Source organism: Anolis carolinensis, chromosome 2 (genome assembly GCF_035594765.1).
Source record: "Anolis carolinensis isolate JA03-04 chromosome 2, rAnoCar3.1.pri, whole genome shotgun sequence".
NCBI lineage: Eukaryota > Metazoa > Chordata > Lepidosauria > Squamata > Dactyloidae > Anolis > Anolis carolinensis.
The window spans coordinates 156,940,492-157,084,670 of NC_085842.1; the positions used below are offsets into that span (position 1 = coordinate 156,940,492).

Sequence of the window (144,179 nt, forward strand, 5' to 3'; positions counted from 1 at the left end):
GCCCAGCTTGCATTGCATATGTGAAGCACTGGATCCTTCAAATGGCTGCTCACAACTCCAAATAAGAATGGCTCTGGCAATAAGAGCTCAGCCCTCATTAAGAAGGGCTATGAATACAGCGCAGTAAAAGAAGGGTTCTTCCTATGCTGCCTTTCACCCAGGCAACTCCTTTGCTCTATGCGCTGCCCCAGAAAAGAAGCCAAACATCTGGTTTTAATAAGCAGATTGGTCATACAAATTGGTTCTAACATGGATAGTTTTCTGGAATTTGCCTCTAGGCTCATGAGCCAGTAAAGAGATTGTCTCCCTCTATTTCTTCCCAAATGCCAGTAGCACGTAATTTTCAATACAATTGTGGTTCATTGCAGTTGACCTCATGCTTCGGACCACAGCTGGCAGAAGTGACTTGTTTGGATTATCAAAATTCCCAGCTATGCTATTTTGAGGAAACTGTGGTCCAGACAAAAAGGGGGGTTACTTTTCCAAGCTCTGGTTTGCATTCAGAAAGTGCTGGGTTTCAATTCATGTCCTGGCAACTTCAGTTCTGAGAAAGGACCAGGCACTTTAAGTGCAAAAAGAGGATTTTAAAACTAGAATACATTTGTGGTCATGCAGGGAAGAACTCTAATAATAGTACAAATTTGCAAATGGTTAATATTTAAGTTGTGCTGTAATTATGTGGAAGAAGAATACAGGGTTTTTAATGTCAGGAGTGACTCAAGAAACTGCAAGTTGCTTCTGGTTTGAGAGAATTGGCCATCTGCAAAGACATTGTTCAGGGGATGCCTGAATGTTTTACCATTCTGTGGGAGGCTTTTCTCATGTCCCTGCATGGGAAGCTGGAGCTGGCAGACGGGAGCTTCCCCCGCTCCTCGAATTTGAACCACCGACCTTTCAGTCAGAAAGGGTTTAACCAATTGTGGCGCAATACAGGTAATTTACAGAAGATGATATGCTAAAATAAATTAACGTACAAAGATGATTTAATATGATGGTTAATTGAAAGGGTGGAGATTAAAATTAAGTTGGGCTATTAGGATATATAAGCAAGTAGTTAAAGTGCTTAAGTGTTTGGTGTATCTCTGTAGTCATTCTGAGAATTAAGAGGATGACTACAATTATCTTAGTATAAGGGGATTGGTTAATAATATTGGCAGATTTATAATATTAATTGCGGATTTTGATCATTAGTGGCAGAAGTATGAATTCCAACAGAGCTTTCCAAACTTTTCATGTTGGTAACACACTTTTTAGACATGCATCCTTTCGCAACATGTTAATTCAGTTTTACAAGCAAACCAGAGGTTAAACCAACCTCTTATAAAATTTTCATACTGTGTGTGTGTGTTTCATATAATTTTTACTGTGTAAACAAGGTTTAGATATTTTTCATTTACACTTTATTGGTGTGGATTTGATTGGTCGCATTGTTGTTAACTATTTTTATTCTGAAATAAAGAAACTATAGTAAACATAACAAAAGTACAAAGATAATACAAAAAGCAGATTTTTATAATATATATAGTTAAAACTAATTAGCTGTCTAACTAGCCAGTATAGTCAGTCTGATCATCTCATCTCAGCCAGTTTGCAGATTCTCGTCAGTCATTATTCTTGCGTTGGGATAACTGGTTCCTTCCATTCCTACACACAGATCATTCTTGCTGCAGTTATCATATATCTTCTGTATTTTCTTTCTAGCTGATTGTCCAGCATTCCCAACAAATAACTGTCTGGTTGCATTATGATTTTAACTTTAATATTTTTTTCCAGCGTCATATGTATATGTGTCCAGTGTTTCTGGGCCTTTTTGCAAGACAATCATATATGGTAAAATGTCCTTCTCATTTCCAGGAAACTTCACGGGACTGCACGCCCACCTGCGCTGTGATTGGCCGTGCCACCCGCGCGCAACCGTCACTCAGTCTCGTAGCAGACACCTCCCCCTTTCACCGGGCTTTCTGCTGCAAGACTGAGTGACGGATGCGTGCGGACAGCGTGGCCAATCACAGCGCGGGTGGGCGGTGCTGCAGAAGCCGTCCCTGCGCGAGTGACCCTGGGAGGAGGAGGCGGGGGGTGCCTGCGCGTGCACGGGGGGGGGGGGTGCGCTTGCACACGGGAGGTCCAAAACGGCACCCCAAAGAAAATGGCGCCACAGACAACTGCCTAGTTTGCCTTATGGGTGAACCGCCCCTGCCCTTGGTCGACACATCTTCCTTTTTCCTTCCATTTTTCCCAGCATCATTCTCTTCTCCAAGCTTTCCTGTCTTTTCATGTGGCCAAAGTACTTCATCTTTGCCTCTAATATTCTTCCCTCCAGTGAGCAGCCAGGCATTATTTCAGACCACTTGGCCTCTGTACAAAAAGTGGGTAAAAGGTCCTAGCTTTTTCTTTACCTTGGGATGCAAAATGCCTTTGGCTAGTTCTGCCCACTGCTCCAGTCTTTACAAGGGGCTCTTCCTTCTTTCCTACTAGATACTTTGGGCATATACTGATTACAGTACATAACACGATTTTTGTTCTAATTGGTTCTATCATTTTAAAAAATGGAAAAAAAACGTTGTTTTTGCAAGACATCCTGCAGCACATTTTGCTATAGTTTTTCAATAAATATCTCATAGAGTCTCAACCAATTCAACATAGTTTGTGGCAGCCACAAAAACAAGGTTTCTCAAGTACAACAACAACTTTCAAAGTACTGTAAGTACCACACTGGAGCCCTCGGTGGCGCAGCAGATTAAACTGCTGAGCTGCTGAACTTGCTGACCAAAAGCTTGGCAGTTCGAATCCGGGAAGCAGGGTAAGCTCCTGCTGTTTGCCCTCACTTCTGCCAACCTAGCAGGTAGAAAACATGCAAATGTGAGTAGATCAATAGGTACCGCTCCGGTGGGAAGGTAACAGCAGTCACACTGGCCACAAGACCTTGGAGGCGTCTACGGACAATGGCAGCTCTTCGGCTTAGAAATGGAGATGAGCACCAACCCCCAAAGTCGGGCACAACTAGACTTCATGTCAGTGGAAATCCTTTATCTTTACCTACCACACAATTAAACATGAAACAACACTTTCAAACCAGGAATAGATTTTTTCCAAATTTTATTACATACTGTTAGCAACAGAATGGCTCTGCTGCTGACTTTTTCATACCAGGGCAGACTTTTAGCTAGAGTACCTCTTGGATATTGTGACTTCTTCCTCTTTCCTTTGACACCCCACCCCCAGCAACTGTCTCCTACCCATCCTTTCGCTAGAACAGATGGCCTGAAGCCGCCACCATCGGTTCTCAAGCTATTTTCCAGCAGTAGGGTACAAATGAATTTGCTGCTGCTCCAGTCCCATGCTGTTTCCTCTATGGCAACTCAGCAAGGAAAAGGACAACATTCAAGGGAGTGGGAGATATACTTCTCCCTAAAGGGGTTTTCTGATGACATCACTTTTATCCTTTTATCAAAAGTTTTCTCTTTACTCGATTGAGAGGGAGTAAGAAGATGGGGCCTAAAGTATTGCTGTGTGTATGTGCAGGGCGTTATGTGGGTTTTTTTGTCACACAAACCCCCAGAGTTTTCTAGGTGCTAATTTGCATGACATACTTTTTTTTGAGAAATTGCAAGTCACTTCTGGTGTGAGAGAATTAGCCATCTGCAAGGACGTTGCCCAGGGGGCGCCCAGATGTTTTGATGTTTCACCATCCTTGTGGAAGGCTTCTCTCATGTCTCCACATGGAGATCTGAAGCTGACAGACGGGAGCTCACTGCACTCCCCAGACTCAAACTGCCGACTTTTCAGCCAGCAGTCCTGCTGGCATAAGGGTTTAATCCACTGTGCCACCGGGGGGCAATGGGTTAACACATATAACACATAATTATAATGTTATGCTTCCCTAATAACTGGCAATGGGGTATGCATTATAGGGAGGACCCATTTGGATCCTCTGCTAAGGAACTCCTTAGCGCCTCTAACCAAACTACAACCCCACTCCAGGTTTCTATAAGATGCATTTGTGGCTGTTAAAGTGGAATTAGAGTGCTACAGTTCTGTAGCATGGAAATCTGTATATAGATTTCCTTTGAGCGCATACTGTTTTGCCATCGTAGACAGCTGTCTTTGCTCAGGACTGATTTAAGACATGCCAGATCCTCAACTTGAAGAGGCCCTATAGCATTACTTCTTCCCTTCCAAAATCTGTGCCACTCTAACAGATGGATGATTGACTAACTGATTGTGTTTAGAGGCCTTTTCATAATCCAAGGCTATAAACTGGAGTTGATTTAGCTTGTGCCCAACTCCAACAGCTCCAGTGCTTTGGTTGGACTGGTGTGATCGAGGTGACCTCCCCTCCAGGACTTTGTAAAAGATAGTTCAAAAATCAAGACTTTATGTTCTATATTCCATATATTTATAGTAGAAGGTGATTGGGACTTTTTACTGGAGTTTACTGTGGATTATCCCTGCACTCTGAGGCAAGAGATAACAACTTCATGGATTGTGAAATCATGTTGCTTGAACCCCACTTCTATGTTGAATTCCCCAGATGTTGTGAACTTCGTTCTGATCAAATGTTTCCTATTACTTATATCGATTGTTTATATCATTCATGATTCCCCTTTATGCAATGTCACCCACCTTTATGGATTCTCCTTTATTTTCTTGAAATGTACCTATCTGCCTATATGTATTTATACTCTTTGGGATCCCCGGAAAATATGTGTTTTTCCTAGCTGGGTTTATATTCCAACTTTATTTTTAATTTTCATTTTATCCCATATAATTGGCAGATCATGAAATCAAATGGGAAATATTATGACCCCAACCTGAACTCTAGCCCCATGACTCAGACCTCCCTTCCCAAAAACAAAAGGATAATCTGCCACAGTTTAATCCCCTCTCATTCCGACCGCATGGACAATATAGGGCGAGTCACCAAACTCCTAAAGGTGACTCGCCCCCAAGGCAAACATTGTCACATCTCAGGCCAGGACGCCGCAGGAAGGCACCCTGTGGGGCCGTCAATGATGGCTCATCACCACCCACTTCCCGTCTGACACCCCAAAGACATATCTAAAATCTGTGAACGTGACAGGACCCCGGACATCCTTGATGGGTGTCATTAATTCCTTTAGAAATCGGCTGGGCCAGAATTAATCAGATATTTCCTGTCCGGTCACCTCTTTGTCTCAATAGCTCCCGCCTCCTCCTCTCTGATTGGCCCGAATAGGGACAATAAGCGGCTCCCCATTGGGCCAGCAGAGCAAGGCGGGAAACGAAAGCCCGCCTCATTCAACCTCTCAGCCTATCCGCGATCAGATGGGCAGGGAAGCGGGGCGGGAAATTCAAAGGGCTGTCAGACCAAAACATTGTATAAATATGGCTTTATTTGAAACATATGTTACGCTAGTAGATTGAATGATCACTATTAGCGTCCTTTTCAGCTGAATTGCTCAATAAAACTCCTTGGCGGATTTTCCTTCAACGTGGCGGACCTTCTTCATTTCAGGCTTCAGGTTGTATTGCGGCTTATATTCTTCTTTTGGCTTCGCCAAGGTCCGTTCCCTCAGGACCGGATCGGCTTCCTTCTAAAGGGGCCCGATCCCCCAAACGCGGTCGACAACATAATTTGGCTTTACCACGAAGGGACTTGCTTGGAAGTTCCAAAGATCAATTTTTTTAGGCTAAAATTCCAAGCGGCGACCTTGGTCCAGATATTCTGGGACAGGTTGGGGAGAGAAACGGCTGCAAGGAGGGCCCTCCGACCAACAATTTGACCTCATTTCACATCCAAATTTCTCTGGCAGTCCCTTTCTCTCTCTAGATCTGATTCAGGGTACTGAACAAAGGAGCCAGATAGGAGGAAGCAGATTTTTAGCTCCTCGAAGGAAAGGCGCCAACGTGAAACAGGGGACGCCCTGTAAAAATAAAAGGGAACCGGCCCCGTTGTTGAGACCCAGGTGGGAGGAGTCCTGGAGGTATTGCACTTCGGATCAGGGCTCGGTAACAAATTCCTGGTGAAACGCGGGAAAATCTGGCACCCGGGGGGCGTGTGAGAACAGTCTGGCTTGTAAGATTACAGGTTCAAGAATCGCGGGGTAGGGGAACAGTTGTGTTCCCGGGGCACCTGCGGATTCCACGAACGCCAGCCATCCAGTCTTGGTGAAGGGAACTCTCGGTAGGACGAGCTGACCTGGCCGGTTGGGTGAGTCGTTACTCCGTTAACTGTCAGGTACTGGGCAGGGGTTGAGCCAAGAATGGGTGTTTGTTCAAGCACGTCTAGGGTGTCCCACCCCAGCAGACATCCCCAGGGATTCTCCTTTGGGCAAGATCCTGGCCAATTGGGGTGGGCTTTGCATCAAAAAACATGGTGCAGGCCAGGTTGGGCTAACTCAGAGCACGTAAGTGGCCCCTTGTGGCCCTTGAAGGGGGAACAGCTTGCCCCCCGTTTGAGTCACCGAATTCGGAGTGTTGACCTAAGGTGACTCACCATGGGGAGGGCAAGTGGTCCCAACTTGCTTATGCTGCAATGTTCATGGCCCTAAGCCAGGGAGAGAATCGGAGGGGGGGAGGGGGGCCCACGTCTTCCCATGCAGAGATTTGGGCTCCAAAAACAGCCCCCCAAAGATTCCCCCCTAGACCCTTTTCCCCTTACCCCCTCCTCCAGAGGATTTTCTGGACACATTTGCTTGCCTTCTCCCCACCCCATCAGCCCCCTCCTCCAATCCCCATCCCCACCTTTTCTCCTCACCCTGAGTCCTACACTGATCCAGGACTCCCAAATTGGCCTTCCAAGGGAACCCTTACTTCAGGGATCCCCCCCCCCCAAGAAATTCCCCTCCAGAGAGTTCAGCCCAGTCTAACGTGAAGGAGGGCTCCCAGCCCCCTCCCCTCTCACCCCGAAACACACCTGATCCAAAACACTGTTCACATTGATTAAATTTTGTGTGTTTATGTAATGTGTGGGCTGTAAACTCTTCTCTACTCACCCCTTTGCCTTAAAAGCCACCAGTGATATATAGTTTTCTGGGAAGGAGGGCTGGAATGGACTAGCTTAGTGCTATGCTCCTTTTTCAAAGCTCCCCCCCCCTTCCTTCCCAGCATCCCCATTTCTCCTTATAAACATTCAGTCAAAATCCTGGTTTACTTTTATAGTGAAGGCACTCTTTCACTCTCCACAGTTCCCCAACAATCTCCTTTCTTCCTTTCGGGTCCTTCTCCCTCCCTTTCCCTGAGTGCATGCGTGTGAATGTTTTAAAAAAATCCCTCTAACTGCCTTTAATTATGAGGAGGGCATTAGAGTCCAGGGGACCTTCCAGGCACAGCTGAAGAGATCCAGAGGACCGGACCCAACCACCTGACTGAGGACATCAGACCAGACTGCAAGACCCATAATCCATACCTGCCACCATGAACAGTTCTAAGACCTGGGTAGGGGCTCTCGGAGTGCGCTGTGGATTTCATGCAGCAGCTAGAACCCAGAGGCCATTGGAGATGGTCCTGTGAGGGTAAGCCCGGACCCCCAGTCACCCAGAAGAGACAGCCCCACCTGTGGCTGATCTGAGACCCCCACGGGGGAAGCAGCCCCATCTGCCTGGCTCAGGGGCTAGAGACTAAGACACTGCTGAAAGGATTCTTGCACATGGCAGGCTTTTATGGCCAGACCACCGTATGGTGCCCTCCAGCTGGCCTGGTTCTGCCCTGGCAAAGGGCTACTGAGTGCAGGTCTGCCTTTGACGCTGCCAAGGAGGCCCTCATGACATCACCAGGGGACAGAATTGGCCGCCATGGCAGAAGATGTCCCAGAAGAAATGAACAGGATTCTACCAGTGACCACCATGAGGGAAGGATGTTCCACTTTCACCAGAGCTGTGCCAAAGAAGGACCCCAGGACTGCTGGAGCCCTCACAAGGTATGAGTGACTTCCCTGACTAACCCCACCACGGGAGGGAGGGGGGGCTTATAATCTGTCCTTAGTTTCCCTAGGCACTCTCTCCTTTCCGTCTCCTCTGTTGGAGTGCTGGACCTGCCTGCAGTCACCAGGAGGCGCCGTGCTGTGAGGCGCAGAAGCTGTGCCCAGTTGCCCCCAGCTGCCAACTACAAAGGGGGGCCCAAGCTGCAGCCAAGAAAAGGCAGCCAAATGGGAGTACTGCATCACAGCCTCCATCATCCCCAGCCCTCACCACCTCCACCTTCATGCTCCATTTCCCATGACTCCAGACCAAGGGACATCTGTTTCAACACCATGGGATCACCCACCACTGACTGAACCTCAGCTTTCACCTCTTCAAGCTCCTGCCCTCCAACAAAAAGGCACAATCTGATCTACCAAGGCAGAGGCCCTGCATGCAGTGAAATGTCGGGGCTTTGGGAAATGTTCATAGCCATTTCCAAGCCCCGAAGGGGGGAAAATGTGATCGAGGTGACCTCCCCTCCAGGACTTTGTAAAAGATAGTTCAAAAATCAAGACTTTATGTTCTATATTCCATATATTTATAGTAGAAGGTGATTGGGACTTTTTACTGGAGTTTACTGTGGATTATCCCTGCACTCTGAGGCAAGAGATAACAACTTCATGGATTGTGAAATCATGTTGCTTGAACCCCACTTCTATGTTGAATTCCCCAGATGTTGTGAACTTCGTTCTGATCAAATGTTTCCTATTACTTATATCGATTGTTTATATCATTCATGATTCCCCTTTATGCAATGTCACCCACCTTTATGGATTCTCCTTTATTTTCTTGAAATGTACCTATCTGCCTATATGTATTTATACTCTTTGGGATCCCCGGAAAATATGTGTTTTTCCTAGCTGGGTTTATATTCCAACTTTATTTTTAATTTTCATTTTATCCCATATAATTGGCAGATCATGAAATCAAATGGGAAATATTATGACCCCAACCTGAACTCTAGCCCCATGACTCAGACCTCCCTTCCCAAAAACAAAAGGATAATCTGCCACAGTTTAATCCCCTCTCATTCCGACCGCATGGACAATATAGGGCGAGTCACCAAACTCCTAAAGGTGACTCGCCCCCAAGGCAAACATTGTCACATCTCAGGCCAGGACGCCGCAGGAAGGCACCCTGTGGGGCCGTCAATGATGGCTCATCACCACCCACTTCCCGTCTGACACCCCAAAGACATATCTAAAATCTGTGAACGTGACAGGACCCCGGACATCCTTGATGGGTGTCATTAATTCCTTTAGAAATCGGCTGGGCCAGAATTAATCAGATATTTCCTGTCCGGTCACCTCTTTGTCTCAATAGCTCCCGCCTCCTCCTCTCTGATTGGCCCGAATAGGGACAATAAGCGGCTCCCCATTGGGCCAGCAGAGCAAGGCGGGAAACGAAAGCCCGCCTCATTCAACCTCTCAGCCTATCCGCGATCAGATGGGCAGGGAAGCGGGGCGGGAAATTCAAAGGGCTGTCAGACCAAAACATTGTATAAATATGGCTTTATTTGAAACATATGTTACGCTAGTAGATTGAATGATCACTATTAGCGTCCTTTTCAGCTGAATTGCTCAATAAAACTCCTTGGCGGATTTTCCTTCAACGTGGCGGACCTTCTTCATTTCAGGCTTCAGGTTGTATTGCGGCTTATATTCTTCTTTTGGCTTCGCCAAGGTCCGTTCCCTCAGGACCGGATCGGCTTCCTTCTAAAGGGGCCCGATCCCCCAAACGCGGTCGACAACACTGGCTATGCTGCATTTGCTCTGGGTAGCACTGTTGGAGAGTGTTGTTTTGCAGCCCAGCCGTGTTGCTGCCATCCCGACATACCCCTGTTCCCAATCTTGTTTTGCCCTGCATCTGCCCCTGCATAACCCCTAGCCTGCTTTCCCTCTCCCCCGCCCAACCTGCCGCCATCCTCTCTCAAATCACCTAGCAGCAGTCTTCTCCATGCTCCTCAATTATTCATATGCTGCTGGAACTGTTTTGCCAAGATGTCCTAATTTTGGAGACAGTCGTGTTTTGGGGAGGTGCCCCTCCCCACGCTTTTTCCCATCTACACCCCCACACACGCTGCAGGGAAAATGCAGGGGATGCTGAGGAACACAACAAGAGGGGGAAAAGAAATAGATAGAGTTACAGATCCACACATACGTCCCTGTCATCCCTGCGACAGGTTTTGCTGCATTTTGGTGGGCGTTAGATGCTTCTGATATGCGGTGGGTCCAAACTTGTGTTTGCTGTGTGAGCACAACATTTAACTCAACGTCACGAATTCAGCCAGATGTTCAAACAAGTACCAGGCATCTTAAAAGTAAAATAACCAGTACAGTCTGGCCCCTGTATCCATGGGACTAATATCCACAGTTTAATTTGTCCACAATTTATAGGCATTTTCTACCTTCTCTGAGATATTCTTGAGCCAGAGGTCCTTCATTTCAACAGGGTTTGCTATTATCTGGGGTTTCACATATTCATACCAAGGCATCTTAAAAAATATTTTAGGGCTTTTACTGTGTAATTTACATTTGTGTATCCTGGTTAAATTAATTACATTGGTTGCATTGCACCCTGCCTGAAATCTCTGGAAAGAGGGCAATATATAAATATTTTAATAAATAAAAAGGGAAGTTGGTAACTCATTTTCTTAATGACAGAGCAGTAATAAAGGAATAGGGGCTCTACCTCTTCTCATCTGGATGGAGAAAAAATACATTTGCCTTGAACCCACTGTGATCAATCCAGTGAAGTGTGGGAAGCCTTGTAGCAGAAGAACCATGGGTTACTCCAGAGCTTCCAGGAAAATTCTGAGTAACCCCTTGTATTTTTTGATATATGGACAGCTAGATTAGGCTGGATCTGGAGTGATCCAGAGTCCACATATCAAAAAGACCCACTGCTGTTTCAATAGCCAGAAGCAGCTTGCTAGCAGAGCCTTGCTGGCAACATTGCTTCTACTGAGGTTACAATGGGACATCCAGCCGTGTGATCAGTGTGATCAGCTAAGGAGACTTGGGCCTGCAGTTGCCTACCTCTCTGTGCACACTAATGCATGTGTCTTCATGTTTCTTGATGACATGTGGCAACCCATTCATTTTACAGAAGAAAAGAATCCTCAGAAGTAGTTTTCTTGGCGTCCTCCCCCAAAATATAGCCTACAGGTCTGCGCTATAATGTTCCTGATCTGTTGCTGGTCATCGACTGTAATAAATAAATATAAATGTTCCTGATCATCAAAAGCCAATGTGAATGGTAGATGTTCCCCACTGCTTCTGAGACTCATTCACACTTAGGGCCCTTCCACACAGCCATATAAGCCAGAATATCAAAGCAGAAAATCCCACAATATCTGCTTTGAACTAAGTTATCTGAGTCCACACTGCCATATTTCCCAGTGCAAAGCAGAAAATGTGGGATATTATTCAGCTGTATGGAAGGGGCCTTAGTCTGCATCTATACAAAGCAGTGCAAAATTCCCAGTTTTCAGAACATGAGCTTAGCAAAACTGGAACCATGAAATTAGAAAACCACTTGGTATCACAGAGCAGGAGCTTGGCAAAATTGGCATGAATATTCATTGTTGACAACTCTGAGGTAAAAAGCTTTATCTTGTCTCTTTTAAAACCTTTACTGCCTCATTCACTGACAAGAACACATTCTGTTTCACTTTCCCACCAGATAGCACTTTATCTTCCCTCTTTTCCTGAAGACTGATTGAGCTAGGAAGCACCTGTGAGCTCTCTCTTTGTTTACAAAAGTTTTGTTGTCTGTCTTCAAGCTCATTAACTTCTACATCTGCATCTGACAAATCATCCTCAGAAAACCGATTCTCAGAGAAAACCTGCGGAAGACCTCTCTCAGGAATATGGCCTTCAGCATCCTCCCTCTGTTCTGTAAAAACCTCAGGCTCGAAGGCAGGCCTGTCAATAATCCCATCATCCCCATTGCGATCAGACACAGGCTCAGAGAACCTCATTGACATCAGACACATCAGAGAGTATCACAGGTTGGACTACAACAGAGTGATACTAGTTGATTCTGCCTACTCTGATGTAAAGAGGGAGGTTCAGCTGGTACAGCTTCTTGGGCCCCTTCTACACAGCCTTATAAAATCTACATTGAACAGTGTGGACTCAGATAACCCAGTTCAAAGCAGTTATTGTGGATTATCTGCCTTGATATTCTGGGTTATATGGCAGTGTGGAAGGGCCCTTAGGTAGCTACCCCTCTTGAAACCTCCTCTTCTACATATTAAAGATAGAAGAGCTCTGTCATCTTTTCCATCTGGCAATCCTAGCTCCCATTCATTGCTGAATCGGTTGAAGTTTTGAATGAACAACAAGGAAATAAAACAGCCTCCTTCATGAAGACCTTGTGGGGATGATGAAACTCAAGTGGGCTTCTCAGATAGCAGCATGGACAGTCACAAGGGCTGGCTTTGCTCAGCACATGGTAGAGGTAAGCAGGACGTTGTAGCATCCACCAAAGCTTGTGAGAGTCAGCAGGAAGCGTGCTGGCCGGATAGTGCTGCCCAGCTCTGTCTCGCTATTTTTGTAACTAGCAAATGCTGTGTCAGAGGACAGCATCCGGAGATGCTGAGCCTTCTGAAATACCAGCTGGCAGGAGGACAATGTGGGCAATTGCTCTCAGCCCAGCTGGAGACAAAGGACAGGCGTGAATGGAGGAAGGAGACCGTGATGGACCTCTTAGCCACAGTCCAAATGCCACTGCTGGGGTCAGGGGGTGGCGGCGGGTGGTGGTGTTATGTTATAATGTTTAGTCACAGCATGTCTTCTGAGCACCAGCTGAACTCTTGTTTTAGCACATTCTTTGAAATATTAAAATGCTTCTTCATCCTCCCTCTGCATCATACATGCAAAGTTGGGCTGAGTCAGTTTTTTAGTGCAGCCCTCTGTACTGCTATCTGAAAAAAAGCCATTATTATTATTATTATTATTATTATTATTATTATTATTATTATTATTATTATTATTGAAAAGCTAAACTTTTCAAACATTTCTGGGCTTTTAATGGCTTTTAACTGAAAACTTAAGGTCTTTGGGTTTTAATGTTTTGCTTTCATTTGTGGCATTTTGTTCCATAAACTGCTTTGAGGGCTTTTGCAGTATACACATTTCTTTATGGCAGTGGTTCTCAACCTTCCTAATGTGGCAACCCCTTAATACAATTCCTCATGTTGTGGTGACCCCCCAACCATAAAATTATTTTCTTGCTACTTCATAACTCTAATTTTGCTCCTGTTATGAATCATAATGTAGATATCTGATATGCAGGATGTATTTTCATTTACTGGACTAAATTTGGCACAAATGCCTGATATGCCAATTTTGAATACTGGTGGGGTTGGGAGGGGAGGAGGAATTTTGTCATTTGGGAGTTGTACTTGCTGGGATTTATAGTTCACTTACAATCAAGGAGAATTCTGAACATCATTGAACCAAACTTGGCACACAGAACTCCCATGACCAACAGGAAATACTGGAAGGGATTGAGTTTGGGAGTTGTAGTTCACCTACATCCAGAGAGCACTGTGGAATCTAACAGTGATGGATTTGGACCAAACTTGGCACAAACACTCAGTATGCCTAAATGTGAACACTGCTGGAGTTTGGAGAAAATAGATCTTGACATTTGGGAGTTGTAATTGCTGGGATTTATAGTTCGCCAACAATCAAAGAGCCCCTTGAACTCCACCAACAATCGAATTGGACCAAACGTCTCACACAGAATTCCCATGACCAACAGGAAATACTGGTCTTTGGTGACCCCTCTGAACCCCTCTCACGACCCCCAGGCTGAGAAACGCTGCTTTATGAGAATGGGACATATATATGTGAGTAATAAGAGACAGATGCTATTTTTTTGTTTTAAAAACAAACCTGCAATTCCCAATCAACATGGACACTAAAACGATCCCTCTTCCCAAACGTATATTCTTTCCCCGACTTTGCCAGCCAACTGCCTGCCACAAGCACTCCTACTGTTTGGCTCCCTTAGGCTGTGGAGTTGTGTAATCCTGCTAAAATTGGCAGGTTGCAATTTGCATCATATCTCACCATTAGGTATATTACCTAGGGTTGCTAGAACTCCAACAAAATTAGAAAGACTGCAAGGTTCCTTCCCTTTTAATAAAGGACAGGGACTGGCCTTCCAAATGCTTCCGGACTGCAAGTTCCAGCATTCCTCATCATTGGATCATCACTGGATAATTCTGTTACAGGAGATGCAAACTAGTACTGTATCTGGAAAGCAATATTTGCTCATTTCTGCATTAACTTGATACAAGCCATATTCCTGGAATAGGAGGGGCACAGGAACTCCTCCCCCATGACTTGGCACCCCAATTTGCAGTAACCGTTTTCAAGACTAAACTGCCAAAAGGCTATGCATTTTGTGTTTAAGGAGCATGTAGAAATCTTAATAACCAGAGGTAAGGATATTGTGTGTATTTGGACATGGCTCAAGTGCAGATAACCTGGAAGACTGGAATATTGATATCCCATATTGCCTAGCGGATAAACATATGTGCTAAGTCACCATGAACAATTGATTCAGAAAATCTACTCTGTTTAAGGTTGCCTGCTCAGGATCGTCCCAGGCCCTGGGGTTTCCAGGCCAAAACCTGATATCTGAGACCTAGGAACGGCCTATGCGTGAAATACCAACCACAGTTGCTCATAACTGGCAATTCAAACCCATTCCACTAATCTACCCACATATTTTCCTGATTGGAAACTCGGAGAAAAATCTTAGCTAAAGGGACTGTTCCTGAGTGTAAGTAAATTAGGGGATCTTTCCTTTTCACTTATTTAAGGGAGCCCCCAGTGGCACAATGGGTTCAACCCTTGTGCCGGCAGGACCACTGACCAAAAGGTTGGCAGTTCAAATCTGGGGAGCGGGATGAGCTCTTGTCTGTCAGCTCCATCTTCCCATGCAGGAATATCAGAGAAACCTCCCACAGGATGGTAAAGCATCCTGGCGTCCCCTGAGCAACGTCCTTGCAGAAAACAAATTCTCTCACACCAGAAACGACTTGCAGTTTCTCAAGTCACTCCTGACATGAAAAAAGTAGTTATTTAAGGAGATAGAATAAGATCAATTTTATTTAGCTTCCAGCCGGAAAGTGGATGCAACGCAGATCAGAGGGTGAGTCCTGGCACTGCAATGACTAAGAGGAAGGGAACAAACTCCACATGAGTGCATGGAAACCATGGACAGTCTTTACAAACTGAAGTATAATCCTTTAAACCAGGGGTCCTCAAACTTTTTAAGCAGGGGGCCGGTCCACAATCCTTCAGACTGTTGAGGGGCCAAATTATCATTTGAAAAAGAAATATGAACAAATCCCTATGCACACTGCACATGTCTTATTTGTAGTGCAAAACAACAACAATGAAAGAACAATAAAATATTTAAAAATGAAAACAATTTTAACCAACATAAACCTATCAGGATTTCAATAGGAAGTGTGGGCCTGCTTCTGGCCAATGAGACAGTCAAGTTAATTAGGATTGTTATTGTTGTGTGCCTTCAAGTCATTTCAGACTTTGGGCGAGCCTAAGTCTAAAATTATTTATTTATTCATTTACTTCATTTATTTTCTACATTTATATCCCGTCCTTCTCACCCCGCAGGGGACTCAGAGCAGCTGTATGTACATACAATATATTATATTATTAACATAGCACAATATTAGCATTATATATTACTATATTGAACTATACCACTATACTGTAATATTATATGTAATATATAACATGTAATTAACATTATTATATGGTATTATTATTAGTATTACATTGTATAACATGATAATATTATCAATATCATATGTGTATATAATATATTATTAAAACTGATATAAAATATTATATTATAAATGAGGGCGGGGGCCAGGTAAATGACCTTGGAGGGCCACATCTGGCCCCCGGGCCTTAGTTTGGGGACCCCTGCTTTAAACCTTGCAGATTGTAGCAAGCTGCTGCTTTTACAGCTGAGCTGGTCACTTGCACACAGTCCTTTTGCTTTTCCTGGAGACAAGCCCACACAAACTAGAGTATTTGCACCCTTTTTTCCTGGCCTTATATGACTCCTGAATATGCAGGAGCAGACCTTGAAATTTGGCAACACTATCTCTAGTTGGGACTCGCCAATAAGTGCCTTGCCTGAGTTTGCCTAGGTTTTGAGTTCATTTGGGAAAGGACCATAGATCCAGTATATAAATGGCACAACCTTTTACTACACCAATTAATATAATGGAATTTAGGCATCCACAGATTTTGTTATCCATGGAAGGTCCTGGAACCAAATCCCAGTAGCCTCACTGTACTCTTATCTTCATTAGATGCTAAACATCATGCTGCTCTTCCTCTGTTTTGTAATAGTTCCTACTATCATACGGGCTTTTTTAAAAGGCCTATTTTATTTTAATCTCTGTTTTGATTTGCTTTGGATGGCATATTGGGAGAAAGGCAGGATATAAATAAAATATGAAGAGAAAGCCGATGAAGAACAACCACAGAATCTGGAACAAAAAGGAGCACTCTTCCTAAATGGCTCTCCTGTATAAGCATAATCTCAGTGGGCAAATAAATGCTGGAAGCAGCTACGTATTTACAATCAATTGATTAATAAATGGGAGGCTTAGAGTTTCTTGACCGAGAGGCTATTTTTGGTATGTGTGTGTGTACATATGCCTTCAAGTTGCCAGTTGATCTATGGTGTTCCCATGCATTTCATGGGGTTTTCTCAGACAAGGAATACTCAGATGGATTTGGGCTTCTTTTGTTTAGGAAAGTGGGACTAGAAAGACGGAAAACTGAGGACTGGTGGGTCATCCTGACCCACCTTTGTAAGGATCGCCCCCACCCCAAATAGTGTTAAGAGAGGGATAAAGGCCCTGGCTTCCCACCATAACCTTTCTTTCCTCCTCGCCCCCCTTCTCCTCTTATTTCGGAAAGTGGAGATGCTTCTTGTATCCCCAGGGCCTTTGTTGGCGGCTGCCTCCTGGCTGAGAGCATCCATTAGCAGCCACTCTGACCCCCTCCCACCCCATCAGCCCTCCAGGCTTTGTGTTTTCTTATTTATGAAGCTTTTCAGAGGCAGCCAAATGGAAGCATTCCCCACATACATACACACACTTCCAATTCCTCTTCTTCCAATCTGTCAGTGACTCACAACGGAGAGGGGAAGGGGCAGGGGGTGATGAAGCAAAAACATTTTGCAGAAGCTCTTCAACCTCTTATACCATCAGGGTCACAAGGAAGCACAACCCCAAAACAATGTCACACTAGAAAAAAGCAGGCAAGGACAGAAAGAGAAGAAGGGACATATTTGAAGAGAGTGAGAGAAGCACTTAATAGAAGGAAAGCCATGCCACAGTTTTTTTAACCTCTCTTGCAAATTTTACTTGATCTTGTCAAAATATTGAAGATAATGTGCACATCATCCTGAGATCTTAATTTCCCTTATGCCTGCCCCATAGGTTATATACAGCTTTGTTTATCTTCTCATAGCTCTCCTGCACTGACCACCATTGCACCCAGACTTAAAGCACCTTCTACTGTCCTGTACCAGCTGAGCAAAGTGTGATACGTATTGCTCAAGGGGAAACCATGGAAAAGTTGCACACCAACCCCCGTATGCTCAAAAGTGCCTTCACCAGGGAACTCTCAGAACCTGTCACATACAATCCTTCTTGGCTTGGCCTACAGACTGAACCATAAGGAGGCAGACCTTACAAACAGATGGCGAAGCAGTAGGAGGGGAGCATGGGGAGTGAATATTTTGGTTTCATCACTTGTAAGGAAAGGGGTGGGCTGCACTCATAGTTGTTATAGTATGGCTGTCATCTACTTTTCTGTTTCCAGCAAGAGGACTTCCTTCCTTTAATTTATGACACATCTTTCCCACAAGAAGTGAATGACAATATAGCAGGTTCTCTCCCTCCTCCCATTTTATCCTCACAACCATTGTGAGCTTTAGGTAAGGCTGAAAAGAGAACATCTATCTCATGTTTGTGTCATGTCTGGAGATGGAATTTGAACTCAAGGTTTGCAGGTCTTAGACATAATATGAAAACTAGAACTTCCCCAGCCAGATGCCATGTATAAGTTTGGGATTTCCACTCCCATGATCTTTCACCGCTGGCCATGTTAGGTATAGGCTGAAGGAAATTGAAATCTGAAACATCTGAGGGGATCAGACTATTCCCACTCCCTCCAACCTGGTGCTTTCCAAGCATCTGGGATTACAAATCCCATTGATATTGAAAAACGGACCCCAAATTATGAATTATGTATAAATAATAAGACGCAGCGACATTGGGATACACAGTGAGCATGCACGCCTTTGTCCTACAGTAACCCCTCTCATGAATTGTCTTTGGAATGTGACCTAAAACACCTGGATCCCAGGCAATGACCCCTCCAGTTCCCATAATCCCCTCACAATTAACTGGGAGACTTGATGGGAGCACACAATGAATTTGCATCAGAGCTCCAGGGTCTATTTCCTGTTCCTTCCTGATATGATCGGATCTGTGCTATCTGTGGGAATGATCCATCTGCCATGTCCTGAGCCAGCCTGACCCATACAGCACCCATTGAAATTATCATCACCTTCAAGTGTTTTTTGGACTAACCCAATTGTGTGCACTGGAGCCCAACCATTAAGCCCAGGGGTCCCCAAACTAAGGCCTGTGGGCCGGATGCGGCCCTTCAAGGTCATTTACCTGGCCCCTGTCCTATACTTTAGACTTAGGGTTGAACTAAGTCTGAAATGGCTTGAAGGCACACAACAACAACAATCCTAATTTTGGACTATTTCATCATAGTCTGGCCTCCACAACAGTCTGAGGGACTGTGAATCGGCCCTCCACTTAAAAAGTCTGAGGACTCCTGATTAAGCCCATCATAGACTAATTTCCAGTGCCACACCACATTCCTTTCTGATCACGCCCCTCTCTGAGGCAAATCAATAGACAGACTGACACTTCAAATGCTCCAATGACAGTTTATTAAAGTTCCTGCCATCATGAAGATCCAACCAGTGATGACTTTCGACAGAGTTCTAAGCCACTCATCATCATCAATTTTATTTCTTACTCTCCTCTTCTCATAGCTCGAGGTGATGCATAACATAGCTAAAATACATAATCGCAAAAATATTCAGTAAATTACATATATTAAAAAATATTTCACTGGGTATTCCAGCCAGAAGAGATGAGCCTTCAATTTCTCCTTAAATTGATAGCTAATTGCTCTGTCGGAGCTTTTCTGGCAGGTCATTCCACAGTATTGGGGTGATGAATAAGAAGGTTGTCTGGGTGACAGTTGCCAGTCGGGTTCTGGATGGTTGGAGTAAGTGTCTGCCAGGGGACCTGAGTATTTTAAGGAGCCATAGATTATATGGGTGAAGGTGATCCTGTAGGTAACCTAGACCTAAACCATGTAGGACTTTAAAGGTCAAATCCAGAAACTGATTAGCAGCCAGTGGAGTGACTGTATTATTGATGTAATCTACTCACTCCTGGATGTTCCTGTAACTAGTCTGGCTGCTGTGTTTTGAACTACAGGCAGTTCACGAGTTACTAACATCCAGCTTACAAACAACTCAATCAAGAACGGAGGTGGAAAAAAAACAACAGAAAGTGAGAGAAATCTACTTCTCAGAAGGGAAATTCACCTCTGAAAAATATATCATGGAGAAAAGGCGTCTCCACTGGAGTTTTATCTGCAACCCTTGTTTCCACAAGCCAATGTTTTCAAAATCCGGTATCACAGGAACAGAAATGTTTCAGAGGTGAAATCCTCTGAACAGGGGCAAAGACAGCAAAAAAACACCATTGGGATGTTAACCCTTCACTTTGCTATCCAGAACCTAGACTGGAGTTTCACTTTAAAATGTACCTGTTCCCACTTAACATACCAATTCAAGTTAAGAACAAACCTACGGAACCTATCTTGTTCGTAACTTGGGGATTGCCTATAATTGGAGTTTTCGAACTTGGTACAAAGGTAGCCCAATGTAAAGTGCACTGCAGAAGTCCAACCTTGAGATTATCAGCATGTACACTACTGTCTTTAGGTCCTCCAATTCTAGGAAGGGGCGCAGCTGGCATACCAACCGAAAGTAGCAGTAAGCACTCCTAACCGTCACATCAACTGGGCTGACATTTGGAGAGATGGACCCAGGAGCACTCTTAAACTGCGAACATGGTCTTTCAGGGGGAGTTTAATCCCATCCAGAACTGGTTGACACACCTCCACCCCCAGGTAAGGATCCTTAATGGCAAGCACCTGTCTTGTCTGGATTCAGCCCATTGGGAGGCTTAGGAGGCATGGCAAGTTATGGTGAGACAAGCCATAGTAGGAGTTGGAATGGGAAAAAATGCTGACCAGGATGCCTTAGTCATTGAACTGGATGTCTTGGCAGTTGTACATCCTCTCATAAATCAAAAAACATTTTTTTTTTAGTTTTCAGAATTAGATGCATCCCCATGAAATATATGGCTTTTATTGGATGCATCTCATGATTTCATCTCCTCTGGCCTGTGTCATTCCCAAGCTGCTGCTTTTGGTAGAGAGCTCACAACTTCCAATCCAGACAACTGAAAATAATTGTCGCAAAAGTCACCTCTTGTCACACATTGAGGTAGAGAATGTGTGGCCTGACATATCGGGACCCCAAACCCATAGTTTTCCAGATAACAATGAGTCACAAGAGCTAGAATGTGAAGGAAGAACGTCTTCCTCATATTGATAACAGGCATAAGATGATACAATGTAGAGATGCATTTGTATGCATTGCTGCATGGATGGCTAATGTGCTTCTTGTCCTGCAACAATCTGCAAGCTTTGTGGCTGGTTTTAAGAGAGGATTGCTCACCACAGTGACCTTGTATATGCACACTCTGTCCCATAAAAGGCTGTGAGCCCATGGGATGCATGGGTCCCATGCCATAAGACCACACATCCCATGGGCCCATAGGCTCGTGCCACCTCACAATTTGCCGGTGCCCAAGCCGGCAGGCAGCTCACTCCCCGCCCCACAATCAAGCATCCCTGTGGGCTGGGCTTCCCGTCTGCCCTGTGAGCTGGGCTGGGTCCACGAGGAAGGTGGGGTGTGTATATGCGTGTGTGTATCAGAGAGAGAGAGGGAGGGAGCGTGCGAGGGAGCCAGTCAGTGTGGTTATTGTCCAGCAAAGCAGACACTCTGCATGTCTCTCTCCAACTCCAGTGTCTTCCTGCTCAACGAGGTAACGTGGCATCATCATCATCTCTTGGGGCAAGGTGGGCTGGGGAAGGAGGAAAGGTTTCCGGAGTAATGCAGGAAGCGGGCCCAGGGTGGCAGGACTGCGAAAATGTGAAGTTAGTACAGAGAGGATGGGTCAGTTCACTGGGTTAGCCAGAGAGCTGTCAGAAAGGGTTCAGAATGAATTTGGCAAGTGGGCTTGGACTGTCGTTCCACAGAAGTTCAGGGTGGGTGGGTGTGTTGTGCTTTGCAAGACTTCCCCAAGATGTTTCACTACTTGGGGCAAGAAGGCACCCAATCTCTCTGTGTACAGAAACCGGTAGAACTGGCAGCAGAGGCATAGCTCAGCACCGGTGGCAGGATTTTGTTCATAGAATTGGAGAGTTGAAGGGGACTCCAAAGGCCATCTGGTTCAACTCCATTGTGCTATGTTCTCCATTGCACCTCAAGGAACTAGGGTCGTTTGGGGTGAGGACTCCAGGACAGGCAGGGTGGCACCCACAGCTTTATCCTCCACGGCGATGGCTTAGGAGGAAGCTGCCGTCTCCAACTCTCCTCCAGCAGCTGTTGCCTGAACCAGTAATCTCACTGTATGCAGCAACAGGGCCCTGTCTAGCAGCTGCCCCCTTTTCCTGCTTGCCCCATACCTAAGGCACATGCCCTATGCATTGGGTAACTGTGTCCAATAGAGGAAGTTCTTGTACAAAAAAACCAAAAACCCTCAACTGCAAAGTCTCTATTACTTGTACCCCCTGGAGTAACTGTTAAAGCTTTTGCTTTCAACTGATTCCCACATCAGGGTTTCCCTATGGCAGTGATTCTCAACTGGTGAGTCCCCAGATGTTTTGGCCTTCAATTCCCAGAAATCCTAACCGCTGGTAAACAGGCTGGGATTTCTGGGAGTTGTAGGCCCAAACACTCGGGGACCCACAGATTGAGAACCACTGCCCCATGGGCTTTGAAGGCTTTTCCAAAACTGTGCCTTTCCCCATACCCCACAACGTGTGCTGCAATACGGGGGGGGGACTACGGGGGGGGGGCTACTAATTTGTGGCACATGGCCATACATACCCACCAACTCTGCCTGTTTTTCGGTCCAGGATGTTGAGTAAAATTATTTCTCCTTTTTTTGGTCTACTGGCTGCGGCAATAGGGTAACTAACTGTTCATATACCTTCCTATCAGGAGGCACATCATTCCCATTGTTTCTACCCCAGAAGTTTTTAAAGTGCCATTTTCTTGCTTTCTCTTCTCACACTCCATTGCCCTTTCACAATGTAGTAAGTGTGAAGTTAGTATTCATGGACATCCAAAAACCCCTGGAGGTGGAATGACAACTAGATATACATGAGACCCTCAGTTAACTAGCACCCCTAGGGATTCACAGGTGCTGGATAAATGCGGTTTCTGGTTGCTTAAATTTAACTAATACTATATCCCATTCTATACCATACCATTAACTCTGTATTGGCTTGATATTCATATTGAAATAAAGTCATTAAATGCAAATTAAGACAAAGATGTTTTACTGTATTATACTTATTTATTTATTTGCTCTATTTCTACCACGCCTTTCTCTACCCCGAGGGGGGCTCAAGGCAGCTTACATGGAGGGAATAATTTAATGCCTTAAAAACATATAATAAATTATAAAAACAGCTTTAAAAATAAAAGTACTGTATAATAACTTTGATGTTTTTTGCCGGTTGCTTGAGAGTTGCATTCAACTGAAAGTCTATTGTATCTGAATAGTCATATCCAAGTAATCTTTTTAAACACACTCCTTAAAATCATTCCCTAACAATATTGGTGAATATTCAGTATTCCTGGCCTAGAGCCTGGAACAAAAGGGGTCTTTGGGTCGGAAATGGGGAGGATGCTGATGGACCCTGCAGAGGGATGAAGGCCTTTGCTTGTTGGGGCTGGATGCCACTCTGTTCCCAATAGAGAACAATGCAATTTTGGGCTGTCTGGCTATGTTTCAGAAGCATTCTCTCCTGATGTTTCACCCACATCTATGGCAGGCATCCTCAGACGTTGTGAGGTCTGTTGGAAACTAGGCAAGTGGGGTTTATATCTCTTTGGAAGGTCCAGGGTGACAGAAAGAACTCTTGTCTGCTTGAGGCAAGTGTGAATGGTGCAACTGGCCACCTTGATTAGCATTGAATAGCCTTGCAGCTTCAAAGTCTGGCTGTTTCATGCAATTCTTCTCTTTGTGCATAGTGTCTTTGAGTGCATCTACACTGTAGAATGAATGCAGTTTGACACCATTTAACTGCCATGGCTTAGTGCTATGGAATCATAGGAGCTGCCATTTTACAACGTCTTGGCTAAAGAGGGCCGAGGCCTCACCAAACTACAAATCCCATGGTTTCATAACAATGAGCCATGGCCATTGAAGGGGTGTCAAACTGCATTCATTCACCCACTGTTGGCAGGTGTGCTCTCTGTACATCCAGGCCTCTACTCCAGGGCCTGAATGACTATAGGGGCTGGGCGAAAAGAGAAAGCTAGGCATTTGCTTTGTCAGGGTTTCCAAAGGGGAATGAATGCCCCCACAAAAACCCCAAACCCGAACTATCTGGGTTGTCTGAAAGTCTAAGTCTTCCCTTTGTGTGGGAGAGTGTCATCAGAGATAAACTCTGTACATGCTCAGGAGCCTTCTCAATTATGTGCTCCAAGGGCTATGGGCACACACTGTCCAGAAGGCAGGTGAGCACCTCCCATCTCCCCACAGCAGATGAGGATTTCTGCCAGAGTAATATGTCATAGACTTGGTTGCTGTGAGTTTTCCGGGCTGTATGGCCATGTTCCAGAAGCATTCTTTCCTGACGTTTTGCCTGCATCTATGTCAGGCATCCTCAGAGGTTGTGAGATCTCTTGGAAACGAGGCAAGCGGAGTTTATATATCTGTGGAATGATGTCCAGGATGCGAGAAAAAACGCTTGTCTGCCTGAGGTAGGCATGAATGTTGCAGTTGGCCAGCTTGATTAGCATTGGATTGTCTTTCAGCTTGAAGGTCTGGCTGCGTACTGCCTGGGGGAATACTTTGTTAGGAGGCATTAGCTGGCCCTGACTGATTCATGTCTGGAATTCCTGTTTTCTAAATGGTGTTCTTTATTTACTACACAGAGTAGCCACTGACATCCACAAGCATGTGGACAATTTTAACAGAAAGGAGAAAACCATGAAAATAAACAAAATCTGGCTACCTGTATTAAAAAAAATCTAAAATCTGGACAGTAAATAAACAACAACACTCAGAAGACAGGGGAATTCCAGACAGGAAACAATCAGAGCCAGCTAACACCTCCCAACATAGGATTCCCTCAGGCAGAAATCAGCCAGGCCTTGAAGCTACAAGGCTTTTCAATGCTAATCAAGGTGATCAATTGCAACATTCACATTTGCATCCATCAGACAACAGTCCTTTCTCCCACCCTGGACATTCCAGATATATAAACCCCACCTGCCTAATTTCTAACAGACCTCACAACCTGAGGCTGCCTAACATTGATGCGGGGGAAACGTCAGGAGAGAATGCTTCTGGAACATGGTCATACAGCCCGGAAAACTCTCAGCAACCCAGTGATTTCGGCCATGAAAGCTTTCGACAACACATTCTTATAGACTTGTTTTCGGGGGGGGGGGGGGGGGTTGCAAGGGAGAGCGGCTCCTTCCCTGCCTCTGATTAGGAAGAGGATGAATGCGGGGGGGGGGGGGGGGAGAGAGCGGGCGCCGTAAGAACCTGGCTGGCTGTGCTGGGCGCCTCCCTCCGAACCTCCCTCCCTCCCGCTAATGGGATTAGATAGAGAGCGCCCGGCGCGTGCCCGAGCCCATTGGCGGGGGCGCGCACCGCGGTCGTCTTCGGCGGGAGTGGAGGAGGAGGAGGAGAGCCGCGAGGAGCGCGAGCCAGCCAGCCAGGGAGCCCGCGGCCGCCCAGGAAGGCGGTTGGAAGCGCGCGGAGAAGGCGCCTCCCTCCCACCTTCCTGCCTGCCTTCCCCCCTCCTTCCCGTCTTCCTGCCTTCTTTCCCGGGCCCCGCCGGCCGGCCGGCTCCCTCTCCGCTCGTCTATGTCTTTTTCTGACTCCAGCGCAACCTTCCTGCTCAACGAGGTAACTTCACCGCGCAGCCGCCGCCGCTGCTTCCCAGCCTCTCACTCCCCACACTTCCACTCCATTCCTCCCTTCCCCCCCGGTTCCTTATAGTTTGCCCACCCGCCGTCATTGGCACAACAGAGAACCTGGGCGAGCGCACTGTCAACAGAGGGGGAGCCAAAGAGGGGCAGAGGCAGGGGGACAGGCGCCACTCCCAAGCGGTCTTCTTTCTCTCAGCCCCCCCCCCCCCCTCGCGGGCCTTATAGTTTGCCCTCCCGCCTAATTGAAAGGAACTCCAAAGACCCTGGGCGAACGCACTGTCAACAGAGGGGGGGCGGGCAAAAAGGGGCAGAGACAGATGGGACAGGCGCCTTCTTAATATCATCCCTTCCTCGCGCCACTCCTAAACAGTCTTGTTTCTCTCACCCTCCCTCCCCCTTTCCCAGGCCTAATAGTTTGCCCTCCCGCCTCATTGGAAGGAACTCCAGAGACCCTGGGCGGGCGCACTATCGCAAAAGGGGGAGGCCAGAGATGGTCTCTCCCTCTCACCACTCCTTAACCATCTTCTTTTCTCTCCCCCCCTCCCGGGGGGCCCTATAGTTTGCCCACCCGCCTCATTGGAACTCCAGGGACCCTGGGCGGGCGCACTGTAAAAAGGGGCGGGCAGAGATGGGCAACAGCAGGGAGGCAAGCGCCTTCTCATCCCTTCATGGTTTTATTGGATTTTGGAGGGAAGGGCGAAGTGGAGCTTTCCTCGCTCCCTTCTCATGTTTGGGGGGGGGGGGGGTCTGACCTTTAAAAAATCTGCATATTACTGGGCTTCTCCCCAACTTTAGCTATGTAGATAAAGAGAAATTGGGGATGAGGGAGGTGGTTAGTGGCAGCTCTGGCACCGAGCTTGGAGAGAGGCATATGGAGACAGAGCTTGGGGGGAACTGCAGGGAGGAAATCCCCATCTGGCCCCGTTTCTGACAGAGCCCTTTCCACGCCTTCCACTCCCTCCCACTGGACCCGTTTCAGGGGAGAGATCAGATGAGGGCACCTGTGCCAAAGTCGGAGGGGGGCATGGGAGATTTGAGGGTGTATTTCAGCCAGTTGGGGGTGAGAGCGAATGTTGGGGCTTGGGGGCAAGGAGAGGTGGAAGGCGGAAGAGGGGCATGGAGCAAACAAAGGGGTCTGTCAAGTTGGTTTGAAGAGAGGCGGCTCAGGGTTGCTGGGAAGGCACTGGGTTGACACATGAGGATTAACGTTGGGATTTGCAGGCAGATGGGAAGAGAATACGAAAGCTGTTGCCAAGCTGATGCCAAGCCCCTCTTCATATAAAGTCTTGGATGTATGAAATACAGGCATCCTGAGCTGGTGCCCCTCAAATCTGCTTGTTTTCGGTGGGGTGATGGAGCCTGATGGGTTGGCTTCTGGTGGAGACAGACCCCTTTGTTTGCTCCATGCCCCTCTTCCGATTTGATTGCCCCATGGCACTGTTCAGATCTTTTCCTAGAGTGAGTTTATTTCAGGAGCTCCCGCTGGCGCAATGGGTTAAACCAGTGGTTCTCAACCTGTGGGTCCCCAGGGGTTTTGGCCTACAACTCCCAGAAATCCCAGCCAGTTTACCAGCTGTTAGGATTTCTAGGAGTTGAAGGCCAAAACATCTGGGGACTCACAGGTTGAGAACCACTGGGTTAAACCTTTGTGTCGGCAGGACTAATACTGCTTTGTGTCGGCAGTTCAAATCCAGGGAGCAGTGTGAACTCCAGTCTGTCAGCTCCAGCTTCCCATGCAGGTACATGAGAGAAGCCTCCCACAGGATGGTAAAACATCAGAGTGTCCCTTGGGCAATGTCCTTTCAGACAGCCAGTTCTCCCACACCAGAAGCAACTTGCAGTTTCTCAAGCTGATACTAATACGAAAAAAAGTCAGTTTTGCCCTGTTATTTCTTCATCTGAACACCTGACAAAGCCGCCACTCCTTCCATGTGGCCCAAGAAAGCATGGGTGAGTCTGGACAGCCCAGTCGCTGTGTTGCCCACCTTAGGCCCGCCTTCTTCCCTTCCTCGATTGTGTATCTCTCTCTGTGCCTGCCCCCAGGGGAGGGCTGTGGGTGGGCACTATTGTGTTCCCCCCAGTCTGCTGCCACTCCCCAGTTACTGCTCAGCCGAGAACCAGAGCATCCACAACTGTGAGGAATCAGACAGAAGATAGCAGGCTGACTGAGCTGCTTTGCTGTGTCGTGTGCCCATCCACTGTCCCTCAGCTCAGCTGGGGCTTGAGGGCACAGGATTCCTCTCAACCCCTGTCCCAACGAGGAAAGAAATCCCCTTTCTTCTCCCCCTCCCTCCTTCCCTTCCTCTCTGTGTGTCCTGGTACCCGAGCTTTTTCTTTTTCATCATTATCATCATCATCTTTTTCCCCCATGTATGACGATTCCTATCTCCATGGATTCGAAGACTCTGAGGTGGTGAGTTGGCAGGCTGGGAGAAGGGGCTATTTTAAGCCTGGGAGATGCCCACCCTAAAGGAACCTGGCACCATGGTGGATCACTGAGCTGTGGGGTGGGGGACAAAGGGTGAACTTCGAGGGGAATGATGTTGGAGAGCTGGGCAGAGGGTGCAAGGAGGGGGCTGAGGGAGTCAAGGCAAGGAGATAATAGGAGGAGGAAAGGACTATTCATGGCACTGTTGCAGCTATCCCAAGGGGGGCTGTGTAATGGGGGATGTGATGGAAGAGTCACACATAGTAGTTGTTGGTGGTAAACAAGCAACTATCCTTGGTGTGAGTGTAATGAGTTAAAAGGGTTGATTCTTATACCCGAGGAGGGTAGAGGCGGTTTCTTTGCTCACCCAGGGTCATCATTAGCTTTCCTTTAACAGAGTGGTTCCCAACTTTTTGTCCCTTGGACATCAGCTCCCAGAAATCTCTATATACATCGGCTTGGTAGTGCACACATGGTGGTTTTCTGATGACAGTGGATGGTGTTATATTGAATCTCCTTGTAGCAGTGAAGTTTTTCTCAGAGTTGGCAATGTGCCAGGAGCAGAGCTCAGACTCACCTCATACCTATGAACCAGAGCAACCTAGCCTGAGAGAGCCCTTTGGAGGCAGATGTTTGGTGGATGATCTCCTGTACATTAGAGAGGAAAGAGATGGAGAATGTATTCCTTGAAATGGAATACACCAAATAATTCCATTTTGAAATGGCAGGTACTACAAACTTTGTATCTAGGTATGGTGCACCCCAAAGACCAGCTACAAAAATCCTGTTGGGAAAACTTCTAAGGCTTGGCCTGAGCAGAGGGCTTAGAAAACTTCTCTTCTTAGCCAGATCCTGTTATCACCCTATTCACTCAGGGTTTCAGTAATGTCTAAAAAATGCAAGGGTTCATAAATGCCACTCCTCGAATTTTTTCCCCAATGGTAATCCACTTAGAAATATTTTCAGTCCAAATGGAAAGAGGCCCTGGCTGAGGAAACCCAGCAAGCCATCTCAGCCAGTCTGGTCTGAACCTCTTTGTCAGTCTCCATAGGAGCCCATTAATAATAATAAGCTAGCTATGGGGCTCCTGTCACTGTAGGATGCCGGAACAGCTCTTTTTATGCCCAGGACTGGGACTTCCTGCCCACCTGCCTTGGGTTGGGCATTTCTGGCAGGCAAGCACAGCTGCTCCACTTTGAAGTGATGGGTGAGTGCTGGCAGGGGGAGGTAGAGATGATCAGATGGCATAAAGGGATAGGCCTGTAGGGTTTGGCATTTCTCATAATGTCTGCCTTAGAGGGAGGGGGACCATGCCCATTCAGTGGGATAGTGAGGTGGGGAGAGAGGCATATACATCACATGTTGGAAATGTGAATTCTTCCATTCTGCTCTCCCCCTCCATTTCCAGCACTTCTTATCTAAGTCATAACACTTCTTGAGGACTGTTGCAGGGTACTGAATTCCACCATTAACCTTCTTTTTTCATTATCTATGGATCTTGCCCCTATATGCAAAAAAGGGAATTGTAGAATTGGGTGCTGAAGTTGCAGATGGAAGAGGTAATGTGGACTGATCACCTCTTTCTTTCTGCCTTATCCAATCTGGCCCCCCTCCAGATTATGAGACTGTTTGTCCATCTCCTCTAGCCACTGTCTGAGCATAGTGACAGATTGTAATGACACATATGGATGAACACGTTTGGAAAATTGTTGGAAAAAGTAGCCCAGATTTCTAACCATTAGCATCATGCTTCTAAGAGTCCACAGCTCCTGGTAATTAGTTTCCTTCCTTTCCTTTCATGCTTCTAGCTTGTGTCTTCCGCTTATTTATTTGTATTACATTTGTATTTTGCCTTTTCTTCCAATAAGCTTACGGTAGTTTCTTCTTGCTGCAATCTGGTCATGTAAGATAAACAGATTTGGGGAAACTAGAATGATTTGCCCAAAGTCACCCAGTGGGTTTTGAGTTGAATCCTACTATGTATACGCCACTTTAATTGCCATGACTTTTTTCTATGGGATGCTGGAAGCTGTAGTTTGGCGAGGGGCTTAGAATTTTCCACCAGAGTTCCAGAGCTCTCCCCTGAACCATAGCAGAGAATTCCTGATATCTCTCACCAAATTACAGAGTCCTCAATTCATTAGGATGGGCCCATAAAAGTTAAGGTTTTATCAAATTGTTGTAATTAGGCAATTATGTGTGCTTTGGGTTTCGCACATGGTAGACTGAAATCTTCACCCAGTTTTTAGTCTCTATGAAAGAATTCATTTGGACCAATGAAAACGTTTGTTTTAAGACTTATGCAAGTTTAATTAATTAAATAGATATACTATAATTTGGAATACAATTGCATTTAGGTCTAAGTGTCAGGAAACATCAAGCCCTCCAGGTATGTTGTTAAATTGCAGATCTAGTAGGCCATACCATGTCTGAATTCCCGCCTGTGTGATACACACTATATATTGCACTGGTTAACTCTAGTTGCATATTTTTCCTAATGGAATAGGAAGCAAATATGCTAAATTGGAGGAGTACAGTAGGGTGAAAGGATTGGAACTGGTATCAGAATAATGGCTCTTCTTGGTCTTTAAGTGAATCTGAAGTCACCCATTGTATTGAGGAATTAAAAAAATTTAAAAGATGAACAGAAGGTGGGTCAGTTTTGTATTTGGAAGTATGTCAGTTTTCCTCAATGTAGTGCCCTCCAGGCATGTTAGTATACAACCCCTGCCATCCCCAGTTAACATGGTCATTGGACCATGCCAATTGGGATGATGGGGGCTATAATTTGACTTGTGGGAGCAGGTTGAAGAAGCATGCATCATTTCATCTCCTTGGGAACCTTTCTCCTTTTTTGTGTAACAGATGACTACACATTCAGAAAGGAGAGATGTAGTAGTAATGGAAGATTTTAACTATCCTGGTATTTTTTGGAAGACAAAACTGCCATGAAAATCAAGTCCAACAAATTCTTCACTTGCCTTGCAGACAATTTCATTGTCAAGAGAGTGGAAGAGGCAACAAGGGGATTGGCTATTTTAAATATGATTCTACCGGACAATGATGACTTGGTAAATGGGGTGGAAGTGGTGGGTTTCTTGGGCAGGAGTGATTATGCTCTTTCAGAGTTTCTTATACAGTGGGAAGGGCAAGTCAAGCATAGTCAGACAAGCATTCTTGACTTTAAGACTACTGATTTTAGTAAACTGTGGGAAACACTGGGTATGATGCCATGGTTGAAAATACTGAAAGGGAAGGGAGTTCATAATGGATAAGAGTTTCTTCAAAGCAAGATACTGACAATATTATTGCAAACAGCTCCAATGAGCAAGAAAAATGAGAGGTGTCTACAGAAATCAGAACTGATATGTATTTTCAACTGAGCTCAAATTTTTAAAGGACATATACAAGAAATAAAAAAGAAACTACTAAAGAGCAATTCAAAGGAATAGCCAGCACATTTAGGGAGAAAGTTAGAAAAACTAAAGTGTAGAATGAACTTAGAATCGTTAGAGTTGTCAAAAATAATAAAAAGGACTTTTTAGTTGTGTTCGTAGCAAAAGGAAGTTCAAGGAAATGAAGGGGCCACTGCCTGGACAAGATGAAGAAATGTTAACGGGGACAGAGAAAAGAAAAACCATGCAATATCTTACTTGCCTCTTTGTTTGCTTAAAAGAAAAACAGTTGAATCTTGGGGGAATGGAGCAATTGATGCAGATGGGAAATGCACTGTAAAATAGATAAAGAGTTAGTACAAAAATACCGGACTATTTTGAATGAATTCAAGTCTCCAGAGTAAGATGAACTCCATCTAGAAATATTAAAAGAACTGTATGTGAAATTCTGGAAGTTTCATGAGATATTTCCCTTTGTCAGAGAGTTCTGGTGCCACAAAAACTTACAAATCCCAGGATTCCATAGGATGGAGCTTTGGCAGTTAAAGTGGTGTCAAACTGTTCTAGTTTTGCAGTGTGGATGGTCTTTAGGACATAGAGCAATACATTCAAACTATAGGAAAAGAGATTATGCATAAATATTAGGTAAGAGCTATTTGGCAGTGGAATATGCTATTGCCTTGAAGTGTGATGGAGTCTCCTTTTCCTGGAAGTTTTTAAGCAGTCTGGATGGCCATCTGCTTGGAGTGGGTTAATGGTTTATTCCTGCATATAATGGGGTTGGATTGGATGGCACTTGTGGTCTTTTCCAACTGTATTTTACAAAATTACCCTTACTTTCCATCCAGAAGTGGGGATGTGGAGCCTGTGGTTGCTTTTCTTTTCGCCTTCCACATTTTAATTGCAGTAGATTGGATAAGAGTCCAAGCCCTTCCCATCCTCTGCCTTTCATTGCTGAATTCCCTGCCTCACTCTTTTTCCTGAGGGTAGGCATCTACTTGACAGTAAATCCTTTTTGGTTGAAAGCCTCCTATTTAAAAATAATAAGGAATATTATTTTGTATGTATCCCCCCCCCCCTCCATTAAATGAAAGACAAGCCATGCTGGGAGTAACTGGGGGTGACAACGGAGATGGAAAACAAGCTTTTTGGTCAATTAGGAATGCTTTTTGCTGGAGAGAAGAGGGAGGGTGGGACTTTGCTGGTCATGGATAGTTTTGGTCTTAAGCTCTTTGGCCAATCTTCATTTTTCTGCCCCAGGGGACGGTAATTGCAGCGGTGACAACACAGATCAGGCCAGAAAGAACTTCTACCCCTTCAGTCATAGGGGAGGAGGCAATTTTAAGGATTTTCTATTTTGTGTCTCCAAGTCCAGTTCTGTTCAGCCTGTCCGGATGAAGCAAACCGTACTGGTATGTACACACCTCTCTTGAATACCTGCATGCCAGGCATTGCATATAGTGATAAGATATCTCTAGACTGGGCTTATTTCCAGCCTAAACTTCCGAGTGGGTTCTCTAAGCTGGAAATAGGAAAGGGGGTTATGTACAGAGTTCATTTTTTATGCCACAGAAGTGTAAACCCAGTTAGGGCATTCAACGCCCTAGTGTATGGAGCTTTGAAAGCAGATGGTGACTTCTGACTGGGTTCAAACATGACTTTAAAAAATGTTAAAGCATCGCCTTCTGTTTATTCACATTGACTGCATGAATGTGAGCAGAGAGGATTTATTGTGTGTTTGTGTGTGTATGTACCTTCAAGTCGCCTGTCAACATCTGATGACCCCTTGACCATCGGTGTTTCTTAGATAAGGTTTTGCCAGTTGTATACATGCTGTGCTTTATTTCACCTCGACCACTCCTTCCGCAGCAGGAGGTCCACAGAGAAGGGCCCTGCTTTTGGAAGAGGAAGTATGGGAGATTTCATCTGGGCATAACAGTTGTCATCCTGTATTTTCACATGCACAGATTGAGCAGGCAGTTTAGGGCCAGAGAAGAGAGATGCACACACACAAGAGGGAGAAGTGCCAAACAAAATATCTGTATACTACAATTCAAAAATGATGTGGTGGTGATGGAATAATGTTTCTATCAGGCTCATCAAAATAGGGTAAGCCTAAAACATTCTATTGCCTGAAGAGAGTGGCAAATGGCATCCTTCCCTTCCCAAATTCAAGTGCTCCATTAACCAAACCAGCCCAAGTTGTTTTTGGCACCTGAGGCAGAAGACTCCAGAAGTGCCTCTGTCCCACCCTGTTTGTGAACATACAGTATGAGCCCTGTATCTGCAGGATTCGTACCACCATTTCATATATCTACATCTGACGCAATATGTCTTCTCTAGGAATTTTCTAAGTTCTCCAGCATGACTCTATGCTATTCTTGGACGGCAAGTCCTTGAGTTCAGTAGGATTTGTTATTAACCACATTTTTTGCTTATCCACGCAAAGTGTAGGAATGCATCCGCTACAGATACAGGGGTTGTACTATACACTAATAAACAGTAAACTGTTGGCTGCCCCTTTAGACATTCTAGAGACCACCCTCTGAATAGTAGGTCAAGCCCTATGCTCTTCAGCTGTCTTGGCAAGTGTTGCTTGCATGTGTATGTGACAAATTCCTGACACGGTTTTTAAAATTCGTAAATAGACAGTGTTCTGATGTCACATTTTTTAGTAGGGAGTGGTGGCAGGAGCAGTGGGTTACCCCTCCTTCAGCAGTTGGTTTTCTGTTTAAATATATCCCCACCCAGAAGGACTCAGTGGGAAATAGGCCCTCTCACCCTTGTTCCTCCATGCAGCGTTCCCATCTCCCAAAGCTACTTTTAATTTGGAACATAAGCAAAATCTGTTGGAGAGTTGTTGCCTTCATTTGCATGTAATGTATGGTTTGCCGCTCAGACAGAAGTGGTTTGAATCCTCATCATGGAAGGTGGCGTGGCTCACATTCAGGGTGCTTGGAACAGCAATTACAGTGTCTGTTGTCTTAGCAGTGGTTTGATGCCAATGAATTCAAAATAGAGCTTTGCATCAGAGGAACGCTTGGCTTATTATTACATCTTTGAGGCAGAATATCTAGATCACACTTCTGGGGTCCCAGAGCAAGAGCCTGGAGACTTTTTAAAAGTGCTGTTCCAAACGTTGCTGGTTTGGTTTTCTTTTGTTAATATTGGATAACTTGTTAATTTTAATCATCGTAACAAGCATGATGCACTGATGATGTTGGTGTCATGTTTGCTTTTACTTTTAGATAAACAAAAGTGGAAAAGTGACAAATACTGAAACAAAAAGTCAATAGATTTTAGAAATAACAAGTACTGTAAATATTGCTGCTCCTTCCAGTATTGGCAACACTAGTTATGTTGCTTGGAAAGATTGCACTGTTGCCCTTTGGTACTCTCAAAAATAATATGTTAAAAGGTAATACATTCCTTTCAAGCTAAGTTGTATTGAAATACTGCTATATTTCAAGAAGAGAAGAAATTTAACCAGGTCACAATAGTCCCTTTTAGCTAGTAGTCACAGTTGTTTACTGCAGACTTTCTGCTTTCTTATGTGAAATCTGAAAGGGTGCATTTACAGCTTTTTAATTGCTATCATAGAAAGCTTTTAATAACGTGCATGTGTGTGTATGCATTCAAGTCTCTCAAAGGCTTATATCGAGTCCATGCATTTCATAATGTTTTCTTAGCCAAGGACACAATTTTGCCAGTTCCTTCCTCTGAAATACAGCCTGCAGTACCTGGTATTGGTTGATGCTCTTCCATCCAAGTGCTAACCAGGACTGATGTTGCTTAACTTCAAAGACCAGATGAGAACGAATGCCTTTAGCAGTTAACTTACAATGAGCCCATGAACTTTGTAGGATTGTCTTTGGAGAGGAATACTCAGAGGTGGTTTTTTCTAGTTTCTTCCTCTGAAATGTAATCTACAGTATTGGGTATTCATCGGTGATCTCCCATCCAAGTACTACCCAGGGCTTCCAAAATTAGACAAAATTAGGCAGGATCTGGTGCCTTTAGGGCACAGAGGCCTCTTAGGTGCTGCAAATTTGCATTCCGTTCCAAATTTTCAACCCCATCCTATTCTAGAATTCATCTGGCCAACATTATATCCGAATATATTTGCTCTAAATCTATATCTAGGCATTTTCAGCAGGCACCATCCCTTCCTGATCTTTGATCAAATTCAGTTTGACTCTTTCCTTGGAGGTACATCTACATTGTAGAATTAATACCATTTCACACCACTTCTGCCATGGCTCAATGCTATTGAATATATGATTTGTAGTTTGTTGAAGCACCAGCAATTTTTGGCAGAAGCTAAAGGCCTTGTAAAACTAGAACTCCTATAATTCCATAGCATTGAGCCATGGTAATTAAAGCCATGTCAAACTTCATAAATTCTACAGTATAGATGCATTCTGGGTCTTTTAATGCTGCTCCTGTTCAACTTTCCATGCCTCTACCTTTCAGTCCATCTCATTCCATTGCTGCTGTAGGTTATTGGTGCCCACTATTTCTAGTGCTATCTTGTGGTGTGTTGTCAAAACAGTGAAATAAATCATGGGCAAAAAGGAGGCATAAATCAATCCAAAACTTTGCAAGAGTATAAAATATTTAGAAATATGGGAGGAAGAATAAGGGAGAACCTTTAAGAGAGCTCATGCTAGAGAGAGACTTAAGCATGCTCAGTGGCAGTGGAAACTGGAAGACTCATTTTCCTTTTTGTTGTGTGACATCAGGTCTTCTCTGAGTTATGGCATCCCTAAGGCAAACTTTTATAGGGCTTACTTGACTAAATTTGTTAAGGCTGAGAGATTGTGACTCAGGATCACACTCCCAATAGATTTCTATAACTGAGTCGGGATATAAATCCTTGTCTTTAGATTTGTAGTCCAATGCTCAAACCACTGCATCATATTGACTCTCATTCCAGTTGGTAGCTGTGTTTGGCAGTAAGTTCTGCTATTAAAGTGTATGCTGTGTAAAAACATCCCTTTACTCACTCACCATTTTGTTTTAGCAGGTGATCCCAGTTTCTGGTATTATGAAGGAAGGTGAAAAGCTTCTCCATGTTTACTTTCTCAGTACCGTACCTAATTTTAGATCTTTCTATCATGGTTTCCTTGCTTTTTTTCCATGCAGTTCCATACACCATAATATTTCCTTCTGGGGAAGTTTTTCCAATTCTCTGATAGTTGCTATCTTCTGCACCTTTCCCAAGCCAACAACAGCCTTTCTTGGTGATGTTACTAAAATAATACATGGGGGTCCTTTCACACTACATAATTACAACACTATAATCCTGCTTTAACTGTCGTTGCAACATTTCATGACATCTTGAGATTTGCAGTTTAGGGAGGGAAATTTAGAATTCTCAGCCAGAGTAATGCATCATCAAACGACATATCTCAGGATCCCACATGATTTTATCATGGTAATTAAAGTGGAATTCTAGTTTTGCAACTATGTAATGTGAAAGAGTGCAGTACTATATTACAGTTTTGTTTCCATCATGAAATTATATAAGGATGGTATAAGAGCTGAAGAAGTTACTGTATCTGAAAAAGGGAGTTATAGTCTATGGAGTTATATACTGAAATAAAACTCTCATTTTCTTCCCTATTTTTATAATGAAACCAGATTAACATGGCTGTCTCTTGGAAAAATATCTTGCTTGGTCTCTTCTACCTCACAGCTCATATCACAAAATCATAGAATCGGAAAAGACCATGAGGGTCATCCAGTCCAATACCTTGCCATTCAGGAATACCTATTCAAAACATTCCTGACAGATGGTCACCCAACCTCTGTTTAAAAACCTACAGAGAAGGAGACTCCACCACACTCTGAGGCAGCATATTCCACTGCCAAACAGCTCTTAATGTCAGGAGTTCTTGCTAATATTTAAGTAGAATCTCTTTTCCTCCAATCTGCATTCATTACTCCAAGTCACTATCTTTAGAACAGCAGAAAACAAACTTGCCCCCTCCTCAATGTGACATCTCTTCAAATATTTAAACATGGCTATTATATCCCCTCTCAGTCTTCTTTTCTCCAAGTTAAACATACCCAGCTCCCATAGGACTTGGCTTCCAGACTTTTGATCATTTTGGTCGTCCTTCTCTGGACACCCTCCAGCTCGCCAGTATCTTTTCAGAATTGTGGTGCCCAGAAATGGATACACTATTCCAGGTGAAGTCTGACCAAAGCAGAATAAAGTGGGACTATGACTTCCCTCAATCTCAACACTACTCCTATTGATGTTGCCTAAAATCACATTGGCTTTTTTAGTTGCAGCATCACACTGTTGACTCATGTTCAGCTTGTGGTCTGCTAAGTCACCCTGATCCCTTTCTCATGGACTGCTGTCAACCCATCCTATATTTGTGCATTTCATGTTTATTGCCTAAGTATGGTACTCTATATTTCTCCCTGTTGGAATTAATTTTGTTAACTTTAGATCAGCTGTCTGTTCTGTTAAGGCCATTTAGGATTCTGATCCTATCTTCTGAGGTATTAGCTATTCCTCCCAATTTGGTGTCATCTGCAGATTTCATATGCAGGCCTTCTACTCTGTCCTCTAAGCTATTGATAAAGATGTTGAATAGTCTTGAACCCAGAACAGACCCCTGTGGTACCCCATTGGTCACTTCTCTCCAGGATAAAGAAGTGCTATTGGTAAGCATCCTTTGGGTTCGGCCAATTAACCACTTTCCAATCCACATAACAGTAGCATCACCCAGTTCAGGACTTTTTAAACTTTTCCCACTCTCGACTCCTTTTCGCCTGAGAAATTTCTATCCCAGATATATAGGTATATAAAATAGCTATACAAATCAAACATTTACTGATTATAAATCATCATGAAATTTATTTTAAAACCATTATTTGGTATACATATTAAATTTACCATTTATTAAAGACAAAAGGCCAATTTGCATAGTAATAAGATGGATGTGCTTGTTTATTTTTACATAATGAATTAATTCTTGGTTGAATATTTCATACTACACGACATAGAGCATTGTCAACATTTTTATACTGCCCTGGTTTGCAACCTTAAGTGGCGATGGTTCTCCTTTTTTTCTCCACAATGGGGTGTTTTAGGGGTCCAAACCTCCATCTTTCATGTGCCGTAACCCTGGCACCTGTATCAATAAAGGGAGAGGAGTAACTGAAGTAGCCTGGCAAAGCCATTTAATACACACTTCATTTTATGAGGCTTACAATCCTTTACTGGTTGGTCCTAAGGACATTGATGACTTAACAATTTCTGCAATAAATGGGAATCATTTGTTATTGAAAGAAGTTACAGCACAAGATTGATAAAGTAATTTGAAATGTTCTGACAAATTAAAATTCTTCTGGTATATTATACTGTTATGAAAGTCTGTATTTGCATGATATGATTTGACAGTTTAGTGACATAAAATAATATAGCAATATTTTTCAATTGTGTCACTGTAGAGCACAGGTGTCAAATTTGCAGCCCTCTAGTTGTTTGGCCTCCAACTCCCAGAAGCCTTAAAGAGCTTGTCCAATGGCCAGGAATTCTGGGAGCTGAAGTTCAAATACCGGGGGGGGGGGGGGGGAGAGAGACACACAAGTTTGACACTATTGCAGAGTATTTAGACAGAAAATATTGCAGGCAAATTTATATCTTTTTCAGTTGTATTGCAGTGTGGGTCAGGATTGCTATTTGTAAAAGTTGAAACTGAAAGAAAGTAGATTGCCTAAGGCCATCAAATCAGTTCAAAACAAAGCCAGTTGTTGTTATTAAAATTATTTATACCCTGACTCAGAGAGGATTCCTTACCATTTGCCTGGCTTTGTAGCCACTGCATCAATTTAATAATAATAATAATAATAATAATAATAATAATAATAATAATAATAATAATAATAATAAATAATTTGTGTCTCATTAAAAATTAAATATTGACAGCTACAAAATTTATGAAATAAAGACACCTACCTCAGCTGGAGCCCCGGTGGCGAAGTGTGTTAAAGCACTGAAGCTGCTGAACTTGCAGACCGAAAGGTCCCAGGTTCAAATCCCGGAAGAGGAGCGAGCGCCCGCTGTTAGCTCCAGCTTTTGCCAACCTAGCAGTTCGAAAACATGCCAATGTAAGTAGATCAATAGGTACTGCTCTGGCGGGAAGGTAACGGCGCTCCATGCAGTCATGCCGGCCACATGACCTTGGAGGTGTCTAGGGATAACGCCGGCTCTTCGGCTTAGAAACGGAGATGAGCACCAACCCCCAGAGTCAGACATGACTGGACTTAACGTCAGGTGAAAACCTTTACCTACCTTACCTCAGCTGTGATGGGGAGAGAAGGCATCTATGGGTATGTGTAAAGTGCCTTTCCTTCATCAGTGGCTTACCCACATTCATTTGGAATGATGTAGAAAGTCTTTAAGGCAAGCCTTTATAAAAAATAGATTAGGTATTTCTCCCCAGTTTCAGTAATGGTTGGTTTATAAACTTGATTTCTCCACTTTCATCTAGCCAAATTTATTTACATCTTGTGTGCTCTCTTTCAACTTGTGAAGAGTGTTAAAAGGGAGGTGCGGTATCCTGACAGTAGCTGTTTTCCAGAAGGTGTAGGTTGGAGGTTTTCAGCTTCAGATCCCAGCAAGCCTAGCCAGCATGACCATGACTGGAGTGGTGGGAGTTGTAGTCAAAAATCTGAAGGCAGCTAGGTTAGTGCTGCATCATAGCACACATTCTCTTCCTCAGAAACGACGCCACTTCAGCCAAGACAGTACAGGCTGTATTTCAGAGGGCTCAAATGCACTAAAGTCTTGTCTGATTTTGGAAGCCAAGGAAGGGATAGCTCTTGTTAGGTCTTGGACCGGAGACCGCCAAGGAATACCAGGTGCTGTAGGCTATATTTCAAGAGAAGGAACTAACAACCACCTCTGAGTATTCCTTGCCTAAGAAAATCCTATGAAATTAATGTAGTTGGCAGGGGACACAAAGGCACATATATACAGAAAATGATGAGATCTTCTTAAATCAGAGTACACAAAGTTAAAAATCTCCAACCTACACTTTCCCCCAAAACAGCAAACAGTCAGCTTGTTTTGGCACTTGTGGCAGGAATTCCAAGGAGCGTCTCACCTTCCTTGGTAGAAAAAAATGTAGCCCTTTCATGATAACTAAGGGTGCATATAGACTAGAATTAATGCAGTTGGACACCACTTAACTGCTGTGGCTCAAGGCTACAGTTGTAGTTTGGCAAGGCATTTCGCCTTCTCTGCCAGAGAGTGCTGCGGACTCACTGAATTCTCAACTCCTAGGATTCTGTAGCATTGAGCCATGGCTGTTAAAATGGTGTCAAGCTGTGTTATTTCTAGATCTGATTTTTGAGGGGGTCATCTGGCTTTGTCTAATGGATGGCTGTACCCCCACCTCACCCAGCAGTGAGTCTCTTCCTCAACTCCCCCAATGATCTTTTTCTGTCCAATTTTGCAGAGTAGGGCTTGATGTGCAGAACTCCCCAATTTTGTGCACATTGTGTATTATGTATATGCATTCTTTGACAGATTCCTATCTAAGCCCTAACAAGTGCTTCCCCTTCTTGGCTTCCAATATCAGGCAAGACCAGGGATGTAAACTCATTTTCATTGAGGCCCACATCAGCATTATGGTTGCCTTCAAAGGGCTGGAGGATCCATGGATACAAAGGGCCTGTATAATTTTTTTTCACATAGTGGTCGGTATTTAGTTTTTACCTAATTTGGGTCCCCGGATGTTATTGAAGGACAACTCCCACCATTTTGATTACCGCCATGTGGACTTGGGATGATGGGAATTCCAACCCAAAAGCTCTTGTGGCTCTGAGGATGGGGAAAGGTTAAAAGACATTTTAAAGTCAGACATCATATCCACAAGCATTGTTTCTAGATCCAAACCCTACTATACTGACTAAGCAGAACAAATTGCAGTGATTCAGAAGTTACAGTATCTTGATTTCCATCAGCTCTGATCATGATGTCTTACGATGAGGAATAGAGTAGCCCAGCATCTAGAGGGCCACATAAAACAACATGGTGGGATGGATTTGGGCCACAGGCCTTGGGTTTGATACATGTGCTTCTGCGCATTTGGGCCCTCATATTCTGATACACAGCTTGGGCTCTCTTGGGGGTGTCCTGAATGAGGAAGAATATGTGCTATACATAGGGACCACCAAACGCAGCACTGCTCAAACATGAATCAAAGAACATGAAAGGCACTGCAGACTAACTCAACCAGAGAAATCAGCCATAGCAAGTACTGTAGAGTCTCACTTATCCAACATAAACGGGCCGGCAGAATGTTGGATAAGTGAATATGTTGGATAATAAGGAGAGATTAAGCAAAAGCCTATTAAACATCAAAATAGGTTATGATTTTACAAATTAAGCACCAAAACATCATGTTATACAACAAATTTGACAGAAAAAGTAGTTCATTACACATTAATGCTATGTAGTGATTACTGTATTTACGAATTTAGCACCAAAATAACATGATATATTGAAAACATTGACTACAAAAATGCGTTGGATAATCCAGAACGTTGGATAAGTGAGACTCTACTGTACTTGATGAACCAACCTGGACACTGCATATTATTTGAGAACACAGAACTTCTAACAACCACCATGTCAAAGTACATGGAGGAGCTACTCAAATTCACAAGTATGTGAACAGTTTCAACAGAAATGAGGAAACCATGAAAATGAATAAAACTTGGCTGCCAGTATTTCAAAAACTCTAAAATCAGGACAGTAAATAAAGAACAACACTCAGAAGACAAGGGAATTCCAGACAAGAAACCATCAGGGAAAGTTAGCATCTGCCAACAAAGGATTCTCCGGGCAGGAAGCAGCCAGGCTTTGAAGCTGCAAGGCTAATCAAGCTGGCCAATTGCAACATTCATACTTGCCTCAATAGACAAGTTCTTTCTTCCACCTGAACATTCCACAGATCTATAAACTCCACTTGCCTAGTTTCCAACAGGCCTCACAACCTCTGAGGATGCCTGCCATAGATGCAGGTGAAATGTCAGGAAAGAATGCTTCTGGAACATGGCCTACAACCCGGAAAACTCACAGCAACCCAATGTGTGCTATGATACAACCCTAACCAAGTGGCCTTCAGGCTTTTGGACCACAACTTCCACCACCCTGAACCATTGGCCATGCTCTCGGGGCTTGCTGAAGCTGAAAACAGCAGCCCTCAAGATATCAGACTTGACAAGCTGAAGGATGAAACACTCCAAATGTAAGGCTGGATGAAAGGGGAGAAATCAAGCATGTAAACCACCCATTACTGGAAGGGGGAAGATACATAGCGGATAGCTAATCTTCCCAGTTTTTTAAAAAAATGATAGTTCATAGAGATACACATACACGTGCGGATATATACACGCAGATAAACGTCTATCTGTATGTGGGGAGCGGGCGTGTCAAGAGGCTTTGCTTTCACACGAGGCTGACCCTCTCCCCGCCTGTGCGTGGCTGCTCCATGTGCGCCTTCCTCCCACTCCTCTCCCTCTCCCCCTCCATGCGGGGAGGGCACGTTTGGGGGCCGCCCCCTCCTGCGGAGCAGAGGAGACATTCCCGAGCACGTGGGGATGCGGCGGGAGGGAGTAGGTCCGGGCAGGGGGCTTCCCCGAGACAGAATGAGAGAGACCCCTATGCAGCCCCTGTTGCTTATCGCTCCCTTACAGACATGGCGCCTCCTAGGCGTGGGTTTCTCTCTCTAAGGGGCGGGCGCGTCCACACACATACACGCACACACTCCCTGCTGGCTTGGCTCTGCCGCTCCTCGCCGCGAGACGACCCTCTAGAAGGGGGAAACCGCCCCCAATGGAGAAAGAAAGGCTGCTTTCCCATCTAATTAGGGGTCCCTGCGTTTGCGCCAAGCTGCTGGGCGTAGGAAGGGAAGATGCGTTCTCTTTTGGTGCCCGTCGCTACGAAGCCATCTTCCTTCCCGCTCTCCCTCCGCCCCTCCCTCCCTCCACGGCACGCATTGAAAGGCACGACGCTCCACGTGTTTCAAGGTTCTTGATTTCACACGTTATAGGCTCATGGGATAGGCAAAAACACCACTTGAGGATGCTTTGCCTAAGAAAATCCCAGACAGGCGACTTCAAGGCATGTCTGTACATAGTAAAGTTCTTAAAGACACAACATCCAGGCTGGTCTTGGAAGCTAAAGAGGGTCTGCTCTGGTTATTACTTGGGTGGGGGGACCACCAGTGACGCCTGTGAGTTATTATTAGGGTCCTGATGGCAAATTGGGTTAAAGTGCTGAGCTGCTGAACTTGCTGACAGAGAGGTCGGTGGTTCGAATCCAGGGAGCGGGGTGAGCTCCTGCTGTTAGCCCCAGCTTCTGCCAACCTAGTACTTCAAAAATATGCAAATGTGAGTAGATCAGTAGGTACCGCTCAGTTGGGAAGGTAACGGTACTCCATGCAGTCATGCCGGCCACATGACTTTGGAGGCATCTATGGACAACGCCAGCTCTTCGGCTTAGAAATGGAGATGTGCACCATCCCCCAGAGTCAGACACAATTAGACTTAATGTCAGGGGAAAACCTTTACCTATCTAGATCTCTCAATTTTGAGTCATTATTTTTTGTACTTTGGATATTGGAAAGATAATAACACTATATAACTCGTTTTGTTCCTGGACTATAAATCTCATTTCCTAATTGGCTCTAACATGAAAACATGGGGAAAGGGTACTGTTCCATTATCTGAGCAGAGGCCACTAGGAGGCGATAGGGAGAGAAGGCTAGTCCATTTTATGGAGCGAGTTACAGGAAGAAATGTAGTTTTGTGGGACTCCTGTTCAAACCCCTGGCCTTTGTCCTGTGGGGTTCCTCAGGGGTCTGTTCAATCCCCCATACTCTTTAACATCTACATGAAGCTGCTGGGTGAGATCATCTGGCATTCTGTAGTGCAATGCCACCTCTACGCAGTTGACACCCAACTCTACTACTCTTTTCCACCCAATTCCAAGGAAGCCATCCCATTTCTAAACCAGTGCCTGATGGCGGTAATTGACTGGATGAGGGCAAACAAACAGTCTCATTCCTCTCACGTCAGAAGTCCTTCTGGTCAATCGGAAGGCCAACCAGGGTATAGGGTTACAGCCTGTATTAGATGGGTTTACACTCCCCCTGAAGACGCAGGTTTGCAGTTAGGGTGTTCTCCTGGACTCATCACTGACCCTGGAGCCTCAGGTGTTGGTGGTGGCTAGGGGAGCCTTTACACAATTAAAACTTGTGCACCAACTGCGCTTTACATAGGGCTGCCCTTGAAGACAATTTGGAAGCTTCAGCTGGTGTAAAGATCTGCAGTCATGCTGCTTATTGGAGTGCCGAACGGGAATGAACAGCTTGCTTGTTATGTCTGCTCCACTGGTTACCAGTCTGCTTCCATGTGCAATTCCAGGTGCTGGTTTTGACCTTCAAAGCTCTGAACAGTTCAGTCCTAACCTACCTGTCCAACCGCATTTCTTGATATGAGCCTGCCCAAGCCCTGCGATCAGCTGGAGAGGCCCTACTCTTGGTCCCACCCCTGTCACAGGTGTGAGAGCAAGAGAGAGGGGGCCTTCTCGGTAGTGGCGCCTCGGTTCTGGAACTCCCTCCAAAGGACATTAGAATGGATCTCTCCCTGTTGTCATTTAGAAAACAAATAAAAACTTTTCTTTGGAAAGAGGCTTTTGGGGAAGACAGTGGTTAACTGGGTTTAATGGCAATGGATTTGTTAACAGCAATAGATTGTGACTATGGCAATGAGATGGAGGCAGATTTTAATACAGTGGGTATAAATGCTGGTTTAACATGTTGTTTTAGCCAAAAAAAGTATTTATTATGTGTCATGTATTTTTATGTTGAATGGCATCGAATTGTTGCAGGCTGTTAGGCACTCTGGTCTCAATGAGGGAGAGAAGGCAGGATATAAAACAAAGAAAAATAAATAAATAAATAAAATTCCCCCCCCCCCCCTTTTTGTTGCTTATCCCCCTTCCTCCTTCCCCATGTCATAAACTAGGGTTGTTTCCACAACAGTGACCTGGGTGGGGGAATAACAGGAAAACGTGAAAATTGTTTTCTTTCTTCAACCCATCCACTCCCCTCACTATAAAATGGACCATCCTTCTCTTTCTAGCTCCCTCTTGTCTCCACCCAGACAATGAAACATTACCAGGAAAAGTTTATTAAACTGCTAAAACTTCATTTTTCCAGCCTGGTTAAAAATGGTAGCCAGAAAAATAAAGTTTTTGGAGTATAACAACTACTTTTAAAGTAAGTACTGCACAATTAAACAGGAAAAAACACTATCAAACCAGGAACATATTTTTTTTCCAAATTTTGTTACATAGTGTAATGTTACACTGTATTTTAGAGGAAGGAACTTGCAAAACCACCTCTGAGGGTTCCTTTTTGCTCAAGGAAACCCTAGGTGCTCATTTATGAAGTAGTTTTATATGGCTTGAAAGCATGTACACACAATTATTAAGTTTCCTGGAACTGAACTGGTGAAAAGGGCAGACTCCCACCAGTGAATTACCCTCTTTCACATCCACCCTATCTATCCAGGCCTGTTCAGATAATAAAGCATGAAAGGATTTGTATAGAGGTTCCTGTGCTTTTTAAAAGGTGGTGTCTGGAAGGGAGAATTTGGAAAAGGTGTTTAGCAAATCAAGGCAGGAATGAGTTGCCCCACGTTTTTCACAACATCTCTTCATGTACCTAAGAGACTGGGACCTGGCCCATATGATGCCAGATAAAGCATTCCCAAAGAAAGGGGTTTTGAAGCTGCAGCCATATCAGGCTCCCTGTGGTTCATCCTTAAGTGTTGCAAGCACAATCTATTCTTATGGCATTGGGAAATCATATGCTTGCGCTCTCTCTCCACCCCTCCAGTCTTCATGCTTTTACCCCTCATGCCAGGCTGTTTCCCATGCTGGCTGGAATGAATGGAAATTGGAGTTTAATGAGATCTGGAAAATATGTTTTCTGAATCCCCTTTAAAACAGAACTTCCCTTGGGTAAGAATGTCTTCTAAAATAGACAGGCCAGATGTACTGTAAATCCTACTTTTATGAACACTGCCTAGCTAATGTACACAATATATCTAAATTCTTTAACGCTGATGATTAGGTTGTTAGGACTGGATAAAAGGTGGCAACAACAACAAAATCTAGCTTTGAATATCCTATACTAGGATGCCCATATTTGGTGATGACATTGTTGGGGGTTCATAACATGTGATCCTCATAACTAAGGCAAGCTTCCTAATGTGGTATTCCTTAGTTATATAGGATTTCCAATTTGTATCTGCCCAACAATTAGCCATGACAGTAGGAGTTCTCCAGCACTTTAATTCCACTATGATAGCCATGGTTCCATCCTGTGATATCCTAGGATTTGCAGTTGATACTTTTCAACTAAGGAACTGTAGTGCCTCTGACCAAACAGCAAGCCTCAGACTCCTATGGCCATTATAGTGGAATCACAGTGCTCTTAACCTTTACAGTGTGGAAAAGTCTTAAGTAAAATACACTAAAGGTACATCTTCACTGAAAAATTAATGCAGCTTGACCCCACTTTAACTGCCATAGCTCAAGGCTTTGGAATCCTGAGAGCTGTAGTTGGTAAGGCTTTGACAGAGAAGGCGAAAGGCCTTGTAATACTACAATTCCCATCATTCCATAGCATTGAGCCCTGGCAGTTAAAGTTGTGTGAAATTCTATGAATTCTACAGTGTAACTGCACCCTCAGAGAATTGCCTCCAAGCTGCCTCCTCTCACTCTCCTTTTCTTCCATTCCTGATTTTGCTTATCTAATCTATTAAGAAAGGGCATTCTGCAGTCTTTTTGTTGGTTTATACAGCAGTAGCTATGGATGTGGTACGTTTCAGAATTCCATAAGCAGATATAGACAGGTTTCTTCCTGTAAGAGATTTACAAATGTAAATGGACAAATAAGAAGGAAATAGAAAAACAATGTAATCGGGTGTAATTCACATGCACTTAAATAAATGGCAACTGCAAATAAGAATTTGTGTTTGTGCCAAAGGCCTGGGCCTGGTGAGGGGGTTTAGATGAGAGATCTCGGGGAGGGTTGGACTGGATGCATGGCTCTGGTAGTCTCTTCCAATTCTGATGTTTCTGTAATTCTCAGATTAGTTATCTTGGATAGTTTGAATGCTCACGAAATTTTGTATCCAGTACTGTGGAGCAGCCACAGGACTATGATTTTAGGCAGATTGGCAGCAACCATATATATAATTTAACATTTATATAGCACTCTGCTAGTGTTCAAAGTGCTTCCTACAGATGATCTCAACAATCCTTACAACAACAGATCTGTAGGCAAAATCATTATCTTCATATTGCAGATAGAGGCAGAGGTTGGGCAGAGAGGGAGGTTGATGCCACCTACAGAAAGCTGGTGGCTGTAGAGAGGTTTCAGAGCTTCACTATTCAGTCTAGATGTTCTTGTAGCAAGATCCAGACAAAGAAGTGTGGAAGGGGAAATGTTTCCTGACTTGCATGGAGAAAGTATTTTCAAGTAGAAGAACAATTCTATAGTTGCTATACCAGCCTTTTCCGACATGGCGTCTTCCACATGTACTAGACTACAACCCCCATCATCCCAGCCTCCCATCACTCCATGCTGACTGAGGATTATGGAAGCTGTCAACCAACACATCTAGAGGGGTTATCATTGAAGAAGACTATATTATACTGTAACAGTTGTGGTGCTTAGCTGTGCTATTTGACAGTAGAACTTATATTCATATGCTCCAGTTGTCCCTATTCACCTGTCCCTTTTTTGTGTTTTTGCCTTTGGGGAGGTTTGGAGATGTCTTTTTTAAAACAAAAACATTCTAGTGTTCCCACATGGTGCATTAGCTTCCTTTCCACCTCAGTGGATGTGTTTCTTTGTAGTTATTCTATAAATACAACAATGCCTCTTGTGAATGTTGTGTCCAACATTGTTTTGCTTTTTATAATAGGAGAACACTGTGGTTGTTTTATTGACATTTCTTTAGAACAGAATAGTATAGTAATTTTTTAAAAAGCAGAAAGAACATAAAACTGGAGGAACAGCGCTAATAATGATTGTAGTGGTAGATGGTGATTATGATAATGGTTGGAATCCTGTATGTCATTTATATATGCATAAGTGATGATGCTAGGCAGTGAATCCCATCCCGACCCCATAAATCTCCAATTTCCAGGAAACAACCACTGCAATTGATGGGGATCTATTTCCCTCGCTGCTTGATAAGCAACTACTTGCTCTTTCAACACCATCAATTAATGATTTTTGTTGTGAGAGACAGAAATGGGACCTTTTTGCAATTCCCTCTCATGCTCAAGGCTTGTACAAGGGGATTGAAGGGAATGTCAGCCAGCTTCTTCCCCGTCAATAGAAAAACAGAACCCTGTACATCACAGTAGCTGCTGCCTGGAAAGTAGAGATTGATAGACTTTCATGATCCCTATGTAAACCTGTAAATGTAGGCGCCGTTAATATGCAGTGGCTTCAAATATGTAACACACTTGCATCTACTATAGAGGATTATACGATGATGGTGGTGGTGTAAAGTATACACACCATGTGTGGGTGATCAAATGTGTGAGGCGTGTTCTGAATACACTAAGCTCTTTTCACCTGGGAAATGCTGGAGAGTATTAACTTGAGTTTTAAGGCTGCAACCTAAAACCACAGATTATATACTTCTGAGTAAACATTAGGTTAGGAACAGGCTGCTTGAATTCCAATTTAGTATTTCCGCAGTTGGCATTCTAAAGTAGGTACAATGTGCTCAGCTATGGCCCCCAGTGACTCAGTAGACTGTTTGGCCCTAAGAGCAGCATGGGGCAAGAGGGAGTGCATATGTGATTTCAAAAGCTAGATAGCATAGGGTTATGTTTCCTTAGGCTGTGTCGTTGCATTGATCTTGTAAGTTGCTATAAAGGAGTCGCTCGCAAGGCCCTCAGTCTGAAAGCCTGTGTAGGAGCCCAAATTGGCAGGTTTTTAAACACTGAAGATGACAGCTGTCTCTATGGCTGAAGTACCTTTCTTTCTCCCTTTAGGTGTTCTGATGGGGGGGGGGGAACCTATCTCGGGATGCTTGGATTGTAAATAGGTCTCCTGTAACCAGGATATCTTTTGATCTCCTGTCAAAAGGAATCCATTACCTCATTGGGGTTTTGAACTTCTCCTCAGGGCTCAGCTGATTCCTACACCAGCCGCCCATCGTTGGACTCCGACGTGTCGCTAGAGGAGGATCGCGAGGGTGGGAAGCGGGAAGTGGAGAATCAGGCTCAGCAGCAGCTTGAGAAGGCCAAGGTATGATGTGGAGTACTATTCTCAGCTTTGCATTACCAAGCTAAAACCAAAGCATCTTGTGAAACCTCTGAGTAAATCCAACACTTTCTGTACGAGTTGTGATGTGCCTTGAAGAAATTTTTGATATGGTGACCTTATCACAGGGTTTTCCTGGCAGACGTTTTCAAATGAGGTTTGCCCTTGCCTTCTTCTAAGACTGAGAGGGCTTGACTTGCCCAGGTAAGTTTCCTAGGGCCAAGTGAGGATTTGAACCTCCTAGTTCTATACTCCAAGCACTACACCATACTGGCTTGCTCTGTGCCACTAGACAACTGGTTAATGTTTGCCATTCTGCTGCCACCAGAGATTGAGGTTAAAGTGGTGCTAAACGGCAGAAATCCTACAATTGTAGACACATCTCATTGGGCCAGTGTAAGAAGTAATGGGTAGACTGGGGGCAGATGTGCAAATACTTGTTACATAACAACTACAGTGATATATTGACTCAAAATGCTCTTATCTCAAAGCAAATTTACTATTGAAATGCTATTAATCCATTCTGCCCCCACCCAAAAAAAATCTCTCCTGATTTTTTTGTTATGTGTTTTTAAAGAAGAAAAGGTACTTTATCAATAACACATTATGTGTAAATTCACATTCACATCAAACAAAAAAAAAGAAAGATTAATTTTAAAATAGTAGAAGCACAAAGTTGTGGCAAGGAAGTACATTTGAGGCAACAAAATGTGTGTTGGCCAGTGTAACAGCAAGGCAAAACCTGCACATTCATGTGGAACAATAAAAAGAGGATCAACTTTAAAATGGTAGAAGCATAAAATTGTGGCAAGGAAGCACAAAGTGAAGAGGCAGAAGCATCCTTTTCTTCATACTGTTCTCATTCCAGCCTCCCTCCCTGCCTTTCTTGCTCTCTCCCTCTTTCTCGTCATAAAGACAAACATACCAGGAATAAAAACCACACAAAATCAACTAGCCCAAAGTTCCTCAAAGCTGACAACAGCAAAGCTGACAGCAATCTTTCAAAACAGACAAAGGCACGAGGCACGGAGGCTGCTCCCTTGAAGCCAAAAAGCCTTGTACTCTCGTGCTACCACGCCCTCTGCGCCAGCTCTTAACTCAAAATGCTGCTCTTATGTCAAAGTGAAATCTAGGCCCAGCAACAGCTCTTAACTCAAATTGCTCTTAGGTTGGGATACTCTTAAGTAGAGGTTGAGCACACCTTGTCCAGAATTCTGAAAATTGAAATATTCCAAAATTGTCTACATGGTTGACTGAGAGAGTGAAATGTTCACTCCTTAATGCATTAATGTACACAATTTTTCAAAATATTGTATCAAATAACCTTCACACTATGTGTATAAGATGTCTATGCAATATAAATAAAGTTTGTGTTTAGACTTGAGTCCAATATATTCCATTATTTATGTATATGCAAATTAGGGGGGGAATCCAGTACTCTTACAGTTCCAAGCATTTTGGGTACCTGTAAAAGAAAAAATGAAAAAGAGAAAAAAAGCATAGAGACAGAGAAAATAAGAGGGAAAAGGGAAAGTAAAAAGTAAAAGTGACTTCAATTTTTCCCAGCTGCTACAGTTATTTCCTAATTAAGTCTCTTCCATCTTCTTTAGCTTATTAATATAATACACTTCTTTGTATAATCCATCCCTTTGGTAATACACATATGAAATAGAACTTGTCACATTAGCTAATTATTTTATAGAAAGTTAATAAAATATTAGCTTTGATACCTATCTAATAATGGTAATGAATTATAATAATTACTTCTATTTAATCAGGAAAAAAATCTTTTCTACCCAATTCTTATAATCTAATAATGTTTTAAAATTAAAATTAACAATTCAGGAGGAGAAACAATTCAACATAAGGTGACTTTCTGTTGAGATTTTGTGCCGTTTTCTCAATTTTATGAGCCTCCACTTGAACCCCAGTGGTTGATATTGCTGTACTCTGGAGTTGAATTTGACTGTGATGATACATAACTGATCTTTTTTATTCCGGGACGGGAAGTGGCAAAACCCCAGTAGACTCAATACTGACAGTCTTGTCTCTGATTTTTTTCTGTTCGCCTCTCCCCACCTGCCCCACAGCACAAGCCAGTCGCCTTTGCTGTCCGTACAAATGTCAGCTACTGTGGTGCATTGGATGAGGAATGCCCCGTACAGGGCTCTGCCATCAACTTTGAAGCCAAAGACTTCTTGCACATCAAAGAGGTGGGAATGCTGGAGGAATTTGAGATAGGTGAAAACTGGTCATTTTAATGGAACCTTTGCTTCCAGGAGTGGAAGGAAAGGTTGTCATGGTGGTGTTGTGGTGGGAGAACCAGAAGTTCAGGAGCTACACTTCCCCACACCCACCCCATGCTTCACTGACACTCCACAATTTTGTTCTTAAATTAATAAGGCAGCATCTAGAGAGCATTTTGCTATATCCTCATCTCAATTGTTTTAGGAAAGGCCTTTTTAAGGACCAGAAATGACTAGAAGTATCACCTGGTTTATGAATAAATCCCATCTACCCCAACCCAAAGCAATGCATGTTGAACATAACTAGATTTCTCCCTCACAAAAACTGTTGGATATTGGGGAGGCATTGAGGTTTGAGGAATGTGTACAGACCGCGATCACACTGGTTTAGGCATAGGTGGCTTGGAAATTTCTCCTCCCATATTCACCAAAGACTTAAGTGTGAGTGATTCTCAGAAACAACAGGGAACATTTAACATTCAAATTAGCTTTTGATGATCAGGAACATTATAGCGCAGGGCAACAAAAAGAAACCTCTGGCATGCCAAGGTTCATCACTCCTTAAGTAGAGGACCTTCTCAAACTCCTTCCCTTTCTTGTCACCTGGAGGCTCATGAGAAATGGCTGCACTAGACAACTCCTACCTCTGTTTCTGAGCTCAGTTGCTGCCTTGAGTTTTAATGAGTAAAGGGATTATTAGTGCTCACTCACCTGTTCACTGTCAGTTACTCTCCTCCGATTTGAAGGGATCAGTTCTCCACCTGATGTGGCTTCCAGAATATGTATAGAGATTAACTTAGAAGCTAGGCAGGAATGTGGTCTCTGACCTTGTACAACAATATCTTTTTAGAAGTACAGCAATGACTGGTGGATCGGACGGCTAGTGAAGGAGGGGGGAGACATCGCCTTCATCCCCAGTCCTCAGCGGCTGGAGGCCATACGGCTGAAGCAGGAGCAGAAAGCCAGGTGAGAAGGACAAGGGCGAAAGGGATGCAGTTGTGGTGATGCCACCCAAATCAGTTGGATGTGTGATCGTTTTCTGTGGATAGTGGGCGTCTGTCTTTAAATATAGAAGTACACTATCAAAGTTCTTTGCTAACTGAACTCAATTCACCCTGCCAAACTTCAAATTTTTCCTATTGTGCATATACAGATGACTGCATAATAGAGGGTTGGACTGGAAGGCCCATGTAGTCTCTTCCAGTTCTATGATTCTGTCACCTCAGCTGTGTAACACTGTTCTTCCAATATAACTAGACTTCATGAGAGCATCCTCTGTACAGGTTTCTCCTATATCTTCTAAGCATGTATTTCCAATTATAAAGAAACATACATTAGCTTAACCTTTATGCTTTCTCCACACTGTTGTACTGACTTTTGTCTTCTTCAACCAGGCAGTCTGGCAATCCTGCCATCAGCAACCGGCGATCGCCTCCCCCATCACTAGGTAAAGACGTAAACAGGGCTTCATGTTTGCCATAAGCCTGTGTGGTGTGTAAATATCTTACTAGATGCAGAATTTGTCTTTCTTGAATTGCTTGAATTCTTCCCAGCACTTATTAAAAACAAACAGAAGAAAATATATAGGATTTATACCAGCAGCAGTATGCTTGAAAGTGCATACAATACTTGATAGTGTTAGCATGCTTAACAACAATACAAATAGGGTGTCCATTTCAAAGAACAGCGGATGAGAGTAATAATCTCACCATGGTGGGAGGAAGATGAGATAAATCAAATTAAAATTCCATGAGGGTGATGCAGTTTTTATCTTCTTAGTGTGTGGTCATTATTTTATATTTTCTAAGAGAATTTGAGCAACTTCCTTTTTCAAAGGAAACATTTTCTTAATGTTTATGAAATTAGTTTGGACCTTTATTTCACACAAAATTCCGCCATCCTGAGCTGCCACTTTTTCTCTCTGAAAAGTCCACACAGAAAAAATGTTATATTTCTTTTATCTTTGGCTAACATCCTAAAGCTAGCCATATTCTTGCATCTGATTTCACAGGCAAGTTCCTATAAATATAGGACAAATCTGAATTTAATCTGTGGTTACCAAGTAGTTATACCCCCTGGATTCCATGCTGATTTTTTTTTTACCAGAACCGTCAAAAGAAACACTTTCTATTTCTACCTCATACCAACTGCACACACTCAGAGGCACTCTTTAGATTCTAAAGGAGAAGGGATTTATTCATTATGAGCTAAGCATTAACTAGTATTGCCAAAAATGAGTGGACACGTGACAATACTGGATATATATATATAGGCTAAACAAGATCTCTAGTTGTCTAAGAGTGCGTGTTTCCCTGTTGAGCATAGATGGCATCTTGTCTTTCTCCCACAACTAGTAACATCCAGAATAAACCCTGCAGAACAGTAGATAAATTATGCACATTTTATCACAAAATGGCATATATTTAGATTTTTGTCCAGGGCAATAAGATGTACACAGCCATAAGCATAAGCTCTGATTTCCAGTGCTGGGATTTCAACTTGGACAAAGGTTGTTTTAACCCCATGCCTCAACTTTAATACAGGATTTCATAACATGATGTGTATGATGTTGGGGTGAAAGCTAAAATTAGAAGGTAGACCATTGATACAAGAGTTCCCATCCTTCCTGTAGTCTTTCATATTTGCGGATTCGTAACTGTTAATAGCTTGATGTTTTCTTTCTTTTCCAACAAGCGAAACAGAAGCAAAAGCAGGTAAGGGCTTAATGCTGGGATTACTCCCCTGGATGCTGGGTGGTTTCCTCCAGTTTCCTAGGTTAGTCTGGAAAATTCTGAGCTTATTCTGTCTAACTTGGAGCAAATTGGCATTGATGCTAGAGTCTGATCTCCAGTGGAGGAGCTGCTTTGGATTGGAATAGCCAATTGCTGGTCTGCAGTGTGCTATGGGTGCCGGTGGAGGAGTTTTTCTAGGCCTCAGCAACCATGTGTGCTGTAGAAGACAGAGATTTGCCTTGTAGAAAGATTGAAACCTGATTCCCCAGTAAAAATGGAAAGTGAGAGGATTAAGGGGGGATCTAGTGCCTGTTCTTTTGCAGTCATGGTGATTGAAGTTGCAAGTCCATACTTCTTTATACAATATGATCTCCCATGACCACAGGACAGGCATTCACAGTTTCATTTATCCATGCCTGACAAGATTTATCTTTTCTAGGCATTTTCTAGGTTAGGTCTTCCTCTACTTCTGTATTCCATTTTGGGTCAAAAGTCTTTTATCTCAATACGTTTACTATTATCTGTGGCATTGCATATCTACACTAAATCCGGAAACATATTCCCCATGGATACAGAGGTTGTACTGTACCCTTTTGCTTCTACTTCTAGAGTGGCATAGTAAGGGAACTGCTATTTTATGTGGCATGTCCTTTCATTTTCAGACCGAGCACATTCCCCCATATGATGTCGTGCCCTCCATGCGGCCAGTTGTGCTGGTGGGACCCTCCCTAAAAGGTTATGAGGTATGTATTGAAATTCTGCAATAAACTCAGACTTCCAAATATACACAGCAGTCCCCTGGCCAAAACACCTTCAGCCCTGTCTGTCTTCTCTTTCAGGTGACAGACATGATGCAGAAAGCTCTCTTTGATTTCCTGAAGCACAGATTTGATGGCCGGTAAGAACTCTTTTCTCTGGAAGAAAGAGAGTCCTGACCCCTCCTCCCCCAAGCCTCATCTCCAAGTGAGGGAGGCTCACATGCTTGTTGCCTGTCATCATGTCTTTCAGAATCTCCATCACACGCGTCACTGCTGACCTGTCATTGGCCAAACGTTCCGTGCTCAACAACCCGGGCAAGCGTGCCATCATTGAGCGATCCACAACCCGGTCCAGCATTGGTGAGTCCTATCAGGTCACTAAACAGTGATAGAAATAGGCAGGCCCAAACCTGTGTGGCAGAGCCATGTTGTCCTCCATCGATCACACACAACATAGAACGTCTGAATTGCGATCTTGCAAAATTCAGCAGCAATAAATCATGAGTTCTACTACTCACTTTAGAATAATTGCTATAAAAGGAAGAACACATTGAAAGAGCTCCCCTTGAAATAGAATGTATCAATCGTGAGTATCTAATTTAGTAGCATCATTTTATGTCAATTGTTAAATATGGAGCAGTAATACAAGTCACGGGGCACCATTATAATCCTTATTAACCTGTATCACAATTTTGGGTTTTGAAGTAATTATGTCATGTAGAAACAGCGTAACTGCATTTTAAAAAAAATGGATCCGTTTACTCTTATTAATGTTTTTATAAGCGTAGTTAGTATGACTCATGCTCTTCTCTTTTGCACACATAAACCTGGATCCAGTAATGACTTATGTTTGTACACACAGTTCTGCCTGCCTGAAACAAAAAAGAGAAAGTCTGTTCTCTGCTTATATGTCTCTGCTTAAACGTCCAAGCTCTTGAAATATGAATAATCTCTACAAACAGATGGCAACACTATGTAGATGTTTTGTGCTGCTGTGAAGCAGGCATTGTACACTTGGTAAAATGGGCCAGCCTCAGTGAATTACTTCTAGTTTGAAGCTCTCATGATCCTGTGTTTTTTTTTCTTCAGTAGTGTCCAATGTGAAGATTCCCCTCTTTTTTCTCCTTTTTTTCTTTCAAACATCTGATATCATAAGGGATCAGAAATTAGTTCATCACAGTCAAACTAATGATACAGAATTTGATGGACAGTATCATTTCATACTGGAAATAGGGACCAATATTTCAGTATGTGGATGTGCAAGTGTGTTTATTTATTTATTTATTTATTACAATATTTATATCCCGCCCTTCTCACCCAGTAGGGGACTCAGGGCGGCTTACAATAACATATATAAAATTGTTAAGCACACATTACTATAGAAAATGCAGGGTAGCTTTGCAGGCTGAGTATCTCTTATCTGAAATGTGCGGACATGCATTGTCATGCAACAACACAACACCTTTCGATAGCAGTACTCTAGTGTTTTTCCCAATTTTAGGATTCAGCTCTTCATTGAGCTTCTCACTATAATGAGCACTGTTGATTTTTGAACTTTTTTCGTGATAATATTCCCGTACTGGCCCTTCAGAATCCCAGAACACTTGGAAGCATCCATTTTCCAGCTGATGGTTGCCTTTTGAACTTTTTTTGGTTGGCAGTTGAGGATGTTTCCATTCTATACTCTGCTATTTACTCTCAGGCCTGCAGTGATGAATGCATGTCTCACCACCAGTAATTATTCTTTTTAAGAAAGTTTCACCTTCCTTAGAGTATTGGTCCAAATTTTGTTTGCAGATGTCCAAACCCTTCTGTTGGTGCTCTTCTGTGAGTTGTTTTGGCACCCATCTTGCACAACTTTTGGAAATCCAGAATCTGTTGTAAACTGTTGCAAAGGCAAAGCCATGGCTGATTAGCAAGTGTCACAGAATCTGTTGTCTCATCTTTCCAACTGAATCAGTTCACATACACACCCAATGTTGTTATCAGTCTTGGACATGGAAGGGCATCTGGCTCCTTCATCATGACTGACACTTGTGCAACCTTTCTTGAACTTCTTTATCCATTCCTACACTTCTTCGCAACAAAACATTTTCTCCATACTATACACAAAGTCTTGGATAAAGATCGGTACCAGAACACTCTCAGGGAACAAAAAATGAATCACTCTTCTTTCGTGCAAATCACAAGGGGACAACCATTTTTTCTTTTAATGCACTTGAAATAAAAAAACAAACGTAACACCTCCAAAACTGCACAGCAGTGACTGGGGAAACAGCGGCTTAGTACAGAAAACACTAAGACAGTGCAGCCAACAGAAGATTTAATATAACCAGGGTGCAAATATTTTTTAACTAACCGTCATAATTTTGGATATACAGGCAGTCCCAGGATTACAAACATCGGACTTATAAACGACTCACAGTTACAAACAGGGGTGAGGCAACAGGAAGTGAGAGAAATCTACCCTTAGGAAGGGAAATTCACTCCAGAAGTAGTTATCATTGGGAAAAGGTGTCTCCATTGAAGCTTTGTCACCAATCTTTGTTCCCACCACAAGCCAAATTTTCCAAAATCCAATTGTCACAGGGACAGAAAGTGAGGTGAAATCTTCTGAACAGGGGCACAGACAGCAAAAGAAACACCACAGTGGTGTTAACCCTCCCCTATATTATCCATATCTATCTATCTGTCTGGAGTTACACTTTAAAAATGTACCTGTTCTGACTCACAAACAAATTCAACTTCAGAACAAACCTACAGAACTGATCTTGTTTGTAACTTAGGGACTGCTATACACTGTTTGGCACTAGAAGTGTGATGCAGAAATTTCTTTTTAAAAACATAATTAAGAGCGCTCTTTTCTTCAGAGACATTTAATTTAAGAGAAGCTTACATGAACTACAGTTAAAGGATAATATTCAAAACCTAACAAATTATCAGGAATCTTTAGGATTGATTATCAACGGAAATATTCACAGGAATTTTAATACAAATAGTTCTCTCTTTCATTCTTAACACCCTTTCCCCCCATGATCTCATTTTCTAAACCCTTTGCTGATGTTAATGAGGTTGCTAACAGGAGCTAGTTACAGGAAGCATACGACTCCTCTTCTGAAGCAGCCCCACTGACTGTTGATAATTTTCTGATCCGAATTCAAAGTTCAGGTTATGACCTACAAAGCCCTTAACGGTTTGGGTCCTGCTTATCTTTGTGACCGTGTCTCTCCCTACGAATGAGCGGGGGTACTTAGCTGTACCGAGGAGGTCCTTCTTTCGCTCCCGCCTCCGTCACAAGCACGGTTGGTGGGGATGTGGGAGAGAGCTTTCTCGGTGGTGCCCCCCCCCCCCCCCGGCTCTGAAACTCTCTCCCCAAGGAGATCAGACTAGGCCCCACCCTGTCCACATTCCATAAAGAGCTGAAGACATGAATGTTTCAACGAGCCTTTGAACATTAGGTCAGCCCGTAATCTGCCCAGTCCAAATTGTTTACAGTCCTGGCTTGTTTGACTTTCAAAGATTTAATTTACATGTTCTCTTTAGGAATGTAGGTCATCCAGTGGAATTTGACTATAGAGATATGCTGGAGGACCTAGAGATTCCTAGGGTGCATCTCGAATGTAAAATTATTGCAGTTTGGCACCACTGTAATTGCCATGACTCAATGTTATTGAATCTTAGGATTTGTAGTTTGGTTGAGGCACCAGCATCTTTTGTCAGCAAAGCCTAAATACATTGTAAAGCTACAATTCCCATGATTCCATAGCACTGGGTCTCAGCAGTCAAATTGCATTAATTCTACAATGTAGATGTATCCTTAAAGATGCATTCTCTCAGGTAAAATACAGGTTTTTTTACATTTGCAGATTTTCCTATTTCACAGGGGTATTGCTTCCCTAGTCTCAGTGAATGTAGAGGCTGACTGTATAGCATTATTGAAAAAGGAGCATTTTCTCACAGACAGCTGCTATTGTTGTAATTTCTCAAACCTGCTTTATTTTCGGGTTATCTCAGTCCATTTTTACAGGTTGAATATGGTACGAACTGCATCTCTGATTTTTCCATTGCTTTTTAAATCTATAAAATGAACCATTTCACATGGAGTGAGACGAGATTACACACTTAGATGATATTACCTAAGGCTTTTAAAATGTTATCTCTGCAGTTATGTTTTTGGGATGTGATTGAATGGAAGAGCATCTTTTGACTTTTGTACTCTATAAAGAAGGACATATATAAGAATGAGAATGCTTGGGAGAATCAGATTTTTTTTCACCTCGTATTGACATTGAACCGTAAAAGCAAATTGTATAGATAACCTCATCAGTCTCCTTGAATGTACCTGCAAAGCTTCAGTCTCTCTTTATCTCATGCAGTACTGAACACTGCTATACTTTTATAATATAACTTTTGTGCTCCATCAAGACATCTTATAACATTTTAAGAATACATTTTATATGTTTCCAAAACATGTATTGACGGGCTAGTAATAATCATCCCAAGATCAAATAGCAGTATGCAACCCAATGTGTGTATATCCGGAAGTCTGGAACTTATTCCCAGATAAGCATCTTTCAGTTTGCAATTGCAGTCTGGAGATGAATGATAATATTTTGTAGATCATCAAAGTCACTTTGAAAGTGGTATGCACAAACTCAGCTTAATTTTATTTCTCGTAATCAGATTTTTGTAGTTTTAAAAATGTGCTCAACTTCACCAGAGATATAGTGGATAAAAAAAATTAAAAATAGTTACTACGAGTCATATAGTGTTTTCAAGTTTTCATAGTGCCATGTATCAATTTTTAGTTAGGCTTTGTAATGTAAACCAACACTAATCCAAAGTAAATTAGGGGACTGAAAAATTAGTTATACATATCCTGCCATTATTAGCAAATGAGGAGAAGTTGGTGATTGGGTTTCTTTAATTTCCCCCCAGGATACCAACTGCCATATTTTACTATTCTTTTCCACTATACTTCCTGCACTGTGAAGGATGTATCTACCAGGTAAATATATATATACAGTATACACACACACACACACACATACATACATACAGTATATATAAATTTTATATAATGTTAGATTCATCAGTAAATTCTGTACTGTCACATTAAGGCAGTTCCTACATTTATCCTTTATGATTGGAAGTAAAATTCATCTATCAAGTACTGTATACTTTTCTTAACTCTCCCACATTTAGCTCTTAAAATCATACCAAGGACAAAACCTCTAGTACTCTCTCTGCTTTTGGGCTCAGTGAGAGATCAGTGGGTTGAACATAGACAATGATCTCTCATTTACCAAATTACTTGTGGCTTTTTGAGTCCAAGTGCCATAGTGGTTTTTTTGTGTGTGTCATGAATGGCTTGAGAAACTCCAAGTTGCTTCTGGTGTGAGAGAATTGGCTGTCTGCAAGGACGTTGCCCAGGGGACCCCCAGATGTTTGATATTTTACCATCCTGTGGGAGGCATCTGTCATATCTCTGCATGAGGAGCTGGAGCTGACAGAGGGAGCTCACCCACTCTCCCCTGATTGAAACCGCTGACTTGTTGGTCAGCAGTCCTGCCAACACAAGGCTTTAACCCATTGCACCACTGGGGGCTCCATCGTCATAGTGGTAAATTTTGAAGATAGTCTCTCTAGCAATAGCCTCAGAGAGTCCAAAAAATGCAGGTGGCTGTATTGATCTAAAAAATTTTCTAGCAGTTTTCCTCTTCATTAGAACTAGAGTTAATTGATTTTTCCAACTCGGAACCAAATCAGCTTCACGTAATTTGGATTTCAGCAGAAGCAGCTCATAATAATAAGTTGTTCTTAAGAAAATACATTTCTCCTCTAGTTACTCTGGGGATTGCAGTTCAACTCAGAAAGAACAGAGGTGATTGAAGTTCAGGGTAATAAATGGTCTCAAGTGAAAAAGTTATTGGGCTTAGACCCTCTGAGTCTTGGCTTCACCGTACTGCTGCTTGAGGCCAGGATCCTTTCTCTCCCAAGCTTACTTAAGTTTCCTTATGTTCATTTAAGACCAGGGCATCACTTATTCTCAATTCTTTCGGCTTCTTAAACCATCTACTTTCTGTTACCGCTTTGGCCAGATGCTAGAGATTTACCTTTGAAACATTTTGGGAGGGAATGAAGAGGTCAGGGGATATTCCCTCTACATGTGGACAGTTATAGCACTGTATTTGACTTTACTTAACATAGCAATATCCCATGGAAACCTGGGTTTTACAGTTTAGTCTGAGGTATCAGAAGAGTTTCCTGGCTGATATGTCTGGAGGCCTTCTATGGCACCTAAACTGGATTCATAGCACTACAGTGATGTACAGTGGCCCTTCCACATTTACTGGAGTTATTAACCCCACAAAAGAGGAAAATGTTTTTAAAACCTCACTTTTTTACCTGAGAGAACACCTCTCTAGGAATCTCTAGGTCCTCTAACACAACTCTACTGTCAGTTGACCATAGAATCACACTGAAGGCCTTACAAATGCCTAGAAAGGAATTGCAATGGAATCCCTAGAGCTTCTCTCTAGGAAGCTCTAGGGCAGGGGTCCCCAAACTAAGGCCCGGGGGCCGGATGCGGCCCTCCAAGGTCATTGACCTGGCCCCCGCCCTCAGTTTTATAATATAATATATTGTATATACATATAATATTAATAATTCTCTTATGTTATACAATATAATACTAATAGTAATACCATATAATAATATTAATTATATGTTGTATATTACATATTATATAATAGTATAGTGGTATAGTTCAATATAGTAATATATAATGCTAATATTGTGTTATGCTAATAATATAATATATTGTATGTACATATGATATTAATAATTCTCTTATGTTATACAATATAATACTAATAGTAATACCATATAATAATATTAATTGTATATTATACATTACATATTATATAATAGTATAGTGGTATAGTTCAATATAGTAATATATAATGCTAATATTGTGTTATGCTAATAATATAATATATTGTATGTACATATGATATTGATAATAATCTTATGTTATACAATATAATACCAATAGTAATATAATATAATAATATTAATTATATGTTATACATTACATATTATATAATAGTATAGTGGTATAGTTCAATATAGTAATATATAATGCTAATATTGTGTTATGCTAATAATATAATATATTGTATGTACATATGATATTAATAATTCTCTTATGTTATACAATATAATACTAATAGTAATACCATATAATAATATTAATTATATGTTGTATATTACATATTATATAATAGTATAGTGGTATAGTTCAATATAGTAATGTATAATGCTAATATTGTGTTATGCTAATAATATAATATATTGTATGTACATATGATATTGATAATAATCTTATGTTATACAATATAATACCAATAGTAATATAATATAATAATATTAATTATATGTTATACATTACATATTATATAATAGTATAGTGGTATAGTTCAATATAGTAATATATAATGCTAATATTGTGTTATGCTAATAATATATTGTATGTACCTACAGCTGCTCTGAGTCCCCTTCGAGGTGAGAATGTAGTAAATAAATGTAGTAAATAAATGCAGTAAATAAATAATTAATTTTAGACTTAGGCTCGGCCAAAGTCTGACATGACTTGAAGGCACAAAACAACAACAACAACAACAACAACAACAACAACAACAATCCTAATTAACTTGACTATCTCATTGGCCAGAAGCAGGCCCACACTTTCCATTGAAATCCTAATAGGTTTATGTTGGTTAAAATTGTTTTCATTTTTAAATATTGTATTGTTCTTTCGTTGTTGTTGTTGTTGAAGTACAAATAAGACATGTGTAGTATGCATAGGAATTTTTGTTTGCATTTTTTTTCAAATGATAATTTGGCCCCTCAACAGTCTGAAGGATTGTGGACCGGCCCTCTGCTTAAAAAGTTTGGGGACCCCTGCTCTAGGGGCTCCAGTGCAATTCTATGATCTGCTTCTAAAAGTTAAACTTGCAAATGTGGAGGGCTAACTGTAATGTGAATGGTCCCTCAGACTCCCCCTTTTCTGGCCAGCTCTTGTAACTTCTTCCACCGGTTAATGGCTTACCATTTCTTAAATTTCATAGCTTATTGGCTGACATTTACACACTAATTAAAGCCCACAAAAATGAACTATCAGAACCTTCTCTTCTGATGTATAAGCTGATAGGGCTAACTGTGTCTTGTGTCTTGTGCCTTCAAGTCATTTCTGACTTATGATGACACAAATGCAACCCTGTCATAGGGTTTTCTTGGCAAGGTTTTTTCAGGGAAGATTCGTCTTTGACTTGTTTGGAGGCTGACTTGCCCAAGTGGATTTCCATAGCTGTGTGAGGATTCAAATCCTACTCTCCAGAATCATTACTCCATGCTGGCTCTCCTTCCCTCTTTAGTTATGTTGAAAAACAAAACTACAGTTTGTCCTCTCATCTAATTTCTTACTCTTTTTTTCTACACTTATAGTGCTTCGATGTCCCAGTATCCCTCTTTGGTTCTGTTCTTGGGTCTTCTTCTGTCCCCCTAATTTGAATTTCTTCAGACTCATTCCCTGCTTTTCTTGTTCTTTGCAGTTTCACTTGGTTACTTAAAATTTGCTCTTCAACTATAAAGGCTTCCAGGGTAGCTAGTGAATTTTAGTAATAAATCAGCCCCTGTCCTTAGGGTTTGTTATTAAGTGCCTTCAAGTCAACTGCAACATATTGTGATCATCTCCCTGGGTTTCTCTGGCAAGATTGATTCAGATAAGGTTTGCCATTGATTTCTTCTGAGGCTAAGAGAAAATGGGATGTGTCCAAGGTTGCTATGTGAGTTTCCATGACAGAGCAGAGGTTTGAACCCTGGTTGAAGTCTAACTCTCAGAGTATGACCACATATACTCCCTGTCCTTAAAGCAGTTTTTAAAAAGCAGCACAAAATAGAAGAGAGCTGGGAGGGAAGAAACACAAACACTAATTATTAGCTACATATTGCTTAGATCAACCAGCTGGCCTCTGCTGGAACTGTTGTTGCCAGATGCCACTGAAAGGACAAGATCAAAACAGGAGACAGGATTACTTTGCAGCCAAGAGTAAGGAAGAGTAGGTCAGGCTCTTCCCTGTCCTTCCTTGCAGCTTCTTGCAAAGCAGAAATACTGTAGATGTGAATGGTTCTCAGACCTACAATAAAATGAATGCATTGAAAAGCAGAGAGGAGAAATGGAAGTGAGAAACGGAGAGGGAGGCCTCTAGGTTTTGATGACAGAAGGATGGAGGCAGAAATAATGTTGGGCAGAGAGGGGTGTCCAGCTTACAGTCTTTCCTGTCTCTTCCCAGCTGAGGTCCAAAGTGAGATCGAGCGGATATTTGAACTGGCCAAGTCACTGCAGCTAGTGGTGCTGGATGCCGACACTATCAACCACCCCGCACAGCTGGCCAAAACCTCGCTGGCCCCCATCATTGTCTACGTCAAGGTCTCCTCCCCAAAGGTAAGCAAAGCTTGTACCACTCTTTCCTATGGCTTGAAGCATCATTTGTTCTGAATCCCAAATTCTTGTCTTCTGTTTTCTACTGCCCTCTTGTGTTGCGCTGGGAGATTTTTTTTCTTCCAATTAGGTTGTGCTGCAACCTTTACGGTATTCTGTTAATTTTTCTGGAAAGTACAAAGATTATGTATATATGTGTATGTATAATTTTACAAATCATAAAGTTAACAATTGCAACTCAAGGTTTGTGCCACATTATAGTCCAGTGATAAATCTATACCTGGATTGTAGTTTTATCTGTTCTGGCTGTTAAAGTAGAAAACGGAGCAATTCTCTGATATGTGCAGCACGGGATATGGTGATGTACAAATAATACAGTAAAAAAACCTGGATATGTGGGTTGGTTGGAGAAAGTGCAGCTATCTTGACTTTGGATTTATTCGTAGCATTCAAAACATGGCAAGTCTCCACCTGCAGACCTGGCAGCTCTTATTTTGGATACTAAGCCACAGAAAAGTACTTCTCCCATTCTTTCACCCTCTGGTAGAAGGATCCTTCTTAATCAGCTAACTGCCTAGCAAAAACTCAGTCATTTAGGAAGCAAATTATAAATTATATGTGAGACTTCTGAATGGTTTTCCTGACATTTTCTTTACTTTGTGAATTCTAGCACCAAGATAGCAGCAGTTGTTGTTGCTTTCTGCCTTCAGGTTGTTTTCTGATATAAGGCAAACCTAGCATGAGGTTTTCTTGCCAATATTTGTCCAGAGTTTTGTCTTTTGTCTTCCTCTGAAGCTGACAGAGTGTTACTTGCTCAAGGTCATCCACAGGGTTTCCATAGCTGAGCAGAATTTTGAACCTTGGTCCTTCCTTTATAGTGTTACTTCAGTGCTGAAACCACTTCACTATGCTGGCTCCCTGGTTGCTTTTTATCCAGTAGGAAGATGTCAGGCAATCCACTCACAAACCTGACATAACCTAATAGGAGAACATGTGGAACTTGTCGTAATACTACTGTAACTTACTCCATTTCCTGCAAACTAAGAAGAGATACCAGCATTAGTCAATAGACCCCTGCATTGCCTGCTCACATGCTATGCAAGGTAACCATGTCTTCTTACAGTCTTGTAGCTTGGTAGAGCTTCGTAAATGTAGCATTGCAGGCTAAGAGACAGTGACACCAAATGATTTCATAGTAAGCTTGCAGTAGCTCAGCATCCAGAGCAGAAGTGTTCATAATGGTTGCTGGACTACAACTGCTGGATGGAGTATTCTGGGGAACTGACACCCACATTGATCTAGTGGCTCATTTGACATCTTTTGATTCTACCTCTTTTTCTTTTGGTGGCAGGTGCTGCAGCGACTGATCAAGTCCAGAGGGAAATCACAGGTGAAGCATCTCAATGTGCAGATGATGGCTGCTGACAAGCTTGTGCAGTGTCCTCCCGTGAGTTTCCAAGAAAAGGGTGTGGTGTATGCTGTCTCTTCCTATCTGGTCTCTGCTGCTTGCGCTCCTCACTCACCTGCTGGACCCACTTCCTTCTTGACACCCCTTTTTTGGCACAGCTTCTGTGATGCTCCTCTCACATATGGTCATTCCTCTGCAGAAATGGGTCTTTGAGCATGTACAGAGTGCCTTTCCCACATTCCTGTACAACAGTCTGGCCTTGCCTACCTATCCTTAAGGAGTGTTACAAGCACATGATAGAGATATGCATGCAAAACTAAAATAATAGAATTGGAAGATACCACAAAGGCCTCCAGTCCAACCCCCTGCCATGCAGGACTATACAACCAAAGCACTCTTGACAGGTGGCCACCCAGTCTCTCCAGAGAAGAAAAGTCTCTCCACCATGCTCTAAGAAGGACATTCACTGTCAAATTTATTTTTTTTTAAAGAATTTTATATCTTGCCTTTCCCCACTCAAGGACCTAAGGTGGCTTACAGCCAATAAAACATACAAGTTAAAACCAAGTTAAAACCATAAAGTTCAATGAAATAAATTATACTAACCCAGTCGTATAAAACAAATCCATAGGCCAGTGGTTCTCAACCTGTGGGTCCCCAGGTATTTTGTCCTACAGCTCTCAGAAATCCCAGCCAGTTTACCAGCTGTTAGGATTTCTGGGAGTTGAAAGCCAAAACATCTGGGAACCCACAGGTTGAGAAACACTGCCATAGGCCTTCCTACCATTTAGTATCCTTGAATTATGATCCCCCAAATAGCTCTTTCTTGTACAAATTAAGTACAGATTGAATATCCTCTATCTGAAATGGTTTGAACTATAAGTGCTTTGGATTTTTGGTTAGCTGTTTTTGCAGATATGTACATAATGAGATATCTTGGAGATGGAACCCAAGTCGAAACATGGAATTCATTTATTCTTCATATACACCTTATACACATAATCTGATAATATTTTATACAATATTTTCATTTTTTTTCTTTGCATGAAAGGGTTTGTGTACATTGAATCATCAGAAAGCAGAGGTGTCACTATCTTAGCCACTCAGATGAAAGATTTCAGATTCTGGAGTATTTCAGATTTCCAGCCTGCATTGCCTCTACATAATTTAACAAATATTCTAAGAATGCCATTTCACTGGACTTGCGCTTTATTGGGAAACATTTAAAGGCTGCAGTTTTGCTAATAGTTGTATCAGCATCCTTCACTCCTTGATATTCACCTCTGAACTTTCTAAACTTTGTCCTTTCCTTTGTCTATGATGTCACTGCTCTAAACTTTTCCAATCTCTTGTCCTCTGGATAAATAGAGCTGCAACTCATTCCCATCTTTCCCAGCTCATTGGTGACCATTGGCTTGGTGAAGCCTGCACTTATATTATTGAGATACTTGTTCCTTCTTACTCTTGCTTCTTATCCTTCCCCCCATATCCCTCCTCCTCCTCCAAGGAACTTTTTGATGTGATCCTGGATGAGAACCAGCTGGAGGATGCCTGTGAACACCTGTCTGAGTACCTGGAGGTATACTGGCGGGCAACCCACCACCCTGCGCACACTCTTGGTGGCCAGAACCTCATAACACCTTCTACTGCCATCCCAGGACTGCAGGTATGGTGAAAAAAGGAAAGCTCTGTTGAATCACACCCAAAATCTCACTAGCCCAGCATGCTAATAGGGAATAAACTAGATGTTTCTGGGAGGCTGATAAGCCTTTTTGTCCAGCCCAACATTTGCGACTTGGGTGTATGCTGCCCTGAAAACTCTGAAAATCGTGCTGCTTAGTGCAAGAGATGGAAATGGGCTTTATAGAAATTGTTGGACTACGATGCCCATCAAGCCAATTCAGCATTGTCAATGGGGCAGAGGTTCACAGATTCCCAATTTCTTGTTTTAGTCATGTGCGCAATCTCTAATTATATTTCCTGACTTTTAGGAAGAGCGGAAAGCTCTGTGTAGAGTCAAACTTGGTAGCTTGAAGAAAGTCGTCAGAGGAAACTTTAATGTTTTGACTATGTCGTAATGAGTGTGTTTATTGTGGTGCATTGGGTGTACCTCTTCATTACCCAAATCACTAGAAATCTCCAAACCCATAAACCTATATTCAAACTAGACATTGAAGTAATACCTGCAGATTTATACTTTCTATTCAACAATAAAACCTTTACATATTCTGAATGAAACATCAGAATGCAAAAGGATCTTGTAGTGCCTTAGAAACAGAGAGAAATAAGTTGGAAGCATAGACTGCATTTTAGAAAGTAGTCTTAGCATCTATGGATGCTTAGGCTACCAGCTTTTTCTCAGCTAGTCTCAAAGGTGCCCCAAGATCACTTACCATACTGATGTTCCAGATTAACATGGCAATGTCTTTGAATTCTCCTTGAAATAGTCTTAAGATTTATGGCCACAATCCAGCTGAGATTGCTCTTTTCTAAGATCTCTTTAAGGTAGTTCTTGAAAATAGTTTTACGTATGCACTGTATCCTATTCACAAGTAAATTCTGATGTATTGCGTCAGGAGACTTCCACAGAAATGTTCACAGAGTAGCAGACATAATCATGAATTAAATTCTAACAGGTGCAGTTGACTTTCCTTAGGCCAGGGGCCAGCTCCTTGGATGAACAAGAGCCAGGCTGGTGGTGGGAGGAGGAGGGATTCCCTTGTGAAGAGGGCTTTGTGACATCCTGCCTGTTTCCCTCCCAGAACCAGGCCCCACAGGGCGAGCCAGGTACCGAGCGTTCCCCAGTGGAGCACGACAGCCTGATGCAGTCGGATGAAACAAATGATGCCTCCCGCAAAGCTTGGACAGCCTCGTCTCAGCGTGGCTCCCGGCACCTGGAGGATGAGTATTCGGATGCCTACACCGACCTGTACCAGCCTCATCGCAACCACAGCAGCAGCCTCCACAACACCAACGGCCACGACTCCCAGGACCGTCTCCTGGAGCGCGAGTCCGAGCACAACCACAACGAGAGGAACTGGCAGCGCAACCGGCCTTGGGCCAAGGACAGCTACTGAAACCCCCTCTGGCTGGACACCCCCCCACCCCTGGGCCCGGCAGCTGGGGAGGCGGAAGGAGGAAGGAGGATGCTGCCGCCTCTGCCCCGCCACCACTGTTGCCCCCAGATTGAGTCAATTGCCTGTTCCTAAGCCTTCCTCTCTTTTCCTACCCAGCTGAGACCCACAGAATACAGGTGCTATCTTTGGAATCCCTCTGAACTCAGCCACAGCTGCCTGATTCCTACATGCAGGTTGGGGGAATTCTCTCATTCACCTTAGTTAGGGGTCAATGATGAGGGCCCCGGAAAATGTCCTTGCAGGGTAAATTCCATTGGTAGCTTTTGCATCCCAGTTCCATTTTCCAAGCAGCAAAGGGTGGGGAGGAGTTAGGCTCACAGTATCTCTTGAAGAGAGACAACGTGGCTCAGATAAAGAAAGGAACTAGGAAGATGTGGCTTTCTTGTTCTTCTAACTCTATGGAGAAGAGGGCTGCATTATTAGAGCAAAGGAGGATGGACGGGCAAGGATACCTGGTTGTCTTGTCCTTGTGCAACGTTTCTCAGCAGAATCCCTCCTGGATGTAGGGAACTACAAAGCCTATCATTCCCCCAGCCAGCATGGCTACAGTTGTTGGAGATTAAAAGTAGTTCTGGTCTGCCATAGGAGTCAGTGTGGTGCAAAGATTTGAGTTTTGGACTAGACTTCTGGAAGAACAGGGTTTAAATCTCCACTTGTTCATAGAAATCCACTGGGTGACCTTGGGGAAGTGGCACTCTCTCAGCCTCAGAGGAAGGTGAAAGCATACTCTGAATAAACCTTGCCAAGAAAACTCCATGATAGCCTTAGGGTTGCCATGAATTCGAAAATAACTTGGAAGGCATACAACCACAAATGGTCTAGCATACCCGAAGGGTACCATGCTGTGAAAAGCTTGTCTGATGGGTTAAGTACAATGTTATGAGCAAAAGAAACAAAGTTGGTTTCTGCCCTGCCATAGGACTTGATGTTAATCCTTGTTTTGCAATCAGTGGTTGATGAAGGCACAAGAAAGTTAGCTTGTAAGAATGGCTGTGATCAGCAAGTCAGCCCAAACAGTTGAAACAGGTAGAAGGCCGAGTGTGAGCTCTGTGGTACTGGTGATCATTTTTCGCACATACTTTGGTGCCTCACAGACCATAAGCAGCAGATCAGTTTGAACTATGCTGGCCTGTACTATTTCAGGTGGCATGGATTGGAAACTATCATGCAGCAATGCTCCCAAATTCCTTTATGCAAGAAGATATATAAGGACAAAGACTATGTATTAGTTTCAACTTTTAGTTTTTGGTACACTCTTTCTCTCTACAAGTACAGAATAGGAGCAGGGGACATTCTGTGACTATGTTACCTGTAGTCTTAATTGATACGGTCCAGAAACATGTTTTCCACCTTTATTTACTGCATTAATGGAGACATAAGATAGGATCCAAAAGGTTGGAAGCAAATTATGTGCTGCTCACCCTACAGGGTGACCTTGAGAAAGTTACACACTCGGCAAAAGAGGAATGCAAGGGCAAACTCCCTTATGAACCAATTTTGCCAACAATAATAATAACTTTATTTTTGTATGCCACCACCATCTCCCCGAAGGGACTCGGAGTGGCTTACCCAATCAATCATATTTACATCATAAAATATACAATTAAAACCCAAGTATCGAACTAAAACCGATTAAGCAAACCACGGTTTAAAATAGGATTGCCGTAAGTTGGAAACAACTTGAAGGTACACAATGGATGTCTGCATTTTAACTTGATTACTTGCAGACATATGCAGCCAAGAAGAGTGAGCTATGTCACCTTATCTTCACATTGCTCTGCTAAATACTAAAACAAGATTCTGCAATGTGTCAAAATGTGCTTTGAAACAAAATCAAAGCCATCCAAAGATTCTCTCCCGCCTCACTCCCAAATTTGGCTTCCATGTACCGAAAGCCGAATCAAACGGATTCTTTGGAAGGTGGGAGGCTGAATAGGCACAAACAAAAGCCTATCAGATGGGACCCCAAGACATGTTTGGGAGGCTGTGGTTTTGGGCAGGAGAGTTCCAGGAGGGAAGTGTGCTTCCTAGTTTCCAGTCTAGATCCACTCAAACTAAACACACCTCCTGCAGCTGCTTTTTCTCTGATGGAAATCCACAGGGGGTAAAAAAATGGGGTGGTAAAGAGAGAAAAACAGCAGTCTGCACTCAAAATGGCTGTTTTAGGGCTGTCGAGAGTAACTTTGACTTATGATTTGGTTAAAATAATGGGTGAGTTGTCATTTCTTTGGCATGGCAGTCTAGAGGCTCAGCCTGGATTTGATCTTTTTGTTTTCCTTTCCTTCTCCTCTTGTGGATTCTGTTCCTTGTCTGTGCACAGCAACACCAACTCTGTGGAGGAGCTGGTGCAGGAAAAGACATCTGTAAAGCCACAATGTGTGTTTTTAAAAAATCCCACCCTGCCCGCATTTCTCTGCCAACTGCATGAGGCCTTGATCTTCCATAGTCAGTCTTGGGGTGGGGCGGAGAGGGAGAGGTGCTGGGTGGGTAATCCCCACCTTCATTTCTTTTGGGTCCTGTCCTGAGAAAAGAGGTGTTGGGCCAGAGCCTACCCCACTGCCTGCTTCCTAATGCACAGCCCCTCCAACCCCGATGCCTTTCCGTCCTGCCTACCCCGACACCTTCAGGCATTTCACTGGCAGTGGACAGCAGCCCCTTGCCCCTAAATAGCACGTACACCTATCTGAAATCAGCCTGTATATACTGCGCACTGTCATCGGGAGTCATTTGAGTGTCAATTACGTGCCCTACACTGCCAAGAGCTGAGGGAGAAGCTGCTTCTTGCTTCCCAGCTTCGGTGGTTTCGGGCCCAGGGAGATTGGGTTCTATCCCTGCGGCTGCCGTTCCGCTGGCCACTGTGGCAACCGCTTTGTTACGATTCTTTTTTCTTTTGTAGAGGGCACTTCTTTCCCCAACAACTTGTAAGCAGTTTGAAACAACAAGCATTTGCTGTTTATAGAATATTGGTGTTCTGTCTTTATTTGGAGCACGGGAGGAGGAGACCGGGCTATGCGAGTCCACGTGGTTGGAATTCAGCTGGGCTTTTAAATGGCATATGTGGAGTACTAATGTCACGGTAAAGTAGTGGTTTCCAAACTTTGGTCCTCCAGATATTTTACATTTAGCTCCCAGAATACCGTTATCCAAATCAGCTACAACTGGCTTTTAACAAGAAAACAGAAGTGAGCCTAATACAACTTTTAACGCAAATATTTTAAACAGTTTGTGAAACTGAGTATCTCTATAGCTGTTCTATGGCCAATGCACTGTTGTTTCATAAGAGTTCGTTGGAAACTAATGGGAATCATTTCACTTTTCCTCAGTTTCCCTATAATGAAGCTATCACATGAAACACACATTCTTTTGTGGAATGTTGTTCCCCATCACTTACACTTACTGCAAATCTTGGCATTATCAAGAACATGCAGTAGGAATTAGACCTTTAGCTATGCTAGAGAAGCAAAAGAATTAGGTGGTTGGAGGAGCCTGGAGCACATCATCAATTTGGTATTTTTATAGTTGGCCTTTGATTATATTTGGTGCAATCTTAAGCGATTTTTAGTAAAAAAAAAAAAAAAAACCAGTTCCCACACACACACACACAAACTAGACTCCATAGCAAATTTCTTTAGGGTTGCTGTTTGCTACCTTAGATGTTTTCATCTCTGCATTATAACAATTTTTTCATAGAAGTGTTCATTTAGTAAAAGAAAGTCTGCTTTGTCAACACAGGCAGTTAAAATTAATCTGCCTGTATGCAGAGATGGTACAGCACAAGGTTTTGACTTCTGTTGGGGTACTGAGCATATCAGTCAACTAAAGCCATCTCAAAGCACAGTCTCCCAGAAGCACAGGGTTACAATAAGATGATCTCACCCAGCACCCTGCATTGCAGTGTTTCTCAACCTCTGGTTCCCCAGGTGTTTTGGCCTATAACTCCCAGAAATCCTAGCCAGTTTACCAGCTGTTAGGATTTCTGGGAGTTGAAAGCCAAAACATCTGGGGACCCACAGGTTGAGAACCGCTGCTGTATTGGGATATGTATCATGTTTGGTATATGTGCATTTCAAAAGCCATCTCTGTACAAGGTCGTAAGCCTTTCCCAGCTGCTCTTTTCATATAGGTTTCTGTAAGTTTCAGAGAAAACTTCAGACATAGCTCTGTCGTCCTTAGTTGTTTTCTGCGAGTGGTCTTAAAAGAGGGTGTTCCTCCAACTTGTCCCTCCACCTCTATGTCTAGCAACTATTTAGTCTGTTGAACTGGGAGAGGAAAATATTTTCAACAGAATAAGGCTATCAAAGCTATCAGCCCTAGCTTTCTGGAAGATGAAGAAAGCTAGGTTTCTACACAAGATTTTAACAAAAATATTTTATTCCACTCCACTTGCCACACTTCAATCATTATTATATTTCAACTACTGCTGCCACTTCTCACTTAACACATGGTTAAAGTTTACTAAGTGGTAATACTCTTTTAAAGTTGGTAGTCCTATAAATGCATGTCTTTTAAGGCTGCTGTTTCATTCAAAGCCACAAAGGTGGTCCCCAGTGTGTCATGGGAATGTCTGTTCTACACAGAGGCTACTGTCTGAAGTTAAGTACCTATTTCTGCCTTTGAGAAGTCAAGGATCAAGGAATACACACAAATCTGAGCAACATTTCACATTGATTTATAGTAACATACACAAAATCACTGAAAAAATAGCAGTTTTTCTGTACATCATCCACCTCTTTCTATTGCTGGGACAAGGGCAGTGACAGCCTAGGGATAAAGCAGGCAGAGGGAGGCAAGTTCTCTCCTGAGGAAGAGAGCCTGCAGCCCTCCATCTGCCACTGGTCATGCCCCACTCTTGCCTGATCATGGAGTAGAGGGCGGAAGACATCCATCAAGGAAAGAACGTCTATAACCTTGGTAAAGGGGGATTTAACCCAGCTAAGTATCATAAATCAGCAAAGCTGGTCCACTTAACCTGGCCCTACCAAAGTATAAATACAAAGTTTTCTGCAGTGAGGTACACACTAGATGTGATAAAAACAAAGTAAGCAGATTTGTCTAGATCAGGATTTCCAAGATGGGGTTTTATCTTGTTTGGGCTGAAGTCCCCATTGTTTGGTCCTGAATTCTGCAGCAAGAGGGTGTGCACCTACATCTGAATGGGCAAAAAAGAAAGAAAACCCCACTGCCCTCATTAAAGAGAAAGCACCTGAGGCTGGGAGGATCACCTTACACTTTCTTTAAAGGTTTTTCCGATTAGAGAGTCTTGGCCCAGGCCAGGCTACAGTCGGAGTGAGGGGTGCATATTAAGCAGTCCCTCTGTGGGGCTCAGGCAAAGATAGTTTCTTCTCGCCGCTTCTTTGTGAGGATGGTTCCTGGCTTGTGCTGGGCATCGGGGTGGTTGGCCAGCTCCGGTGGGCATGAAGAGACGGGACTCTCAAGGATAGCCTGCTTAAGGTCATAGAAGACAGCAGAGTCCTCTTTGGTGACAAAAGAAATGGCCACGCCACTTTTGCCTGCTCGTCCTGTCCGACCAATGCGGTGAATATAATCTGTAAGCAAGAAGACACAAAGCTGTCAAAACTACTTTAGGGAGGAAGTGGCAGCAGCTGAGCATGTGACAGGCTCACACCCAGAAGATACAACTGACTTCTGAGGCAGAACCCCACCACCCCTCAGAAGTAGTATAAAGCAGACCAAAGGACTTCCTAGCCTGTGCCCTTTGTCACTACATTCTGCCAGTTCCCAAGAGTGGGATGCTGGGGGATCCACATCATGCTGGGGCTTAAAAGGAGGCAACACCTTCATCAGCCCAGGGCTCTTATTTCCCCTAACCTCATGGTACTATTCCTTCCCCCATCCTGGAACCCCAGCACATTATATTCTGTAACATGATTTTTGTTCCTGAGTTATGTCATTTCCTAATTGGAACTATCGTAAAACACAGAAAAGGTTTATTAAACTGCAAAAACTTTGGTTTTGTAGTCTAAAAAATGGCATATTTTCATTAAGGAAAATGACAAAGTGCCTAGACCAGGCATGGGCAAATTTCGGCCCTCCAGGTGTTTTGGACTTCAACTCCCAGAAACCCAAGCATCGGATCAGTTGTTAGGAATTGTGGGAATTGAAGTCCAAAACACATGGAGAGTCAAAGTTTGCCCATGCCTGGCCTAGACTGAAGGAAATAATAGTACTACTCTCAGGCCCAAAAACAAAGTTTCTGGAATATAACGACTACTATCAAGGTAAGTCTCATGCAATTAAACAGGAAATAACACTTGCAAACCAGGAATGTAATTTTTTTCAAATTTTGTTATCTAGTGTTATCCATTCAGACAACAATGTGAGAAGGGGAGAACATCTTCAAAGAAAGGAAAATATTTTATAATTTACCTTCTATGTTCTTTGCCATGTCATAGTTTACTACCATAGAGACATCCTGGATATCAATACCACGCCCAGCAACATCTGTAGCTACTAGAATGTCCTTGGCACCAGCCTTCAAGTTGGAGAGGGCAAATTCTCGCTGTTCCTGACCTTTGCCACCATGAAGAGTACAGGCATTATACTGTAGGAAGGAGAACAGTGGGTTAAGTCAAGCCATATGTTTATGTGAAGCAGTGAGGGCAGGCAAGTAGGCATGAATGAGATTCCCCCCAAAGACAAAAAAAGATAGTTGCCTGACTGGAAGACAATAGGGCAAACTGCCCTACCACTCCTCATACTCCTAGTGAGGATTCAATGTCAAGATATCAACTTGCAAGATACTGGTGTAGTGGGATGTGGCACCTATCAAACCAGGCCTCAAGACAGAACTACTTCAAGAGGTTCTCAGACTTCTGCAGACATGGCTGAGCAGAGTCAGTAGAAAAGTGAAAAGTATCTTAATATTTGCTCCGGTTCTACAGTACTCTACCCCCTCAACTATTCTGGTTATTTACTGTAATACTGCAACTATGCATCTTTCTGAAGTATAACAAAAGCCGCAGGGAGCTTGCATACTTAAAAATATAGGGCAACGATATGTTGGACATCTGAACCCATGATTTGCAGTTCTCCAGCTCTGCACAGGATGACTACTTACACCCATCTTCTCCAGGGATTTCGCCAACACATCACAGCCTTTCTTTTGGTTGACAAAAATAATAATGGGTGGATCAAAGCCCTGTTCCAAAATGGCCAGCAGTTTCTTCCTAAATCAGGGGAAAGAGAACATAATGAATAAGAAGACCCATGAGGAAGGATACTGGGGTCTAAAAGCTGTCAGTGGGGTGAAATTGTTAAAAGCACCACACACAATCCTGTCTGTAAGAAGCACTCGGACTGTTTAGTTCAAGCTGTAACCCTCCTGCTCTGAGGCCCCAGATGATGTTCCCTAGAGCCTCACTGCTTGCATCTCCCACGGCCCCGATTACCTCTTCTCTGATTCAGACATGAGGAAGACCTTCTGCTCAACACGTTCATGGGGCTTGCCAGCCGAGCCAATGTAAACCACAGCTGGACGGCGTAAGTAGCTACGGGCCAGGCGCTCTACAGCAGGTGGCATGGTGGCTGTGAACATCACTGTCTGTATGGAGGGCAAGGGAGAAAAAAAGAAGAGAAAAAGAAAGGGAAAGAATGAGAATCATGAGTGGAAGGCAGATGTGCCTCTCCCCCATAACAGAACTTCCCTTCTCCTTAGAGGTAAAAGAAGGGGAAGGCATCACTTTACACATCCAAATCTCTCTTAATTCAGGAAAGCTCCTTGAAGTTACAATGAAAATCTCCATTCCTCACATTAGCATAGGAACCCACTCGAAATTAGCCAAATGCGTTCATGGACCCTAGGCCAAACATCTCTTCTTTCTGGAAGCATTTCTTCTACTTTGAAAGATGCCAATTTTTGTTTGATCTCTCTTCTGCTTTCTTCTTGCTTAAACTACACTCTGAAGTGCACCAAACTTCCTCTTTTGTGGCTATGAATTTTACTGTTGGAAGGGCCACCATTTCCTAACTATTATTGTTTCCAATACATAACCAATATACGGTACATAACTTCCTCCCTCAAACAATAAAGTGGCAACAAAACCTTTTCAAATCAAGCCTCACGTACAATTAAAAATAAGTATTGAGGAGATCACGCTAAGGAAAATAGTTTCTATATGAAAAGCTAGAGTTAACCCATGGTGTTCTTATTTCTTAAAATATTTAAGATTCAAAAAGGAAGGCATTCAGGTTTCACTAACCTGCCGGTATTTGTGTTTGCCAGACTCAAAGTTGGCCATCATTTTATCAGGATCTTCGGCCTCATCAGTATCAGGTTTCTGGTTTGTGACAGGCATATGCTCCAGAATCTTCTGCACATCAGGCTCAAAGCCCATGTCAATCATACGATCAGCCTCGTCCAAGACCACATAGGTGCAGCGGCTCAGCACCAGGTAACGATTCTCCAGGACATCAATCAAACGACCAGGAGTAGCAATCACAATCTGGAGTGGAAAGGGAGCAGCAGGGTGAAAGAGCTGTGCCTGGCCTTAAGTGTCCCTGCGCATATCCTCTCTCCCCACATTTCAACAAGGAGCAAGGTATCATTTCTCATTGTTTTGGCCAAGCAAGGAAGCTGAGCCACTCCATGAAAGTTGGAGCATGCGTGGTTTGATGTTATTCATTATTTCAAGAGTTAACTTTCTTAATCTGAAAACATAAATTACAAACCATGCAATTTAATTTCCTCATTATTATTATTTAGTCAACTTCATTAATGTGGCCTAAATAGCTAAAGGCATCAAATCCCATTTGATCTTGGAAGCTAAGCAGGGTCAGCCCTGGTTAATAATTGGATGGAAAACTGCCAAGGAACACCAGGTTATGCAGCCTACATTTCAGGGAAGGGAACTGGCCAAACCAAGTCCTTGCTTAAAAACTTATATGAAATTCATGAGATGGTTGTAAATCGACAAGTGCGTGTGCACACAAATTGTATAAGTGTACAATGTGTCCCTCTGGCAACATGATTGAGGTCATCCTACTATTTGCACTTACCTCGCAACCCATGCGCAGGCGGAAGCCTTGGTCTTCACGGGAAATGCCACCAATAACAGCCACAGTGCGGATGCCCAGGGGCTTTCCAAACTTAATAGTCTCTTCTTCAATCTGCTGGGCCAACTCACGGGTAGGGGCCAGGATGATGGCATAGGGGCCTTGGTCAGACTCCTCAATCCTGCAGTGAAGAAAAGGCACAGGAAACAATGTGAAACAGCGCCCTTTCTGGCCCACAAAACCCCACCGCACAAAAGAGCCCCCCTCAAAAAGGGGTTCCCCAGTCACTCTAATGTGAGAAATGTAGGATCCTTTTAGATGAGCCAAAGGATTCTGCATTTATTTTTGCAGCCCAGATCTATTTCACAGCACTCAACTGTAGTAACAGAAGGCTTTCTGAGTAGGACACTCCCTAGCTTAAAAGAGAAGAAACATGCTGGAGAGTAACTGCAATTTCCCAGCCTTGGCTATGTTGGTTAGAAATTGATGGAAACTGCAGTTCAACAATATCAGCAGTACCATGTTTCCCCACTTCTGACTGAGGGAGTGCCTATGCGCCTTCAGGTTCCTGGTCTATTTATGGTGACCACATTAATTCCAAAGGATTTTCTTAGGCAGGGACTACTCAAGAGGTGGTTTGCCAGTTCCTTCCTCTAAAAGATAAACTAAAGCATCTGGAATTTGCTATTATAATGCAGCCTGAGCCCTGCCACATGCACAATGGAAGACCTTCTTATAGCAACACCAGAGGCACTCCAAGTGGCCAGCTACTGGTCAAAGGACATTTAGCATAATGCCAAGTTTTAAACTTTGTTTATGTTTGTTAAATAAGTTACAACTATACCCTTCACTTCTAACACGATAAATAAATATCCAGGTACTAGCCAGAAATGACCCTGTTCACCCACCACGATCAGACAGGAAATGATATATTTACATATAATCAGGTAAAATCCTCCACTGTATTTGTATCATGCATACCAATCCCACACAATACCCATATGCTGACAAACAGATTTGATAGACTCTGATTAATCAGGGCACTTTAGCTTATCAGAACCCAATGGATGAGTCCAGTCACAGAGTCTAAGAAAAGCAAAGACCTTTCTCACAAAGTTGATGGAGAACACACAGGAGAAATATAAACCTTTATCCCAAACATGTGAACTCCACAGAACTCTTTTTTGACTGCTGGGAATAGTAGTGCTGGTCTAGATTATTTTTTTGGCCTAGTGTGGCAAAGCTAGGCATGTTGTTTTATAATATGACTGTGACACCTCACCTTGCTGCTCTCACAGTTATGAGGCTGGCACATGTGAGGAAGGGGTCTTTTCCGCATTTGCTCGACTGCTATAGGTCTTCTCATGAGTTGCATTTAAAAAAAACCAAGGCTGCTGATGGTTTTAATGCCCTTGCTTTGGCATTTTTGGCAATTGTGACCAGTACATTTTGTTCCTGTCACTTGTTTTTATTAAGCCATGTTTACTATTTTAATCCAGTGAGCCCTTTAATATGGTTTCATAGTTGAAAAGGTGACATAGATCAAGACTTTTTAAACTGTAGGTCCCAGATCAATGCTCGGGTCATGAAAAATTTGGTAACAGCAAAAGGTTTCTGAATGCCACTCATTTAGACAAATCTGTTAACAACAACATGCAGTGATTATAGTGGATTCTGCAAAACATGCTGCAGCTGTACTCCACGAAAAGAAGACTCAGCCTCTTCAGCAAGCCTTACAAATGCTGATTATCTTTAATGTTTGTTTTATATACCTATATACTTGGAGTCACATAAAACCTTCTCAGGCAGAGTAGAAAAAAATTAAGAAGTCCTGACCCAGATTAAGCTATAGAATTGTACTGGAAATCCAGCTGCTTTCTCACCTGTCAATCTTGGGCAAGGTGGTGATCCAGACCAGCAATGGGATAAGGAAGGCAGCAGTTTTACCGCTGCCAGTCTCTGCCACACCAATAATGTCACGGTTCTGTAGACCAATAGGGATGGCTTGACGCTGGATAGGAGTCGGTTCCTGTGCAGAACAAAAGGATCAACTGGTCACGTTAAGTCTTGGAGCAATTAGGAGGAGCACTCCTGATGGTTCAAGGGAATGACAACAGAGCCCAGGAAGCCTCATTGCTAGCTGCCCTCCTGAATCATGCCTTTTACAATGGGTCTGAACTCCAGAAGCCCTGGTTCTCCATTTTCTCTGCTCTGTGAGATGCAAAAGCTCAACATAGGTCCTAGCAAGGAACTGGAGTTATAATGGAAGCGGAAGGGCTGATCAGCCTGAGGAAATGGGCACCTCTCACCTTATAGCCACATTTGTCAATAACTTCCAAGATGTGAGGAGGCAGGGAAGAGTCTTTCCAGGAACGAATGGGGTTGGGGATCTTGCCTCCCTTGGTGGTGATGCTGTAATCCTCCCGGAAGATACGCCAATCTCTGTCTGTCATTTCATCCAGTTTCTTTTGAGACCAGTGTCTATCGTCCCAGCGTTGCTTGGCTTCTTTTTTACGCAGCTTCCGCAGACGTGCCCTATCAAGCAGGAAAGGAGAAACCCAGGATGGCCAAACAGGTCAGTGAAAGAGCAGCACACCAATATTTTAGCTGTATTCTTCTGTTGAGAGAGAGTGCTAGTCCATCTAACCTAGAAGCTCTTCAAAGATGTACAATGATTCTTAACATAGAAGCAGGAACCTTTACCACCAAAACTATGGTCATGCCAACAATTGTGGGGTTTCCATAACACCACATAACACTTTTTAGAAATTCCAATTCATTTTACACCATCTGAAGTAGAATTTTAATCTTTACTGTCACAAGAATAAAAATGTATAAGGATGTAGGACGGGCTTTTAATGTCTACTATTCCAGTAGCAAGGGGAAGGATCTGTTTCGCCTACTTATCCTGCCCTTAGCCTAAACACCATTGTTTTTCAATTTTGCCCTTCCCTCTCTCCAACTACTATGATTCCTGTAATATTATGAAAGCATACTAGTGCAAGATTCCCACCTTCTTCCCAGAAGACAGCTTTCCTCTGATTTTAATAACTGCACAGAAAAAAATAGAATTCAACAGGTGAAGATTGCCAGAAATCTGCGCTTGTTGAATTCCTTCCGATTATGCAGCTCTTACAAGTCCTAAGAAGAAACCTGACACCCAAAAATCAGCTCAAGCCAATCTATCATGATTTCTGTAACTGCTGAATGGCATGTGTTCCTAGGAAGTGCAATAAGTATCAAGTGTATGTATAATTTAGATAATCTGAATAATTTAGTATGTTCAGAAATTAATTTTAGAATCTGGCTTTCCTGATCAGAATTTGGCCATTAAGTTGCAGTAAATTAAGACATTGCACCAGTGACAGCACACAATGCCTGATTTTGTCCATAAGTATGTCAAAAACCAGAGAAATCCTCAGGATTTAATACATATCTCTTATCAATCCTAAAGAGTCACACAGCCCCAACATCTCCCTCCTGCCTTGCCAGTCACTTACTCCTCTTGCTCCTTCTCCTCTAATGTGCGACGCTTTTCCATCAAGTCTCCATAGAAACGGGACTGCTCTCGCTTCTGCTGTTTCAAGTCAATGCCAGCAATAAAGCCACGTCCCAGGAGCTGGACCTGATGCCGTTCCTTGTACCTGTTGAACACAATGTCAAATCACAAATTTTGAAATAAAGCTCTTCTAACAAAGAAGCTGATTAGGAGCATCTAGAATTTTGAGAATCATTTTTGTCTATAAGGGAGGAATAATTTTCTAGCCATCAAGACTAAAAAAAACCCAAAACACACAGAAACATTCAATTAAAGAGAAGCATTTAGTTTCAGATGATACTCTCTTCCATACACATATTGTACAAGGGTCAGCTGTAGATGAACATATGAAGTGGCCTTGTATTGTCTCTCTCACGCTGACTATTCATACTCCCTAAACTCAAGCATCACTTCTTCAACTCTGTCCACAGCAATTCCCACACTGCTTTGTACATGCAAAGCATGTGCTGTGCCACTGAGTTACTGTTCATTTAAAGTCACTAACAAAAAGGTTAAAACAAATCAGGGTCACAACCAGGCACAAAATGTCTAACCAAAATAGACTGTGAAAATAAAGCACAGGCCCATACACTAGCTGAATTTGCACAATTCGCCTACAAATTATCTTGCTTGTATAAATCACCTCTGAGGCCTGCTTAGCCAACCTTTCATTACAGAGTTACAATCAACCCAAGGTACTTGCATCTTACTGAAATGAGTCTGAAGACGAAAAATAACCTTCCCAATTCCTCTGAGGATGGGGAAGATTCAGGCATACTTCCATTCAGCTGCTGAGCAGACAACCAGCCCCAGTGCTGAGCAGGTCCCACTGGACCTCCCTCCCTGAAAGTGACACTTACAGAGGATTGTAGTCGATGGAAGTGTCCTCGGAGGCATCCCATTCAAAGACAAATTTGCGGTCATTCAGATGCCGAGTGCGCCTCCGCTTCTTGACTCCGCCCAAGTATCGCTCCTGGAAGAGGGGGAATTATATTTATACATTAAATATACAGTGTTTCCTCACTTATCACGGGGGTTACGTTCCAGAACTACACGCAATAAGTGAAAATCCACAAAGTAGGGACGCTATATTTATTTCAATATTTACACACTATTTTAGTAGTTATACACTATTTTAAGTCTTTATCAACCAATTGTGTGTTGATAAATCGCCTCCTTCTCCTCCCGTTGCTGCTTGGGCTCCTTTTCTCTCCCTTCGGCTTCTCCTTCCTCCCTTCCTTAGGCTGTAATTTGTCATTTTTTATGATTTATAATATTCTTTTAGAGTTCACTGAAAAACCGCGAAACAGCGAATCCACAAAAAGTGAATTGTGAAATAGTGAGGAACACTGTCCCTCTTCCCAATGAACACTCAAGGCAGCTACACCAAACATTTACAAGGGTTTGAAAGGCTTCCAATTGCTTAATGCATAATAGGAATGGGCAGCTCATTTATTGCTTCTCCAGATCCCAACAGCACTGGAGATGATGATGATAATAATAATAATAATAATAATAATAATAATAATAATAATAATAATAATAACTTTATTTTTATACCCCGCCTCTATCTCCCCAAAGAGGACTCAGGGCGGCTTACATGGGGCCAAGCCTGAATAAAAACAATAGCTAAGGGAGTTAAGGGAGGAATAAGGTGGTGAAATCGACATATTGAGACAAGCCAGGCTGATTCTAGGAATGGCTAAAGAACAACTGTATTGCACATTTATAAAAACAAACTCACACACAGCAAGAAGTGTGTTCTTAGTGCATTCAAAAACCTCTTTTAAATACTGAAGAATACTCTGGAAACCCCTGTGTGTATTTCAGGCATTATGTGTCCCCTTCCTCCTCTCATGCCTTAATCCCTATCTCCATTCCTCTCAGAGACTAAAATTAAATGAGATGGAAAGAGACCTTGATGGCATGCAGTTCTTTGCTCTTGTCTTTTTCTTCTCTGATTTTCTGCCGGCCCTCCTCATCTTCATTGCCGTTGGTCTCTCGTTCCATCCGCTCACGCCGCTCGCGCCTCTCTCTTTCTTGGGGGTCCTCTGCAGTGAAGGTAAAGGGCACATACTCAGAAAAAGGTGCCATCAGAGACTCAAAAGCCAAGCTGGTAAAGGCAGCATCCTCAAAGCTGGGACCCCTAAAGCCTTACCCAGCATTTTCCTCCCCATCTCTTGGAAATGCTTCCTTTTTTTCCTCTCATCTTCCAGCAGCCGCTGCCTCTCCTCCACTTCCTGCTGCCGGCGTTTCAAAGCCACAGCTTCTCTTTCTGCCTTGGAAAGAAACTTGGGCTGCAAGGAATCAGAGGAAAGTGATGAAAGTGCATGGATAGCTAGTATACCTCCTTTAGTTGAAAACCTAAAACAGACCAACTACAGTAGTCCCTCCACTTTTATGGGGGTTACAGTGCAGGACCTCTGTGAAAGTGGAGAAAACACGAATAAAATAGATATATGTTTTAGTCCTAAAACACCTCCTCTCTAGGAACGTTTAGCCCTTACAAGTGACTTTGGAGCTGCCTGTGGGCTTGGAATCAACAAGAGCTGCAACCTGCCCCGTCGCTCCCATCGAGACCACACCCTACAATCCTGATGGCAAGCATGCGCTCTGGCCACCGGTCCCATGAATGCTCTGCATTTTGCTGCTTCCATCGATCCCATACCAATCGAGTGGCACTGTAGCAGGAGGTGGCAATGGCAGTTGGGAGGAGGGCTGTTTAGATGCACGCGCTCCTTCCAGCACGGGGGCCTGCTTCAACGCGAGTGCTTGTTCGTATAGTGCAGCCTTAAACTGGGCCTCTCTATTGCGCCATGCCTGCGGGTGTAGCCTTGACAAATAGGGCAGGATTGGGGGATATGACTCTCCCCCAGGCACATGGCACATACTATGCCCATCCAAATTGGGCAGCTTCCCCCCACAGGCCCCACATTTCTTAAAAAATAAAGTGGCCATTGCCTGCCTGAACGGTGCACGGTCTGAGGTCGGGGTTGGAGAAGGGCGATTGGTCGAAGGCAGTCCGGGTCAAACAGGTAAAAGAGTCAAGTCAGTGGTCAAAACAGTCCGAGGTCAAGCCGTTGGGAAGATTAAGAGGAGAGAGCTACTAGAGAGGTTCCTTCAATCTGCTGTCGCACAGAAAAAAGAACTGAGGCGTAGCCCCGTCCACGGGCATATATAGTACATGGGGAGAATGGGCGGGGCTTCCGCCAAAATGTTGCATTCAAAAGCTTCTAGAATGTTCCGGAATCTGTGCAAGCGCACTGGGAAACCCATATGTGAGCATTTCACAGACTCCACGAAGAAGAAACAGAGTTTACTAGAACCCAGTACAAATACTATTTATTCTCATTTGGGAAAACCAGAACTGGTATTTGGAAGAAGAAAATCTCATATTCTCACCTTGGCTTCAGCCTCTTCCTCAGCTTTCTTTTTGGCAAGGAGCTCCTCCAGGGAAAGCGGCTGGGCCTGTGAACAAAACGGATGCCCATGAAGGTTCAGTGAAAGCACTCCAAGAAGAGGAACTGTTACTTTCCAAATTAGAACTTTTAGGCAACAAAAGAGAAAAATCACCCCAAAATAGCCTCCTTTAAAACAGCCAGAACAGCTGAAGAAATTAACCATAGTAAAAGACTTCCCCTAGCCATCCCTTGGAAGCAGGGACTCAGGGGGGGTGAAAAGCCTGATTAAACTCCTATTGAGAAATGTGTGAACAACCTTATGTTTTAAATGTTCTACCAGACTGAAAAATTCAATGGCCAATTTTTTGTGATTTTCCTCATATTCCTAGCTACTCTACGTGCAGTAATGTAGCCTTTTGGTGCTCACCACAGCCTGAAGCCTGACATCTATGAACAGTTCCTTGTGCCATTATGTTCTCTGTGTGTGAGGCCACTACATAACCTAAGCACTAGGGGTTAAGTGAGGAATGCTGACCTTTCACTTCACAAGGTATCACTTTTAACAGAATAGAAAACCAATTTGAGGCCACCAGAAGAATAGTAAAGCATGTATATAAAGCCTTTGTGTGTGTGATAACAGGAAAATAGTTCTAAATCTCTTCAGCAGGACTAGATACATAGAAAAATCAGGTCCACTTTCATCTCTTTCCAAACCTATGTAGCACATGTCTCAAAACAGACAGTGATGCCCTAGTTTGTACTTTATCTCTCAATTTAGTATGAGGTCATAGGGGGTGAAACAACAATTTATGGCAAAGCCATATGCCCCAGAAATGATTTCTGCTAAATTTTGGTAGTGAGAAATCAAAAACTATTTTGGACATGGTTTCAGAAGATGCTTTGGGGTGGATGGCACAGTAAACTTCCCACTGGTAGGCAACTGGGGTAGGGATTGTTGCTGTTCTTGTAAGCAAGAAACCCTTGGAGACAAAGAAAGTGTAATTGTTCCCTACCTTTTCCTTCTTGGACAATGATTCATCATCTTCATCTCTGCGGGAGTCTCTGTCCTTCCTAGATCTGGAGTCCTTGTTCCGACTTGGAGAGGTGCTCCTGCTCAAGAAGAAGGGAAGCATCAGGAATGGAAGATGGCTACTCAATCCTATTATGGGGTTTAGAAATCTTAGTTGGTGATTAACCAAAACATTAGGACTGTCAGGCCTCTTCCATGGATGGAGATGGTGGGATCATTTTCTTGTCCCTGACTTTCTACGTCATCTCTGAAATGGAGTAGAAGATCAGGATGATGCTCAGCTGATATGGTCATCTACTGGATTAGGAAATAAAAGTGTCCCTAGATTTGCAATGCAGTGTTCTTCTCCTGCTTAGAACTAGAAAGAGTCATCAAGAGCCTAGAGATCATGGCATGTCCTAGATCTCCTCTCAGACTTGGAGCTAGAAGTCTTGGCAAGAGCATCATGTCAGCCCAGCACAATAGCAGGAACAGTCCCAGCTCTTTCAGCTCCAAGTTACAGAAGAGCTCTGGGCTTCTAAGGCACCCAAGAGAGCCTTGCAAGAGTAGCTGGCGGCCTCTCGTTCCAGCCAAAAAGGAACACTGGAGTATGTTTGGGAGCTACATCTCAAGAGTGCAGCAGCAGAACAAATCCAAGTGCTCTTCCCAATGGTGGAGATATAGAAGGCATAAGAAGTGTCCTTGCACTTGTGCTGCATTGTGGAAGGGCTCCAAATTCTTCAAAAGCACTGCAGTACACTGGGGGTGGTGTCAACTCTCTGCTGCCATGATTGGGAAGAAAACAGGGCTTGTCACATTATCAAGATGGTGCTACTACACTCACTAAGGCAGGCAGACTCCTAGATACTTGTCCACTATAGTATTTTCAAGATTGGTAGGCTACCTAGCCACAGATTTTGATTATGAGAAAGGACTAACACTATTAAAAATGACATGGACAGTAGCAGAAACAACTAGCAGTTGTCCTTTCACTGGCAACTTTTGACTATGTCATTTACACAGCAAATTCTTAACCTCTCCCACTGACATTCACTGAAGATGACATTTGCACTTTTAACAGGAACCCAAATTCTGTGATTTTAAGTTGTGAATTATGAGGATTCTAAAGTGAACCTATTATGGAGCGAGATTTGTTCATGGGGGGGGGGGGGGTTGCTGTCACCATCTTCTAAGGTTAAGAGAGTGTGACTTTTCCAAGTTCACCCAGTGGATTTCTATGGCTGAGCAAGGATTCAAACTCCATTCACAAAATTCAGTCCAGTGTCTAAAACACTGGCTTTCTTAAAATTCCAATAGCTTATTTAATGGATGAACATACCTTTAATGCCCTCTGCAAAGAGATAGCAAATGACATGATTTGTTCTAGTTACTCATGACATAGTGCTGTTCAACAATAACTGTGATACCGCAGGTGCACTAGCAATCATACAACACCCTGACGGGGGGAAATCTGTTACCTCGATCGTTTACGGTCCTTGTCCCTTCTGTGGCCATCTTTTTCACGATCCCTGTCCTTCTTGCTGCGCTCCCGATCTTTGTCTCTCTCCCTCTCTTTATACCGCCGGTCTCTACAAAGAGATTATTTGTAAGCAGGAAAAAATCAACACATGCTAAACATGCTGACTGCATCACATAGAAGAAAGCAAAAGATATTCATTGAATTTAGTGACATTCATTCATTTTTAAATCTCACTCAATTTTAAAAGCATCCCTGTGACATAATATGACAACAGAAGAAGTGCTGGATTTGGCACTTCAGTGCTATAAGAATTTCTTTCCTTTTTATAAGGAAAATTAGCAAAAATGTGAAGGAAATTCCTAGCCAAAGGTCAGATGTAGGGGGGAGGGGCTGAAACAAAACAGGATTTTCAGGATTTTGTCTTTAAGCCTTCATAATTTGACAAATTTTCACCACACTCTGCAGATGACAAAAGCTGAATAAATTATGCCAAGGCCAGAGAAATATAGATCTTAGGTGCACATAACCTTTTTTCTGGCCTCACAATTCAAGTCTTCTCACCAGAGGCTAATGTGGCATTACATATAATTTGATAAAAACATCAACATCTAATAAGGACAGAGAAAAGCATATACAGGAGACAGAGACTTTGGGCTGCATGAGTGTGCATGTATTTATATATCTATTAATAAAACTTAGGCTGAGAAAAAGCAAGATTCTGCCTGATTTTATTGCAGCTGTATGTGTTTACCTTGAACAAACAAGATAAACAGCAGCTACCTCAAGAATCCCTTACATCAGTTGTTCTCAACCTGGGGTCCCCAGATGTTTTTGGCCTTCGACTCCCAGAAATCCTAACAGCTGATAAACTGGCTGGGATTTCTGGTCAAATGTACTACTACTCCCTGTGGCCCAAAGCCAGGTAACTGAACTCTTCCTAAAAGAAACCAGATTAACACAGCAACCCCAAAAGGAGACCTGCCATTACCTTTCAGCTGATTTTGACCTAGATCTGCTTCTTGATCGGCTGCCTCTCCTCCTCTCACGGGAGCGATGACGCTTCCTGTCCTTAGCACTGGGAGAGCTCTTCCTGTCGCGCTCTCGGTCACGTTCCCTATCTGGTGAACGTGAGCGTCTTCGCTCTTCCTTGACAGGTGAAGAATCTCGTTCTCTTTTTTCAACAGTTTCCCCAGCCATCTGGATAAAGGAAGAGGCATTAATAAGTGACAACAATTAGGAATTGGACAAGACTACTACACTATTAAATGATCCCCAAACACATGTGGATATATCTTGAAGGATAATCCAAAATCCTTTATCTCTAAATGACTACTAACAATGGGAAGTTCTCTTATACTGAACCCAACCACTGAACCATCGAATTGTAGAGTAGGCCTTCCAGATGCATGTGATCCAGATCTGAGTTTTCCAGTAACTGCAGATCGTAGCATCCTGTGTTAATAAATGGCAGCAACATGGAATGTGGACAAGCTAAAGTGTTCATGTTTCCGCAATTGAATAATATGGGGTGAGCCTCCTGTATTGTCAATCCAAAATTTCAGATAGATCTTTCCCAGCCATGCCTTAAAATTCTGGTACCTGAATATGTGACTTCTGAACATACAAAAGGTATGCTGTCACTGGACATCCATTATATTATGCTTGAACTACTGTGTGGTCTCTCAGTGTGTGGGAGAAAGTTAAGGAGCAGCACCTGAGGTCATCTGGGGCTAAACCATAATTGAAGGAAAGGAAAGGTATGTTCCCTATTAACACTGATTCATACTTGAGAAAAGGGAGTAGAGGGAGCAGGTTCTGTGGGAAATAACTGCTGGTAAATTGGCAGGATTGGGTATTTTATCTTTCAGTTCTTGTTCAACTTGGTCAGGTAGAATAACTCATTATGATTCCATATGGCTCATCGCACACTTGTCAACTAACCCAATTTTAATGCTCTGGTTTTTATTATTTTTTTTGTAAAGAAAATCACCAAGAAATTAGTAATTTTAAATCCCACGTCAAGTATGTAACCTGTCTAGCCTCTGCAAAGGAGTACTAGTTTGAAAACCATATGCATCTGGAGTGGGTATCTGCAGAAGGTTCAGGACCCAGTTTTCTGTCTCTGGGATCCACACAAAATGCCACACCAAACAAAATTCCACCAGCAGTTTTAAAAACCAAATTTCCTGAAAGTTTCACACAGCACAGAGGCAGCATGCAATCTGTTCAAAAGGTAGGCTACCACTTCTGGAGGCTCTAGGAGAAGGTGGTAGAGGATAGCCCAAGGAGAGCTGTTCCTATAAATGCCATAAAAACATTCTTGGAGGCCATCCTCTGCCCACCTGACAGTGGGTCCTTGGTATTTGCTGGGGTCTGATTCCAGGACACCCTGCGGCCCAGAAGGGTACCAGAAGTTGTGGGTACACAAGTCCCATTATATACAAAGGCATAATAAAATGCTATCCTTATCTGAAATGGCAAAATCAAGGTTTGTTTTTTTGAATTTTGAAAAAGGTATTTTTAAGCCATGGATACTTAAATCCATGGATGCAGAATCATGGATACGGCTGACTGTACAAAAGGAAGAAAAAAAGTTACAAGTGAGGCAAATTATTGTTTTAGTGAATATAAGAAGCTTTCCAAACTGTGTGTTGAGACACATTAGTGTGTTAGTTGCAGCATGTAATGTGTTGTGCAAATGTAACGAGAAATGACAAAAAGCTTGAAGATGTGTTATTATCTTACAAATTATATATTTTAGAAAGGTTTTCATGAGATATGTTGTGTCCCCATACATTTTGTTATTATAGTTTTTGTATATGTCTGTATCTCTTAGAAGGGGTTGTTTTAACCTTTGGTTTGCCAGTAAAACAGAATTACTGTGTTATGAAATGATGCATGTCTAAAAAACTGACATGAAATGTTTGGAAAGCTCTGCCATAAGTACGTTAGAAAAAAATGAGTGTTAGATGGAACACCCATTGTCATTGCAGCTATATGCCTTCCAAGTCATTTTCCATTTATGGTGAGCCAATCAAAGGGGTCTTTTTGGCAAGGCACTGTGATTTCAACCCAGAAAGCTTCCATAGCCAAGTGTGGATTCTGAAGAGTCCTCCTCAGATGCTTACAGCCACCACACCACTCTATGTGTGATCTATAGGTAGGTTTCATGAATCTTGCTGGTTTGTAGGGGTTACGGTATCAGATATGGACCACGATGCCTGGGCTCAAACCCTAACTTGACTCCAATTCTCTCCCAGCTGAACCACAATAATAATAATAATAATAATAATAATAATAATACAACAATAGACATTGACAAAATTACGATCTGCCAACTGCAAAAGGCCACCCTACTGGGATCCGCGCGCATCATCCGAAAATACATCACACAGTCCTAGACACTTGGGAAGTGTTCGACTTGTGATTTTGTGAAACGAAATCCAGCATATCTATCTTGTTTGCTGTGTCATACTTATAATAATAATAATAATAATAATGATTTTATTTATATCCCACCCTATCTCCCTGAGGGTACTCAGGGCAGTTTACAACAGATAATAGGAAACATTCAATGCCGTGAGAAGCTGAACAAAGACAAAAAATAACCAACCCCCCAAATCCAAAAAACAAATTCACATCTACATGAAAAATAATAACACATTATACTGCAATATTATGAGTAATATTATATGTACTATATAATATATAACTATCAATTATATTGTACTATATTATCATACCACAATATATATAATGCACTACCAGTACATTATACTATTTGTATTATATAATATACTGTACCATATCACAATCACGTGCCATCTATAACATTGTCCTAAAAATAAAAAAGGAGGTGGGGTTCCAGAAAAAAGGGTGTTTCTTTGAACTCAGTGGAGAAAAACTCAGCATATAAATATAATATTGGCGTACAACAGACCTAAAATAGAGGGGAAAACCAGATTTCTACATAGGACTAAGGGGAGAAAACACCAAGTAACATCTACACTGTAGAATGAGTGGAGTTTGACACCGCTTGTAACTGTCATGGGTCTATACCAGGGGTCCTCAAACTTTTAAAGCAGAGGGCCAGTCCACAATCCTTCAGACTGTTGAGGGGCCGAATTATCAATTGAAAAAAAAAAACGAACAAATTCCTATGCACACTGCACATGTCTTATTTGTACAGCAAAACAGCAACAACAATGAAAGAACAATATAATATTTAAAAATGAAAATGTAACCAACATAAACCTATCAGGATTTCAATGGGAAGTGTGGGCCTGCTTCTAGCCAATGAGATAGTCAAGTTAATTAGGATTGTTGTTGTTGTTGTTGTGTGCCTTCAAGTCATTTCAGACTTTGGGTGAGCCTAAGTCTAAAATTATTTATTTATTCATTTACTACATTTATTTACTACATTTATATCCCGCCCTTCTCACCCCGAAGGGGACTCAGAGCAGCTGTATGTACATACAATGTATTATTAGCATAGCACAATATTAGCATTATATATTACTATATTGAACTATACCACTATACTGTAATATTATATGTAATACTAGCTGTGCCCGGCCACGCGTTGCTGTGGCGTTGTCTGGTGGTGTTGGTGAAAAATTGTTGAGGTAGTGGTGGTATTGAATGTCTGTTGTATGGTTGTCTTTATGTTTAGTATGCACACTCAAGTGGATTATATGGCAGTGTGGAGTCAAGATAATCCAGTTCAAAGCAGATAATATAAGATTCTAAATGGGTTATATAGCTGTGTGGAAGGGCCTTGAGTCTACACTGCCATATAATCCAGTTAAAATCTGATAATCTGTGGAAGAGGCCTAAGTGAGGCCTAACTCTGCCTGTTCCCTGGGCTGAGTAGGTTGCTAGCAGACCAAGTGGGCGGAGCTTTAGCCTTGGATAAAAACTATTATTCCTCTCCCTGTAATTAGGATTTTCTTTTTATTTTATTTTTGTTGTATCAACCTAGAGCCATGAATGATGGGTTGTGTTGTCAAATTTCAAGGTTGGGGAGCCTGTAGTTTTGTTGTTTTGTCCGCTGCCCTGATGCCATCATTCTTTTATATATATAGATATCACATATAATTAATATTATTATATGGTATTATTATTAGTATTATATTGTATAACATTATAATATTATTATCAATATTATATGTAAATACAATATATTATATTATTTAAAATGATATAAAAATATTATATTATAAAACTGAGGGAGGGGGCCCAGGTAAATGACCTTGGAGGGCCGCATCCGGCCCCCGGCCCTTAGTTTGAGGACCCCTGGTCTATACTATGGAATTACAGTTTTACATGATTGCTGGAGACTTTCAAAATGACAAATCCCAGGATTCCACCGCACGGTGCAATGGCAATTAAGGTGTTGTCAAACTGCACTAGCTCTACAGTGTAGACCTGGCATGGGCAAACTTGGGCCCTCCAGGTGTTTTAGACTTCAACTCCCCCAATTCCCAACAGCCTCAGGCCCCTTCCTTTCCCCACTCAGACGCTTAAGCTGCTGAGGGGGGAAAGGAAAGGGCCTGAGGCTGTTAGGAATAGTGGGAGTTGATGTCCAAAACATCTGGAGGGCCCAAGTTTGCTTATGCCTGGTATAGACGCAGCTGTAGCTCCTGAAGGGTAGCAACTCCAAAGACTGTCTTCCGCCAGTGAAGACAGCGGAACCCAAAAGGGCCCCACTCTTTCAAGACCACGGCCAAGCGTGCAAACCGGCCCCCCGTCTTCCTCCGAAAAAGCCACCATTCACCTCACCTGGAACGTTCCTCGACGTTCACTGCGCCTCCGCAACCGCCGCCATGTTACTTGGCCTACTTCCGTTAGCAACAGCCCGCAAAGCATCATGGGGAAGGGAGTCCGCGCGGCGTGAGTGGCCCGTCGCAGTGCCGCCTCCTCGGACTACAAGCCCCAGAAGCATCAGCGCGCAGGCGCAAAAAAAAAAAAGGAATTGAAGGACCCCCAACAGGCGCCAGGCAGAGAACGTAGAGTTGGGATGTGTAGGTTGGTGCAGAAGCGGCTAGCCTGCATCTACTACTACAGCGTATGATGAATGCAGTTTGACACCATTCGAAGTGCTGTGGCTCAATGCTATGGAATCTCACGAGCTGTAGTTTTACAGGGGCTTTAGTCTTCCCTGCCAAAGAGTATCAAACTACAACTCAATCAATCAAACATTATTTATACCCCGCCCCATCTTTCCATGGGGACTCAAGGAGGCTTACAACATGAAATAATAAACAGTAAATTAAACAAAGCAAATAAACAGTATAAACATTGGGTTGCTGTGAGTTTTCCAGGCTGTATGGCCAAGATCCAGAAGCATTCTCTCCTGACGTTTTGCCCACATCTATGACAGGCATCCTCAGAGGTTGTGAGATTTGTTGGAAACTACCCTGATTCCCCGAAAATAAGACATCCCCGAAAAATAAGACCTAGTAGAAGTTTTGCTGAATTGCTAAATATAAGGCCTCCCCCGAAAATAAGACCTAGCAAAGTTTCTGTTTGGAAGCATGCCCATCGAACAGAACACCAGAGCATGCAGGATTGGTAAATGCACATACTATCTGTACATGGAAATAATGATAGTAACAAGAAATTCCTGATAGGATTCAGAGTTTGTCTGGTTATGTTGGTTTGTGATGACAACTACTGTACAGTATATAATAAATGTTCATTTTTTGTTCAACAATAAATGCGAATACTTCATCATGGAAAAATAAGACATCCCCTGAAAATAAGACCTAGCACATCTTTGGGAGCAAAAATTAATGTAAGATACTGTCTTATTTTCGGGGAAACACGGTAGTCATGTGGGGTTTATATATCTGTGGAATGTTCAGGTTGGGAGAAAGAATTCTTGTCTGTCTGAGGTGAATGTTGCAATTGATCACCTTGATCAGCACTGAATAGCCTTGCAGCTTCAAAGCTTGGCTGCTTTGTACCTGGGAAACAATTAGGGCCAGCTAATCACTTCCCAACAAAGAATTCGCAACCAAGCATTGAAGGTGTAAGGCTTTTCAATGCTGATCAAGGTGATCAATTGTAACATTCACGCTTTCCTCAAACAGCCAAGAGTTCTTTCTCCCACCATGGATATTCCACAGATATATAAACCCTACTGGCCTAGTTTCCAACAGACCTCTCAATCTCTGAGGATGCCTGCCATAGATGTGGATGAAACGCCAGGAGAGAATGTTTCTGGAACATGGCCATACAGCCCGGAAAACTCACAGCGACCCAGTGATTCCGGCCATGAAAGCCTTCGACAACACAGTATTAACATTCAGTCATAAAATAAATTATCATGAAAGCCAATAATTACTAGCCAACATTACACAAACAACAATAAAACAATTCTGGAAGTTAGCCATATCCAGAGTTAAAAGCCACTCCCAGGATCCCTTAGCATTGGGCCCTGCAATTCAAATTGTGGCGTCAAACTGAATTAATCCTACAGTGTAGATGCGTCCTTAGGCTTCTCTATCATAAACAGTATTCAAGAGAGTGCTGTGGAAGTCTATATTCTCACCAAATTACAAATTCAGCATTCCCTCTGAGGGAGCCAGGCAGGTAAAGTAGTGTCAAACTGAGAAAGACGTGGTTTCAAATGGGATTTCCCAATGACTGTAAATCCCATATGTCCTGATTTGTAGAAGCCTTTGTTTGCAAAACTGCTGATGTTTAGGAAAAAAAGCTGCCACAGGGAGGAAGGTGATTACTCTCTGTGTACTCAAGAATAAATCCACCCTAGTGGAACAGGGTAGTACTCCCTAAATGTCTCAGTAGCTTGAAGTCTATGCTTGTAACAGGAAAAGTAGATAAGACTGTCCCATAGATGCTATGCTCAAGGTCAGAGACATGAAAAGTTCAATTGTTAGATGACACCTGTTTGCCTGTCTGCTGTTAAAAACATAGAGAGCCAATAAGAATCTGTTTTAGTCAGCTTAGACTAGTGAAATAATTGATCTTTGTATGTCAATGAGAATGTGGCTTTAACTTTCTGTAAAAGTGATAAAAACCCTTGCAACCCAATTTGGGGTTGCGACAAAACCTTTTTAATGCATTTCTTTATGCATTTTTGTCACTACTGTTTGGCCAACAATAAACAGCTTCTGCAGTGGAATTCCAACTTGTGGCATCCTTCCTTCTCATCACTCTCTCAAGCTAAAGGGGACTCCTTACTTTGTGTAGAGTGATGGAGTGCTGGCAAGCCGTTGCCCCTACAAAACTGCTGTACTAAGTAATAATAATAATAATAATAATAATAATAATAATAATAATAATAATAACTTTATTCTTATATCCTGTTCCATCTGCCCAAAGGGACTCGGGGCAGCTTACATGAGGACCAAGCCCAGTAAAGTAAGGTAAAGGTTTCCCCTGATGTTAGGTCCAGCCATGTCTGACTCTGGGGGTTAGTGCTCATCTCCATTTCTAAGCCGAAGAGCCGGCGTTGTTCGTAGACACCTCCAAGGTCATGTGGCCGGCATGGTTGCATGGAGCGCCGTTACCTTCCCGCCGGAACGGTACATATTGATCTACTCACATTAGCATGTTTTCGAACTGCTAGGTTGGCAGAAGCTGGAGCAACAGCAGGCGCTCACTCTGCTCCTGGGGTTTGAACCTGGGATCTTTCAGTCTGCAAGTTCAGCAGCTCAGTGCTTTAACACACTTCGCCACCGGGACTCTTATAAATTCTATTACAATGAATTAATACATAAAACATATAAAAGCATAAAAGCATAAACTCAACAACAACCAATAACCAATAGCCAGGCACAAATTGGAGGCAAGGCAATAAATTATACATGTGCAATATATTGAAATGTCACTAATTAGATAGGCCAGTAATAAAGTGCAGTGGCCAGGTATAGGTGGAGGTCAAAGGACTCCGTCAAATTGTGCCGAATTAGTTAAAAGCATATTGAAATAACCATGTTTACAGGTCTTTCCGGAAAGTGGCCAAGGTGGGGGCTAATCTAATTTCTTTTGAGAGGGAGTTCCAGAGCCAGGGGGCCACCACTGAGAAGGCCCTGTCCCTCATCTGTACCAACCAAGTAGAGTGCATTACAGTAATCCAATCTGAAGGTAACTAAGGCATGGACCATCAATGGCCAAGTCAGACTTCTCGAGGTATGGTTGCAGTTGGAGCACAAGTTTAACTGTGCAAAGGCCCTCCCGGCCACTGCTGACACCTGAGCATCAAGTGTCAGTGCTGAGTCCAGGAGGACCCCCAGACTGTGGACCTGTGTTCTCAGGGGGAATGTGACCCCATCGAGCATCGGTTGTCACCCTATACCCTGATCGGCTGCACGACTGACCAGGAGGACCTCTGTCTTGTCAGGATTAAGTTTCAGTTTGTTAGCCCTCATCCAGTCCACCATAGCAGCCAGGCACTGGTCCAGGATACGGGGAGGTTTCATTTGAGTAGTAGAGTTGAGTGTCATCTTCGTAGAGATGGTGTAGAGTACACTGTGTGGACAGGGTTGTTGTATGTCTTTCGGGCTGTGTGGCCATGTTCCAGAAGCATTCTCTCCTGACGTTTCGCCCACATCTATGGCAGGCATCCTCAGAGGTTGTGAGGCCATAGATGTGGGCGAAACGTCAGGAGAGAATGCTTCTGGAACATGGCCACACAGCCCGAAAGACATACAACAACCCTGTGATCCCGGCCATGAAAGCCTTCGACAACACTGTGTGGACACTTTGCTAGAGGTAACACTTGCTTCTGAATTCAACCTGCAATTGCAAATTATTACAGTAGACATTAGAGGGCGTATCAGCCCACAATAAAATCCTGTATAGGGGTTCCATGTTTCTTTCTTTTCTCTTGTTTTGCTTATTAAAAGTACACCTTTAAACTCAAAGGCTTCATAAGCAGGGTTTTCGCATAAAAGCAAGCAACAGTGATACAATAATAAAAAGGCATATAGCAATGAAGCATCAACCATATAACCATAAATGATGATTATGATATTTGCACCCAGCTGTTCTCTCTTAATCAAGACCCAGAGCAGTTTACCACCTTAGAAACAATGCAATTTACAATCTACAAAATGTACATATTAAAATACATTACAAATACACTCATTCTAACAAATTAGTTAAATTCGCAAACCAAAAAGTGCTATGCAAGGCAATAATCATATGACTTTCTCCAGTAATAGCAAATTGCAATCTGTTCAGTGGGAAAATGTCATTTCTACTCAAGTGACCTGTTAAGTAGGAGGACAGCTGTTTGGATTGAGTTAAGCAAAAACCGTAATTACTGTGTGTTTCTGAGGAATTTAGCCATTGCCTTGAGCTACACTGTGGGATGAATGCAGTTTGGCACTACAGTAGAGTCTCACTTATCCAACATAAACGGGCTGGCAGAATGTTGGATAAGCAAAAATATTGGATAATAAGGGGGGATTAAGGAAAAGCCTATTAAACATCTAATTATGTTATGATTTTACAAATTAAGGACCAAAACATCATGTTTTACAACAAATCAACAGAAAAGGCAGTTCAATACACAGTAACGTTATGTAGTAATTACTGTATTTACGAATTTAGCACCAAAAAATCACAATGTATTGAAAACATTTACTACAAAAACACTGACTACTAACAGGCAGATTGCATTGGATAGTCCAGAACATTGGATAAGCAAAGGTTCGATAAGCGAGACTTTACTGTACTTCGACTGCCAGAACTCAAGGCTATGGAATAACCCTGGGAGCTGTAGTTTTATAAGGCCTTTAATCTTCTCTGCCAATGAGGGCTGGTGCCTCATCAGGACGTCTTCCACTGTGAATTAGTAAGAAGTTTTCAGCCAAGTTGTTCTGTTGGCACTCTGGTGTCTATTGTAGACCTCTATTGCATTTTTCCATCACACAACCCTAACCCTAACCCTATGTATCAAGGTGCTGATGACCACCTTTACCCCCAACTTCTCCTCCAAACACTACACAGTACTTAAGTGCAGCTTGTACATGAAATGAGTAGGCTAACCAGGGAAGTCTGCTGAACCATTTGGATTGAAAATTTTTATCCATAGGAAATGCATAACCTGTATTTCACATATGACTGTATTTTATGTTATGTAATGTCTTTTGTTATGTTGTATGCTGCTTTGAGTCCCACTCTGGGAGAAAAGTAGGAGAGAAATAAATAAATAGTCCTGGCAATGGAGTCTGTACTAATTGAGCTTTAAATTAGTCATCAGAAACAATCATATTCATAAAAAGTCCAAGATCCAACAGTAACACAGCTTCTTGTATTTGCTCCTGTTCCATGGTTTCTTAGGCAGGGATTGGGTTAGATGAACCAGTGAGAGACACCACACTTTCCTCCTGCAGTTCAGGTGTGCATGTTCTGTGATCTTCATCAGTACCAGCTGCTGCAATGGTTCTCAATCTGCTGTCTTTTTGGTCTTCAATAGTTGGCTTTTTCTTTTTTGCAATGAACTCAAAAATGTTCAGTTGCTTTGATAGATGTTTAGGCATATTCTTGAGCCAGGTGGATGATAGGAAACACTAATAGCAGCTAACAGGGCTTTAAGTCTCACAACAGCAACTGAAGCTAGGAGACAATTTGCACAGGAATGACCCACAGCTGCTTTGAAGAAGGTAGAAGAGAGTTCTGAAAGAGGGAAGAGCAAGGAAGCACTAAACCAGTTTTTTTTAAAAAACCTGAAAATGTTTGGAGGGGGGAGATTGAACCCCCTCCTCCCCCGGCTATAGGCCTGCTCACCAATGTTCCACTCAAAGGATCCCATAGCATTGAGCCATGGCAGTTAAAGTGGTGTCAGACTACATTCATTTCACAGTGTAAATGTGCTGGTTTAAGTACTTACGGGATGTCACAAAACCAACCAGATCACAAGGTCTAGAAGCAACCAAGTTTACGATAACAGACCCCCTTCCTCTAGGAATCCATTATTGATTTTGTATGAACTTGGTTTTCTTAAGCATGAAATGGACCTCCCACGGGAAATCTGGCCCTTTACTCTGACTGGGCGACTTGGAAGGTGCTGAACAGACTGTGCTCTGGGACCACAAGATCCAGAGCCAACCTTAAGAGATGGGGCTACAAAGTGGAGTCTACAACATGAAGGTGTGGAGAAGAGCAAACCACAGATCACCTGTTACAATGCAGCCTGAGCCCTGCCACATGCACAATGGAGGATCTTCTAACAGCAACACCAGAGGCACCCCAAGTGGCCAGCTACTAGTCAAAGAACGTTTAGTATAATGCCAAGGTTTTTCAAATACATTACAACTTGTACCCTTGGTTCGCTTCTGACACGATAAATATTAAAGTTGCTATTTATGGGCAAAATGCACATAAGTATTTGCCTCCTACAAGGCCTGACTATTTTGCCTCTGTCATGAAATCAAAGTGCTGGGTATGGTTCTAGTCACCATACCTCACAATGGTGATGGCAGAGCTGAGGAAGGTGCAGAAAGAGGCAACTAACCGATATAATTTGGGGGAGTGGAGCAATTCTGCTAGGAAGAAAGACTGTAGTACTGTTACGCTTATGAAAAATAGTCTGCCCAGCATCAAGAGTAGAAGACACATTTTCCTGCATTAACTCATGTTGTAACTACAATATCCATATTGATATGTATTTGAATGTAAAGTGCATGAGGTGGAAGAGAGTATGGTGGTTTTCAGATGCTCTCAAACAACCCCACTTCCTGTCTATTCTCCTTGAAAAAGTAATAAATAAGAGCCACCAAACTTTTATATTTTTCTCTATTGCTGAAGGATGTGGTGAGTGGGATTTTGGAGAGCTGTATCGTTTTTAATTGTAACTTCAATTGTATTTTAATGTTTATGCTTTATGACACAAATATTTAATTACACACACACACACATTTACTCTGTTTTTAATTTGTGTTGCATTATATCGTATTTGGGGGTCCCTGGTGCTGAACTTGTGGACCAAAAGGTGCCAGGTTCAAATCCCAGGAGCGGAATGAGTGCCCGCTGTTAGCCCCAGCTCCTGCCAACCTAGCAGTTCGAAAACATGCAAATGTGAGTAGATCAATAGGTACCACTCCGGCGGGAAGGTAACGGCACTTCATGCAGTCATGCCGGCCACATGACCTTGGAGGTGTCGAAGGACAATGTCGGCTCTTCGGCTTAGAAATGGAGATGAGCACCAAACCCCCAGAGTCAGTCACGACTGGACTTAATGTCAGGGGAAAACCTTTACCTACCTTATATCGTATTTGCTGAATATGCCGGGAGAAAGGTGGGATAAAAATAAAGTAAGCAAGTAAATAAAATACCTTCAAAATTCAGGTTAGGTAAACTCTGGTTTACAGGCACGTTTTGTCTGTGGGGTCTTCCGTCCGATCCTTTGAGCTTGCAGGAAAGAATGGAAGTAGAATTTCCCAAGCACTGAATAAGCACCTATTTCAAAGTATTCTAGGCATCCTGAGATAGTAATCCAATCTCTTGTGCTCACTGCAAAATGTATGGAGCTAGAGAAGCTGAATTGGGTTCCTATCACAAGCATTGAAACTCTGTCAGTGCTTCATTTGTGAGAAAAGGAGAGGGTTGTGTACATCACCTTGTAGTCATATCATAGGCACTTCAGCGTAGAGATGCTATCATCCACTGCTCCCCACTTAACCAAGCTATTTATGGCCATTCTCTCAGCCTCATCAACATCATGGGCATTATGGAAAGATGAGGTAGAGGGGCACATCCATTGCCCTGTGATTAATAAATAGACCTAACTCCGCAGGCAGTAGCAAATACCGCAAAGGCCTTAAGTCATTAAAATGGAACACCCATCAATGTGATGTATTGTTGTGACCTCTCTCCATGATGTAGTTCACTCTGGTTTGCATAAACCCAGGCTTCAGTATACATGTGAGAATTAGGAGGCCGGATACGATAGCAGGTACCTGTTTGTTCAGGGGATAAAGTTCAATTTAGCTGGCATTAGTGTCTGGCTACAACATACTGTAGGTCAAACAGCCAACAAATCTGGAAGATGACCACCGCCTTGTGTCAATAGAGGTGGAGACTGAACGTCACGTCCTGCTGCCACCTTTCTCCTACTCCCCCATCTCACCTCCCTAACTTTTATTGTACCAAACATCTCTCTACAATAGAGTCCATATATAGAATGAATATAAACTATCTTAACTATCTCAGCAGTGACATTCCTAAACTTTAGGGCTGAAACATGGCCCTAAAGAACAAAATGTGCACCACGTAGGCAAGTAACCATTTCATCAAAGGAAGCACTTTATTTACTAGAACTTTGCAAAACTTGCAATCTTCTCTCCAGCACCCAGTTCATGTATGAAAGCTAGCCATGAACTACGATGGTGTGGTCTGAGTAACTGAGTGGTTTTGATTGGTTCTCACTTTATTACAGGACAAGAAATTTGTGTTTAGGTTTCATTGGAGAAATTGTGTAAATTTGATCAGCCTTTGCCAGCAGTCAATAGTGAGGAATTCTACTCAGCTTTGGAACATTTTATAGACAGTATAATTTCAAGCTCTTTTCTAACACTTTACATCAGCTGGACTAGAGAAAATGGCTGGCACTCAGGCTACTTGAGTATCTATTCAAGGACAAGAAATGTGTGCTGTTCCTGGTATCATTTGATTCAAACTTGCATCAGCCCTAGCAAACATATGGTCAGCACTGATGGGAGTTAATGTCCTTCAACTTTTGGAAAATTGCATGTCGCACATCCCCTGATCTATCTGCATTCCTTGCTCTCTGACCCAATTTTACTATTAGGCGATGCTAGCTACTAGTTTTTTTGAAATTCGTCCTGTTCTTTGTTCAAGCAGCAAAGATAGCTGTACAACTGTAACAATGTCAAATGAAAAGATTCACAGTGGCAGACAGGATGCTCTAAATAAGACAATCTTTGACAATCTTGCCACATTAGGTCAGCATCAAGGCTCAAAAAATTTGGTCATTTGACCATTAATTCTAAACTCATGGTCCAAAATGTACTGCAAGGGGAATGGTGCCATGGCAGATACATCATTGTGTGAAGTTCCCTGAAATCTAAAGGCTCAAAAAGAATAGGTCTAGTGACACCTTCAAAAACCCCCTTGATTATGGCATTTTATATAATGGACACCATTTTACTACACCACTGTATATAATGGAACTTGAACATCCAATAGATTTTGGTATCCATAAGGGCCAAACCCCAGTGGTTACCTGACCCACTGTGCACATGGGGAATGCTGCCTTTGGAAAATGCAGGCGGGGGACAAACCCACTTTCATGATAATGCCGTGCCTTCATCTACCACATTATGATGTAGTAGAAAGGCAGATAAAATGTCAGAAGAAAGTGTGGCAAAAGCTTTTTTTTCCTGGAAAGAGTTCTTCATTACTGTTATTGGCATCCTTCTAGAATGTAAGTATGTGCATGCATTGGCTTGTTCAAAGCCAATGTATGCACATACATACAGAAAAATAAAACATTTTAGATGCCTGAGGTGGCACCAAACTAATGTTTGCTTAAAATGAAGTTCAAGATACTCAGACTTTAATTTATGCCTGGGTTTTTCTTTTCTACTTGAGTTTGGGAGGTTTACCATATAAAATTAGAAAAGATGAATTAGTTATGCTTGGAGCAATACCCTTGCATATTAACGATGGGCACATACTTCTGGCTTTTCTCAGAGACCCCTAAACCCAGATCATGGTGCATCTGAGCTTCCAGAAGCCCTAGTCAACATGGCCAATAATAAGGGTTTCCGGAACTGTGGTCCAGCAAGCATATCCAGAACCCCAAGTTGAGAACTACTTTTTAGTCCAATGGCAGCAACTCAACAAGCTCTTGGAGAAGGAATACTGCTTGTCATTCAACCTGAGATGCTGATGAACACCAGGCCTTTCGTATTCAAAATGATCTACATCCACTGAGCTAGAACCTTTCCCAATACTGCTTGAGGGGGGTTCCTCAGCTTGTAGTTCATGCACTTCTGTGGACATCCATGAACTGGATATGTGCCTTGATATATCTTTTATGGTTTCCAAATTATGAGGCTGTTGCATGTTTTCTACTAGGAGAAGACCTGTGACTATCATCAGAGTCTTAAAGGGACCCAATAAAAAGTTAAGAACCACTGTTTTAGATATATAGGCATCAGATCTGGTTGGATACACAGAGGAAGAAATTGGTTTCTTCCTTGTTTGGGGTTTACAAGGCAATTCTTCTCATCCCCCAGTTTCCCCCTCTTAAGGGAAAACACCCAAGAGAGGTCCCACCAAGTAAGAAAAGTCCACGAACCAAGCTGTTAATCTGCATTATATTTTCATTAATAAATAAGTTCTCTTTTTAATAACACTGAACATTTAACAATTTCCCACCCACCCCATTTCCTTTCCTTTCCACACACAAAGAGACAATGTCTATAAAACAGTCACATTCCCCTCTCCTTGCATCCCCCACTTCCCACCTCAGAGGGAGAAGGAGAGGGAGCCCAGACACCTGGATCCTAGAGGGAGAAGGGACAGCAAAGGGGAGGGTAGGGGTGCTGGGCACGGAGGGAGTGGGATGTGGCTGGGAGAAGGGAGAGGTGTCCACAATCAGCCTGCCCCCAACAGGCAACGAGACAAGCAGCAGATGGAGAAGATGACCAGACCAGGGCTCATGAGAATATTACTATTAACTGTGCATCAGAAGGGGGAGGGGGAAACACGGTTTCTTTTGAAGCCTTCAAGTAGGAAGAGCAGACCCCACCATCCAAGATGTTGCTATGCCAAGCCCCAAAGGCCCTCCAGAACAAGGCAGGTCTTGGGCCAGCCTTCACTGTTGCAGTCCAGCCAGACTCCGATCTCCCCCTCGGGGCTATGCCTGGAAGCACACACCGCAGCTGCATGGTGGGAAGCATTGCAATGCGGAAGGGATGACAGGCCCGCCCAAGCCAGGGAGAGTGGGGGAAACTGGACCCTTCTGGATCCTCTAGGGTCTGGCCCACAGGAACTAAGCTGCCTCCCCCCAATCCCACCTCAGAAGGGTGAACTGGAGGGTCCAGTGTCCACACTGGTTCAGTTGTCGCCGCCGCCGCCACCACCCCCTGCTCCCAGAAGCGGGTGGCCACTTCACATAACGGAGCAACTTTTTGCTTTTTCCTTCTTGAAAGTGGAGGAGATGAGCTCAGATCGGCTGGGCAAGCGGAGGAGTCTCTTGGGGAAACTTCGAGCCGGGCTCTTGGGGGTCTGAGGCCCAGGCTTGTTGAGGCAGATGGAGGCTGCCGTCCGGAAGATGCTGTGGACACTCTTCTCCGACGTGAAGGCTGAACACTCTAGGTAGGTTTCTGCTCCAAGCTGCTTAGCAACAGCACAACCCTGAAAAGAGAAAGTGAGAGGAAAAAATAAACATGTGAGATGTTGAGCTACATTTTGGCTGCAACTGTCCACTCTGTTGCACATCTAAAATTAATAATAGTAACAACAACAACAACAACTTTATTTTTATACACCATTAACCATCTATCTGAAGGAACTTGGGGCGGCTTACAAGCAGGACCAAGCCCAGAACATACAATAAGGTTCACCAACTAAAAAACACAGTTAAAAACATAAGAACAAATAATCCAATCTAATGCATTATCACCCTTGTGCAACGCACTGTGGATTGCTATGCTATGGTGCCAGCAGCTGTGATGCACAGAGTGGCCACAATGTCCCTGCTAAAGAATGTGATCTCTCATTTGTTCACTTGTTTCATACCTACACAACAATGGGGGGACGACTGAATGCACAAGAGGATAGATTTCTATGGATACAGGCATGTCTATTGAACCTAAAACTCCTTGAATGATTTAGCTGCACAGTGTGTTTTCATTAATGTGGCTTTCATCAAGCCTTTCTCTATGTAATGGGTTTGCTTGTTTAGTGTGTATTCATTAGACCGAGAACGGATTTTGTTTCTTTACACATTCTGTGAGCACAATATTACTAATTTCCTCTTCTGTCACTGAAGAATAGTAGTGCAATAGACTCCATTTTTGTCTGGGTTAGGGCAGGCAACCTCAAACTTCCAGCTTGTTCGATGGTCAGGAATTTAGGGAGTTGGAGGCCCTAAAAGCTGGAGGGAAGGAGTTTGAGGATGCCTGGATGATTGTTGTTGTTGTTAACTGTTTATATCTTGCTTTTTCTCTCAAAGCGACTTGCACTAAAGCATTTCAATAAAACTTAAAATATACAAATACGAAAACAGTATTAAACATTAATATTAAAAACAAATCTGTTAAAATTCATCAAAACGTATTCAAAACTAAAACCCACAGCAGCCCCTGACTTGATCTAGGGCAACGGTTCTAAACCTGTGGGTTCCCAGATGTTTTGTCCTTCAACTCCCAGCAATCCTAACAGCTGGTAAAACTGGCTGGGATTTCTGGGAGCTGTAGGCCAAAACACCTGGGGACCCACAGGTTGAGAACCAATGATCTAGGGAAAAAGCAGGACCTCTGAGAACTGGAAACACTACAAATAAAAGAAAACATAGAAGTTGACCATAAAGTCACTCTGGAGTACCCAGAGACAATATATTAATCAAGTCTGTGAATAATAAAATCCACAAAAATCAAACCCACAAATGTGAGAGGCCAACTGTACATTTACATCTAAAATGCATCCTGTATAATGCAAATAGCCTTTGGAACTAAAGACCAAGCTCATTTAAGTTTGCGCTATGTATTTCTTCCTTAACATTTTGAATTTGAAATAGAAATTTTGAATGTAATCAATTGTACTTTCACAACTACAGGTACAAATAATGCCCAAAGAAAAGCAATTAGGAGGTCAAATCAATAATAAAGAAACTTGCTCTTCCCATAGGAAATCCAGACTAGGAGAAAGGACTTCATTATAGGTTAGAAATCAAGACCAGCACGAAATATGGCCTTACCTGTTCATAAGAGACAGGAACTTGCTTTTGGTGGGACAGTTCCATCAGGGTGCTGAGGTCTGTCCGCAGGTCTGTCTTGCAACCAATCAGCAACACACGGGTGCTGGGACAGTAGTCCATGATTTCTGTTTTCCACTGGGAAGAGAGAGATAACTTATATTGCATGCACAAACTTCATCCTAAGGTTGCAAGTATTAAAAGTATTAACAGTAAATAATATTAAAGACACATCATAATTAATTATATCCTCTCTTTCTGGGTTCATTTTAAAAGCTGAAGCACAAACTGGGGAAGACTTCTCTGTCACCACCAACATGCTACACATTAGGTATGAGGTTTTTTTTTAAGCAATGTATCACGAATTTCAAATGAAAACTCAAGCTTCATATATTCCAAAGATCTGGAAGAAATCTCTATAATCTCCTTACCCAAAAAGGACTAATCTTAATTCCAAATTACACATGACCAGAATTAAGTATTACTGCAGACTTGAGAAGGTGGAGGTGCCTACAAGACGCTGAAATGCCAATGCTGATTATCAGCCTTAGGTGGCAAAAGACAGATTTCAATTGGTACTCTATGGATGTTTGAAGGAAAGCATATTAATAAGCCAGTTGGATTATTAGCCTAGCGATACTATTGGGAGGGGGATATTTGAAGGGACTTAGAACTCTCCTCCATTGAACACGCTAGGCAATAATCTGGATATTAATATCAGCAATCAATGAGGAAGAGCTAATTCTAATTCAGTATTAGTTATCAGTTCGTGGTCAAAATTTTATTTTTACAAGTGTTTTCAGCAATCATCTTCTCTAGCTGTATGCATTGACTACTAGCCACTTTTCAAAATGTTCAGTCTACCTTACTCCAAAACATTAATCTGATTCTAGCCCCGAGTACACATTGTAGGGCTCACAGTTAATGGGATCCTACACTGCCATCTACAGTGCCATCTTAGTGGAGATGTACACCAGGCAATGCCAGCACAGAATATTTTCAACAAAGATATAGATTAGAAAGACAGGGATACTCGAGACCTGCAGGGGCCAGGAAAATAAGATTTTCTCAATACAAGGTTCACCATGACAGGGGAAATGATTAGAAACGAGGAAACATTTTAATGCCCCATGGTAGATGTTAGTGGATGCTAACTCACCATTGGCTAGAGGTTATGGATGCTGCAATTTAACCCCATACCTGCTGACCCCAATTTACAACATGACCTTTAAATTAGAATGAAGACATGCCACAGAATTTTTCCTCTTCTATGCTGCAGCCTCTTATGCCTGCCTCCAATATTTACGGCAGAGGAGTCCCTAAGCATCCAGAACTAATTTCCAAGGGGGGAGCTGGAGAGATGATGACTGACAGAATTGGTTCCACAGGCAAATACTGTGCTTTGCACTGACATAACATGTTTGGATACAGCTCATTATGAGTATCATGTGAGGTTGAATAACACTGCAGTTTTGGAACCTTCAGAATATTCGCTGACAGAGGATTTACTGGAGAGTTACACAATAAAAAGGAGCAGAAAAAGAAACACTTTCTATTTCTAAATATTTTACAGCATCTAAAACCATTTGTGTGTTTTAATAAATACTAATGGCCATTTTTGTTGAACAGGAAAAGCATTTATAGTAGAAAAAGAGGTAAAAGTTATTGTTTTTGGAGACCATAGTTCTCAAAATCTTCCAGTGTATATGTGCCAATTGGAAGATTCTGAGAACTCTAATCCCTCAAAGCACCTTTTCCAAGATCTGCAACTGAGCAGGAGTTGGATGATCTGACAATTCAACTTAAGGAACTTGAAAGGTCTACATTTCAAAAAGATGCTTTCGGTATGCTTCCTGAGCCATTGGTTCTATTCTGCGCCTTTCCAGTTATAATACCATTAATATCTAAGTTATTAATCCAGGGGTTCAGGAGAGCTAGGGAGAAAAAGAAGTATGTTTTGCTACACAGGTCGATCTCCTCATGAATGTTCAGACTCTTATAAAATTGGCACCATCTAAAAAATAGTGTTTCAAAGGACTGAACCACATATTTATACTCAGCTGCACATAAATGTACAATATCACTCAACTCTGTAAGTTTACAACACTTTTTTCAGAAGACAGAAATGTGTCATGTAAATGTGAAATTGTACTCCTAAAAGTGAGAAAAAAATCTCTTTGGGAAAAAAAGAGTCAGATAAAAGGTTGTATCAAAATCCACAGCTCCGCTGGCCTCATGTATTAAGTGGCCTATGAGGAAAGATCACAAGGTGAAAAGTTCAAACCTCCCCTTGAGATAGATATTTTAAGGGCTGTTTAACTGAAGAATATGTTGTTTCAGAGTGTGGTCGAATGTCTTTCTCTGGAGGCTTGTAAACAGAGGCTGGACAGCCACTGGTAGGAAATGTTTGAATTGTGTGTTCCTGCATGGCAGAAGAGGTTGGACTAAATGGCCTGGTGGTCTCTTCCAACTCTACGGTTTTATGATTCTGTAAGAGACCAGATGATCATCCTCTTTTGGAGATGGTCCAAGGGGGGAGAAACCTTTGACCCTCTGGGTACTTTAACTTCCAAACTACTTTGTTATGGCCATGCTGGCTGAGGCTTCTTTGGATGGAAATCCAAAATTATGTGCAGAACAGAGATCACCCCACTGCCCTAGAGTTTTTTGGCTTTGAATCTTCATTCTTGCTTATCCTAGTTAGACACTGGAGTTCAGGAGTCTGGGGCCACATCTGCACTAACATATAATCCAGTTCAATGCAGTTAAATTGCAACCTGAAACTGCATTATATGGCAATGTAGATGAGGTCTGAGAAATTCTGGCGAGCCTTATCTAATTCCCAGAAGCCATAACCAGCTTGTTCAATTGTCAGGAATTCTGGGGGCTGCAGTTTGTGCAGGCCTAGCGTTATCCTTGCAGCATCCTACTAAGCCAGAGGCCAGTGACTTGACATGCGCCAAGCTTCATGTCCTATGAGACAGTGTTGTCGAGCAAACCACTGGTCGACCACAACAGGACAAGAACAAGTAGGACAAGTACGCACTGCTCACCTTCTTCAGCGCACTGTCCATGGTCTCAGGACGGCTGACATCAAAGCAGAGCAGGACAGCATCTGAGTCACTGTAGCACAGGGGGCGCACATTGTCATAATAGGGGGAGCCTGTGAAAAGCAGAGAGGCAGATCAACAAAAATCAAGAAGAAAGAAAGAAACCTCTTATATATCTCTCTCTCGTGCCCTAACATAGCACTGCCCTATTTTTGGATGAGACACGTCATGATGCTCTGTGTGCGCGCGTGCCCTGCTTGTGCAAGAAAGCAGCAGTGACATTTTTTTGTACGCTCACAGAAAAAAAGATAAAAGTGACTAGCCGCTGATGGAGTATCTCCCCAGACCCCATTCCATTGCGCAGGACTTTGTGTAATCTCCCCACCCACCCATTGTAATATCTTCCAGTCTTTTCGAGAGACAGCTTCACCATGGTTTATATAACCAAGGCCATCTACCCACCCACTCCCATTCCATACAATCAATATGAGGGGGGGGGGGGGGCTGGAGGTCCCATTTTCTGGAGATTTAGGAGAGGAAGATGCAACATACAGGGAGGACACAGGGGTTGCTTAGCAACATTCCTTTTGCTGGTGAGGGGCGAGAAAAATGGGCTGCATATCCGCAAGGGAGGTTATGCATCCATGAACAAGGAGAGGGGGCAAGGACTGAACAGGATAGTGGAAGGAAGCTGCTGCATGGATAAAAGGGGGTGGGAAAAAGAGGAATGGGATCACAAAGCAATGCACCCCCCCCTTCCCGCAACATCTCCTATCAGGAACAGCAGCATCCCAAATGCTTCTGCAGCCCAGACACTGCGTGCCTAGAATAGCAAGCAACCCCAGGCTCCCTGCACCATGGCCATCACCATGGCAACCGAGGGGATCCAAGTAGCCAGGGGGACCCCACCTCCGGCCCATTTCAAAAGAGGGGATGCTGCTGCAGCAACAGGAGAGGCCATAGCCCACCCTCAGTTGCCAGGGCAACCCCCTCGCGCCCCTCCACGCACACAATACTTTGAAAGAGCCCCGCATTGTGAATGGGGCAGCTCCCCCTTAATCCCATAACACCACAGATTCCTTTAGTAATGGTCCACCGAGCCCCTTCTCAGTCCCTGTGTGAGTGTGTCTATTGGCACACACACAAAAAAAACAGGCAAATCCTCTTCCTGCTCCCTGCATTCCAAAAGAGGAATGGGGTCAATACAGATCAAGGGGAAACAGAGCACAGCACCTTCATCGGCCCCCAGACACTTACTGGAGATGCAGGAAGAAGTTGGGGAAGGCTGGCAAGGACCATTGCAGCATTTTGGGCTTGCAAAGGGAGGAGGGAAAGGGAGGATAGTCTCTCATATCCTAATTTTAAAAAGGCAGGTGACCAGTCTGGCTCAGGAACATACATACAGGTGCTCTCCACAGAAACCCAGAATTGAGCTGCTTTTTAAAATAAAATGCTCTTGTTGAAGAGTGGTGTCTGTGCCTTACCCACCAAATTAAAAGCAAGGCACAAGTTCTGCATAACAATGCCTCTTTTCTCTAGTTCCACACTGCAGCACGGCACACAAAATACACATACACACACCCTAAAAAAACCCACAAAGGAAATCTTTTCCTTTCCATTCCTAAGTGCCTTGAAATTATCTATCATGGCCAATTGGACAAACCGTTGACCCATTCCTGGTGGGAGGGGCAGAATGGATCCTGTGAAATATACTCTCCAGGACTTCAAAGCTGTACCTCCAACTCTATTATTCTACGATTCTATGAAAAGATCAAGCAGTACCTTAACACTAAAATAAACGTTGGAGATCAGATCCAGCCACCCTCCCGTCCTTTAATCTTATTCATGCCCACCCTCTCCCTGTGCCAGCCAATGAGGTTCCGCAAGCTCTATCGCTCTGCTCAGGTTGTCTCACTGCAGCAGAGAGAGGTGGAAGCCGGCCCTAAAGTAGCATTGGCAGCAAAAGAGAAGAAAGAGGGGCTCACCTGAGGTGTCCCACAGGCTGAGCTCCACTCGCTGCTCCTCCGTCTCCAGGCAGGCTGTGTAGTTCTCAAACACCGTGGGCACATAGGTCTAGGGTGGGGAGAGAGGGAGCACAAGGGTAATCCGGGAGGAACACAAGAGAACAAGAAGAGCCAATGGACTGGGCACCATGCTCTTTAGGGGCCCACACTGGCACCAAAGGAAGGGGGCTCACACCCCAAAACAGAGTCTGCATCAGCCACCCCCAAAACGCACACATAATTAATCTGGCAGCACTGCAAAGAACAGGCTGAGAAAAGAGTTTTCCAGGCTGTATGACCATGTTTCAGAAGCATTCTTTCCTGCCATTCTGCCCATATCTGTGGTAGGCATCCTCAGAGGTTGCGAGGTCTGTTGGAAACTAGGCAAGTGGGGTTTATATATCTGTGGAAGGTCCAGGGTAGGAGAAAGAACTCTTGGTTGTTGGAGGCCAGAGTGAACGCTACAATTAATCACCTTGATTAGCACTTAATGCCTTGTCAGCTTCAAGGCCTGGCTGAATCCTTTGTTGGGCGGTGTTAGCTGGTCCTGATAGTTTCATGTCTGGAATTACCATGTTTTCAGAGTTTTGTTCTTTATCTACTGTCCTGATTTTATAAAGGAGGAAACCACAAAAATGAACAAAATCTGGCTACCAGTATTTTTTAAAAGAACTCTAAAATTAGGACAGTACATAAAGAACACCCAGAAGACGGGGGATTACAGACAGAAAACAATCAGGGTCAGTTAACATCTCTTGACAAAGGATTCCCCCAGGGGGCCCCCAGGCAAGAAGCAGCCAGGCCTTGAAGCTGCAAGACCATTCAATGCTAATCAAGGTGATTAATCATAACATTCACATTGGCCTCCAACAGACAAAGAGTTCGTTCTCCCACCCTGGACCTTCCACAGATATATAAACCTCCCTTGCTTAGTTTCCAAAATACCTCACAACCTCTGAGGATGCCTGCCATAGATGCGGGCGAAACGTCAGGAGAGACTGCTTCTGGAACATGGCTATACAGCCCGGAAAACTCACCGCCACCCAGTGAGTCCGGCCATGAAAAGCCTTCGACAACACATTTGAGAAAGAGCTGCTTGGTGCATAACTCTGCATGGTACCTCAGTGATAAAATAACAGAATAACTTTGTCATTTTATACCGTACAACGAAATTAAATGCCACCCCCAATCACGTTATATATGTAAAAGGGAAGATGGGAGGTTTTACACTGCATCTGCATACCCCTTAAGGCAGGCATGGGCAAACTTGAGCCCTCCGGAGGTTTTGGACTTCAACTCCCACAATTCCTGGCCTCAGGCCCTTTCCTTTCCCCCCTCAGCCGCTTAAGCGGCTGAGGGGGGAAAGGAAGGGGCCTGAGGAAGGGGCCTGAGGCCAGGAATTGTGGGAGTTGGTCCCAAAACACTTGGAAGGCCCAAGTTTGCCCATGCCTGCATTAAGCTAAGAAAAGAATCCCGAAGGATCCCATTGCTTGGTCCCACCCAGCCTACCTCGGGATAGCAGTCCTTGGCCAGCACTTGCAGCATAGCCGTCTTGCCACAGTGCACCTCCCCAACCAGAACCAGCTTGCACCGGGCTACCACCGGCTGCGGAGTCCGCCTCTCCCTCATGGCCGCCGTCAGCGTTGAATCCAATGCACCAAAACCTCGCTAAAGCTTAAAGTCCTTCCTCCCGGCTGGCTCAGTGCAGAAATGAGAAGAGGCGCCTCTGCGGGGCCTTTATAGGGAACAGAGGGAGCCAATGGGAAGCAGAGGCGGGAACACCCGCGACCAATCAGGAGGCGCAGGGCTCTAGGTTGAGTTCTTCACCCCCCCCTCCCGGTCTTAAAGAGACATTCCGATGCTTTGGCTGCGAGAACTGAAGTTAAGTTGGTTATTGAAAAGGGGGGTCGGCGCGGAGTCGCGACTCAACTGTAAACCACGTAGACGGTCTTAAAGGGACTCCGGCATTCTTGTCTCTTGTCTCCGCGCATTGTTATTTTTGTTTGCAGCCAAGTTCTCTTGGTCATTGACTGCCTTGTAAACTCAGGGTCGTGCCTTTCTTGATAGAATCGACCCACTTCTCTTCTTTTCAGCTATCATTCTCCATATGCACAGAGATCTTGCAGCATTTTTTTAGCCACTGAGGTTGCATCTACACTGTAGAACGAATATAGTTTGACATTGGGTTGCTGTGAGTTTCCTGGGCTGTATGGACATGTTCCAGAAGCATTCTCTCCTGACGTCTCGCCCACATCTATGGCAGGCATCCTCAGAGGTTGTAAGGTTTGCTGGAAACCAAGCAAGTGGGGTTTATATCTCTGTGGATAATGTCCAGGGTGGGAGAAAGAACTCCCGTCTGCCTGAGACAAGAGTGATTATTGAAATTGATTGCCTTGATTAGCATTGAATAGCTTTGCAGTTTCAAAGCTTTGCTGCTTACTGCCTGGGGGAAATCTTTTGTTGAGAGGTGTTAACTGGCCCTGATTGTTTCATGTCTGGAACTCCCCTCTTTTTAGGGTGTTATTCTTTATCTACTGTTCTGATTTTAGAGTTTTTTTTAAATGCTGGTTGCCAGATTTTGTTCATTTTCACTGTTTCCTGTTGTCTGTTGAAATTGTCCACATGCTTGTGGATTTCAGTGGCTTTTCTGTGTAGCCTGACATAATGGTTCTTAAGAGTGGTCCAGCTTTGCTGTGTTCTCAAATATAGGTTGGTGCAGCCAGGCTTTGAAGCTGCAAGGCCATTCAATGCTAATCAAGCAGGCCAGCTGCAACATTCACATTTTCCTCCAACAGACAAGAGTTCTTCCTCCCACCCTGGACCTTCCACAGATGTATAAACCCCACTTGCCTAGTTTCCAACAGACCTCACAGCCTCAGAGGATGCCTGCCATAGATATGGGCGAAACGTCAGGAGAGAATGCTTCTGGAACATGGCCATGCAGCCCGGAAATCTCATCGCAACACAATGATTCCAGCCATGAACGCCTTCGACAGGACGTTATTATTTTTATTTGCAGCCAAATTGTCTTTGTCATTGACTGCCGTGCAAACTCAGGATCGTGGTTTCCTTGATAGAATTTACCCTCTTCTCCTCTTTTCAGCTATTATTCTCCTTATCTTGCAGCATTTTTAACCTCTGAGGTTGCATCTACACTGTAGAACGAATGCAGTTTGACACTGCTTTAACTGCCATGGCTCAATGTTAAGGAATCCTGGGAGCTGTAGTCTTACAAGGTCTTTAGCCTTCTCTGGCAAAGAGTTCTAGTGCCTCTCCAAACTACAACCCCAATATTCCACAGCACAGAGCCCTGGCGTTTAAAGCAGTATGAAACTGCCTTAATTCTACAGTGTAGCTCAGTGGTTCTCAACATGTGGGTCCCCAGATGTTTTGGCCTACAACTCCCAGAAATCCCAGCCAGTTTACCAGCTGTTAGGATTCCTGGGAGTTGAAGGCAAAACATCTGGGAACCCACAGCTTGAGAACCACTGGTGTAGATGCACCCAAAGTCTTTCAATAGCATGTAGAAAATGGATCATGGCAAGCTCAGATTCTTGTTGGGGACTTATCAGTGACTAGGTCTGTTGAGTTGATGACCAAGCTGTGTTTGTTTCCCAGCATCCCTTGCAGGAGGAAGTGGACGGTGTCCTGCCCAGGTGAATTCCCTTGAAAACAAACCCAGGCGAGTTTCCTTTGTGTGTCCGTCAGTGTATGTGACTCAAAGCCTCAGTGCTGGATGTGTACTTGGTACATAACAAATGTTCACAAGATCAAAAGGCTCAGCATCCAAATCTGATTTGTGAAATGTAAGCCCCAAGTGCAATTTCTTAAATGAAGTTATTTGCTGAGCCTCTGGGGCGACCCAGTCACCTAATTTTAGTGTTAGGGGGGGGGGGGGAATCAAAGAGCTGAGTAAATGTCTTATGTCATATAATTCCTCTGGTCCACAACAACAGCTGTTCCCAGCAAAGAAACTTTGGTGACTATTTCCAGATGAAAAACAAAGACTGTTATGATGTGATCTCTATTTCCCAATACTCAAAGGGCCAGGGAGGAGAGCAGCCTCTTTGAAATCCTTCTAAATTATCTTAAGTGACAATAGAAGTAAAATCCGAGACAAATGGTGGATCTACACTGTAGAATTAATGTAGTTTGACACCATGTAAACTTTTTTAAAATCGTGTCAGAAGCGACTTGAGAAAATACTGCCAGTTGCTTCTGGTGTGAGAGACTTGGCTGTTTACAGAGATGTTGCCCAGGGGACACCTGGATGTGTTTCTGGGAGGCTTCTCTCATGTCCCTGCAAGCTAAAGATGACAGATGGGAGCTCACCCCGTTCCCGGTGGCGCAGTGGCTGGCAGGACTACTGACTTGAAGGTTGGGTTGCTGACCTGAAGGTTGCCGGTTCGAATCCAACCCGGGGGGAGCGCGGATGAGCTCCTTCTATCAGCTCCAGCTCCATGCAGGGACATGAAAGAAGCTTCCCGCAAGGATGGTAAAAACATCCAAGCGTCCCCTGGGCAACATCTTTGCAGACGGACAATTCTCTCAAACCAGAAGTGATTTACAGTTTCTCAAGTCACTCCTGACACGAAGAAAAAAAACCTCCATCTCGCGGATTTGAACCAGCAACCTTCAGATCAGCAGCCCAACCTTCAGGTCAGCAGTCCAGCTGGCACAAGGGTTTAACCCATTGTGCCACCACAACTCCAACTATATGAACTGATAGGGCTGAATGCTTTTGGGAAGTGTAATTTGTTGAGGTACCAGTGCTCTTTGGCAGAGAAGGCTGAAGACCTTGTGAAACTATCATTCCAATGATTCCATTGCACAATTCAAACAGTGTTGAATAATATATTTTTTAAAAATATAAATCTTTATTAGAAGTTTCCATGTATATGATAAAATAGCGTTGGGGAAATAAAGAAAAAAAAAGAGAAAGATAGAGGTAAAAGTGAGGGGGCAGGTAGAGGGGAGACAGAGATGGAGGAAAAGAAAAAAAAGAAAAAAATAAAAAAAGGGAAGAAAAAGAAAGAAAAGAAAAAAATTAAATAAATAAATTAAAAAAAATTGATAAAAATAGGTCTTCCAGGTCTTTTGGTGGGGTTGGTTTCTTCTGTTCTTACTTCTTTCTCCTTCTTCATCCAATCTTTTTCCTTTTGTGTGTGTGTATATCTAAATGTGTGACCTCTTTTTTATTCGTTTTTCCTTTCTCCTTCTTATTTATGTAGTTCTCTACTTGTTGCCAATTTGTTTCTTTTCTTGGTTTTCCCTGTTGTTTAGGCATTAGTTAGTATATTTCAGGTGTTTTATTAAACTTTTTATCCAAAATCATTTGTGTACTCTCATGGATTTTTGTCCAGAATTCTTTTGCTCTTTTACATGTCCACCAAATGTGGAAGTATGAACCCTCTTCCTCTCTACATTTCCAGCATTTTGTACTCCTACTTTTATTTATTAGTCCTAATCTTTTTGGCGTTATATGCCATCTGTAGAACATCTTCGTCCAGTTTTCCTTTAAGTCATATGAATATGTAAGTTTTAGTTTCCTACCCCAGCATGCCTCCCATTCTTCCAATCGTATCGATCTCCCAATATTTCTCGCCCATTTAATCATGCAATCTTTAATTATTTCAGTTTCCGTATCCCATTCCAGTAGTATTCTATATATTTTCGATATTGTTTTTCTTTCTGTATTAAAGATTCTATCCCATCTATTATTATTTTCCATAAAACCCATAGTTTTGTCTTTTTTAAAGAATTCCTTAAGTTGGCCATACTGTAGCCATGATATGTTTGGATACTTTATTTTTTATCTCTTGTTGTGTTTTTAATATATGCTCTGAATCCTGTTTCTTTATTAGTTCCTCATATTTTGGCCAACTTGACCATCCCAGTAGCCTCCTTTGTGATGCTTCTAAGGGTGATAACCATCCTGGGGTTTTATTATACATTCTGGTTTTGTATTTTTGCCAGGTTTTTATTAATGCTGATCTGATTATATGATTACAAATTTTTTTCTCTAATTTGGTTCCACCCAATCCTCAAGTCAAATCCTTCTAGATTCAATATTTTCCTATTTTTTATTTGTATCCAATCTCTAATCCATAACAGGTTGGTTGCTTCATAATATTGAGTTTCAGGTTGGGTAGTGCAAGACCTCCTCTACTCTTCTCATCTGTCAAATTTTTTATTTTAATGCGGGGCTTCTTCCCATTCCATATAAATTTACTTATGTCTCTGTTCCAATTGATGAAATTTTTCTGATTCCTTAAGATTGGGAGACACTGAAACAAGAATAACATCTTTGGAAGTATATTTATTTTGATAGTGAATTCAAATTCTTCCCAATAGTGAAATTTTTAGGTTTCTCCAAGTTTCTAATTATTTTTTTATCCCCTTCCATATTTTCTCATAATTATTTTTCAGTAGTTGGATATTTTTTGGTGTGATATCTATCCCCAGGTATTTGATTTTAGAAGTTATCTGTATACCTAATTGCTCTATTATGCTGTCTTGTTTTTTCTTTTGTATATTTTTCGCTAAAGCTTTAGTTTTGTTTATGTTCATTTTGAAGCCAGCCACTTCACCATATTCTTTAATGGTCTCAATCCATTTCCCTCCTTTCTTTAACGGGTCCTCTATAAAACAAATCAGATCATCTGCATAGGCTCTTATTTTATAATTGACGCCTTGTATCTCTGCACCCTGTAATTCTTTATTTTCTCTAATTTTATTAAGTAATATTTCTAATGACATTATAAATATTAATGGTGACAACGGGCAGCCCTGTCTTGTCCCTTTTTGAATTTTAATTGGTTCTGTTTCTATTCCATTTACTATGATTTTTGCTGTCTGATTTTGATAAATTGCTTCTAATAAATTTTGAAAATAATACCCCATGTCTAATTCTTGAGCTAGAAATTTGAAAAAATTCCAATTCACCCTATTGAATGCCTTCTCGGCATCTATAGCTAGAAATAATACTTCTCTTTGGCTGTTTATTTTGTAATATTCTATTAAGTCTAAAACTATGCGGATGTTGTCCTTGATGTGTCTGTTAGGAAGAAATCCTACTTGATCCTCTTTTATCCAATTAACTAGGAAATTTTTAAATCTCTCAGCCAAAATATTAGAGAAAATTTTATAATCTATGTTTAGCAAGGAAATGGGCCTATAATTCTTAATCTCTTCTGGGTCCGTATTTTCTTTGTGTATTACCGTAATTGAAGCTTCCTTCCAAGAATCTGGTATTTTTCTTTCATTTCTTATTATATTCATTATGTTTTGGAGATGTGGTATTAATTCATTTTCGAATGTCTTATAGTATATTGCAGATAGTCCATCCGGTCCTGGGGCTTTGGATCCATCTAATTTTTTAATCGCATCTTTTATTTCTTTTCTTGAAATTTCTTTATTTAATACTTCCCTTTCCTCGGTTGTTATTCTTTCTAGTTTTAATTTCCCCAAGTAACTTGTAATGTTTTCTTCTGGGATCTTATCCTTCTCGTATAATTTACTATAGAATTTAAAGAATTGTTTTGCAATTTCTTTCTCTGTAAAATAATACTTCTCTCCAATTTTTATTCTATTTATATATGTTGATTCCCTTTTTTTCCTCAGTTTCCTTGAGAGCCACCGGCCCGGTTTATTTGCATTTTCAAAGAAATCCTGTTTTATATACTTTAGTTGTTTTGCTCTCTGTTCTAATTCCAAGTGTTCTCTATTTTTTTGTCTTATTATTAATTCTTGAAGAAGTTTATTATTCTTAGGGTTCTTTTTTAATTTGTTCTCAATTTCCGTTATTTCTTCCAATATCTGTTTTAATTGTTCCTGTTTTTTTCTCTTTTTTTGGGCACTTTGTTGTATAAAATAACCCCTCATAGTGGCCTTACTCGCTTCCCATACTATCATTGGTGATGTTTCCTGGTTGTTATTAATCGTAAAATATTCTGTTATTAACTTCTTATTTTTCTCGATATCCTCTTTCTTTTTTAGGAGATTTCCGTCTAATCTCCATTTCCATTTCCCCCTTTTTTGGTTTAGTATCAATTCTATCGGACTGTGGTCTGTGTCTATCATGGGTAGAATCTTTGTTCTCGTTACTTTAGGGCTTAGTGATCTTGATATCCAAAACATGTCTATTCGGGACCAACTTTTATGTCTTGCTGAGAAAAAAGTATAATCCCTATCCTTTTCATAGAATCATAGAATAGTAGAGTTGGAAGAGACCTCAAGGGCCATCTAGTCCAACCCCCCGCTAAGAAGCAAGAAATCGCATTCAAAGCACCCCCGACAGATGGCCATCCAGCCTCTGCTTAAAAGCCTCCAAAGAAGGAGCCTCCACCACGGCCCGGGGGAGAGAGTTCCACTGCCGAACAGCCCTCACAGTGAGGAAGTTCTTCCTGATGTTCAGGTGGAATCTCCTTTCCTGTAGTTTGAAGCCATTGTTCCGTGTCCTAGTCTGCAGGGCAGCAGAAAATAAGCTTGCTCCCTCCTCCCTATGACTTCCCCTCACATATTTGTACATGGCTATCATGTCTCCTCTCAGCCTTCTCTTCTGCAGGCTAAACATTCCCAGCTCTTTAAGCCTCTCCTCATAGGGCTTGTTCTCCAGACCCTTAATCATTTTAGTTGCCCTCCTCTGGACGCTTTCCAGCTTGTCAGCATCTCCCTTCATCTGCGGTGCCCAAAACTGGACACAGTATTCCAGGTGTGGTCTGACCAAGGCAGAATAGAGGGGGAGCATGACTTCCCTGGATCTAGACGTTATTCCCCTATTGATGCAGGCCAAAATCCCATTGGCTTTTTTAGCTGCCGCATCACATTGTAGGCTCATGTTTAACTTGTTGTCCACGAGGACTCCAAGATCTTTTTCGCACACACTGCTGTCAAGCCAGGCGTCCCCCATTCTGTATCTTTGATTTCCATTTTTTCTGCCGAAGTGAAGTATCTTGCATTTGTCCCTGTTGAACTTCATTTTGTTAGTTTCGGCCCATCTCTCTAGTCTGTCAAGATCGTTTTGAATTCTGCTCCTGTCTTCTGGAGTGTTAGCTATCCCTCCGAGTTTGGTGTCATCTGCAAACTTGATGATCGTGCCTTCTAACCCTTCGTCTAAGTCGTTAATAAAGATGTTGAACAGAACCGGGCCCAGGACGGAGCCCTGCGGCACTCCACTTGTCACTTCTTTCCATGATGAAGACGACGCATTGGTGAGCACCCTTTGGGTTCGTTCGCTTAGCCACTTACAGATCCACCTAACCGTAGTTTTGTCTAGCCCACATTTTACTAGTTTGTTTGCCAGAAGGTCGTGGGGGACTTTGTCGAAGGCCTTACTGAAATCTAGATATGCTACATCCACGGCATTCCCTGTATCGACCCAACTCGTAACTCTATCGAAAAAAGAGATCAGATTAGTCTGGCATGACTTGTTTTTGGTAAATCCGTGTTGACTATTAGCAATGACCGCATTTCGTGTTGTAACCTCCATATATCTACCAGATTATATTCCTCCTTAAATTTCTTAAATTCTTTAGATAATGTTCCCTTATTTTTCCTTTTTTCCTTGTCTGTTCCTGGGTTTTTGTCTATTTCATTATTTAGGACTCCATTGAAGTCTCCCATTAGTATTATCCCATCGAATTCCTTATCTGTTAATAATTCTTTAAGTTTTTTCACAAATGTTGTTTTTGACTCATTTGGTGCGTAAATATTACACACTAATATTTTTAAATATTCTAACTTTATTGCGACCCCTAATATTCTACCCTCGTTATCCTTAAAACTTAATTCAGCGGGAATTTTAGATTTAATGTATGTGACCACCCCTCTTTTTTTCTGCACATCCAGGGAGTAGAATTCTTGTCCTAATTTTTGTTGTAATAAAAATTTGGCATGGGATTGTTTTATATGTACTTCTTGTAAAGAGATTATATCACAATCCAATTTATTGAGCCTACTAAATGTTTTATTCCGCTTCTAGGGTGCATTCAGTCCGTTTACATTGTTGCTATACAATTTTAACTTTCTACTCATACTCATTCTTCTTCTTTTTCATTTAGATCCTTCCCTTCCTCCTCTGAGGGGTTGATTGAGTTCTCGTCAGTAACTTCTTCTACCTCTCCCTCTTCTTCTGATTTATCTTCTCCTGTTGGCTGTTCGCTTCTTAGTTGTTTTTTTTCCGTCTATTTCCTGTCTTTTTTTGTTGTAATTTTTCCGCCCGGGTTTTCCTCTCATCATTCTGTCATCCTGATCTGTCTCCTCCTCTTCCTCCATCTCCTTTTTAATCCGTTTGTAAAAATGTTGTGCCTTCTCCTCTGTTGTAATCCAATATTTCTCTCCTTTGTATGTAGTCATCAAACCCTCTGTTTTTTCCCACCGAAATCTAATATTATGTCTTTTCAATTCCTCTACTAGGAAGAAGTATTTTCTTCTTCTGTTTATGGTGTCCAGGGGGAATTCTCTCAGTATTACTACCTTTTTCTCTTTAAATTTGACATAATTTTCATTATTCAGTTTCAATATTTCATTTCTATAGATTTTCTTTGTGAAATTCACTATTACATCTCGTGGTGTCTTGTTTCTTTTTGCGTAGTTTGTGTTGATTCTGTAAACTCTGTCTATTCTGCTTTCTATCTCCTCTATTGGGCATTGGGTAACGTTGGCCACAATCTCTACCACCACACTTCTTATATTTTCTCTTGGTTCTTCGTAGATGTTTCGTAGTCTCAGTTGATATTCCATTTCTTTCATTTCCATCAGTTCTTGTTTTGTTTCGATTTTATTAGTTTTTCCTTCTAATATTTGTACCTCTCTTTGCAGTTTTTCGTGTGATTTTCTGAGTTCTGCTTTATAGCTTTTTAATTCTTTTAGTTCTTGACTTATACTTCCTATTTCTTGTTTCATTCCTTTCAATTCATTTTTGATTTCTTTCTTAAAGTCTAACATTTGCTCTTGAGCCAGTTTTTGGTATGCATCTTGCTTCTCTTGCATCCTATGAAGTTCTTTGAGAATCATCTCAGTCATCTCTTTAACTTGCGATTCTTCCGAGAATGATGCTCTTTTCTGCGTGATCCTCAGGTCCTTTACTTCCTTCTCGCTTCTTAATTTATAAGCCATTTTCCTTATAATATCCACAATGTATACTCTTAGAATTATTTTAGTTCCACTAAGGTCTGCGCATATCTAGGGCGTAAGGGTGTAAGGTGACTAATATTTATTATTTGGTATATTATAACGTTGTGATATCTCCCCGGATACTGGTCCCTTATGGGATTTTTTTCTCCCCCCCCCCCCCCGTATATCTATATAGTATAATATGCCTCTGTATGAAGTCTCACAGATTCTGCTTTATGAACTATTTACAATTTTCTCATGTCCTAGTCACAATTGCCCTCTCTTAAGCAATAAATGCTGGTGAACAATTGAAGAGATTATAATATGCTGCAATCTACTCGAATTATAGCAGCAGAGCTAAAGGACACTCTGTTCCAGGTTTGCAGAATAAATGAACTATTTACAGTTTTTATATACTATTACAGTTTCACTTCTTCCTTCTTTTGTCTTTACTTTTTCTCTTTTTTTTTCCCCCTCCAATTTCCGGAGCTCACCTATATGGAGATGTTTTCCGGCTTCCCTTCTCTTCTCGCGTGTTGTCTTCCTTCTTTTTTTCTTCCTGTGTCCTCTCGCGTTTCTTTCCCCTCCTTCCTCTTCTCCTCTCTGTTTGGTTTTTTTTTTCCCTTGTCTGCGTGTTAGCGCGTCAGCGCCCTCTCTCACGAGAGTTCCTCCTCTCCCCCTCCGAGGTCTCTCCTCCTCTGGAGCTCGTCCACGCCTCTTCCTTTGTCCGATCCTGCCGATTCTCCACTATCTTGATATCGCCAGCGTTCCCAAGGTCAGTCCTTTATAGTCGCCATCTTCAGTCTTAAGAGTCTTCTAGGTTATAGTTCTTATGTCCGATGTAACTTTAGTACAAATCTATTAAAACAAATTTTGCTCTAATTATATGTTACATCGGTTCTCTTGCGCCTAGGTTCTTTGGCCAACAAGTGTTTTATTCCTTTTATTTTATTTTTCCAGGTCATTAGGTCCCTTGTTGTCTCTCTCCGTCTGAATACTTATATCATTCAATTAGTTCAATTGATAGTAGTATGAATGAAGTACTCTTACCCTCCTACCGAAGCGACCTTCTTTCTTTCTTCCTTTTATACCTCTTTTCTTTTTTTAATTTCTCTTCTTGTGGTGATGTGGTGGCGATGAGTGTTCCGTCCACCTGTCCGGCAGTCGGTTCGCCTCCTCCCGAGGTTCGCCGTACCCTATGGGGGTTGTCCCGGACCCTTTTAGGATCTCCCCCTTGATGGAGGGGCTCCTTTATGGGCCGTCGGGTTCCCCCGTGGGTTGCGCAGTCTCCCCGCTTCAGTCCGCCAGGGGAGAAGGAGCGTCCGCTCTACCCAACCAACGGGAAGGCTGATCCTCTAGCAGAGCTTCAGAGGATCCGTCTCATCGCCATATTCCCACACCAGAAGTCCCCAGTGTTGAATAATATTAATTCGACAGTGTGCATGTGCCCAAAATGCAAACCTGTGACTTTAACGTTGTCACTTTTCTGCTCTTGAACGATTTTTTTACACTTTGGCCAGATGAAGAAGCCAGTGAAGCTTTGAAAGCTTGCATGATGAATTTTATGTTTTCTTCATTGTCCCAGTAAAAGCATAACTAAGAATGTCTAAGAATGTATTTTTTAAATACACCAAATGTTGAGACATATGTTTAACATTTAGTTTTAGCACACTGTGTGTGTTCACATAGATGCTTATACTGAAATATATAACTTTGCAGTTGACCTTATCCATGGAGTCTGTATCCATGGATCTAGCCATCTATGTCTTGGAAAAAAATTAATTAAAAAAGCAAACCACTATGTTACCATTTTAAATAAAGGACACCATTTTACTACACCTGTGTATATGATGGGATAGGAGCATCTATTGCATTTGAATATTCACTGGGCCTGCTGTATTAAATATTATCTGAGGCCCCTTCCACACAGATGAATAAAATCCCACATTTTCTGCTTTGAACTGGATTATATGGCAATGCAGACTCAGATATCCCAGTTCAAAGCAGATATTGTGGAATTTTCTGCCTTGATATTCTGGGTTATATGGCTGTGTGGAAGGGCCCTAAGAAATCAGTGCCGTCTGAGGTTATGTATAGAAGTAGTTTGGTGAAATAAACTAACAACCTAGCTATTGGTATCAAGACAAGTCCAGGCTTGTTTCATTTGAGTGGCCAGCTTGCCGTACCCATTACGTCAGAGTACTTTAAAGATAGTGAATTATCATATAATGGGTACTTGTCACTTTCTCTATAATTAAAAATGAATGTATGGGGTAAAATTAGAAAACCTTCACCTTTTCTTTGACGTCACAACCCTGTGGGTAAAGAGCTGCTAGGAAATAGTTAAGGCCCTGAGAAAGCCCTTACACACTCATATAATTATAGTGCAATGACTCCACTTTATTTGCCATGGCAACATCCTTGGATTGTGGAATCCTTGGATGGGAACTCCAAGGATTCTTGGCCAGAGATCTAGGTTTTACCAAACTAAAAATCCCACAGGATATTGCCATGGTAATTAAAGATTCTAATTTAAAGTTTTTAAAAGTTTATTTATCTTAATTGGTTTTAAATATTTATTTATTTATTGGTTTCAAAATGTTTATATATATCTATATCTACATCTATATCTGAATTGTATTTTAATTGATGTGTTGAAATACTTTCATGCCAGAAGCCACGGTGGTGCAATGGGTTGAATTCTTGTGCCGGCTGAACTGCTGACTTGAAGGTTGGGTTGCTGACCTGAAGGCTGCCGGTTCAAATCTGCAAGATGGGGTGAACTCCCATCTGTCAGCTCTAGTTTGCGGGGCATGAGAGAAGCCTTCCAGCTAACACATCTGGGCATCCCCGGGGCAAAATCTCTGTAGACAGCCAATTCTCTTACACCATAAGCAACTTGCCGTATGTTCTCAAGTCGCTTCTGACATGATTCTAAAAAAATACTTTCATAAATCTACTGCCAATTTTATCATTAGCTTTTGTGTGCTTTTAATTGCCTTTTCAGTATGAGTCACTTTGAATCTAAAATCTGAGAGAAAAGCTGTCTTCTCATATTTGTATTATTATTATTATTATTATTATTATTATTATTATTATTATTATTATTATTAAATGTATTATTAAATATAAGTATATTATGGCACAATAACTATATGGTATGAATGGGCCCTAGATCAAAAGCATAGTGTTGTAATTAGGTTCCAGGGAAGTAATTTTACTGCAAAATACAAATGGCGGTGTTTAAGCAACCTTCTTTCATGGGAAAAATGCACATTTTTAAAGAGCACAAACAGAATGAACTGCAAATGGTGGCACTTCGCTCTGCTCACCTTGGCTTAAAGAAGAACTCAGATGCCACTTATCAGAACAAAGTTGATTCAGTCAAATAATTTCTGCTTTTGGGCCCTTCTTAATGGACAGCTCCTAGCCCCATCAATTAAAGGCAACTATTGGCTCTTCACATTTATGGATTTCATGTTCGTGGATTTGATTGCTCACAAATTTGATTGATGTTCTCCCTAGAAATTTCTAGGTTCTCCAACACAACTCTTATGATCAACTTCTGCTGGAAGTAAACCAAAAAAAAATTCACTGGAGGATTAGAGATTTCTATGGATACCATTTCTCTAGGCTTTTGCAAGCCCTCCAGGGCAATTCTTCCATCAGCCTCCAGCAAAAGTTGACCATAGGTTAGCTACAGGGGACTGAAGGCCCTTCCAGACAGGCCCTATATCACAGGATCTGATCCCAGGTTTTCTGCTTTAAACTGGATTATATGAGTCTGCACTACCAGATAAATCCGGGATAAACAAAAAACCTGAAATCAGAAACTCTAGGGCCTGTCTGGAAGGACACCGAGAGAGTCCTAGGGGGCAACAACACTGTGGAATTAATACAGTTTGACTCCACTTTAATTGTCATGGCTCAAGGCTATGGAATCATAGGGGCTTTAGTTTCACATGATCTTTAGCCTTCTCTGCCAAAGAGTTCTGGTGCCTCACTAAAACTACAGCTCCCAAGAATCCATAGCACTGAGTCATGACAGTTCAAATGGGGTCAAACTACATTCATGCACCCCTAGAGAGGGGTTTTCCAAAGCAAAAAAAGCGATTTTTTCATATTTTCCACACTTTTGTGGGGATTTTCAAGCTGTAACCCTGGTGGATATGGAGTGCTGACTGTATAGCTGATGTGTCTTTGCCTCCTTAACAAGTTTTCTGTGGTAAGAAGAAAATACGCAAGGATCTAACATGAGCATTTCTCCCCCCCCCCCCAAAATGAAAAATGCAAGTTGATTGCTATATAAAAACCCAATTTAGAAGCTCATGTCATGATAGCATCCTGCTATGGCTCAGTTTAAGGTTCGGTTTTCCCCTTGAAGATGAGACATAGGTATTGATGACCAGTCGGATCACACTTCTGGGAAAAGCATGTCTTGGTTTAAACTAGGACCTAGAACCTTCCTCACCAACTCCTGTTCTCAGATGTTAAACCTGTTGTGTAAACAAATTCAGCAATGGTGACAAGGATGGAGAGGGCAGGTGGGAGATGCAAAGGGGCCAAAAATATAGCTGTGAGCCACATGTTGCTCACCCCTGTGCCAAACCATTTGGCTGGCCAGTTGATGGAAGTGATAAATAAGCAACTGGAGCAGGGAACGAGGCAGTCATCTCAAGGCATGGCACCCAGCAGGGATCTAAAGAGGATGATTGCCTTCCCTTTTTCCAAATTGCTAACATTTGTCCAGACCTCAAGCTGTCATTGAACCAAAACTGAGTTCTGGGAGGCAAAGAGGGCATCTTGTTTCTGGCTTTTGAGTCAACGGTCTATAACTATGAAGTCACTTGGGCAGATATCCTGTTTTGCTTAATGTTTGAGAAGTGACCCAGTGCGCTTGTCTGTGAGTTATCTTTGGTTTATTTCCAGCAAATTATTTTTACATTCCCGTCTCCTACCAGAAAGGAATCTAGGCGCATGGGGTTCATGTTTACTGAAATTACTCCTTGTCTGCAGCTGTGGGCCCTTGTTAAACAAGCTGAGTAATTGGAAGCATTTGACAACAGGCATTTGGTATTTGTTTATGTTGAAAGCATTCTGCAAGGACCATGGGTTTTACAATAAGCTTTGAATTAGAATAATTGTACCTAGATTGAAAGTGTGGCCGGTTCCGAACCTGATTCTTATAATTCAAGATGCTCAGGTTAATCTGGCAATATTTTTAAAGGGCTTTTATGTCATTATCAATATTTTCAACATGTCATATTTTAACTGACAAATTCTTCGATTGAGGATTTACATTTTTATTCTGATTTTTTTGGTATTGTTTTTAACTGGTATTGTTCTTAATATATTGTTCACCACCTTGAGTCCCATTGCTCGGAGAAAGATGTGATGCAAATTAATTAATTCATAATTTAATAATAATTATTGTGAGAGCTGTTCAGCAGTGGAACTCTCTGCTCCAGAGTGTGGTGGAGGCCTCTTCTTTGGAAGCTTTGAAACAGAGGCTGGTTGGGAGTGTTTTGAATGTGATTTTCCTGCTTCTTGGCAGAAGGTTGGACTAGATGGCCCACGAGGCAAGGAAAAATCCACCCTGATGAGAGCTGTACAACAGTTCGAAGATTGTGTTGTTGAAGGGATTATGGCTGAAATCACTGGGTTGCTGTCCTAATCCAGGTGGCCACTTGCAACATCCGTACTTGCCCCAAACAGACAAGAGTTCTTTCTCCCACCCTGGACATTCCACAGATATATAAGCTCCACTTACTCAGTTTCCAACAGACCCTTCAACCTCTGAGGATGCCTGCCATAGATGTGAGCCAACTGTCAGGAGAGAATGCTTCTGGAACATGGCCATACAGCCCGGAAAAATCACAGCAACTCAGTTAGAAGATTATTATTATTATTATTAGTAGTAGTAGTAGTAGTCGTACTAGTATCTTTATTTATACCCAGCTTTTCTCCCCATGGGAGAAAATTGTGGTTGTTGTTTACTTGCTGTCAAGTTCAGTTCAACCTATGGTGACCCTATGAATGAGAGACCCCCAAAGTCCCAATTATCATCTGGCCTGCTCAGCTTTTACAAATTCAAGGCAGCTGTGGCTTCCTTGATTGAATCAACCCAACCCATCTTCTTTTATCTTGTCTTTCACTTTATCAAGCATTATTGTCTTTTCCAGTGAGTTGCAACATCTCATTATCTTTTAAAAGTTGGAGCAGTAGCAATTCTAGCTCCCTGAATCTCCCAGCTAGCATTGTCCACGAGTGTGGGTGGGTGTGAGGGTGTATCTACACTGTTGTATTAATGCAGTTGGAGTGTCTTGGGAGTTGTAGTTTGGTGAGACACAAGTGCTTTTTGGCAGAGAAGGCAAAAGACGTTGCAAAATTACAACTCGCATGCTTTCCTAGCATAGAGCCGTGGTAGTTAAAGTGATGTCAAAATGCATGGTTTGTGAGGATAATTAATGCCTCATTGGAGCAGAGCAAATTTCCATCGTGCCTTAAACAAGCTATATTGAGGCCAATACTGAAGAAGGCCTCCCTTGACTCTACCGTTTTAAGTAACTTCAGACCAATCTCGAACCTACCTTTCCTGGGCAAGGTTTTGGAGCGGGTGGTTGCCTCTCAGCTCCAGAGATTCTTGGATGACACCGATTTTCTGGACCAATTGCAGTCTGGCTTCAGACCTGGGTACAGCACTGAGATGGCTGTGGTCGCCTTGGTGGATGACCTCCGCAGGGAACTGGACAGGGGGAGTGTGACCCTGCTGGTTCTCTTGGACATCTCAGTGGCTTTCGATACCATTGACCGTGGTATTCTTCTGGGGCAGCTCTAGGGAATGGGGATTGGGGGCATTGCTTTGCAGTGGCTCTACTCCTTCCTAGAGGGCCACACCCAGATGGTGAAGCTGGGGGACACCTGCTCGGACTCCTGGCCTTTGACCTGTGGGGTCCCGCAAGGCTCTATTCTGTCCCCCATGCCCTTTAACATCTATATGAAACTGCTGGGGGTCATCCGGAGTTTTGGAGTTTGGTGCCATCTCTACGCAGATGACACCCAACTCTACTACTCCTTTCCATCTAAATCCAAGGAAGCCCCTCAGATACTGGACCAGTGTCTGGCCGCTGTGTTGGCCTGGATGAGGGTGAACAAGCTGAAGCTCAATCCGAACAAGACAGAGGTCCTCCAGGTCAGTCGTATGTCCGATCGGGGTATTGGGTGGCAACCTGTGCTTGACGGGGTCGCACTCTCCCTGAAGACACAGGTCCACAGCTTGGGGGTCCTCCTGGACTCAGCACTGATGCTTGATGCTCAGGTGTCAGCAGTGGCCAGGAGGGCCTTTGCACAACTAAAACTCGTGCGCCAGCTGTGACTGTACCTTGTGAAGTCGGATCTGGCCATGGTGGTCCATGTCTTGGTTACCTCTAGATTGGACTATTGCAATGCTCTCTACGTCGGTCTGCCCTTGAAGACGGCCCGGAAACTACAACTGGTCCAACGTTCAGCAGCCAGATTATTAACTGGAGCGAATTATAGGGAGTGGTCTACCCCTCTGTTTAAGGAGCTCCATTGGCTGCCGTTTATCTTCCAAGGCCAATTCAAGGTGCAGGTTGTTACCTACAAAGCCCTAAACTGTTCGGGACCCACCTACTTTCGTGACCGCATTTCCCCCTACGAATCTGCACAGCCTCTTCAATCGTCAGAGGAGGCCCTCCTCTCGCTCCCACCACCTTCACAATCGCGGATGGTGGGGACGAGGGAGAGGGCTTTCTCCATGGTGGCCCCCCAGCTCTAGAACTCTCACCCTAGGGAGATCAGGCAAGCCCCTACCCTTCTAATTTTTTGGAAGAGCCTAAAAACTTAGCTCTTCCAACAGGCCTTTGGTGAATGATCCTCGCCTTCATGTTAAAGTTTGTCCTGATGATCAACAACGTATCTGTTTCACTTTATTCTACTCCTTCAGTTGGAAATAGTTCCTATGTTTGCCTCATCCCAAGTCCCTTACCAATGATAATAGTCTCGGGTTACTTACTTCTTTCTCTAGTTTACATTCCTCACTGTATGCACTTTCTCTGGCCCAGTTCATCTTTATGAGCTTCCTCAGGTCTTTTATCAAACCATGTTTTATTTTTAATGTGATTTTGTTATGTTTTATTGATCTGTTTTTATACTGATGTGTTTTATTACAATGCTTGTAACCACCTGGGCTTGGCCCCGTGTGAGCCACTCCGAGTCCCTTCAAGGAGATTGAGGTGCGGTATAAAAATAAGACTATTATTATTTTATTGTATGACACAGCAAACAAGATAGACATGCTGGATTTCGTATCACAAAATCACAAGTCGAACACTTCCCAAGTGTCTAGGACTGTGTGATGTATTTTCAGATGATGCGTGCAGATCCCAGTAGGGTGGCCTTTTGCAGTTGACAGATCATAATTTTGTCAATGTCTATTGTTTCTAAATGCCGGCTGAGATCTTTTGGCATGGCATCAAAAGATCTATTATTATTATTGTTGTTATTATTATTATTATTATTATTATTATTATTATTATTATTATTATTATTATTATTTCTGCAGTGTAGATCACCTTTTGTTTCTGTGAGTTGTAATAAAAATCCAGCTTTTCTAAGCAGTGGAAGAGATATTCCAAGCCTTGTTATTTTTGAATATATATATATATATATATATATATATATATATAAAAACAAAGCCATCAGAAATATAAGTCCATGTTCTCTTCCTCTGAGCTTTGGGATCTCCTTCCCGAAAAAAAATCAAACTGAGATGTCACATGCAATCGATGGTGCAGACGCACATTTTTTGACATGTGTGACATTCTGCTGTTTTTGTGTCCTTGGGTTTGAAAATGACTATGCATGAATTTAAGGTTGCATCACTTTGTTGTGACATGTATCATTGGCTGAGGGCCACATGCGCCACTCAGATTAGTTTCTGGTTCTTTTTTTTTTAATCTGGTCTTTCCTCTGCAGAGCTTAACATGGCATCAGTGGTACAGTGGAGCCAGAGCTCACAAGATTGAAATCCTGAAGTTTTTTAAATAAGCCAAAACTATGCCATCATCTGCTACCCCTTGGACTCTCCTGTGCCCTCAGCAATCCCCACAGTGAATGGAAGGATAATTGCTTCCCCCAACAATTATGTACTGTTCTTTCAGTGTTTCCCAAAGTCTGGTCTTCTAGGGGTTTTGCACTCCAGCTCCCAACATTCCTGACCATTGTCCAAAGCAGCTAAGGCTTCTGGGAATTGAAGTCCCCAACACCTGGACAACTAGAGTTTGGCTATCACTGTAGGTAAAATGTCTGCTGTAATCCAAATGCCTTTAATGGGAGAAAGTGTTTTAGATTTACACAGCTGCATTCGGGACTCTTCATGGGGATTTAAATCAGGAATATCCAAGTAAGGGCTAGCATTTCAACATTTACCACTACCCCATTGTGTGGTATACACAAACTTGCCTCATTGACAGTCATAATCCTCCCTCAACTGGGTTAATCTGGGAGTTAGGAGCCGGCTGGCTGGCTGGCTGGCTGAAGACGTCATAGCTGAGTGTTGAACTGAACCCAAATTTCTCAGTTCAAAACCAAACAGAATGGGGGTGGCAGAATGCAGGCTTTCAAATGTTCTTGGACTGCTACTTTGTGGCTATTCTAACCTGGACTGATGGGAAATGCAGTCCGATGGAAGACCACAACTGTCCACTTCTATCCTAGAATCTGAGCATGGACCAAAAGCAAATAATTTCATTTATGTTGTCGAAGGCTTTCATGGCTGGAATCACTGAGTTGCTGTGATTTTTCCGGGCTGTATGGCCATGTTCCAGAAGCATTCTCTCCTGATGTTTCACCCGCATCTATGGCAGGGATCCTCGGAGGTTGTGAGGTCTATTGGAAACTAGGCAAGTGGGGTTTATATATCTGTGGAATAATGTCCAGGGTGGGAGAAAGAACTCTTGTCTGTTTGAGGCAAATGTGAATGTTGCAATTGGCCACCTTGATTAGTATTGAATGGCCTTGCAGATTCATTTATGTGGAGGTGGAGGATCTTCTTTAGTTCTTTGGCTGAAGTATAGGTACACATGATGTCATATGGCTATCAGTTAATCTGATCCCTGCAGTAAAATAGCTTCTGTGGATATGACATAACCAGAAAGCAATGTCTTGGCCACTTCCAGAATGGTGAATCTAAGGTACAGCTAAATAGCAAAGGGTGTGATTCTCCTGATGTGTATCTTGCCAGTAGTGTGTGCACAAGGGTAAGGGTGAAGGCTCTGTATGCACTAAGGCAGGAAAGGGCAGAGAGCCACCACTGCCCTATACCCCGGGATCTGATCCCAGATTATCTGTTAATCTCAGATTATCTGGCAGTGTAGACTCATATAATCCCGTTCAAAGCAGATAATCTGGGATCAGATCCTGGGATATAGGGCAGCATAAATCCAGCCTTTGTGAAGGTTCCCCATTCAGTCTCTGTTCTCCAGTTCAGAACATTGTTTTTAAAAGGTTTCGCTCCACCCCATAAGCAGTGATGTCAGGTAGTGCGGGCACCCATCAGCCTGCCCTGCCTCTCCATCCAGGCGATTGTAGGAGAAACTAATATAGTTTGGCTTGGACCAACTTAGCAGACTTACCTTTAGATCTGTATTTCTTAGTTTTAGGACGTTTCTTCTAGGAAAAAAGCTACTATAGGTTGAGCATATCTTTTCCAAAATATTTGCAATTAGCAGAGGGTTGGATTTCAGATTTTGTTGGATTTTGGAAAACTTGTATTTGTGTATATGCACATAATGGAGATGGATTCTAAACTAAAAAATAGTTTTAACATGAGATTTCTGTCATGTTTCAGATACACTTTGTACACATAGTCTGAAGCTCATTTTATGCACAATATTTGTAATAATATCTAAAACAAAGTGTGCGTATATTGAACCACTAGAAAGCAAAGGAGACGTTAGCTCATCCATTAATGTGAACAATTTTGGATTTTGAGTATTTCAGAATTCCAGATGAGGGCTGAACCTGTAGCGTGAGGACAACGTGAAATTTATGAATGTCTGTAAGTCACAGTGCACATAGTGCACATAGGCTACAATTATATACTTTATATGTGAGAGGTAATGCAAACCTGTTGGTCTGAAGATTGGAAAAGTAATTTTTTTGAAGGAAAGCTTCTGGAATACCATTTTGATTCTGGATTTAGTTCTGTGAACATTTCACCCAAAACAAACAACATTGTTCCTTACATACCCTCCTCTGAACAAACAAGACACTCAGTGGAATACAAACTCAAGAGATCAGCATTCAATCATTACTGTTTGCGGCTATAATCCTAGAATCTTCTCGTTGGCTGTGAAGTTTTGGGAATTAAAACGTAAAAAGTTAGTTCTTGCTTCAGCAAGAACTAACAAGGGAAATACAATTTCTTCTGTAGAAAAAATATATATACATAAGGTTGCCATGTAGATTTTATACTTCTAGTGGAGCTTCACTCCCAATAGTTAGGGGAATTTCAGAAGCATCTTTCTCTAACAGTATGGGGAAGCTGTTGGCAGATAATAAACAATAGAGAGAAAATATGTTGGGCATACCAGAGTAATTACAAATTACAGCCAGATGCCCTAGTTATAGTTCTGCTTCAAGACAAAGATCAGCATTAATATAAGTGCAACATACATACATGCACAGCAGATAAACATATGTAATATAAAAATACTCACATGCTTAGCAAAGAAAAAATTGCTAGTTTGTATCAAAATGATAAACAATAGATATGATAACTTCAGTAGTTGTTGAGGGTTTCAGAAGCACACTTCTCAGGATTGCTACCATGGTTTGGGTTAATTAACTTTATTTGCTGTTGCTCTGGGGCTTTCAAGTCTTTTCTAGCTCATGTCCACCTTAAGGTGACCCTATCACATTTTTTGTGCAGGTAATTAGGTGAGAATGTGTTCAAAGAGGATTTTGCCTTTGTCTTCCTCTGAGACTGAGAAAATGTGACTTCCTCAAGCTCACCCAATCTCTGAAAAGCCTGGTTTCTGAATTTGATGTGATGGAGTGATGGAGTAGAGTGGTGATGGTGGAAATTTACCTTACAGTAATTTCCATAATAGACTCATTGTAGAATGCAAGCCAGAATGCGTGTGCATGCTCGTGCACTATTATTGTACACAACATGATGGCAGCAGAAGTAGAAGCATCGCCTTTTGAGCAGGAAACTCCAAGTGCCATCTTGCATAAGTAATAGGAGGTTGGTCTATGACAAATGTATGAATATATGCCAGAATTTGGAAAAAGTGATCTTTTGGGTAGCAGCTCCCAGATTTCCTCTAGGCATCTAGAACAGAAACTTTCCATGTTCTTCTGTATAGTTTGTAAGCAATCCCATTATACAATATCTGTTCACATCTGGGGAAAGCTGGAGCAGTTGAAAATACTACTTGAAGATCCTTTATCAAGAGTTTTGAAATCATTCAAAATCAAAAATTGTCCACACGGGTGTCTGAAGTAGTGACACCTTTGTTTTCTGATGGCTCAGTGCATAATAACTTTGTTGCATGCAACAAACTATAGAAATATTGTTTAAAGTTACATTTAGGATAAATGTATAAGATGTAAATAAATCATCCATGAATTTCATTTCAGACTCAGATCCCATCTCCAGGATATATTTGGATATAAAGATTTAAGATTTTTTAATATGTTGGATTATCTATATTTGCATATACATGGATATTTACATATCTATGTATATGCAAATATAGATATTCTAACATATTAAAAAAATCTGAAATCCAAAACACATTTGGTCCCAAGGATTTTGGGAGTACTCATACTCAACCTGTATGAGTACGAGTAAAATAAAGCAGTCAAAGGCACAGGGCTGTTCAAACAAAAGAAGGAAAGCATCTATTTGTGTCTACTTTAATCTCACTTGGTTGTTGTTCTTATGCATCTTCAAGTTGTCTTTGGTGGATGGAGACCCTATGGTAGGGTTTTTTTTTTTTTGGTAAGGTGTGTTTAAAGGAGATTTGCATTGCCTTTTTCTGAGAGCGTGGCTTGTTGAAAGTTTCCATAGGTGAGTGGGAGTTCAAATTTCTCTCTCGGAACCCTAGCCCAATACTCAGGAAAGTACACTTATATTTGAGTTGGATTTGGATATGGACAGGAGGACCATCCCCTTATCTGGCCAAAGGTTGGTTATAGCTTCTGGCCAATTCCAGTCTTTGGTAGGCCACTTTTAAAAAACAGTCTTGGTGAATATTGACTTGGGTTCCTCCACACATGATCACAAGTCCTATGGTTTCTGTTTGATCACTGAACCTTGCAGGCAACCCCCTTGGTGTTTGTTTTGTTTCAATGACTGCCCTTGAAGCAGGCAGGCCACAGCAGCACTGCCTATTGTCTTGCATAGTGACATTTTCATTGTTTAACAGTGTTGTGTCCTTCACCCGAAGGAATATTGGGAAGATTGCAGTCAGAATCCAATGGGTTCCCAATGCTCCTAGTAGCGCTTTCACCTGAATTGTGCAGTCGTGGTAAGAGATAGCATGGGAAATCTGCTCGTTTCGTTATTCTTCCATTGCCTTCTGTCCCCATGGTGGCCTTTTTCTTCCTATTGCCACAAGCAAAGTTGGTGTTGTTTCCCCAGTGTAATGTAACAACTGAATCCAGTCTCCCTGTAATGTAGGCAATATCCAATTTAATTGGGAATTGGAGGTTGCCTGCTTCAGATGAAGAGCTTCAGAAAATGTTACTTTTAAAATATACAACTGCACGATTCCTCTAAAACCAGCATGCGATCATGCCGATTCTGGAAGTTATAGATCAAACAAGTGATTTGTACAGCTTCTATTTCAGATTTGCCTTCCGGCTGTGTGAAAAGGTAAAGTGCCAGTGATTTTAAGGGTATCTTCGTGACCTTACTTCCTCAGGGGTAACTCCCACTGGTCAAAGATACAAGGGAGGAACGAACACACACTGGTTAGAAACATTGTTTTATGGACAGATGTGCAAAAATTTAATCTCTGGCTGCTCTTGTTAAGGTCATCAAGTACCAGGCAACTGGGGATTGCAGACAAGCTGAGTAGGTAATACTAGGATAGACAAGAGCAATACAATGGGCTCTTGGTATCCACTGTGGTTTGGTTCCAAGACGCCCATGGATATCAAAACCCATGGATGCTCAAGTCCCATTATGTACAATGGCATAGTAAAATGGTCCTTCATTATTTTTATAGGCGTCTTTGAAAGAAGGAGGATGATGTAAACAATGATGATGATGGAGTATATGTAACAGTACACAGTCAACCCTCCATATCGATGGATTCTGCATCCACCGAGTCAACCATCAAGTAAGCTTGACCACTCACCTAACATTGAGATAACCAAAGTGCTCTACAACCAGGCACCAACCAATTCCTCTTCACTGCCAGCAATAAGACTTAATGGTGTAACGCTAGAAAATGTTGACCGCTACCATTTCCGCTACAAAAGTTGATATTTATGCCAAAATACAACACCATCTGAGCCCTACGAGGCACTTTATCACTCATTGCTATGATACAGCACTTTATGAAACCTGTCCCCGCTGGTTTGCTTTTAATTACTCTGATTTTATCTGCTTGTATTTTAATGTATTGTCCATTATTTTATTTTGTGTTATCGTTGAAATGTTTTAAGTTTTGTCAAATATGTTGTGTCGTTGTTTCGGGCTTGTCCCTGTTGTGAGCCGCCCCAAGTCCCTTCGGGGAGATGGGGCGGGATATAAAAATAAAGGTGATGATGATGATGATGATGATTATTATTATTATTATTACGAGTGCAGTATTTTTTTTCAAATGAAGCAGAGAATATTTGAGGATTGGGACATTGATAGGAATACCAAGAGGCTTGCTTATAAAGCTACTAGCTGTGCCCGGCCACGCGTTGCTGTGGCGAAGTATGGTGGTATGGGAAATAAAGTATTGAGGAATTGGTGGTAGTTAAGGTAAAAGGTAAAGGTTTTCTCCTGACATTAAGTCCATTATAAATGGGTTATATAGCTGTGTGGAAGGGCCTTGAGTCTACACTGCCATATAATCCAGTGCAAATCAGATAATCTGTGGAAGAGGCCTAAGTGAGGCCTAACTCGGCCTGTCCCCTGGGCTGAGTGGGTTGCTAGGAGACCAAGTGGGCAGAGATTAGTCCTCTAACTGGCAGCAATTGGATAAAAATAATTATTCCTTTCCCTCTAATTAGGACTTTTCTTTTCTTTTTGTTGTATCAACCTAGAGGCGTGGATGATGGGTTGTGTTGTCAAATTTCAAGGTTGGGGGGGCTGTAGTTTTGTTGTTTGGTTGGTCGCCATGATGCCATCACTCATTTATATATATAAATTGCCCTCCCAACCCTGTTGTATGCCTGCTAAACATGAACCATCTACAAGCATGACTCTCAACTTCTGGAATGATTCCATCAGTGTTGCCTCCAAAAAATCCTGCAAATCTCTTGGGAAGACAAATGTCAGCATTCTGGAAGAAGCAAAGACTACCAGCACTGAAGTGATGATCCTCTGCCATCAACTTCACTGGACTGGCCACATTGTCTGAATGCCTGATCACCATCTTCCAAAGTAGTTTCTCTACTCTCAGCTCAAGATTGGGAAACGTAATGTTGGTGGGCAGGAAAAGAGTTTTAAAGATGGGCTCAAAGCCAGCCTCAAAAACTGTGGCATAGACACTGAGAACTGGGAAGCCCTGGCCCTCAAATGTTGAACTAGCAGTCAGCTGTTACCAACAGTGCTGTGGATTTTGAAGAGGCATGAATGGAGGGCAAAAGAGAGAAATGTGTCAAGAGGAAGGCACATCAAGCCAACCCTGGTCGGGACTGCCTTCCATCTGGAAACCAATGTCCCCATTGTGAAAGACCATACGGATCCAGAATAGGTCTCTGAAGTCACCAATAGAGCCACCTCCAAGATACTACCCTTGGACGACAGTCATACTCAGCCACAAGTGATAGCCTATGATGATTGGTGTTTATACATCTAATGCCACGACCCCTTAATACAGTTCCTGATGTTGTGGGAACCCCAACCATAACATTATTTTTGTTGCTACTTCATTACTGTAATTTTGCTACGGTTATGAATCATGATGTAAATATCTGATATGCAGGATGTATTTTCATTCACTGGACCAAACTTAGCACAAATACCCCACATGCCCAAATTTTAATACTGGTGGGGTTGGGGGGCGGGCTTGATTTTGTCATTTGGAAGTTGCAGTTGCTGGGATTTATAGTTCACCTACAATCAAAGAGCATTCTGAACTCCACCAACGATGGAATTGAATCATACTTGGCACACAGAACTCCCATGACCAACAGAAAATACTGGAAGGGTTTGGTGGGCATTGACCTTGAGTGTTGGAGTTATAGTTCACCTACATCCAGAGAGCACTGTGGACCTAAACAGTGATGGATCTGGACCGAACTTAGCATGAATAGTCAATATGCCCAAATGTGAAAACTGGTGGAGTTTGCGGAAAATAGACCTTGACATTTGGAAATGGTAGTGTTTTCTGATGGTCTTTGGTGACCCCTCTGACACCCCCTCGCGACCCCCCAGGGGTCCTGACCCTCAGGTTGAGAAATGCTGATCTACAGGTTCCTCAAGTGAATAGAGTGGATGTGAAAATGGCTTATCTGCAGTTTATTAAAGAAGCTAGATTCAGTAGTCACAGATTCAGCCATCCACAGCTTGAAAATATTTCCCCAAAAATCTAAAAAGAAAACCTTAGTTTTGACATTGTATATAAGCGATGGCAGTTTACTACACCAGTATTTGTAATGGGACTGGGGGGGGGGGGGGGGAGTGTCCTGGAACCAAACCACAGTGGATATCAAGACCCAGTGTATAAAACAAATGAGAAGCAAGAGAAAGAGGTACCAGCAACCTAAGAGAACACACTGGCATGTTCTGGCTGTTGTTTTAGCTCTCAAAAACTTTGATGAAGCAGACACTTCTAGGTTTATTGAAAATTTTAGTACTAGAAGGATATCTGTAGGGAGGGAATGAGACCCAAGGTGCACACCATGGAAAAACCTCTGTTTCTAGTTCCAGGAACTTTGCTCCAGAAGTTCACTGTCAGCGGGAATCCTAGCTAGAGAAAGCACCAGGAATTTCCCAGAGGATCTTCCCTCCAACCTACTGGGGAAAGTACAGCTCCCAAAATAGCTCATTATTAATTGAAAGTAACTTGGAATAGACAAATCTTCGCAGGCACCCTGCAGCCCTGTTCACGGAAGTGTGAGACTGTCTGTTTGCCATTCTAGGTGTTAATTCACAGCCTTCCCATCATTTACAAACTCTGTGATGTTGTTAATCTATTTGGGGAATAGGATTGGGATGAAAAGCGCTTGAAAAATATCAGAGGCATTCATGCTCATGAGGAATCTGCATGTCATGGAAAGCTGATGCAAACATATGAACCGGCGAGCATATGATGATGAGTTGTTTGTGTAAGGTATGCGCCCTTCAATAAAACGTTGTGTGGAATGTGTGGTCAAAAGGGTGCGGCCAGGTAACAAGAGGGCAAAAGTCATTAATGAGGAAGAACAACCCACAACTACTGTTTTAAACATAGGAAGCTTGGAATATATACACTAAGTAAGGGGTCTATATGCTAAGTAAGGGGAGACTTGAAGATAAAACATATGGTATACAATACACTGTATATGTTTGATTAACAAGTAATATAATATTACATAATACATTTCCATACAATAAAAATGGAGCCCCAGTGGCACAATGGGTTAAACCCTTGTGCTGGAAGGACTGCTAACCAAAAGGTCGGTAATTCAAATCCAGGGAGTGGGGTGAGCTCCCAACTGTCAGCTCCAGCTTCCCATGTGGGGACACGAGAGAAGCCTTCCACAGGGTGGTAAAACATCCGGGCATCGCCTGGGCAACGTCCTTGCAGACGGCCAATTCTCCCACACCAGAAGGGACTTGCAGGTTCTCAAGTCGCTCCTGACACACACACACACACACACACACACACACAAATACAATAAAAACGGTTTTATGAGATCCTGTTCAAAATCGAAGCCGACCCTACATAGATTTCAAGATCAGACAGAACTTGGAGTACATTTACACAATTGAATTAATGGAGTTGAACACCATTTTAACTGCCATGGTTCACTGCTGTGAAATCCTGGGAGATGTAGTTTGGTAGGGTACTTGCATTCTTTGGCAGAGAAGGCTAAACATCTTCTAAAACTGTAACACCCATGATCCCATAGCACTGAACCATGGCAGTTAAAGTGGTGACACACTACATTCATTATACAGTGTAGATTCACCCTTGGAACCTTCCAGTGTTTAGGAACTATAGCTATGTTTTAATTTAAAAAGGTAAAGGTTTCCTCTGATGTTAAGTCCAGTCATGTCTGACTCTGGGGGTTGGTGCTCATCTCCATTTCTAAACCGAAGAGCCGGCGTTGTCTGTAGACACCTCCAAGGTCATGTGGCCGGCATGACTGCATGGAGCACCGTTACCTTCCTGCTGGAGCGCTACCAATTGATCTACTCACATTGGCATGTTTTCAAACTGCTAGGTTGGCAGAAGCTGGAGCAACAGCAGGCGCTCACTCCGCTCCCGGGATTTGAACCTGCGACCTTTCAGTCTGCAAGTTCAGCAGCTCAGTGCTTTAACACACTTCGCCACCGGGGCTCAATGTTTTAATTAAGTGTATTTAATTATTACTGTATTTAATTATACCCCACTTGCCTCGTTTCCAACAGACCTCAAAACCTCTGAGGATGCCAGCCATAGATGTGGGCGAAACATCAGGAGAGAATAGGGTTGTTGTGTGTTTTCCGAGCTGTATGGCCATGTTCCAGAAGCATTCTCTCCTTACGTTTTGCTCACATCTATGGCAAGCATACCTTTGAGAATGCCTGCCATAGATGTGGGCGAAACATCAGGAGAGAATGCTTCTGGATTCTGGCCATACAACCTGGAAAACACACAACAACCTTGTGATTCCGGCCATGAAAGCCTTCGACAACACGTCAGGAGAGAATACTTCTAGAACATGGCCAATTGGTCATACAGCCCAGAAAACTCACAGCAACCCAGTGATTCTGGCCATGAAAGCCTTCAACAATATATTTAATTATACTTTAATTCATTCACTGCAAGTAGCTTAAATAGCAAACAACTTCTAAGGCATACAAGCCCTTGAAAGAAACTGTCCTGTGAGTTGGAGAATAAGGACAAATAAACATTGTACTAGTCTGCCCATTAACTGTTTAGTACTTTAGTGATATGTTACCATTATTGACTTAATGTAAGCCACTCTGAGAGCTGTGTCACCTCAAGTACACAGCTAAATGCTTTAAGTGAAATAAAATTAAGAAGAACCACAACGGAGAAACTACGTCTGTCCTTGGCACACATCATGGAATTAGGGGGAAGATTTATCAAGCTGTTGCAACTTCCAGGCAGCCTTTAATCCGGGCAGGTTTCCAGCTTAGCTTTGGCTTCTTTGGAATGTTGTGTATGTTGCAATTTCTTCATTGTATATTAACTAGAGTAGGAACCTTCTCAGAGGGAAACATGTCCTGGCTGCCTTGAACTTTCCTGCCTGCCTTCCTGACCTCTCGAAGACGGGTCATACAGCGCTGGAGGTAGGGAAATGGAAGAGATAAAATTGAATAGTGTCACAGGGACTGGTTATAGCAGGACTTTCCCAGAAATTATCAGAGGAAAGACACTGTTCAGGTGCTCTACACTGTAGAATGAATGCAGTTTGACACCGCTTTAGTTGCCATGGTGTCATGTTATGGAATCATGGGAACTATAGTTTGGTGAGGTATCACTGGCATGATTCTAGGGTGAACTTTTGCTGGAAGCTGACCACAGAAGGCATTCTCTCTAGAAGTCTCTTGCATGACTGGATAAAGTTTACCATACATAAAGACCTAGAGGGAACATTTTAAGTCAAATCTGTGAATAACACTATGTAACAAAATTTAAAAGAAATATGTTCCTGGTTTGAAATGGTTCTTTCCTGTTTAATTGTATGGTACTTACTTTGAAAGTAGTTGTTATACTCCAGAAACTTTGTTTTTGTGGCTGCCATAAACTGTGTTGAATTGGTTGAGACTCTCTGAGATATTCATTGAAAAACTATAGCAAAATGTGCTGCAGGATGTCCTTAAAAATCTAAGTTTTTTAATAAACATTTTCTATATTTTCATGATGGAAGCAATTAGGAAATGACATTTATAACCCAGGAACAAAAATCGTGTTACACAGTGTAATCTCATCCGTAAAAGTCAAATCTACAAATGTGGAGGGGCGACAACATTTTTTATAAAATGTAGTGTCATTAATAATTTGATTCAGTGTTAACCTTTGCCTTGTAACTGTAAAGGTAAAGGTAAAGGTTTTCCCCTGACATTAAGTCTAGTCGTGTCCGGCTCTGGGAGTTGGTGCTCATCTCCATTTTTAAGCCAAACAGCCAGCATTGTCCATAGACACCTCCAAAGTCATGTGGCCGGCATGACTGCATGGAGCACCGTTATCTTCCCGCCAGAGTGATACCTATTGATCTACTCACATTTGCATGTTTTCGAACTGCTAGGTTGGCAGAAGCTGGGACTTGTAACTGTATTGTATTTAATTTATAAGGCTCCTGGTTTTAGGGAAAATGCAGGGTAAATATGGTAATAATTAACTATGGTGATGATGATGATGGTCGTGATGATGATGATCTATCTAACACAGAGCTTAATATTTTTTATTTATTTACAGTATTTATATTCTGCCCTTCTCACCCCGCAGGGGACTCAGGGTGGATCATATTATACACATACAGGGCAAACATTCAATGCCCATAAACACATCGAACCGAGACAGAGACAGACAGACAGACAGACAGACGCAGAGGCAATTTAACCTTCTCCTGAGGGGATGTTCGATTCTGGCCACAGGGGGGAGCAGCTGCTTCATCATCCACTCTGATGGCACTTCCTCACTTCCTCATTCCAACGTTGTAAATTAGTTAAACTTGCCTCCCACTTTTAATAAGTGGTACTTTATTTCCTACTTGATAGATGCAACTATCTTTCGGGTTGCTAGGTCAGCAACGAACAGGGGCTATATTTTATTTTTAATAGACGGGTGCTCACCCCGCCACGGGCTGGCCTCGAACTCATGACCTCATGGTCAGAGTGATTTATTGCAGAAGCTGCTCACCAGCCTGCGCCACAGCCC

General features: G+C 42.6%; 3 protein-coding genes, 2 long non-coding RNA genes and 1 other non-coding gene across 9 annotated transcripts; 2 read left to right on the forward strand and 4 right to left on the reverse strand.

Moving 5' to 3' along the window:
• The first annotated feature begins 2,928 nt into the window (after nucleotides 1-2,928).
• Nucleotides 2,929-9,552, forward strand: LOC134296311 (uncharacterized). The gene is made up of 2 exons (XR_010003011.1): nucleotides 2,929-7,493; nucleotides 7,635-9,552. It is a non-coding gene; the product is annotated as an uncharacterized LOC134296311 (long non-coding RNA).
• An 11,566-nt stretch (nucleotides 9,553-21,118) lies between these two features.
• On the forward strand, nucleotides 21,119-72,320 carry cacnb3 (calcium voltage-gated channel auxiliary subunit beta 3). Of its 4 annotated transcripts, XM_008104024.2 has the most exons (14): nucleotides 21,119-21,225; nucleotides 32,442-32,593; nucleotides 49,436-49,558; nucleotides 51,664-51,786; nucleotides 52,670-52,785; nucleotides 53,214-53,266; nucleotides 54,514-54,533; nucleotides 55,214-55,294; nucleotides 55,391-55,449; nucleotides 55,560-55,669; nucleotides 64,666-64,817; nucleotides 66,166-66,261; nucleotides 67,730-67,888; nucleotides 68,985-72,320. In XM_008104024.2, exons 2-14 carry the CDS (start codon nucleotides 32,576-32,578, stop codon nucleotides 69,297-69,299), a joined length of 1,425 nt encoding a protein of 474 aa, XP_008102231.1. In that variant the 5' UTR covers nucleotides 21,119-21,225; nucleotides 32,442-32,575; the 3' UTR covers nucleotides 69,300-72,320. The 4 variants fall into 4 exon arrangements, with proteins under 4 accessions (XP_008102231.1, XP_008102230.1, XP_062826976.1 ...); XM_008104023.3 differs by lacking the exon at nucleotides 32,442-32,593 and having other exon boundaries at nucleotides 21,135-21,225; XM_062970906.1 differs by lacking the exons at nucleotides 21,119-21,225; nucleotides 32,442-32,593 and adding an exon at nucleotides 25,035-25,335.
• Nucleotides 38,028-43,180, reverse strand: LOC134296312 (uncharacterized). The gene is made up of 2 exons (XR_010003012.1): nucleotides 39,160-43,180; nucleotides 38,028-38,332 (listed from the first exon to the last, which is right to left on the reverse strand). It is a non-coding gene; the product is annotated as an uncharacterized LOC134296312 (long non-coding RNA).
• A 1,692-nt stretch (nucleotides 72,321-74,012) lies between the features above and the next one.
• ddx23 (DEAD-box helicase 23) lies at nucleotides 74,013-93,733 on the reverse strand. Its single transcript, XM_008104019.3, has 17 exons — nucleotides 93,581-93,733; nucleotides 88,788-88,996; nucleotides 87,798-87,908; nucleotides 86,324-86,420; nucleotides 85,312-85,377; nucleotides 84,068-84,206; nucleotides 83,827-83,960; nucleotides 82,770-82,882; nucleotides 81,872-82,015; nucleotides 80,681-80,906; nucleotides 80,255-80,400; nucleotides 78,375-78,552; nucleotides 77,579-77,821; nucleotides 76,769-76,920; nucleotides 76,438-76,546; nucleotides 75,747-75,921; nucleotides 74,013-74,905 (listed from the first exon to the last, which is right to left on the reverse strand). Exons 1-17 carry the CDS (start codon nucleotides 93,668-93,670, stop codon nucleotides 74,682-74,684), a joined length of 2,556 nt encoding a protein of 851 aa, XP_008102226.1. The 5' UTR covers nucleotides 93,671-93,733; the 3' UTR covers nucleotides 74,013-74,681.
• A 10,369-nt stretch (nucleotides 93,734-104,102) lies between these two features.
• rnd1 (Rho family GTPase 1) lies at nucleotides 104,103-113,491 on the reverse strand. The gene is made up of 5 exons (XM_062970907.1): nucleotides 113,284-113,491; nucleotides 111,757-111,844; nucleotides 109,775-109,884; nucleotides 106,725-106,859; nucleotides 104,103-105,160 (listed from the first exon to the last, which is right to left on the reverse strand). The coding sequence occupies exons 1-5, from the start codon at nucleotides 113,401-113,403 to the stop codon at nucleotides 104,915-104,917; spliced, it is 699 nt and encodes a 232-aa protein (XP_062826977.1). The 5' UTR covers nucleotides 113,404-113,491; the 3' UTR covers nucleotides 104,103-104,914.
• Nucleotides 108,389-108,471, reverse strand: mir5450 (microRNA mir-5450). The gene has a single exon (NR_130050.1). It is a non-coding gene; the product is annotated as a microRNA mir-5450 (primary transcript).
• Nucleotides 113,492-144,179: the final 30,688 nt, after the last annotated feature.

Coding starts and splice junctions, on each gene's coding strand:
- rnd1 (XM_062970907.1), bottom strand. CDS start 113,403: ATGAGGGAGAGGCGGACTCCGCAGCCGGTGGTAGCCCGGTGCAAGCTG. Junction 111,845..113,283: donor CCAAGGACTGCTATCCCGAG/GTAGGCTGGGTG, acceptor TCCCCACCCTAG/ACCTATGTGCCCACGGTGTT. Junction 109,885..111,756: donor CAGCCTGTGGGACACCTCAG/GTGAGCCCCTCT, acceptor TGCTTTTCACAG/GCTCCCCCTATTATGACAAT.
- cacnb3 (XM_008104022.3), top strand. CDS start 27,727: ATGTATGACGATTCCTATCTCCATGGATTCGAAGACTCTGAGGTG. Junction 64,818..66,165: donor TCAAGGTCTCCTCCCCAAAG/GTAAGCAAAGCT, acceptor TTTTGGTGGCAG/GTGCTGCAGCGACTGATCAA. Junction 66,262..67,729: donor AGCTTGTGCAGTGTCCTCCC/GTGAGTTTCCAA, acceptor TCCTCCTCCAAG/GAACTTTTTGATGTGATCCT.
- ddx23 (XM_008104019.3), bottom strand. CDS start 93,670: ATGATGCTTTGCGGGCTGTTGCTAACGGAAGTAGGCCAAGTAACATGG. Junction 87,909..88,787: donor AGGTCAAAATCAGCTGAAAG/GTAATGGCAGGT, acceptor ATCTCTTTGTAG/AGACCGGCGGTATAAAGAGA. Junction 76,547..76,768: donor ATGTCTGAATCAGAGAAGAG/GTAATCGGGGCC, acceptor CCCCTGATTTAG/GAAGAAACTGCTGGCCATTT.